This window comes from Rattus norvegicus, chromosome 1 (assembly GCF_036323735.1).
Source record: "Rattus norvegicus strain BN/NHsdMcwi chromosome 1, GRCr8, whole genome shotgun sequence".
Classification (NCBI taxonomy): Eukaryota; Metazoa; Chordata; class Mammalia; order Rodentia; family Muridae; genus Rattus; species Rattus norvegicus.
This window is the reverse complement of record NC_086019.1, coordinates 191680485-191820448: the sequence shown is the minus strand read 5'-3', so window position 1 is coordinate 191820448 and position 139964 is coordinate 191680485. Positions and strand designations below refer to the sequence as shown.

Sequence of the window (139964 nt, the reverse complement as noted above, 5' to 3'; positions counted from 1 at the left end):
CTACTAAAGCAGGAAACGAAGCTGCTCTTACAAACAGGATAGAGGAGCACACACAAGTGACAGTTTGGACAGAAGACTCCAAGTGGGCGGTGGTCTTAGCAGTATCCTTAATTGCTGAATAACTTGGGTATCACGATGTCATGCGGCTTCAGAATACATTCCTCATCCTTCCAGACATCATTATATACTAGATATACCAGATATATACTAGAGTCACCTCAGTGCACGCTCGCGCGCGCTCTCTCTCTCTCTCTCTGTATATATACATCTTCTGTCCAAAACATCTCAGTCTCACAGACGTAAAAACCATTGAGATCTGGCTGTCAATGTTCCTTCGGAAGAGACACTTTGACAGGCTGTGTGAAGACCAGGGTACTAGAATCTTCGACATGCTCCAAGGACTGATATATAGGGAGACCAGCAGGCACTTACCTTAAACTTAGGTACCGGGAGGGAAAAGTCTCTGGTTTTGGACCTGACATGACAGCGGGGGTCTTGGAGGTCTTCCACAGGGGTATACTTTGAGTCCTAACAAAGAAAACAGAAAGAGATGAAACCAGGCTGAAAATATACCAGGCTATTGACTCTACAAAGCCCATGCAGAAGCCAAGATACAGAAGAGCTGGGATAGCTTGCTCATTCTCAAAACACCAAGCTACAGGTATAGAAGTCTGGGTGTTGAACACTGAACAGGGGAAAGTGGGGAGGGGAGACTGGAGGTCCAAACAAGTCACGAAAAGATCTAGGGCACTCACACTGACACTGAAGTGGACTCCATCATAGCGGTACACCTTCTGAGAAGGCCTGCGCAAAGCAGGGTCCAAAGCAGGATCCACTATGAGCTTGTAGTTCCGCCACTGGAAGCTCGGGGCTTTCTGCCCATCTCCCCCACCTTCCTGGTCCATCTCTGCTCATTTACACTGTCAGGAAAAGAGGGATACGCAATGGGGGTCCAAGACTTAGGCCTGACTCCCTTGCTGTCCCCCAATGGCTAGCCCAGATTACAGGTTCTCACATCAGTACAGTTTCCACACCTCAGCATGACCCATGGCTCCCTCAGATTTTGCCTTGAGGATCCAGGTTCACTACAGCACTCCATTCCTCTCCACCCTCAATTCTACCCTCAGGGCCCAGGCCCATCTCGCGCCCCCTTACCTTCCCGCTCTCCCTAGCGCGCCCCACTTGGCCTCCACGCAAGACCCCTCCCCCGTCCCCTCGTAGGCCCCGCCCCCTCCCGCCTCCTCACCGGCCAGCGGCCCGGGCCAAGCCCCGCTCCCGCTCCCACACAGCCGCTCGCGTCCCCGCGCCCCAATCCTCTGAACCAGAGGTGGCACCTCTTCGGGGCGTTGGAAACACCGCGAGACCAAGCCTGAGACCCAGCTTCGGTCCCTGAATCCAGGCGGGGGGGTGGGGGGAGGTAACGCGCGCCGCTGCCCTCTCCTCCCGCCCGGGCGCGTTCGGTGCCCCCCCACCCCGTCGGCGCGCACGCGCGCCAGGGGCCTACTCACCCGCTCGTGGCGAGCGGCTCACCCTCCCCCCCACCGCGCGCAGCACCTCAGCGGCGTGAGGCGGCGGCGGCGGCGGCGGCAGCGCGAGACCCGGCCCCGCAGCGGTGGCGGCGGCGGCGCCCCCCCACCACCACCTCCCCGGCGCGCGCACCAAACACCACCGCCACCTGCACGAGGCCTAGCGGGCACAGCGTCTGCATCCGCACTTTCGCTACAAGTACTGCGGAGAGATCCACGGGGCCGAGGGTAGCGGCCTTGCCTCGGCCGGCGCCCTGGAAGGCTCGGGAGTTGTAGCCCAGGGAGCCTGAAGATTGGCCGCATTCCCCGGAGAGTGGACTGCACCACCCTTATCCAGCTGCTCCGGCCTTGGGGTTCCTGACGAATCGGCGGCGACGAAAGCTGCGACAAGCCCCTGAGGAAAGGGGGGCGGAGCGAGGGGGAGGACGCCAGCCGGAGCTCGGGAGATTTGAGTGGTGCGTCCAACGACGCAGATTCGCGAGGCGGGCGGGGCAAACGAGTGGACAGGATGCGCGCTCCTTAGCTCCTCTTCCCTGCCCCTTCCTTGCGCAGCCCAAATGCCTATGAGGCTGCAGTGCAGATTCGCCACCGTTCTGGGCTTTGGTCGTCACCTCTTCTCACCTGCGGTAGAGTCAAGAAAATCACGCCTGGTTCGCCGAGCCCTGTTGGCGGAGTTGACCGCTATTCCTGGATTTTTCTTAGTAGAACAACTCAAGGAGCCGCCCACTTCCTATTTAGTGCGAAATGGTTGTACGGAAAAAGTCTTCTCAGCGTTTCATGAAATTTTTCAGACAAGGAAAGCTTCCCAAATAATCCTAAGGAGTCGAATAGCGAATCTGCGGATCCTATTGTGGGCGGGGCTAGTGAGAGAGGCGTGGCCAGGCGTGCGGAGCAAGGCGTAACGGGCCGCTTCCCGTAGAATCCACTAAAACCTGGGCGGGATGGGAGGTGGAAAAATACAACCAGGAGGGGTGACTCAGGCACTTTGCCTACCGGAGCACATAATGAAATGATCGGTTCCTTCCCGCTTTTCTACCCGGGCTCTTGTTTTTCAGACAGCAAGACGTCGAACTTGCTATATAACGGAGGATGGCCTCGAACTCCTGATTCTTTTGCCTCTATTTCCTGAGTGCTGGACTTACAGGTGTGCACACCATAACCGGCTTAGAGCATGCTGGGAAATCTAACTCAGGGCCTTCAGTGTACTAGGCCAGCACCTTAGTTACACCTCCCTTGGGCCAGTTTTAAAGTGTTCGTTTTGGCTATTAGGGAGGCGTAACTAGAGGCTAAAATTTAAAGCTGTCTCAGGGTTCCGTTGAGCTTAAAGTCACAAAGACCTTTAAGTGGATCCCTATAAAGAGTAAAGATCTGAAAGTAACCCAATTATCCTTGGGCAGTTCTTAGGCAAGGCTTCCGTATACCCATAGGATCCCAGTGCTAAGGTTAAGGTTAAGCCTGGTTCAGGCTTCACTTGGAAACTCGGAACTGAGATGGTCCCAAGGTTCAACACCCCTTTCACCAGGTGTATAGAGGCTCTCTGGTCTCTGGAAGAACTGCGCTCTCGCCAAGTCTACTTCTAGGCTGAAGATACCTTAAGTGTCCCCTCTTCAAGAGCCCCTCATTATAGGATACTGAGCAAGCCTTTGACTTCCCTCAGTTTCAGGTTATCCCTCCAGAATAGATGGCTATTGGTCAATATTTACTGCAGCCCTCACGATAGTGGTAGGAAATTATTGGAGCCTGGTCCAATTATTTTAATTGACCATTTCAAGTAATAAAAGGAATCTGTACAAGGTAAGATTTATACTCTTAAAATTCTGAGGCTGAGGGGGAAATGCATATGAAGGTACAGGAGATGAGGTTCCTTTGTTTTGTCCCAATTGAAGGGTACCAGTTCCCTCTCCCTCCCCCAAATCCCTATAAGATGGTAAAGGTAACCGAGGTCATAGACTAATTCTGTGGCTGTGGGCCAGGTCAGCCTCTTGACCTCTTGCCTTTATAAGATGGGAAATATAAAACTTGTTTACTGAGATGTCTGTGATGACTACATGAGAGAAGTTGTGAATAGTCCTATAAGATAAAAGAGATCGTTCAAGAAAGCATGAATTCCCACGTTTAAGAACAAGAGTTCGGGGTTGGGGATTTAGCTCAGTGGTAGAGCGCTTGCCTACCGAACCGCAAGGCCCTGGGTTCGGTCCCCAGCTCCGGAAAAAAAAGAAAAGAGAAGGAAAAAAAAAAAAAAGAGTTCAGAGGCCTTAGTCTGGGAATAATTTACCCTATTCAGAAGTTTATCAGATCTTGTCAGCACCTGATGGGCTTATCAGGTGCATTACCTCCATGCGGCCCTTAAGAGCAAGGTTTCCCCTCCATCCCATTCACAGCCACAGGAACATATGTGAGAGACACTTTATTTACAAAACAAGGTGCATCAAAAACTCAGTGTCTGAGCAGGGCGGTGGTGGTGCATGCCTTTAATCCCAGCACATGGGAGGCAGAGGCAAGTGGATCTCTGTGAGTACAAGGCCAGCCTGGTCTACAGAGTTCCAGGACAGTCAGAGCAACAAACAGTGATACTCTGGCTTGAAAAAAATCAGTGTCTGAAGAAGAGCTCTGCATTCTAAGGGCTAAATTCTCCCCCTCAAACTCACCCAACCCTTGTCAAGCTAGCTGCACAATCTCAAGTCTTCAAAGATCTCTCCTTCCCCGGCTCTAGCCAAAGACTCTAAGTGCTCAGGGCAGTGGGACACACCACCACAAGTCACCAAGTGTAAAGTGGTTCATCTGAGGAGCCTATGTAAAATCTCTCCCAGGATGCCAACTGTAAAGCACATTACAGGTAAGCAAGGGCTGCCTGCCTTGGGGACAGTTGTGCAGATATGTCACCTTCCTGGAGAGGAGCAAGCAACTTCTCAACACTACCAAGGATCTCACTAGGGCCTCCTTTCCTCTCATCTAACCCAGGATGCTTAGACTGAGACAGTCTACTTCCTCTTTTGTTCCTCAAGCAGAGAACTTACAAAACCCACTGGAACGTGATGGGGATCGTCACTGGGAGCATGGGACTCTGAGCAGGAATTTGGCTTCTACCTGAGAGTAGGTTACAGGAGGTGGCTCCAGCCTAGGACAAGGAATGAGGTCCATAGATACCTGGGGCTTCTGAGGCAATGCTTGCAACAGTCTAAAGCTGGGCTCACACAGCCTGCAGCTCCCCCTGCAGGCGACTGAGTTCCTCCAGTTCCTGCTTGTGGCGGTCTGTCTTGTGGGCCACCAAGGATCGGTAGAAATGTAGGGCAAAGGCCATAAACACTAGTCCCACAGGTACCATGATTGCCGTGGAGGCCATAGCTGCCTGCCAGCCAGGTCCATGAGCACTACCACACACTTGCCGAGGTGGACAGGCTTTGGGAGGCTGCTGTGTTGTGGCTACAGAAGCAGATGATGGTGTGAGGTTAGAAGCTAAACTAAGGGAGACAGTGACGGGTGGCACCTGGGACATAGGTACCACAGGAGCTGGTTTGTCCATGGGTGCCCCAATGGGCACAAACTTGACCCAGCCCACCAAAACAACTTCAGCCAGGAAGAGAAAGGTGCCCAAAGCAGTAGAAAAGCCCCAGGCCAGCTCCACATATCGGTGGAGTCGTTGGTGTGGTGACTGGTGGACAGAGTTGAGATTGTGGATGTTGCTCACGGCTTCAATATGGGGCAGCAGACATGTGGAGACCATGAGTGCAAACAGGTGCACAGCTACTAACACAGTGGTGCAGGCACTAAATGCCACTAGCAGGCCTGGTGGGTATTCATGATCGCTCTCCAGCTGTACCTCCACCATTGCCACCTGTGGGCATAAAAGGGAAGACATTGAGTCCCTATAACATCCTTGTCAGGAGTTTTCCTTTGCCTGCTTAGAATCATGACTGCAACATCCCTAAAGCTTAAGAGCAGTGCCTAGAGGATACTTGGCTCTCCCCACCCCAACCCCCACTTTCTGGTAGTTTCTTGTTCTTAGGCTAATCTGGAACTGCTGGGTAGTGCAGGTTAAGCTGAAATTTGTGATCCTCCTGCCTCAGCTTTCCTGAGTGCTAGACCTTGATTTCATTTCAGTCTCAAAGGGGCTGGCTAACATTTTTCTGAGCTTTTATCTGGTTATAATATACTGGCTAAAAAGCAGACTCAGGCTGGGAATGTTGTTCAATGGTGGCACCCTTGACACTCACATCACTCTAGCTTTAATCCCCAACCCATAATAAATAAATAACTCAGGCTGGTGTGGTGTTACATGCTTTCCAGCATGTGGTGAGCCGAAACAGGAGGATCTCAAGTTTGAGAGTAGCCTATACTTCTAATGATTGAAACTTCATCTCAAAAGAGCCCAAAACTGCTGGGTGTAGTGACACATGACTTTAATCCCAGAACTAAGGAGTACCAAGCCACCTAGGGCTATGTAGAAACCCTATTAACAAAACAACAAAAAGTCACAATAGACCCAAAGCAAATAAGCAGTCAAAACCTTCTGGACTGTTAGGGTCCACTCTTAGTTCTGCACTTTGTAACTTCCTCACAGCAGCCTATTAGTCCAGACTTGCCTCAAACTCACTACCCTCCTACTTCAATGTCCCAAATAGGTTCAATCTGAACCAGTGCCTCCCTCAGTTTTCTACCTGAGAAATGGGGACAACTGTCTCATTGAGAAAGTTAAGACTAAACATTACGTTCTATGACTAGAGCCAGGCACAGACTATTAGAGGTTATCGTGCTAATGTCTACGGTACAAAAAGAAAAAACCCAAAAGGTAGTAACTGGCCGACTCTTACAATTCAAGAAGCTTCACGTTTCCAAATCATTCTAAAAAACCTGTCATACCTAGTCACACCAGGTCTGCATTCAAATGTGCCAACTATCCAGGATGAATTATGACTGTTCATTTTTGACAGGTCAGGGAGTCTCTTAACCATACGACTCCACCCAGCTAGCCTGTACTTTGCCAACATTTGAGCTGATGAACAAATTTGGGCTTTAATGCCAGGCTGCTGAAGTCAAAATCCTGTCACTAGCTTGCTGTGCGGTCTAACGTGCCTCAGCACCTCTGACTTCTTACATGAACTGCCATCTAGTGATAAGCAGTATATCAGATACAGAACACTGAATGTTAGGATTTCGTGGAGCCCAGGCTAGCCTTGACTCTCTGTATAGCCAAGAACAACCTTGGTTTTTTAATTCTACCTCAAGTGCTAGGATTATAGGTGTACCCTACCATATATGGTTTTTTGATGGAAATTGAACCTAAGATTTCCTGGATGGTAGGCAAACACTCTACCAACTAGGCTAGAGTCACAGCATGTGATATATTTGTATGTTATTTTAATGTCAGGTCACCTGGGTCGAAGCGGATTTCTCCCCGTTTGTGTTTATTAAGAATCCCTGAGATTACTCTGGGGCTAGAAGGAATGGTGCGGGAGGGCAGTGGTACTTAAAATTGAGTATTTTGGGGAATTAGGCCATGACAGATAGGCAGGTTGTGTCCACACACAGGGATCAGGGCCAGACTTAATTCTGGTGTCTCCCAGGGTCCAACTCCGTGTTCTCTTCTTTGTTAGGACTGGGGGCAGGCCTTGTTCCCAGAACCTACACATGCAGCCTACTGATCCTCAGAGAAAGCTCTCACACCTCACCTCAACAATCTGTAGCTCCTGCAGTCTGTACTGTTCCTTTAGAAGCAGGCTGAGCCATGTGGTTCAGACAGAGGCTGCTGTGCCCTCTTTTTGTGGTACTGATGGGAACTGAATCCTTGCAATCAAATGTCACCCTCAAGAACTATGGGGCTGTCTTGGAATCTGAGCCCCTTACCAGCACCTCAGATTAAGACCAACCTTCAGGATTACAGGTTTACTTTTATATGACCTTAGCTCCCTCCAAGGGTACATTATGAAGGATGCCCTCCCTCCAGGCCGGCTTTCTCCTCCAAGTGTGAAAACTAAAACTAGCAGAGGTACACTCCACACCCATACCATGCTGAGCATCCTTGTCAAAACATCAGCTTCCACCCAGTCCTGCTTGCACACTGTTCTGAACCTCCTTTGCTAAATGGAGCTTGTTCTAACACACCTAGTTCTAGGGGGCTCCAGAAGAACCCTAGATCCTCCTGGACAAGAGCTTGGCAGACTACAAAGAGAGCACCTTCTATGATCTCAATTTCCTACAGATGGCAACGGCAGTGGAGGTTGGCTTGGGGTCACACAGCTGGCTGTAAGTAGGGAGGAACCAGGACACATCTGTGGGCCACACTCTGTAATCTTCAGTCCCACTTCCCAGGGCCACTGCTGGGCCCGTTAGCTGACATTCTCTTCCCACACCTACAGTTTATCAGATTCTCTTATCATCGGCTAGCTCCCTGATTAGCTTCCTTCCCCAGCCGCTTCCTCCCTGGTTTTGGTTTTCCCGGCAATTCTAGCATTCTGAAAGGTGGGGGTATCTTTCTGAGAACAGGCCCTTCACTCAGGTGACTCTTCCATGCCCTACCCACTTTCCCTATCTGGTTGATATAGGCTCTCATTCAGCTCTGGCTGCCTTTCAACTCTCGAGGAGTTGGTAACTAAGCCACTTCGATAACAGACTTTCCCCTCACCAGTTTGCATCTGCGGACCTCTTCACTCCCTTCTTCCATGACCCTTTGGGACCGATCTTTAGTCTGTTTATATTCCTAGAGCCGTGCCTACTACAACCCTGTCCCCGACATAAAGAGCTTTTCCAATCCCTTGGGGTTTCGCTCCTTTTACCCTAAAGAAACCCCTGTTCTTACTGGGAACCCATTTTCTTCTTGAATTCTCCCACCACGTGCTTCACCCGCCCAGTGTGCCCCCATCCCACCCCTCACCATGGCGAAGCCCGACAGCAGAGCAGAAGTGCGACTGGAGGCTTTGAGCTTAGCCCGGCTGAGGTAGAGGCGGCGCCAGCTGAGCGCCCGCAGAGAGTGCTGACTGGCCCCCATAAGGTCGAGGTAGCCGCGGTGCACGAACTCCCGGTACGTGGCTGAGCCCGCGGGGCTGTCCACCTCCGGGTTCAGGGGGGCCTGTTCGCCCGTGTCCCCCTCGCCGCCCTTCATTCTGAGAGCAGCTACACCACAAACGCTGACGGTCAAGGAGGGGCCGAGGCGCCTTGTAGCCCCAAGAAGGGACGGCCCAAGTGCGGGCGGGACCCCATTCCAGGCAGTAAGGCAGAGCCAGCGGGAATAGTTACCGATGCGTCTAGAAGGCCCAGGGGCCGAAACAGGAACTGGGGCAGGGGAGGAGCCCGGTGACCACATGATTGGGTGGAGCCGTGAGACCGAACCCCTGCAGTCTGCCCATGGGCAGAGATCTCAAGGGACCCCCTGACCCAGGCCATCAATGTGAATGCCCAAACATAGCTTCTGCTGGGAATTTGCTGATCTCAGACCACCCAGTGTATACCTGGACATTCTCAGGTGTCCAGACTTTCACACTCTTCCTTTAACAGACATCTCAGGAAAAGTAAGCTCATTTTCCTCCCGAAGTGACCATAGGAGTCCTTTCCACCATCCCTACCCACCATTTATAGACTCGACACCGCAGACAGACACAGGAAGTCAGCGGCCCCGGCTAGATTCTGAGTTTTATAGCAAACCTTATTGTACAGACTTGTGGGGTTAGGGGTCCAGCCCGGCTGGGTGCCCCACTTGCCCCTTGCCGGGGTGCCTCCTCCCCTCCCGCAAGCGGCCCCATCATCAAGCCTTTCTCCAACCCCAGGCCCCCCCCTCCTGCCTTTGGTCCGCCCAGCCCCCACCCCCAACCCGCGCACCTTCCTGTTACCTGAGGTATGTGGATAGATTCCCCTCCCCCCCACCCCCATGTGGTACAATCCAGTTTCCCCTGGCCTGAGTGGGACCTAGACCCGACTCCTCCCTCAGGCTCTTGAGACCCCACCCCCACACTGGCAATAGGAAAGGGGTGGGGAGAGGGGAGGTGCCAAGAGTCTGTTACTAAGTTCCCACAGCAACTAAGAGGGACCGTTTCCAGTCTTAGCACTGATTTCCGGAGGTGTCCATTGGCTGCTATTTCCATGGCAACCAGGAGTGGCAGTTCCCTGGGCAAATAGGATACAAGTTTCCATGACGATGAAAGAATGGGAAGAGCCAAACTGGAGGAGTCCCATCTTGCCCATCTTTAAGCTGACATTCCCCCACCCCCAACTCAGGTCGGAAGGGTGGAGCTGTTCAACACAGTAAAGCAAGAGCGCTGGGGGTGGGACAGTCCAAACTGGGTACCCACTAGCCCAGTCTCGGTCAAGTTGGTCCCCTTACATCACACTCCCCCAAGTCCGAGATTCCCCGGTTCAAGTAACACTTCAGTACAGATGAATGTTCAAGTATTGTGTAGAGAGCCAGGCAGGGGTCTGGGCTACCCCTCACCACTCCCCGGGCCACCACGCTTAACAGCAGGTAGTCCCGCGGCCCCTACTCCTTGCAATAGCTGCCATTTTCAGTGACGTTCAAGGAGTCAAGGTCGGGAAAACTGAAATCTGGGTAGAGGGAAGGGGAGAGAGGTAACCCCACACAGAGAGTTCTACTAACCCCACATCTGCTCATCTCTCAGCCCCCAGTCCTGGCATTTCCTGGTTTGTAGAGCCCCCTATCTTGACACCCGGATCCCCAATTGCTCTTCTGGTTTCCCTTTTTGGTCCCCCATCCCACCCAACTGGTCTTTGTTCCCTGAACCCTTGTTGGTCTGATTTCTGCCCTCCCCACACCCATCCATCACCTCCCCCAGCCCTCCCCCCAGTATCCTGTATGCAAGATACCAAGTCACCTCATTTTTCCCTACTCAAGACTTGCACCTCCACCGCCCCTCCCACCATCCCTTTGGCTCAGCACCTCCCCAGTACCTCTTGACCCACTCCCCCAAGGGGACGGACAATGAAGCAGATGGAAGGGAGAGATGGGAAGCAAAGACCCCCAGAGATATCAGTGCAGGTGGGAGAAGGGAAGGCTGGCTCAAGCCCCTGGGCAAGAATCCCAAGTCATTAAACTGAGGAGTGCCAAGTCATGAAGAAAATAACCTGGCCTCCCAACAGGGGGTGAAATGAAGGCAAGAGGTCCAGGTTCTCTTGTTGAGTCCTGGGGGAAGGAGGCATAGGCACCCAACTAGCTGTCCTTGAGAAGTAGTTTCTCTTCTGGGCAGCGAAAGGGGCCAGGGGGCCCGGCCGCCGCCAACCGGGCACAAGCTTCAGGTGAGAGCTGGCGGCAGGAGCGTAGGTCCAGGCGGCGAAGACGTGGGCATCGACGGAACAGTGGAAGGCAGTGGTCCGTGAGGCGGTGGCACCCTGGGGATGAGGCAGTGGCAGCTGAGACTAGATAGTTGAATAGGTGGCAGGCAGTAGACAGAAACCCCACACTGCCAGGCAAGCAAGGTGGACAGGAGATCTCACTCACCAGCGAGATTGAGGTGCACCAGTGTTTCTCGGAGAGGGGAAGTAGGAGCCGTGAGGAGGTGAACACTGGGGTCCCCCACGTGGGCGCAGTGACTCAGATCCAGGGCACTGAGTTGGGGAGCGTGGCGCAATAGGAGCCTCAGGGAGGCATCAGTGAGCTCCAGGCCTGCTAGGCGAAGTTCTGCCACCCCCTGCAGTCGACCTCGACTCTCTGTTTGCCCTAGGCAGATAGAGTAGCATTAATGGCTGCTCCTAAACTACTCTCATGCTCTTCCTTATCTGCTCCACACCTGCTCCCAACATGTGAGTCTGCCCTGCTGCTGCGGCTCCACATGACTAGCTCTTCACAACACCCGCGGCACCAAATGGCATCTCATCTGACCTGCTCCTTCCCCTCAGGGAAACCTCCAGGAGAGCTCTCAGTCTCAACATTCCTCTCAGTCCTAAACCCCCATCTCCAGGATCTGATACACTGTATATACATTGTTTTCTTTGGGATCCTTTTCTCGCTCCATAAAGACATCAATTCCAAGCAAGCGGGAACTTTTGTTCAATGCTCTGTCCCCAGTAGGATGCTCAGTGTTTTCACCCATAATCCAATGAACAGCACCCTCCACCCTCCCCATGACTAGTGAGGTCACTGTTCTGGCTTAACAAAAGTCTTGCTTGAACTCCTTTTGTTCCTTCTCCACCAGAACCAGGTTTGACTGCAGACACTCTCCCCACACCCTGAATTGCCTGTGCAGACCTAGCTGCAACCTAGTTGGCAGAAGACCAACAATTCTTCTGCCTCTACCTCCCCAAGTGCGGCAATGCAAAGTGTCCTCTAATAGAGATGGAATAGTGTCTCTCCTCTTCTTGAAATTCCCTGTGGTACGTGCCAGCTGGGCCTTTGGTTTTGTTTTGCCAGCTTGACACAAGCTAGTCGGTGAGGGCATGCTCTTTATGTCCACTTAATGTTCAACCATGTTCAATTCACGGTATGAGATGGCCTAGCTCACTGTGGGTAGTTCCACCCTGGGCACGTAGACTTGCGAAGTAAAACTAATGCAAGTTGATCAAGCCACTGAGTACAAGCCAGTAAGCAGTGTACCTCATGCACTTCCTGCCCGAGTTCCTGCCCTGACTTCATAATGAACCATAAACTGTGAGATGAAATTAATCCTTTCCTCCCCAAGGTCCTTTGGGGACCTCATGTTTCATCACAGCAACAGAAAACTAACTAGGCCAGCCTTCCTCCCTGATACAACATTGATTTCTTTGAGTCTCACCATTGTTTCAGCTTCAAACCTAACCCCCATCCCTGAACACTGGCTACTTCCCACAAGTAGCTCTGTCCATAAACCCTGATGGGATGACCTATGCTCAAGAGAAGACTAGCCACTGCAGAATGAGTCCAGAGACCTTCTCCTCCTCCCACTTCCGTATCTCCAGGGGAAAGAATGCAGAGTGCTCCTACCCCCACAGTACTGGCTTAAGTCCCTGAGGTGGACTGCTGACACCATCCCAGAATTGCAGTAGACCCAGAATTGTATGAAGCCCAAGATCTTAGATTTACTTTTTTTCCAAATTCTCTTGTGATAACACTGCTGAGCCTTTTAACTACACTTAACTACAAGAAGCCAAGTCTTGAGGTCAGTGGTTAACCACATATACCACTCTTCCAGAAAGACCTGAGTTCAATTCCCAGGACCCTTATCTGATGGCTCACACCCACCTATATCTTGAGCTCTGGGGGTATCTGACACCCTGGTCTATGTAAGCACAGCACGCATGTGAACATACCCCACACAAACATATACATATAATTTAACATAATAAAAAGAAAGCCAAGCCCCAGCCCCATTTGATCATTTCTGCTTACAGATGAGAAGGCTGAGGTTCAGGTTACAGAGTCACCTGTCCTAGAGCACATGACTACAAAGTAACAGAGCCAGGACCCCAGGCCTGGGGCTGACTCACTCTTATCTCATCTTATCGCAATACCATCCTCACTTGCCAGGCACTAGCCTGGCTCTGAAAAACATCACCAGATGTCACAGCCCAAGATAAGTTTCCAAAAATGTGCTATGGCATCTGCACAGTACTAAAACTCAGCATGTGGGGTGTGTATGTGTGTGCGGGGGTGCTGAACATAGGACCTCACGCATGTAAGGTGAATCCTCTCCACTAAGCTGTGACCTCATTTACCTGAGATCAATGTCTCAAAGTTGCCTAGGCTTGCCCTGAATTCCTGATTCTCCTGCCTCAAATTCTTGAGTCCCGGGGCTGGGGATTTAGCTCAGTGGTTAGAGCGCTTACCTAGGAAGCGCAAGGCCCTGGGTTCGGTCCCCAGCTCCGAAAAAAAGAACCCAAAAAAAAAAAAAAAAAAAAAATTCTTGAGTCCCTGGGATCACAAGAACGCACTATGCTAGGCTTCCACTAGAATTATTCTTTATTTAAAATTTGTTTTTAAGACAGTATTTTAATATTTAGCTCAGGCTACCCTCAAATGTATCTCATTGCCTGTTTCTGCCTCAGAAGTACAGAGACCTCGCAGTGTGCCGCCATACCACTAATAAGCCTGGCTGCCTTGGACTCAGAGAGCCGCCTGCCTGTGACTCCTGAGGGGAGGATTAAAGACCTACACTACCACCACCTGGCTACAAGTTTTTTTAAGTACAAGGTTGTTTTCCTGCATAAGTGCCACCATCTGTGCAGTACCCAAGGAAGCAAAAGATGTTGGGTCCTCTGTGAATTATAGATAAATGAGAGACACCATGTGGATACGAGGATTCAAATCTAGGTCCTCTGGAAGACCAATGAGTGGGCTCTCCAGCCACTAAAAGGGCATTTTTATTTAATATAGAAATTTGGATACAAAGCTTTTCCTGAAAACCCATACTTACTTTACCCTGACAATGAACAGCAGCACCAGGGCTGCTGGTGCTGCTCCCTAAGGGCTGGCACCTAAACACAACTTCTACTACTACTTCTGTAGGCATTCAACTTGGAGAGCCCAGAGTTCCACCCGTCCACATGACTCTGAGGAGCTCACAGCCTAGAGAGGAAACACATTTACAGACTGACTAGAGCTCAGTCTACCAGAAGAAAGAAAGGCATTTACAACTTATGGGAAGAAGTGCAGGAGGCATCAGTGTATGTCCTAAGAGTGAGAAATCTGACCACATTAAATAATCTGCGAGCTGAGACAGCTTCCTGGACTGGGAGGAAGCAAGTGATCAAAAGAAGGGGTTGGAGAGCGCTTGCCTAGCAAGCACAAGGCCCGGGGTTCAGTCCCCAGCTCCGAAAAAAAGAAAAAAGAAAAAAAAAAAAAAAAAGAAGAAGGGGCTGGAGAGACGGCTCAGTCGGTTAAGAGCACTGACTGTTCTTCCAGAGGTCCTGAGTTCAAATCCCAGCAACCACATGGTGGCTCACAACCATCTGTAATGGGATCTGATGCCCTCTTCTGGTGTGTCTGAAGCCACCTACAGTGTACTCACTCTACAGTGCACTCACATACGTAAAATAAAGAAATTAAAAAAAAAAAAAGATATTTGTAAAAAAGGAAGAGGAGGAAGAGGAGGAGGAGGAAAAAGACAAAGATGTAAGACTCTGGGTTCAATGAAGCCCCAGCTGCCCTGCTCTGCTAGAATCACACTAAGGGACAGCACTAAAACGGAACTAAAAACGGAAACCTCTTATGAATTCATGGCTTCAAAGAAGTAAAAAAGTAAGATTAAAAAATGCAAGTGTGGGACTGGGGATTTAGCTCAGTGGTAGAGCGCTTGGGTTCGGTCCCCAGCTCCGAAAAATAGAAAAAAGAAAAAAAAAAATGCAAGTGTGGTGTCTTCCCCTCCAAAGAAATACTTAAAAAGGACAGCTACTAATTAGATGGAGAAAGATAACAGCATAAAAGGCAAAGAAGATCAGGGAAAGAAAATGGCTCCAGGGTTTCATTTCCTCCAGGGTTGGAGAGAACTTGGCAAGACTAAAATAGCTAAAATAAAGGAATGGCATAAGGCAGCAGGGGCAAGCTAGCCAGCCCTCGGCCACCACAGTGAAAAACACTGGTTTATCCAAGGATGGAGGTGCACATCCATACATCTGTAAATTGCTTCCAGGGCAGTCTAGGCTACAGAACAAAACCTGTCTCAAAAGCAAACCAAAATGAAAACTAAGAAGTGGTCCAGTCTGGGGGCTCACACTACTTGCAGCACATGGGAGAAAGAGGCAAGTTCATCTCTTGTGAGTTTGAGGCCAGCCCGGTCTGCAGAGTAAGACCCTGTGTAAAACCACAATAACTGGGGGTTGGGGATTTAGCTCAGTGGTAGAGCACTTGCCTAGCAAGCACAAGGCCCTGGGTTCGGTCCCCAGCTCCGGAAAAAACAAACACAGTAACTACAAAAACCAACCCTGTGAGCTCCATGTGTAGCTTGCTTGCCTAACATACATGGGGACTGAGTCCCCTAGGCACGGAAAACCAAAAAGTGGTCCTTAATCATAGTATTAGAACGACAGTTAAAGCACAGGGTGACACCAATAGCTGTGCCCTTCTGGGTAGTTTTCTTGGCTCTTCTATGAATATACAACTGGGTCCAGAGAGAATGCTCTGAGTATAATTACCCCTCACCAGGCCTTCTCCTCCCTCCTGAGGGAAACCCTACCTTTTTAAGACTCAGTTCAAAGCACACAGTAGGAAAAGTGAACGAAACGTGGCCAAGAAGGCTCTTCCCACTCAAACTCCTGTCTTCTCCCATTCCTTTATTAACCCCTGGCCCATCACAAGAGGCCACAGGGCCCACACCTCCACTTTACCTAACCCATCTACAGATGATCATGGTGGTCAAACCTGGTTTGGTGTCTGGTGGAGGCAGCAGCAGCTCCCGAAGCTGGGAGTCTTTAACGTCTTCAATCCAGCGGAGGTCCAAGAGCCGCAGAGCGGGCAGTGGGGCTGAGCCCAGGGCAGAGACGGACAGCCAGGAGCACCCAGAAAGCACCAACTCCTGCAGGCCTAGAATGAAGGAGGTGGGAGCTAGACGTTCATCCAGCAGCAGCCTCTGTTCCCATCCGTCTTGACTCATCACCACTCCTACCTTGCAGTCGGTTCAGGAGCCACATGAGCTGCTTTTTGGAGACACCTGTCCAGCTGAGGTCCAGAGCACGTGGCTGGCGGCGAACCACCCCACTAAGCATGGGTGGGGTCAGTGACTTCCTCCGGCTTAGGTCCATCCTAGGCCACAGACGCTTGTCATAGCACCTGCCAGCCATAGGGGGGAGACAGAGTCCTAAGCCGCAAGTCTCTAAGCACCCACTGTCAGGGCACCCCAGTTCTCTCCTATCCTAAGGAATGCAAGAGTCTTCTGGCCTCCAGCTCAAAGGACTGGATTTAGGACCCCACCTCATTACTAACTAGAAGTAGGACTCTGGGCAAGTCCATTCCTCTCCCTGTCAGAAAAACCTCAGTTATAAACTAAAGATAATGACTCAGGGGGCTTGCCTGAGTAAGATCAAATGAAGTAATTACAGTTCATGGACCTTACAACTTATAAAGCGTTTTGCCAGATAGTCACACAAATGCCATATACATTATTTGATGTAATGCCAAAGAGATCTGAAAGCAGCCCCCAGACTCGACCTCTGGGCTTCTCGATTTCTCTCCTTTACTGTTCTGTCGGCTCACAGGCCCTTTCAGCTTTACTCTGCCATGTGTGTGGCTAATGTGCTGGACTTAAGCCCTGAGACTTTCTGTCTGTCCCCACGAGGAAGTAAGTACGTCTGGGGCAGGTTTGGCCTTTTTCACTCCTGGGTCCCCAGCGTCCACACACTCACTAAAGGCAGGCGTGAAGTACAGGTCAGTCAGCACACACATGTTGACTGAATGAATCCAGCCAGTGTGAACTACTCTACGGCTCATTCACATTTTGTATTTATTCACTAGGTGTTTATGGAAGGCCTGATAGGTCCTAGGCACTGGAGCAACAAATGTAAACACATGAATCTGAAGAAAGGTAAACAGGTCTGAGTCCAGCACACCAACAGACTCAACTAGTCCAACGTGCAGTTAGTGGAAAGATGCCCAAATACTTTATCAAGTGACCTTTCCCTGACTCTCCTGAAGGAAGCTGTCAACATCTTGTGATACACTGAAGTTCCTCGAAACTCCCAGGTTTTCTATGTCAATTTCAAAGTTGAGTGAGGAAATTCCGGCTAAACTAATGGGCGGTCAGATTAGCAGGACCAGGGAATTCTTAGGTTGAAAGAGGAATTACTGAACTCCAACTATCTCGCTATCTACCTCTCTGCATAACCTGGGCTTAACTTCTTGGTTTGTTTGTGATACCAGGATATTACACTGTAGCTCAGGCTGGTTTGGAACTCACTATGTAGTCTAGACTACTTTAGAATTTGAGGTGGGCCAGGCAGGCATGGTGGTGCATACCTTTAATCCCAGCTTGGTCTGCATAATGAGCTCCAGGACAGACAGGGCTGTGTAGACAGAGCCTTTGCCTCAAAAACCAAAAACAACACCAATAACAAAGGACCTTGAGATATTCTTCCTACTTCAACCTGGACTTCTGGCCTGTGCAGTAAGATCTGGCTTAAGTTTATCTCAAGTTGTCCTCTATCTGCACTTAAAACTAGTGTGCTGGGAACAGTGGCACATGCCTGCAATTCTCACACTTGGGAGGTGGTGACAGGACCATCAGGAACTCAAGGCTGGCCTCGACTATCAGACCCTCTCTTAGGCAAAACATAAACAAAACAGCAGACAGCAGTGGTCCACACAAATGGGAAGCTTAAAATAAACCTCAGGGCTAAGAATGCTCCGGCAGTAAAATGCTCGCTGTGTAATCCTGCCAGCCGGCCGGCCCGAACTCCATCCCAGAACCCATAGAAGCCATATAAAGGTGGAAAGAAAACAGACTCTTCAGATATCTGCTTAACAACACACCGCCTCCTAACAAGAAAATGTAAAAGTCTATCCTGCAAAGTGGACATTGTCACCAAAAGCCATTGAGAGGATTGGCAGGTAAAGGTACTAGTGTCTAATGACACCTCACCCCACCCCACTTGCTCACACTACCACACACACACACACCCCACACATGCATGCGGGCACACAAATGAATAAATAAATACAATGAAAACTATTACATTCTAGCCAGGGGTTGCTATGGATGTAGGCTACCTAAAAACTACAGTCAAGCAAGTGATATAGGTTAGCAAGGTACTAAAGACACAATAGCTCCCAATAGACTTTTATTTTGGGAGGCGGGGTATTCAAGACAGGGTTTCTCTGTAGCCCTGGCTGTCCTAGAACTCACTCTGTACACCACTCTGGCCTAGAACTCAAAGATCCTCCTGCCTCTGCCTCACGAGTGCGCTAGAGCCACTCAGCTAGACTTCCTTTTCAAAAAGAGCAGATCTAGTTTTGATTTACTGTCACACAAATGAACTGGGTGTGGGAATTTACACCTACAATCCCAGCACCAGGGAAGCCAAGAAGAGGAGCATCAAGTGCCTCAGGTCTACAAGGGCTACATACGAGAGAGAAACCACCAACCCCTTCCAATCCCAAAGAAAAAAAACCTCGCCAACATTCCACAGCTGGAAAACATTTCAGCGAAGGCTACAAATCGGGCTTCTGAAGGAAGTCCTCTGCCACCTTCCTCCCATGCCCTCCTCCTTTCGTCCTTTCTATTCTGCCACTCCAGTCTCCCCTCTTCATTTCTCCACTCAACCAACAAACACACCTCTCTGATTCTAAGCAGAAAGCACACAGGAGCAGACCCTTATCCAGGCAGCTTCTCTCCCTTGGCACTCTGACCTCCTGCTGTGCCAAAGCCCTTCTCAGTCCAGCCTTGAGTCCCAGCTCTAGAGCCCCGCACCGTGAAGGCTTCTGGTCTGTCCACAGTTGGAAAGAAAACCCTAATTTGAGGGTACCCACAGGTCCCCAATTTTGTTTCTATATCGTATTCCACAAAAGCCAGACTAGAATACCTGCCTATCTAGGCATCCAATGGCGTCTAGTGTCAACGCATTCTGATACATTCTGTGTTACTGGGAAGGCCACCTATCCTGGGTCCATCAAGATTCAACTCTAGACCTTCATGTTCAAGAAGTTTCCCCGAGGGGCTGGGGATTTAGCTCAGTGGTAGAGCGCTTACCTAGGAAGCACAAGGCCCTGGGTTCGGTCCCCAGCTCCGAAAAAAAGAACCAAAAAAAAAAAAAAAGAAGTTTCCCCGAGGGGTTGGGGATTTAGCTCAGTGGTAGAGCGCTTGCCTAGCAAGCGCAAGGCCCTGGGTTCGGTCCCCAGCTCCAGAAAAAAAAAAAAAGAAGTCTCCCCGATTGTTTCTTGGCTAGAGCCAACTCACCCCATTGCAGTCAGTCCCAAGCCATGAGGATTAAACCTCAGTGTGATAGCCAACAACTGTAGAAGTCCTATTGGCAGGAGTATCTGGCTTCCTCTGGGCATGTGAAGGCACAGTACCTCAACTCAGAGGAGAAGGGAACATCCTACTGAGACAATGCCCGAGATGAGACCGTGAAGAAAGCAGCCTTACTCATGAAGGAGACGGGGGACAAAGGCAGGGGTCTTGCCCAGGACCATGACAACTGGCAGCTCTGGGAAACTCAGGTGACAAGAATGAGGACAATTCACCTCAACACAATGGTGCTGATGACTACAAGACTAATAGCACGTGTTTGTCCAAGGCTTACTAGGCATCACCTTCTGTTCTTCGAGTGCACAGCACCCCTGTGAGATGATTACCGCCACCTTCGCACAGTTAAGAAACATAAGGCTCAGGGAGGTTTTTAAAATGTACTCACGAGCCAGAGAGGGAGCCCAGCAGTTAGGAGTGCTTACTGCCCTTGCAGAAGACCCCAGGTTGGTTCTCAGAGCCAACATGGCAGCTCGCAACTGCCCGAAACTCCATTCCAGGGGAATCCAACACGCTCATGCATGTCTGTGGCGCATATAAACTCACACAAGCACACGCATATACACGAATTAATTAAAAGCAAAAACAAAACCTCGTTCAAGGACCCATAGGTATGATGTGGATGGAGCCTGAATCCTGAATGGGAAAAAGGCAGGAATGAAGTTACCAAGGAGGTCAGGGCAGCCACAGAGAGGTTGAAGAAGACTGCAAAGCCAGGCCACACACACAGCCACAGATACAGAACCAGAGGGGAAGACTATAAGCTGTCGAGATCTAAACCCCAGCTCTTCCACCTCCACACCTGAGGAGACCTCTCTGGGCCTCCATTTCCCAAGCCATAAAATGGGGTTAAGAGTTGACTTCAAAGGCTTGTAACACCAACAAAGAGAACAGCATAGGAAGGGTTCTCTGGAGCCAGCATATGCTCTATGTCCAATGGGATTGGGAATTGGTTGAGGTGACACAGAGCCAAGCCAGGGGAAGGGGGAAGGCACTGAAACAAGTGGCACTCGCAGGACAGAATACATGGAATTCTTGACCAGGCAGGCCTGAACATCCTCCTGACTCCAGCCAAATCCACACCTCCTCCTGCAAACCCAGCAGTTTCAAACCCCATCCTGCAGAAGCCCCCTGGGACAGAGCTAGGCCAGCCCTAACTAAGTGCTCTCGGCAGATTCGGCTTCACCGTGGGCGGAGATCACAGCTAGTTCTCCCTTCTAAGAGCTCTCTGGGATTCTGGACACTACCAGAGTCCTCCATTCTCCCACCAGCCAGCCTTGACCATGTGCCAGTCCCTTCCTTACTTCCTTCTCTGCCTGTCCTTGAAAACGGTAGTGTCTACTAGTACATCAGCACCTCCTGCACAGTCCCCTGCCTGCCCTTTGCCTCCCAGTTCTAAATAATCAAAGCCACCAGACAGGAAAGCCTGCAACTGCCTGCTCTCCCACTTAAAACCCTCTCCGGCTACACCCTCTTCTACCTCTCCCACACCCCGTTTCTCCATTTATGTTCATTCACTCAATACTGCCTCAGTGGCCTTCCCAGAAACCTGGGATACAGGGGGACTCAATGCACCAAGTCTTTGTCGATGCCTTTGCCTCTGTCTCCCTCTCTAAGCACAGCGAGGTTTTAGATGTGAGAGTGTTGCTGGAGATGGAGTACATCTTCTGGGTATTAGGCAAGCACTCTTACCAGCCATTGACAGTGAACCCAGCAACCACCCTCGGTTCCTGAGTTCCTGCGCCTCCCATCAACACCCACCGCAGTACCTACTCCTTCCTTCCTCAGCCTTTTTGTAGGACCCCTTTTTTGGAATCTCGGGTTACCCTTTCTCTGGCTTGTACTCATGTTGTCTCTGCTCTGTCGCAGCAGCTCTGAACCTATAGGTCGAAGCCCCTTCAGGGGTCACCTGAGACCACTAGAAAACACACGTTTATTTATATCATGGTTTATAACAGTAGAACATTTGGGGGGAGGGGGGGGGACAGTGTTCTCTGTGTAGTCCCCACTGCTGTCTTGGAACTCCCTCAGTAGAGCAGGGTGGATAGATCTGCCTGCTTCTTCTGCCTCCCAAGTGCTGGGATTAAAGGCATGCAAAAATAATTTTACTGCTGGGGGTCACCACAGCATGAGGAACTATATTAAAGAATTACAGCATTAGGAAGGTTAAGAATCACAGCTCTGTCAAATCTGCTCCCTACAGGATAAAAACATACAAATCAGCACCAGACCTTGTTTTCTCAGTAGTGGATTCTGACTGGCTCACCAGCTTTTCTCAGACCAGAGAGATCAAACCTAAGTTCTCTCTCTGCTGAAACTGTCTGTCCCTCCTCTGTGATTCCCAAGCTAAGAATATTGCTATCTCCCAGCCAGGCTCCTGGGTCACAAATCTCCTTATACTCGCCATCGTCTTCACAGGCAATGAGTCAGCACATCTACGCTGTTCTGCTGCAGTCCAAAGGCTTGAACCTAGGACGGGGAAGCTCTGCTGCCAAGTTCTACCTCCAAATCCCTGTCTGCGAGAGCAGTGCCTGCTGTGAACTGGTGAGCCATCTCTCTAACTATCCCCCACCCTCCTTGTTTTTTTCTGAAACAGGGTCTTTTACCTGGAACTAGGGCTTGTTGATCAGGTTAGGCGGGCTGGCCAGCAAGCCCCAGGAATTCTCCTGACTCAATGCTGGCCTCTTAGGTGGGTTCCGGGGATGAAACTTAAAAGTCTTCACAACTGAACTCTCTACCCAAGCCCCCACCTTCCCTTTTTTATCTTTTTCAGATGCAGTCCTGGCCCCACCTCCCGAGTGCTGGGACTAAAGGTGCTCACCCCTCCTCAGCTCTCCCAGTCCTTTTACCTAGAAGTGTGTCCTAGATTGCTGGGGCTAGCCTGGAAGTCATAATCTTTCTGCCTTAACCTTCCAAGCATGAGGATTACAGGCCCACACCACACCCCCAAGCCCAGGTGCCGCTTCTCCTTTCCTTGGGGTCTTGAGCAATACTGAAGCAGGAGGAGCAGAGCTTGCAGCAAGGCCTCGTCTCATCTCCCTAAAGTCTCAATCTACACCCTCCCTGCCCTTCCTACTTCAGTGACCAGATCCAGCAGAGCTTCCTGACCAGAGCTTCCTGACCATTCTCCCCCTGTGATCCCCGCGGTCTCTGCCCTTAGCTGGTTCTTCTCACCTGAAGACACCATTTACTGAGGGCTTAGTATCTCAGGCACTTTGCTGAATGCTGTGCAGGAACAGCCTCATTAAATCCCACAAGGTAAATAGGACTTGGCTTCAGTATCTGAGGTTCTGCATCTAAGGATTCAACCCACCCACGGATGGAAATTCAAAACAAAAATTGCTTATGAAGGAGACTTGTTTTGTTAGTCCCTAAATAATACAATTTAATAGACATTTACATATCATTTGCATTGCATTCGATACCATAGATCATCTAGAGATTCAATAGATTATATTCAAACACTGAGTTTGGATGTTGGTGTCCTGAAGTGGAGGGAAACCTTAGAGCCAATCCTTCTTAGGACCTTAGGTCCAATTACATTAATATTCATTCCAGACTTACAAGTGAGAATAGAGACCTTAAGAGCTATAAGTCGGGGTTGGGGATTTAGCTCAGTGGTAGAGCGCTTGCCTAGCAATCGCAAGGCCCTGGGTTCGGTCCCCAGCTCCGAAAAAAAAGAAAAAGAAAGAAAGAAAAAAAAAAAAAAAAGAGCTATAAGTCACCACTGACAAAAGCCAAAGGCCAGGTTGCAAGGCCCAAGTGGGAACTACTGTGCATTCATTGGCCTCTGCACTCTGTCCACTTCCAGCACCAACCAGGTCTTTTCTGGACCCCATGTGTCAAGCATAGAATAAGCCTGAAAGGCATGAGCAAACATCTTTCAGACTCTATCAGAGAGCATGGTAACCCTCAGTAACTTCTGTGACTGCGCCCATGCTGCGATCTGTCTACGACCTCTTCCAGAGCACAGGTAAGACAATGAGCATGCGAGTGAGAAGTCGTGATCACAGTTAAGGCCCTAAGATGTTTCCACATCCCAAGTACTCTACTCAGTTCTTGTGTACTATCTCACAGAAACCGCTGTGAGAACTATCCTGGTTTTATATGAAGAAATGAAGAATCTGAGGCCAGGCTTGCCGATGTAGACCTCTAATTCTAGCTACTTTGCAGTAAAAGGCTCACAAAGCCAGCATAGGCAACTTGGAGACTCTGTCTCAAAGATAAAAGAAAAAAATAGCTTATGGTATAATTCAGTGGTATAAGATTGCCTATGCACCAGGCCATGGGTTCAATTCTTAGTACAGGGAAAGGACGGAAGGAGGTAGGATTTAAAAAAAAGAAAAAAGAAAACGGCATGAGGAAGTTAAAGAACTACCCTGAGGGCACAGACTCACTGGAGCAAACAGTCTAGCAGAGGCATTTGCCTCTGGCTCCTTGCATACCAGCCTCCCTGACTCCACAGAAACCAAAGGCAAAGGTACTGGCTCTCCAGACCTTGTCCCAGAGGAAAAGGGTGGAGCTTTAATTTAGCCCCTAACTTGACTAGCAAGCTTCCAGTGTGCCTCATCCCCTCCTGGTCTGCTATGATGTGAACAAAGATAACTCCACCTTTGGGGGTTGGGGAAAGAAAGTATCTTATGTAGCCAAGATTGGTCTCCAATTCAGGCTCCTCCTGCCTCAGCCTCCCAAGGGCTGGAGATGCAACATTGTTGAAGCCTTGATGGACATCTGAGTCCTGGGAAAACCTTGAATTGACTTAGTGAAACATTTCTTGAACGTCTATCCATACTGCCTTTGTACTATGCTGGGGATAGGAAGATAAAAATCAATACAAAGTATTCGTCCACAACCCCAGAAACTGATGAGAACTCAAAAATAAAGAATGAAGGGTTGTCCACATGCCAAAGGCCTCTCTGTGGGCTCCATTAGGGGAAGGGCATGCTGTGGGAGCCTGATAGAAGAGGAAGCGTGTCAGGAGAGGATCAGAGGGAAGAAAGGCTTTGAGGGATGACTAGCATTTCTAAACATGGTTAGGAGGCAATTGGGTTTTGGGAGTCAGGAGGGAAGGGGTGGCTGGTTCAGGAGGCCCAAGCCACCTATGGCTGCTTCAGAGGCCAAAGGCTACCTATAAACGTTTTCTCAAAGGAAAACTGGGACCAAATCAGACAACTATCCAGAAGACAGACCTTAACTTGGCACATACTAACTCTTAACATATGTAAACACTAAAGGGAAATTGTCTGGAGCCACAAGGTCAGGTTCAAACTCATGGTTCTCCTCTCTACAGAGCCACTGGGAAGGTTAAGTGAGTTCACAGCAACCATGAAAGGATGGCATGACAATATAGATACAAGAAGACAGGCCAAGACTTAAGAGAGACTCGGAGACCTATAATACACCCTTAGCAAGAATGATGGCAACAATGGTTCTCAGGCCTGTCTGGCCACTCACCAGCGGCTCCAAGTCCGGCAGACTCTCATGCAGACACATAGCTCCCGGGGTCCAAGGTGCTGGAAGACACGAAGCCAGGCAGCCCGAGGAAGAGGGTGGTCGGATCCAGCAGCCAAAGGCAGAGTGTCAGGCTCGGGGCTTCGAGGTGGGGGCCTTACTACATGCCGCTCCAACTGTGGAGGCCGTGGTGGTGGGGCAGGGCCCAGAGGCCAGCTGAGCAGTGGTCCTCCACTGCCAGGGCGTATAGCCCGCCGTCCCCCACGGTTCTCCTTCTCGCCAGAGCTGCCCCTCGCTGGCCGCCGCCCATTCCGGGCCTCCCCGGGAGCTTCATCCTCACTAAGTGATGTGCCAGATGAGTCTGAATCAGAGTCTGAGTCCGAAGACGAAGAAGAGGTATCAGGCACCCGTTCCAGCAGCTGGCACATACGCTTGAAACGCTCCAGCTTCTCCCTCTGTGGCGATGGGGATGGCACTGCTGGGCCCTCAGCAGAAGCTATAGGTGGCTTTGGTTTCTGCAAAGAGACAGGTGAGGCTGTACTAGGTTCTAGAGTGCACTTTCCCAACCACTCACCCAAAAGGAGTCAGCAGAGGATGACCAGCCCCAGGAGACACAGTCCTAAGTTCCTGATTGTTCCCAAACTGTCCATCACTGGACGTCAGCTTCCTTATCTACAGTGTGAGGGAACTATTCAAAGTCCAGATAGCCTGGTGGGTCAGTCAATGGCTCGTGAACCTCCCGGCACCTGTGTAAAGTGCTGGCTTGCCTTTTCAATTCTGGGATGTAGAATGGACCTGCGTGACCATCTACAATGTGGAACAGCTAAACTAGACAAGCCCACAGTGTAGGAACAGCCATCACTCCCATCTTGGTGTAGAGCATCCTTCTTCTGACTCAAAGGTGACTTGGGCCACGCCACTCCTTTTCATCCAGGAAACTGAGTGTGGCTCAAAGAGACTAGGTGACTTGTCCAAAGTTACAAACTGGTATTTGGTGAAGGGCTTGGACAGGCAGAACCTTGTGTTCAGATTACTAGTAAAAAGTAGTATCAGAATTCGAGCTTTGCCGTGTGACCTTGGGCCAATCTTTAACCTCTCTGGGCGCATTACTTTTATATCTCATTGGATTTATCTGGCTGTGAGATGAGAGAAGGGGTAAGGAAAGTAGTCTGTCTTCATCTCACAGATTAAAAAAGCCATTTGCCGGCCCAGAGTAGGTAACAAGTTGCCAAGACCATGTAAAGAATGTAAAGAATCAGTGATCTGGCAAGCAATTTAAATTCGGTTCTTTCCACTTAGGCTTAGAAAACTAAGACGGTCTAAACACTATCCTAATGGCTGTTGGAAATCAGGGGTTCCTATGACCTGGACCTAGACTATTCTCCCACCCAACTCCTTCTAGGGGTCCATAGGGACCATGTAGGGATAGGGCAAGACAAAGTGAGCAGGAAAGGACAGGTCTCAGTCTCCATGATGGAAGAGGGTGGGGAGGAGGGGAGGAAGGAGGAGGTCCCCGGCACACCTCCCAGTTCTCGGGAGGGAGCCCAGGGTGGCAGGATGAGAATGCCTGGCTCGGATTCAGAACCCTGGGGGGCAGAAGGCCCGGGCTGCCTGGGTCCGCTCCTCGGAGGAGGCAGGCATCTCCACCCACCTTCTTCAAGTGCCTCTCTCGGCCTCCTTTCACCTACCAGGGCAAGAGATACAGGGAAGAAAGAGACCCCATTAGAGGCCCTGGCGACCAAACTAAGGTTCCCGTCCTCTTCTTGGACTACAAATCCCAGAAGCCCGCATCCTAGGAAGACTGCTCAGCAAGCTAACCTTGTAATCAGTGTCTTGTCTTACTGAGCATGCTCCTCAACTCCCTTCTTCCCCCTCAGGCTTGTTCTGAGCCCTTCCCTCCGCCTCTGTAGTAGTTTGAGCATGCTCTGTTGCTCCTCCCTAATCCTCCAGGTCTCAAAGATTCCTGGCCTGTACCAGTTACCCCTCGCTTGTGTTTCTTCTTCATAGTGAGCATGTTCCATCAACAGCTCTGGCTACAACTCACAAATACCTCTGGGCGAATCCACATGGTCTCATTCTCCAGATCGGGGTAGGACCTGGCTCTAAAACCAATCCACCCACCAAACTTCAGCTCCCAGAATCACATGTTCTAAACCAGCCTTCCCCTTCTGCTCACCTTTTTCCTTGGGGTGGGGGGCTCATTCCCCCCCTCCCTCTCCTTCCGTTTGGGGGGCCCAGGCACATCGTCAGGGGGAGGGCCAGCAGGTAAGGGTCCCTTTCTTCTGGGCAGGGGTGGTGGAGGTGGCGGCTCCTCTGTCAGCTTCCATCCACCCCCTAGGTTAGCGCCTTCCTCACCATTGTCAGCCCTGCGGCGCCCTGGACCCTCACCTGCATCCTGGAAAGTGTAAGCTGGGGATGAGGCCCCACCTAGTTCCGGCTCTTCCACCCTGCCCCTATCTTAGCAGCTGCTTTACCTTGCTTGTCCGTCCTTCCTGGGTACATCGGGGGCACTCCCAACAGTTGGGTATCTCTGAATTGATAACACCCTCAGCCTTTCCCATCTGTAGGAAAGAGACCAAATAATGGGTAGAAGGGGCCAGCCAGTACATGTATGCCCAGGGACACTGTGGTTTACCTCCTGGCTCCCTGATAGTCTACCCCAACCGAGCTGCAGGGTTCCCAGAGTTATCACCTTCAGGCAGCCAGGGTGGACGATCTCGTTGCAGATTGTACACTCCATGAGGCTCAAACTAAATTTCTCCTCTTCTCCCTCCACTGTATCCTCCTTCCCAGCTTCCCCACACAAGAGGCATACAGCCGTGTGTGGGAGCACGGGCTGTCGGGAAAGAGGATGCATCAGAGACCGCAGGGGAAAGACTCTTCTGTGTCAGCTATATGGTGAAGTAGGTTCAGAATCCACAGGCCAGGATGACCTTTAACACTTGATTTAACCCTCAGCTTCTCCATCTCTAAGATGGGGAGAGGGGTCTTTCCTTTGCAAGACCATTTTTAAGAACAAGACAACTCATGAGGGGTTGAGACAGTTACTGTCATCATTATTGTCAGCACAGGATTCAGAACTGGCTTGCAGTGGAAGAGACAGCACCCGGATGGTAGTCTGGGGGTGATTCTAAGGTTGTTCAGGGGGCAGTCCAAGGGTGACTCTGGAAGCCCAGTGAGACCAGTGAGAAAAGCCCAGGGGAACATGTGAAGTCACAGCTGCTTTGGTCTCAGGGTAAAGGCAGCAGTCTCCAGACAATGTGACTTCAAGGAAGACAATGGCGGCACTGAATCCTATCAGGGATGTTGACAGCCAGGGATCTAGATCAAGGGAGAAGTATCACAAAGTGAGGCAAGGGGCTGGGGGACAAAGGAAGAGAAAGAGCTGAGGGGTGAAAGTGCAAGCAGGAAAGAGTAGCTGGAGGAAGAGAGGCGGGCTGCTGGGAAAAGCCATTCTGGTGCCTCAGGCTGCTGAAAGGATGAGGGAGGCAGAAAAGAAACCATGTCTTCCAGATAACTACCATGCTGGGGCTGCCTTTCAATAGGACATTCATAGTGTACCACTATCTAATCTTTGCAATTCAGCAAAAGAAACATTTTACAGAGAAGGTACTTGAAGTTCTGAGTGAATTGCTCAAGGTCATAAGAAGGGGCTCCTGGCCTCAATCTCAAGACACCTAAAGGTGCCTGAAAGACCACAGAAAGGCAAAAGCTATCTCCTGTGGTAGACATTGGCCTTTTACACAGATACCTGGGCAGAGGAATACAGCAGGGGCTAAGCTTTCTACAGACCTGAGACCAAATCTTCTGTGTATCCCACTTTTCCACAAAGACACAAATCAGTGAAGAAATACAGGAAGTGAGTGTACCAACACCACGAGAAAGGAAAAATTCAGGGAAGCTGCCACTGGACACCCAGAGAATGCTCAGGCCTGTACTACTACTGATGGTGCTCTGGGCCAACAGGCCTGAGGTTTCTCGTACCGGGCATGCGGGTCAAGACTCACCGCGGTGCACTGCCGAAGCAGGCACGACTGCTTCATGCGCCCGGGCCCCCCGAACTTCTTCATGTCTCGGCAGAAATGGCAGTCCCCGCACTCAGTTCGAACACAGGCCCGGCAACGACGGCAGCGGGTTCGGCGTCGGCGCGCTCCGGCCCCCGGTCCCCGGCTGCTCGACGACATTGGGGGCGTCAGCAACGCCGAAGGCTGTAGGCAGATGGTGGTAAGGTAAGAGAAGGCCTGCAAAGCCTAAGAGTCTTCAGGCCGCGAGCTCACTGCACCTCTGATGGGACAGAGCTTCTACCCTCAGAGAAGGTCAGCCCTTTAGTGTGTCCTGAGCAGAGGGCCACTCCCTCAAGACCTCCCCTCCCTCCTCTAACATTCCCTCCTGCTGGAAGGAGGGACACTGAGGCCCCTCCTCTAACATCCCAAGCCAAGGTTCCTGGAAAAGGCTTCCTATCTGCAGGGCTACCTCAGGGGGCTTCCAGCTCATACCTGTTACCCAAACGCCCCATTCTCTCACAGATTTACCTCCAGATTCCAGGGGTAAGCACCACACTCTTCCCTGTCCCTCTCTTTCTCTCATGGGTACGTCATCCAAAACTTTCAAACCTAGATATTCTAACCAGATCCACTCCATTTCTAATGACCCAATGGGCTCTCAACTTCCCAGGGCTGACACCCCTGAAATGCTTAAGTGTCCCTTCTCAGCCCACACAGAAGTCCTTCTCCTCCAACTTATCCAATAGGATCCTTCAGGCAATCTGGGTAATCTCCCAAATTCCCTGGGATTCTACAAGCTGCCCTAACATCTCAACAAAATTCAAGGTGGGCTTGGTTTTAGGTCTTCCCGCCCCCATCCACATCTTACCAGGCTGCTTTTCATCCCTAATTGTCTGGAATCCCTGGGGCTCTCCTGCCCATGGAAACCAGATCCTCTGAAATCCCACATGGACTCAGCAAGCCTGGAGGGGGTCTCTTCCCAATCAGTCTTAGACCTGCTTCCCCCTGGCGTCTCCCTTTCCAAGGACTTCCAGACCATCCACAGGGTATGGGGCCCTCCAGCACTCCGGGGGAGGGGCCTAGAGGGCGGCGACTGGAGGCGGGGTGGACGGGGAGGTCTGCAAGGGGCAGCAGGGTCGGGGAAGGAAGGCCACTTCCCTAGGGTTGGAGGTTATAGGAAAGAAGGTTGGAGAAGAGTTTGGAGAAAGGGAGGGTGAGGTTGGGGGCGGGGAAGGCAGGGAGAGGCCAGGCTGAGGATGAATGGGAGTGGGAGCTGCCCAGGTCTGGGGGTGAGGAGGAGCCGCATGAACCCACCTCACACGTGTCCCGGGAGCCATCTCTCCCTTCTCGGCAGCTCCCGGCGGGTCGGCGGCCATCGGCGGCGGGGGGGCCGGGCGGCGCGGGGCGCGGAACGCTCTGAACGCCGGGGTCCACGGCCCCCCGAGGGCGCTCGGCCCCTCCCTCCGGCGGAGGCCGGGACAGCAGCGAGTGGAGATGGGGAGCGCCGGGGGCGAGGCCCTCCCACGGGCTGCGGCGTGGCCCTTCCAGGGGGAGGTCCTGCTCTGGGGGGCTCAGTCCCTCAGCCCCCCCAGGCCAACGGGGGCTCCTTGGGCGCAGGGTGCTCAGCTTTTGCCCGGGCCCCACTCAGTCCCGGGTATGAGTCTCAGCTCCCCACCCCCACCTTTCCCCAAAGCCCCCGACCCTTAACTGGCCCCTTCCCAGCTCCAACTGCCCAGGGGTCCAGGGAAAGACCAGGGGCCCCCCACCGTTTCCGGGGTTCAAACCCCGCCCACCGCCGGTTCCCGGGGAGGGGGGGGTCGCTGCAACCTGCCCCCCTCCCCTGGGTCCGCCCCTGTACTGCGGCCCCCTGACCTACAGAGACAGGGCTCGCTGAGGGGGGTGAAGGAAGCTGCTCCGGCCCCGCCCCCCCCAGCCTGCACGCGCCCCCGCCCTCCCCGTTCAAACGCGCGACCCTCAAGATATAAGGATTTAAATAAAATTTGAATAAATCCACTCCTAAAATGGGAGGGTATAAGGAAAGGATGGGGCAGAGGCAGGAAGGGGGTGGGGGCAGTTGGGATGTCTTAGCACCCCTACTCCCCTAGCCTCGCGCTGCTTCGGCCCCGGGCCCTGGTCGCCGCTCTCATCCCTCCTCAGCTCCTTCCTCCTTCCTCCTCTCCTCCCTCTCCCCTCCCTTCTTCCCACCTCCTCCTCCTTTTTACTCCCTCCTTCTCCCAGAGGAACCCCGCCCCCTTCTCCCTCCTTCCTTCACCACCTTTACTTTCCAGGACGAATGCGTGCAAAGCACGACGGGAGTTGTAGTTCTCCAAATTCTAGCGCTATGGTGGGAAAAGTGGCACACTAGGGCCAGCCGGTACTACAAATAAGATGGCGAAAGGGTTGCCACGCTGGGAGCCGAGCATGGCGGGAATTATAGTCCAGTTGGCCAGAGACTCCCCGTAGCAGGACCGAGAAGGAGCGGGAAGGATGACTACAAGCAAGATGGCCTTTTCCCCCGACCCGACCTCCTTTCCAGGCACTCACACGCCCTCTGGTCCACAACCCTCCGCGTGTGTGGTACCTGACGGGAGTCGCAGTCCATCTGCTGCCTTCCCGCTGCCATTTCTACTCATCAGGAACAATGGAAAGGTGAAAAGAAACGAGGACTACAAGCAAGATGGCGAACGAGGGGCGTACACCTAATAAGTCGATCTTATGAAGTGGGATGGGAATAGTAGTTTTCTACCCTTCCTATGTTCCTTTAAGAATGCCAGAACCCGGAGGATAAAGAGACTACCGAAAAGATGGCAGGATACCTAACCTTTCCTGCTCGCTTCATTCTACCACTTGGAGCTCCTCGCCCGCCTGAACTATCAAAATCCCGCACTCGATGGTGCAAAGCCAGCTGGGAATTGTAGTCTTCCCAGTTCCTCTCTTTTATCTTCTGTCGAGACAATGGAAGTCAGCGGGGCGGAGACTACCACAAAGATGGAGGGTGAAGGAGCAGACGATGCTATGGGATTTGTAGTCCACCCGCTAAGACTATTCTCGGCGGATGTGTAGCAAAGGACTACTGCAGAGATGGCAACCTAGTCGCTTGCCCTTGGTGCCAGTACCTGCTGGGGTATGTAGTCTCTGCTTTAGTTGTACAGAGAAAGGACGCTACTGTTGAAATATGTATCACTGCGAACACGCCAAATTGCAAGCGGACGGAAACGGAAAGTCTCTTTGCTCTTGGCCTCCTTTTCTAAAGGGCTTGCAGGGAAATGTAGTCCCAAGCTTTCATTCTCCGGTGGCGGAGAATTGATGTCACCTGTGGGAATCAGTGCGGGTGAGAGAGAAACATCGGAGTGATCAGGGAGTATAGAATGTCCGCCTTCTCCGATGGTGAGGATTTCATATGTTAAAAGAAAGCAACCGTAACCAATATTGTCGCGACAAGGGAGGCGTGGTTCTCTCTGAAAAGTATACCCACGTTGTTGTTCCTTATAAAGACTGGACCTCTCGCACACGATGCTTTCTATCCTAAACCTTTGCAAATTGATACCTTACACGTGGTGCAGACCAAAGGAAGAAGACCTCGGAATATACAAAATCTCCTTTCCACATTAGAAGTCATCAAACCTCAGTTTCTTACCCAAAAGGGGGTGTGATTAATACTCACCTCCAGGCAGAATTAGGGTTAAAAGTGTTCAAGAAAGTAACCAGTTCTGGCACGGGGCATGTGGCAGCGGTTATTTTTTCGAGATCCCTTTCAGCCCAGCCGTTTTGGAAACTCAGGAATCCATCATGCCGGACAGTTAGCTTCTGTGAAAAGAAAATTGACGAGTAGGCTACCCCCATCTTAACCCCCACCTCTCTTCCGTCCTCATCTGAGTCTTCCAACCTTCTCTACCCAGCACTCTTCCCAGGGGGCGCCCTCTCTCCTTTTAACAGAGGACGCACACTGACCAAATTTCCTCAACCTGAATTGTACCCTTTGCGAGCGAGCTGTGAAGCCTCATGCCTTGTCTTTTCAGCCTTGGAGGCTTCCTCTGAACTCTCAGCTGCCAAAGAGAATGCTTTGTGCCATGTTGATTTCTTTCTGCGCCCTAGAAAATCTGCTCACCACTATCCCAAGCCAATCTCTCTACTTCCTTATCTCCGATGGGTTTCCAGCCCTGCTGGGGACTTGGTGGGTGTGGTTTTTCTGCCTAGGAAGTTAACTCGGCCAAAACTGTGGCAAGTCACAGTTTGCTAGAACTACTAGCCTTAAGTAAGAGAGTCCTTGCAGCTCACCTAACAGTCGTGCCTCTGAGGGAAGTGTCTGTTCATTTTAAAACCACACAACTTGGGGGTTGGGGATTTAGCTCAGTGGTAGAGCGTTTGCCTAGCAAGCGCAAGGCCCTGGGTTCGGTCCCCAGCTCCGAAAAAAAAAAAAAAAAAAAAAAAAGGGAAAAAACAACAACAACACACAACTTGTATTTCAACTGGCAAGGGCTATTTTCTGATCTTTTTCTAGCGCTGTTCATGTATGGACCAAAGTTTTACTTTTTCATCCATCCCACGTCTCCACCCAGTTGTTTATCCATCAAGTTCCTATTAAAATTCCATTGCAGCAATAAAGCCTTCTAGTAATTCCCAAATGAGCGTTGTTTATCGTTCTTTCCACTAACTTGTAAGCTTTCTGAATGCACCTCACAGGTTTTGTTTGGTTTTGCTGAGCTGGGAATCAAACCAGGTATCATTGATGCTAGGCAAGCACTCTGTGAGGAGTTTCATCTCAGTCCTACTTGGAATACTTAATGTTTTCAGCTTCTCGTTTGATCCTAAGAAGCCTGCAGCAGTCAAGCCTGGTGGCTCACACCTTTAACCCCTGCACTTGGGAGGCAGAGGGAGGTGGATCTCTGAGTTCAGCCAGTCTGGTCTACAGAGTGAGCTCCAGGACAGACAGGGATACACAGAGAAACCCTGTCGTGAAAAACAAAAACAAACCAAAAACCCAAATAACAACAAAAAAGTGGGCTTGAGAGAGTGAACACACAAAGAATTTAGTTTTTGTTCTACCTCAGGTAGTGACTGTGTCTTTTCCCGTTGGTTGGAGTCTGGCCTCACAATCTTATTCAGTTGACTAGTCTGAAAAGAATTGGCGCACAGGAAATGGAGGAGGAAGGGGGAAAACAGTCTCTGCTCCAGGCCATCAAATTCCTAGACTAGAGTAGTTGGCCTTTGTGTAGACAAAGGTTTTACACAGTGGGGAGGAATAAAAAATTTGTATAGAAGTCTGGCAAGAAGGAAGAAATTAAAAAGATTTTAAGTCCTTGTCCAAAACACACCTTTCTATAGTGTATGGTATGGAAGGCTCATCGTTGACATTTCTTACACTCAACCATACACAACAGATAAATAATAGAGAGCCAAAATTTAAACTCAAGTCCAGAGCCCAGGTTGAGAACTTCTGTAACACAGACATTCAAACACATTACGTGTGTTTAACATGAGCACAGCAAAATTCGCGTGCAAAATTAGACTTCCAATGTATCTTCAAAAATTCTAAAGTCAGGCTGGAGAGATGGCTCAGCAGTTAAGAGCACTGGTTGCACTTCCAGAGGTCCAGATTTCAATTCCCAGCAACCACATGGTGGCTCACAACCATCTATCCTGGAATTGGATGTCCTCTTCTGGAATGCGGATAGAGCACTCATATATATAAAATAAATAAACCTTTTTTTAAAAAATTCAAAAGTCTAGGATTGTGAATTAGTTTGCATTGTTTGATAAGGAACAGCTGGAGCGAAGTGCCTGCTTCCCTTTTAAACAAAACAAGAACCATAGCTCAGGCTCCGAGGTCAAAAGCATTTGGCAGGGCTGGAGAGATGGCTCAGTGGTTAAGAGCATGGACTGCGGGGCTGGGGATTTAGCTCAGTGGTAGAGCGCTTACCTAGGAAGCACAAGGCCCTGGGTTCGGTCCCCAGCTCCGAAAAAAAGAACCAAAAAAAAAAAAAAAAAAAAAAAGTAAGAGCATGGACTGCTCTTCCAGAGGTCCTGAGTTGAATTCCCAGCAACCACATGGTGGCTCAGAACCATCTGTAATGGGATCTGATGCCCTCTTCTGGTGTCTGAAGACAGCTACAGGGTACTCATATTCATAAAATAAATAAATTAGTTTAAAAAAAAAAAGCGGGGTTGGGGATTTGGCTCAGTGATAGAGCGCTTGCCTAGGAAGCGGAAGGCCCTGGGTTCGGTTCCCAGCTCCGAAAAAAAGAACCAAAAAAAAAAAAAAAAAAGCATTTGGCATTGCTCTGGCGAAGGACGGGAGTTCAGTTCCCAGCACCCACATCAGGCAGTAACTCAACTCAGTGGCTGTGACACTTCTGACCTGAGGGCACCTATATGAACACACACCTAACCACAACGAGGTGCACACATGCAGGAAAGAAAAAGCTGGGCAGTAGTGTGTGCCTTTAATCTCAGTATTCCAGAGGCAGGAGGGTGTCTGAATTCGAGATCATACTGGTCTACACAGTAAGTTCCAGGCCACCAGGACTACACAGTGAAACTGTCTCAAAAAACACGTACATACATACATACATACATACAAACAAACATATTAAAAATACCAGAATTTAAGTTTCAGCACTATACTCCCCTATTCTCCAAAAGCACTGTAAGCCCTCTCCTATAGGTTCTGACAACCACAAAAGTTTATTGAGAACTAAGAGCCCTTTCTTTCCTTCCTTCCTTTCTCTCTTTCTTTCTTTCTTTCTTTCTTTCTTTCTTTCTTTCTTTCTTTCTTTCTTTCTTTCTTTTTCTTTTTTTTCCGGGAGCTGGGGACCGAACCCAGGGCCTTGCGTTTGCTAGGCAAGCGCTCTACCACTGAGCTAAATCCCCAACCCCCTTTCTTCCTTTCACTTAAAGACAGGGTTTTAGTATGTAGCTCCAGGTGACCTAGAACTTACCAGGTAGACCAGAGGCCTGCTGCCGCTATCCCTGAGTGCTGGGCTTTAAAGGTATGAACTGTCACACCCAGTTACTACTTCTATGTGGTCAGTCCTTCAGTGATAGCAGAGTTTCTACACCTAGCTACAGACAGGAGATTGCATAGAAGACACTGGAAAGGACGGGTGGCTCAGGCTTATCAGCGGGGAAAGTGCTGGACTACCATGCTTTAAACCCTGAGCTCCATGCTGCAAGGGAAAATGGAAGGAGGAAGACAACACTTACCTTTCCACTTCCTAAGTGAAAATTTTACCACCAGCAAATACAAGTTGTAGAATGAAAACATGAGTTGAGCCAAAGAGGCTCATGTAGGAGCATTTCCTGAGCCCAAGAGTAACACAGCAAAGACCCTATCTCCAAAGGAGAGGAGAGAGAGAGAGAGAGAGAGAGAGAGAGAGAACAAAACAAAAGAACCCACATGAATTAGAGTCTCAGTAATTTGCCCAGACTAGCCTGGAACTAGTTCTTCTAGCCACACAGTGTGGGTTTGAAGATTTAAATGAGAAAGACCTGTTTTAGGATGTGTGGCCTTGCAAAAGGAGAAGTGGAGGTGTGGCCTTGCAAAAGGAGAGGTGGAGGTGTGGCCTTATTGGAGGAGGTGTGTCACTGGGGGGGAGGTGTGTCACTAAAGAGCAGGTATGTTACTGGGGAAGAAGTGTGTCACTGGGGAGGAGGTGTGTCACTAGGGCAGGCTTGGGGTTTCAAAAGATCCCACCATTCCCAAAGTGTGCTCTTTGTCTTCTGCTTGTGGATCAAGATGAGTGCTCTCAGCCGGTCTTCCTGCCACGCCTTCCTTCAGGCAGCATGGATTCCAACCCTCTAAAAATGTAAGCCTAATAAAACACTTTCTGAATTGGCTTTTACCACAATAGGAAAGTAACTAAGACACCCAGGCTGGCCTCAGGACTGTATTCCTCCAGGGCAGTTGTAGGATTAAAGTATGGTTTCCTGCTACCACAACCAGTGATGGGTGTATTTAATTCTCCTCCTCTTCTCTTTGAGACAGGGTCTCACAAGGAAACCCAGACCAGCTTCAAACTCAAGACCCTTCTGCCTGAGCCTCCTGAACGCTGGCTATACAACTATGTGGTGCCGGTTTCCATTCCCAGTCCTTAGGATGAAGTCCACAGTCTTTGCTGTTCAAGCTCTCTACCAACGAGCGAGCTCCTGAGCCCCCAGCCTTTACTCTTTACGTCATGCTAGAGAACAAACGTGCTAGAGTTAATCGAGCATCCTACCACTAAGCTCTATCCCAAATGTTTACTTTTCTGTAAAAATAAGATATGTGACCATAAGTATAGTCAGCAAACTAGAGTAGAATGATTTTGAGCAAAAAAAAAAGTTAAGCAAAATATAAGATAATATCCAGAACGATGTATATGGTGTCCCAGCATTTGTTTCAAAAAGACAAAAAAAAAAAAAATCTGTACACAAGCAATCAAATATACATAAACTCTCCCAGAAATATCAGGAAAAAGCAAGCATGCAACCTCTAGGGAAGGGAACTGCATGCCTGAAGACAGAGGTGGGGAAAGCATTTTCTTGAATAGATGCATTTTGGCTTCTTAGGACATTGACCCAAAGAAATGGCCTAACTGTAATAACTGTGTTTAAACAAAGAGTCAACTGACGGGTGTGTTGCATGCTGTCATACTAGCACTGAGGCCAGCTTGGGCTGCACAGTTAGACCTTACCCAAAACAAAGAAAAAGAAAAAAAGAGAGAAAGAAAGGAAAAGAAAGAGAGAACAGATATCATCTCTCTCACACGCACACTCACATACACAGTAACAGTGAACCGAGCTTGGGAAGTAGCCCAGCTGACAAAATATTTACCAAGCACACTCAAAACCCTGAGTTTGATCCCCAGCCCTACATGAAGTCAGGCCTACATGAAGGATGCTGGCACTACCTATCATGCCAGCGCTCAGTGGGTGGAGGTAGGAAGACTAGGAGATCGAAGTCATGCTAAAATATGTAAGGAGTTTGAGGCCACCCTAAAATACTGGAGATCCCTATGTCTCCAATATAAAATAAAACAGCCAGGTGTGGTGGCACTCAGGAGGCAGAGGCAGTTGGATCTCTGAAGTGGAAACTTCTAGTTTCTTAGTAACCTGAAGGTACCCAAAGAAATGACATTTGACAGTTGGGTGTTTTCCGTTTTACAGAGTTTGGTTAACGGGCATATGTATATCATACTGTAGACACATATTCAGGATTTCAGTAGGCAACTGCCTTAGCGTCAGAAGAGGCTGATTCTGTAATTACACATTTGTTAGAAGTTACGGCCATGGGCTGGAGAGATGGCTCAGCGGTTAACAGCACTGGCTGCTCTTCCAGAGGTCCTGAGTTCAATTCCCAGCAACCACAGGGTGGCTCACAACCATCTGTAATGAGATCTGATGCCCTCTTCTGGTGTGTCTGAAGACAGCTCCAGTGCACTTATATATAATAACTAAATCTTTAAAAAAAAGAAGTTACGGCCATTATGGGAATATGTATACAAATTAAAACAATGGTCTGACATATGTCTCTAATAAGATGAAACAGTTTTTATATTATAATATATAATATAGCATATATATTACATAATATGCAATATAATTATATAACATATGTATAATATATTTATATATAATATATGCATTTGTTAAATATTATATATCTAATATAATGTATATAATACATGTCTGCTCCTGACAGTACCCCATTCACAGTGCAAATAAGATATTGAGCATCTACACCTCCAGGCAAGGTTGCTCATCGTGGCAGCCACTGGGCAGAAATGGCCTGTTTCATCTGCAGACAAAATACTGTCCAAAAAGGGCAAATAGATGTGAGGTAGTCGACTGCTAAGCTCTGCCAAAACAGGGTAAGCTAGTCCTTCATACCCAGCTTCACATAAGTTCTGCCAGATGGCTTTGGGCCACCATTTTAAGGAATTAGGGACTGTCCAGGGAGTCTGTGGTCTCTACAATTTGTTTAAGTTTTAGAAGCTATGTTACCCAGGTAATATTTAATTCATTCTCGGATTTCTGACAGGATTGAAGACTAGTTATAGTCTCATAAGTAAACTTAGGTTATTTACTGTTGAGAGGCGTTAGAGTTAAAAGGACAGTTTTCAGATGGTGATGCAAGCTAAAATCAGAACGTAACTCAGGTATAAAGGTATAAGCTCTTTGTTAGAGTAGGTGGTAACGTCCTTTAATTGACAAACTAGTGGACTGGATGCTAATTGTATCTCATACTTTGTGATTTACATAATTGTTACGGTTATGCTCAATTTATACCTGAGCAGAAAAGAGCCTTTTAATTGGACAAAAAGGGGGAAGTGTTGTTGTGGGTTGCCCTGGTGCTGTTTGTATTTAGATGTTAATTCTTCTTCCTCAAGAGGGGCAGCCTCCCCACCCCCTGAGGAGTAGATCACATACTCAGGTCATCTCACTGAACCTTTTCCCCATTCTGACTAGTCACATAAAGGCTAGAGCTGATGATTGGACAGTAGAAGGGAAAGGTGGGACTGAAGGTCAAATAGAGGGAAAGGAGAGAGAGGAGACAGAGGAGGTAGGAGGAAGATGGAGCAGAACCACATGGCCTGGAGAAGGCACAAGTTGCAAGGGATCTCATAGCTGGGGAATAATTTAGTACAGTAATAGATCTGCCCAATAGGCACATAGCTTATAAATATAATAACTGGGTTGTGTGTTTTTTTTATACAGGCTTATTGCGGTAAGAAATTACTGTAGTAATGTCAAATGATATTTTTCTGGAGTGCACAGGTCAAAGGATGTCTTGCTAAAGCAGGCACAGGAAACAATGTTTTCCTGAAGCAGACACAGGTGAAAGGGTGTTTGAATATGGCAGACACGTGAAAGGACCCGTGATGAAGGAGCATGACTATGACCCCACAGACAGAGGGAGACGAGACCCAAGCCTTAGGTTGGTTTTCTCCGCCTTGCTATTCTTCACTAACGATGTGCATGTATTGGTTCGCCTTACATAGAGTTGTTAACCTCAACTTGTGGTAATGCCTCCATTGAGAGAAACTTGTTGAAGAAGGTCCTTGTGGCAGCTTGCCTCAGGCAGGATGGTGAGCCTGGTGGTTCTTCCGGATTGACTACAGCTGCTGGTTTGTGCCTGGTGTCTGCCTGCTAACCTTTCTTTTCCATTACCTCTGTTGGGTGGTGGGCTAGAAGAGGTTGAACCCTTATTAAAAGTATGTTGGGCTGGAGAGATGGCTCAGCAGTTAAGAGCCCTGACTGCTCTTCCAGAGGTCCTGAGTTCAATTCCCGGCAACCACATGGTGGCTCACAACCATCTGTAATGGAACCCGATCTTTCAGTGTGTCTGAAGACAATGACAGTGTACCGTGTACTTACATAAAACAAATAAATCTTTAAAAAAAAAAAAGTATGTTGCGCTCTTGCTCCTTGTTCTTTCCCTTTCCCCCTCTTCCCCTCTGTCCCTTCTCTCCCCATTCCCCTCCCCCCTTCCCTCCACGTGCTCATGGCCAGCTTCTACTCCTCTCCTCTTCTACTCTTCTTCTCTCATTAAACCTTTCCACATGGAAAAAAAAAAGTATGTTGCAAAAAATTTATCCCTACAGATCTCTGTGAGTTCCAGGATGGCCAGGAAGATGTAAAGAGACCCCGGCTTTAAAAAAGTGAAAAGTTTTGGGGAACAAAAACATGACAAAGTAAGGGCTGGAGAGATAGCTCAGTGGTTAAGAGCACTGACTGCTCTTCCAGAGGTCCTGAGTTCAATTCCCAGCAACCACATGGTGGCTCACAACCATCTGTAGTGGGATCTGATGCCCTCTTCCGGTGTGTCTGAAGACACCAACAGTGTACACGGATACATAAAATTAAAAAAAAAAAAAGTAACTTCCTGGGAAACCTCAAGGTGAACATTGGTTGCTGGCACTGGATTAAGTGAACAGGCACTAATTTGTCTTCTATGCTGAGCTTACAGCTTTTACTCTCTTCCAAATTGGGAAGAGAGCCTTAGACCTAAGGGCAGGTGTCCTAAAAGGAGACACTATGACCAAGGCAACTCTTATAAAGGACAGCATTTAATCGGGGCTGGCTTACAGGTTCAGAGGTTCAGTCCATTATCATCATGGCGGGAAGCATGGCAGTGTGCAGGCAGACCTGGTGCTGGAGAAGGAGTTGAAAGTTCTACACCTCGATCCGAAGGCAGCCAGTAGAGACTGACTTCCAAGCAGCTAGGAGGAGGGCCACCAAGCCCACCCCTCAAGGAGATACACTTCCTCCAACAAGGCCACACCTCTTCCTGGGCCAAGCCGACTCAACCAACCACAGCAGGGGGTTGGGATTAGCTTTTCTAGGATATACTGGACAAAGGCCTCCTAGGTTAACACTCCCCACCGCCCACCCCACCCCCAATGCCTCCAGTAGCTACACTGAACTCCTGCCTCCAAGGATTCTACAATGAGAACAACTTTCCCATCCCCCTAGGCTCAGGGTCCTGCTTCTCTGACATTGGAACCTTCTGAGACCTTACACTTGCTGCCACTTAGGGTTCTGTCTTCTGCTAGAATGGCTGGAATTTCACTTGCCTTAGTTTAGCAGGACCCATCAGGGGCTTGCTGTGGCTGGCTGACTCCCAGCCCAAGGCCCTCATTCTTTCCCTCTCTTTTTCTTCAGTCTCGCTTCAAGTTGTTGTAACTATAGCTACCTTTTCCCAAGTGAAATGCACATCATTCCATGATTCCTAATTTGGCATTTGCCTGTTTTGTTTGTTTGGTGCTAAGGCCATCGAAGGCCATCAAGCAATCCTAGCAGGAGCTAGGTAACCAAGCCACACTGACAGCTTTTCTGAGTGTATGTGTGCTACTGGTAGCTGGGGATACCTGATAGAGTGTAAACTTCGTGTAAATACTTGCTGCAAACTATCACCTAAGAATAATGACCAGAAAAATGTCTGTGCATATTTGGTACAGATGCAATGTTATGATGAAGGTGTTTTTTATTCATAAATTCTGTCTAAGCTACAGAGTGAGCCTGGGTGAGCTAGTCAGACCTTGTCTGAAATGAAGATTCAACAAGGACTGGAGGGCTTGAAGGATGGCGCACTGAGAAAGAACATGCCCTGCTCTTACAGAAGACCAGAGTTCAGTTCCCAGCACTGGAACACAGATGGCTTATAACATAGCCCCAGTCCCATGGGATCTGATGCTCTCTGGCCTCCATGGGCAAACTGCATGCACATAAATTCACACAAACACAGATACATTCAAAATTCTCCTTTTAAAACGGGGCTGTGGGTGCAAATGAGAGGTAAAGCACTTGCCTCACATGTATGGGTGTTTTGTGTGTACGTCTGTGTACCACATGCTTACTTGATAGCCTCAGAAGTCAGAAGAGGGCATCACAAACCCGGGAACTGAAATCATATACGGTTATGAGCCACCAAGTTGGTACTGGGAACTAAGCCCAGGTTCTCTGGGAGGGCAGCAAATGGTCTGAACCACTGAGACATCTCTCTACCCTACTGTATCACTCCTCTTTCTCTCCAATTATCAAAAGACAAACAACTGTCCCCCACTACACCCTTCCATCCACCTTGCCATCAGCCTAAGCACAGGGAGCTGCAACCAAGAGTGAAGATCAATATCTCCTTCTGGCAGGTGGCACACACCTTTAATCCCAGCATTCGGGAGGCAGAGTCTGATGGATCTCTGAGTTTGAGGCCATTCTGGTCTACAGAGTGAGTTCTAGGGCTACATGGAGAGACCCTGTCCTAAAACTCAAATTTTCTTCCTTTAAGTTGTTTCTCTCCAGGCTGGATCTGGAGTTACAATAGAGTGGTGCTTGTCTCACAGACACAAAGCCCCAGGTCTGATCTCCAGCATACAAAAACCAGGCGTGGTGGTTCTCACCTATAATTTCAGCACTTGGGAGACAAAGGCAGGTGGATCTCTGAATTGAGGGCCAGCCCAGTTTACAGAGTGGGTTCCAGAGCAGTCAGTGCTATAGAGAAACCATGTCTTGGAAAACAAAACAAAACAAACAAAAAAAGAGATATTTCTGAAGTACTTTTTACGGAGATGAAAGGGTAACCAACACCGACACCTCTCTGTTGTACTGGGGATTTGGAGATGGCAGGGGATAAAGACTGGCACAAGGTAAGGATAAGGAACGGTGTCCAGTCAATAGACAAGGGGCCACAAGGATCTGAAAGTCCAATGGAGCTGCAGAGTCTAGCCAGGGGTAAAGGTTAGAGAGCTTCTCAGATGAGGCGGAAATCAGTGGAATGTTTGGATGTGAGAAAGGCTGAGTCAGAAAGACATGCAGGTCAAAGGTGTGATGTCCTGTGAAACGGTGAATGGGTTGTGTGGTGAGAGAACAAGGTGGGGAGAGCAAAAGGCAGCGCTGGGGGACTCAGAAACTGAAGGTCTTGAAAGCCAGGTTAAGGGGTGGAGACACTGAGGGGACTGGGGGGCATGGGAAGGGCCCAGGGTAGTAGGAGGAGACAAGAAGCCCTGTTGTCCCCTAAGCTCTAGTATGTCACCAGCCACCAATCTCCTTGCTCTTTCCATGGCTTTGTTCATTTCTGAAGCCTGGCACCATGTTCCTGTCTAAGACAGAAATGAAGGCTTTCAGTCAGAAACAGGATTGGGGTGAACCTCATGATGCGATTTCTGGATGATGCTAGGATTGGGCTTGGGCTCCTTGGGGGATGAGTAGCCATCGGATCTAGGAGGACCACATTTGCAATTAGGACAGGAACTAGACTCAGGAGTAAAGCATGGCAAGACATTCTCTCCTCATTGGGGAACTGATGAGACAGCTCCGGTGGTAACATGCTTTCTGCGGGAACACAGGAACCCAAGTTTGATATTCAGCACCTGCATAAAAGCTTAGGGGATTGAGTTCAGTGGTAGAACATTATATAACAAGCCCTGGGTTCAATACTAGCACTGGGGAAAACAAGATAAAGTCAAGTTATTTAATTAGTTAATTTAAGGGGCTAGAGATGGCTCAACAAGTAATAACATTAGCTGCTCTTGTGGACCAAAGTCAGTTCCCAGCACCCACACTTGGTTCACAGCTATAACTCTAGTTCCAGGGAATTTGACACCCTTCTTCTGGCCTCCGTGAGCCCCAGGTATACACACGGTACATACATATACTTGCAAGCAAACACTCATAAAACAAGAACAAATAAATACATTTGTATCGGTTAGACTTCTCCAGCGTCACAGACCTTATTGGAACGGCTTACAGTCTGTAGTCCAAATAACTCAACGGTGGGCAGTTGTGTTGCTCAGTCTGAGGCTAGGTGTTTTGGAATCCTGAAGAAGTAGGCTCCGGACAGACAGACGTGCTGGCAAGTAAGTGCAAGCGGATAAAGAAGGAAGTCTTCTTTCCTCCATTGTCCTTAAGTAGGCTTTTAGCAGAAGGTATGGCCCAGACTAAAGGTGTGCACCGCCACCAGGCGTGCACCGCCACGCCTGGATCTGGAAGTGCTGGGGAGGTAGAAACAGGCAGATCCTTGTGAGTTTGAGAATGTAGCTTGGCCGACATCATGAATTTCAGAACTGTCTGAGCTACATAGGGAAACCCTGTCTCAAAATACCAACCCACCGATAAAAGGCCACAGTCTGCAGCGTCTTTTGTACCTGAGGGACTCAAACTCAACAAGAGAGATATTTTCTCACTGATGCTATAGAATCAACTTAGGTTGATGTGTGTGTGTGTGTGTGTGTGTGTGTGTGTGTGTGTGTGTGTGTGTGTGTGCAGTCTATGTTCCCACGCACATGCAAAGGGAAGTCAGAGGACAATTTGCACATTGGGCTTGGGGTGGTGTTTGATTGGAGTGTTTATTTAGTATTTGAAAAGTCCTGGGTTCAATCCTTAGCACTCTAGACCCCACCTGTAATCTCAGCCCTGGAGAGGCTGTGGCAAACTTGTTGAGTCAGAGGACAGGCTAAGCTATAGAATGAGTCCCTGTCCTTTAAAAAGAACTAAGTAGGACTGGAGAACCAGCTCAAAGGAAGCTCACGACCACCTGCACCTTCAGCTACAGGAGGATTTAGCGCCACCTTCTGGCCTCCACAAGCACCTACACCTGTGTGAACACAGCACATGCACATGTACACAAATAATAAAAGTAAATCTTTAAAAACAAAACAGGGCTGGAGAGATGGCTCAGTGGTTTAGAGCATTGACTGCTCTTCCAGAGGTACTGAGTTCAAATCCCAGCAACCACATGGCCTTCTATAATGAGATCTGATGCCCTCGTCTGGTGTATCTGAAGACAGCTACAGTTTACGCATATATAATAAATAAGTCTTAAATAAATAAATAAAATAAATACATACATACATACATACATACATACATACATACATACATACATACATACAAAATCGCATGCCAGGAATATAACTCAGGAAAAGAACATTTACTAGCATAGGAAGGGCCTGGGTTCAACCCTACTTCTCTCTCTCTTTCTCTAACTCACAGAGATCCTTTGCCTCTGCCTCCCTAGTGCTAGGATTAAAGTCGTGTGCCACCAAGCCTCGCACGAGTTCTGTTAATACCGCCAACAAGGAAGGAAGTAAAGACCAAATCTCAGAGAGATTAACTTTCTCAAGCCAGTGATGAACACAGGCAGGACGTTCAAGCCCACTGACCTTTAAACTGCTAGGATTCCCAAGGGATTGGCTTCTCTCAAGACCAGAACTGCAGTACGGTCAGTCAGACCCTCTGGGCAAGGTGAGACAGGGTGGCAGAGCTGCTGCACTCCCCGACACCGAGCTGGTCACTTTGAACAGAAAGAGCTGGCCCTGTGCTGGGAGGCGAACCCTCCAGCTCTTTGGTGGGGGCTGGCCTTCCCCTCTGGGTGAGGCCACGCACGCCTTCACCTGTGAGTAATAGAGATCGTGTATCTGTTCCCCGCCGCCTCCTTCCTCTATTCCACTGCTCTGGCCCTGGCCCACGCCTCAGTGCACCCAATCAATAGGCCGTCCCTAATCCCCTGACATCATCACCTACCTAGAGCACTGGCCCTACTTGCCAACCTGACAGCCCCCATCTTTGGAGATGCTGCCTAGAAACCCCCTACTCAGAACGGTTTGTGTCTTCACCCTCCTTCCTGAGTCCACAGTTCAGATCTGGGACACCCACTCCCATCCCCGAGCTGGGGATAGGGTCTAGGATTTACCTGGGCTTTGCTGTGTGATTCCAGGTAAGCAGCTACCTGTTTCTGGACCTTAGATTCCTTAGTTGATTTTGCCTCACTCCCCACCTTATCATTCGGAACCTTTTTGGCTTCTTACGTACCTGTCATTTAGAAAACTTTGTATTGATTTATTTTACTAAATTTTACTTTGAGACAGGGTCTCATGTAGTCCAGGCTGGCCTCAAAGTCAAGATTCCCCCACTTTAGCCTCCTCAGTCCTGGGATTTTAAGTACGTGCTTCATATTGTCTGAAACATTAGCTTTCATCAGTCTCTGTTTCTTGTAGATCTCCACCTGGGTTACCTCCCATTTACCCCAGTGCCACACACAGTAGGTGCTATACTCTGTTAAGTGAATGGATGTGAGTTTCTCTCCACATTACCCTCTACCAGGGGAGGCGGGGTGTCCTCCGGCCCTCAAGGGGGTAAGGATGAGCATTTGGCTGACACATTCTGACACAGAGTGAAAACGGCATCACTCCATGGTGGACAAGTTCCCAAAGCTCTGAGGAGGGGCCAGAATGAGCTTTTTCTGCACCCCCAGACATCCTCAGGGAGGAAGCAAGTCTCAGGAGCGTGCACGTGAGGCCACCTGCACATGTATAGTGTACCCAGGCAGAGGGACAGGACTGCCTCGGAGGCTGAGATATGGCTGGGCGAGGATTCCTGTCAGCTGCATATGAGAAGTGTGACTGTCTCTAAGTGCACATCTGCACGTGTAGGTGCTCTCGCTGGGATTCCAGGTGTTTGGGATGTGTTTGTCTGTGTGCCTCTGCACAGATACGTGCGTATCTGTCTAGGACTCTGGTAGGATATGTGCATATAGACATGCCTAGGAGGATGGGCTCTACATGGGCGTGATTCTTGCCTATCTTGTTCCATATTCTGTGCCAAGCACCTGGAGTAGGGACCAGCTTAGGACCCACGAGTCCTTGGGCAAATGAACATGTGAAATTGCCTGTTCGGTGCATGTTCCTGTATTCAGGGGCACACCTGGGTGTGGGTCATGGGGTTCTCAAACCACTCCTCCTGCTCCCTTTCCAAACTCCTTGAAAGCCATGGCCCAGTACCTGGGTCCCCATGGGCGGAGCAGGGGGCGGCCTCCTCCTGGGAAACTGGATCCCAGGACGTGCAGAGCAGCAGGGAGCAGGACTCCCTTTGTCCCCCATAATCCTCTCCCGCCCTTGCCCCCTCCTTTCCAACCACCAGGGTTTAAGGTCAAATTTGGGGGCTTTAGGGGTCTAGGGTGTCACCTCAGTGTCCCCTTCACTGGCTATTCCTTGTCCTGAGGGCTTCTGGTTGGTCTGGAATATATGCCCTCATCTTGGTCCCTCCCAAAACTCTCTATTCTGCCCCCTGGCTGGGTCTGTGTCATTCTCTGGCAGGGCCCTGTCTGCTGCTCTCCTAAGGACTAGCTCCCCTCCCTCCTGGGCGGCTCTAGGGCTCAGTCCCAGGTATAAAGCTACCCAAGGAACAGGAGGACAGGTGCCCTGGAAAGACCCAGAGACTGCAGAGGAAGGAGCCAAGGAGGGAGCATGTACTGCCTGCTGGGTGAGTGAGGGTACAGGGCACCAGGGCCCAGAGGCCAGGAGGGAAGATGGCTTTGCCAGTTTCATCCTGCTGTTCAGTCTCAGCTACCCAAGGATTGTAGAGCTGCTGGGAGACGTACATTCTTACAGATAGAAGGACTTACTCACCATCCAGTCAAGGAGTGGTTATGGAAGCCCCGCTAAGTATTGGTATAGCTGTCTCTTGGTATACACAGAGGATTGGTCCTGGGACTTGCCCAGCAGAGACCAAACTCCAACGATGGATGCCCCAGTCTCTTAAATAAAATGTCACATTTGCATATAACCTATGCACATCTGTTCATACACTTTATATCTCCTCTAGACTATTATAACAGTTGATGCGATGTCAGTTCTGTGCGAGTAGTCAGTGTGCTGTATCGTTTAGGAGACAAGGAAAAGCAATCGTTGTTCCCCACTGCAAATGTCATTTTGCATCTGCAGTTGCATGGGTGTAGATTTAGAAGGCTAACTGTACGGTAAGGAGATTTGGGATACACAGAAGGGAACAGACATCTAAAGGGGGGATGGCGATTACCCTGTCAGATTTGTGCTCCAAGCAACAAAGAAATAAGTCACACTGGGCACAGTGCTACAGATAACAAAGTAATAAATCACTGGGGGGGGGATGGTGAGTTTGGGGCTAGCCTGGAATACATAGCGAATTCAATCCTAGGCCACATAACAAGACCCTGTGTACAAACAAACAAGGAAGTTATAATGGCTTGTGAGAAGAGATGAGCCCACTCAACCTTGTTGAAGGCATCTCTGTGCTCCATCTTCTGTCTTTCTTTTTAAAATGAGACAATTTCACTGTGTGAACCAGACTGATAAAGAACTCAGAGATCTGCCCCTTCTGCTGGGATTAAAAGCACACACAGCCTGGCTGACTTTCGGCTCTCTTCTGATTGGCTCTGAACTTCGGGAGTTTAGGAATCTAAGAGAGCTAAGGAGACCACCCTACATTTCCGTCCCTCCTCCCCAGGTGGGTGACCTCACACCGTGGATGGGGGCACAAGCTGCCCTAGGGATTTGGGAGGATCGTTTGTCAACATGTATTCAAATAGAAAACAATCAGGTTCCCAACACCTGTGATCCCAGCACTCTGGAGCACGCCGCAAGAAGATGGACAGAAAGCTCAAGGCCAGCCTAAGCATTTAGGGAGACCCTACCTCAAGACAAAGGCTTTCTGACTCCAATGGGAGAATACATGTCTTACATGCACAGAGCTATGGGGTTTTCTCTCACACAACGTAAAGTGAGTGTGATTTTGCACTGCTAGAGACCCTGTCTCAAACATAAGACAAAACAAAACCAAAAAGGCAGGCCTGGCATGGTGTGGTAGCTTTTAGTTCCAGCACTCTGGAAGGCAGAGGCAGGAGGATCTCTGTGAGTTCGAGGCCAGCCTGATCTTTGTAGTGAGCTCCAAGACAGCCAGAGCTCCATGATACAGAGAAACCTTATCTCAGAAAAAACCAAAACCAAAACCAGTGATATCTGTACATCTGTATTACAAGACTAGGCACAATGGACAGGGTCTGGATCCAGCTAACATGTCCAGCAATAGGTGAATTGAAAGAGAAAATGTGCTACTTTACACACAATGGAATTTTATTCAACCATAAAAGAATGAAACGATAACATTTTCAAACAAAATGAAGGTACTGAGATCATTATGCTAAGCAAAATAAGTCAGATTCCAACAAATACTGCATGATTTCTCTCATATGCAGAATCTAAGTTTTTCCCCCCTGGCTGGCCTGTAGACCAGGCTGGCCTCAAACTCACAGAACTCCTGAATGCTGGGATTAACAGCCTGCATCACCACAGCCCAGCTATAAATGTAAATGTATATCTACAGGACATGAAAGTAGAAGGGAGCAGAGGCAAGTGAATTTGTGAGTTCAAGGCCGGCCTGGTCTATAGAGAGAGTTCCAGGGCGGTCAGGGCTGCATGAGAAACCCTGTTTTGAAAAACACAAACAAAGCCAGTGCTGAGGGAACAGAACCTCTGCTGACCTGTGTTTACACTGGATGAGGAGGGGTCCATGAGAATGTTTCAGCAGTACAGGGACATGCTTGGATGGGTGGAGACTATACCAGAGGGCTACCAGGTGGGAACAGAGGCCAGGGAAGAGAGAGGGTGACAGGGCTTGCCCTGAGGTGCTACAGGTGGCAAGAAGGAGAGAAGTGATTAGATTCTGGGTGTATCCTTTGATTTTTTTTCAAAGTTTGTTGTTGCTATTGTTTTTTTTAAAGATTTATTTATTTTATGTGTATGAGTACACTGTAGCTATCTTCAGACACACCAGAAGAGGGCATCAGATCCTATTACAGATGGTTGTGAGCCACCATGTGGTTGCCGGGAATTGAACTCAGGATCTCTGGAAGAACAGACGGTGCTCTTAACAGCTGAGCCATCTCTCCAGCCCCCATTGCTATTGTTTTTCATTTTTATCTTTTTTTTTTTTTTTTTTTTTTTTTGTGCGTAAGGAGGTCAAAAGAGGGCATCAGATCTCCTGAAACTGGAGTTAAGAAAGGTTGTAGGTTACCATGTGGGTGCTGGAAATTGAACCTGGGTCTTTTGGAAGAGCAGCCAGTGCTCTTAAATGCTGAGCCATCTCTCTGGCCCACTTCAAACTTTTTATTGAAAGTAACAAATGTACTGAAAAGTACACATTATAATCTAAGTATCCTAGTAGAGTTGATGGATTTCCATAAAGGGAACTTTTTTTTTTCTTTTTTTTCGGAGCTGGGGACCGAACCCAGGGCCTTGTGCTTGCTAAGCAAGTGCTCTACCACTGAGCTAAATCCCCAACCCCGGGAACTTTTTTTTTTAAGATTTATTTTATGTATGTGAGTACACTGTCGCTGTCTTCAGACACAGCAGAAGAGGGCATCTGATCCCATTACAGATGGTTGTGAGCCACCGTGTGGTTGCTGGGAATTGAACTCAGGACCTCTGGAAGAGCAGTCAGTCCTCTTAACCACTGAGCCATCTCTCCAGCCCTAAAGGGGACATTTTAATGACTGTTCAGATAAGCAACACTCCCACAACTGCATAAGGTACAGAGCACTCAGGAGGCAGAGGCAGGTGACTCTCTGTGTTTGAGGCCACTCTGGTTTACATAGTGAGCTCAGGACAGGCAGGGTTATACAGTGAGACCCTGTCCCAAAGGGGAGTTCTGGGCATGAAATAATCAGCCAATCAGGTAATTCTTCCCTGACTTGAATAGACAAGACAGGCCACAAATGCTTCTTTGCACATTCTTGGAATAAATGAATGATGAATCAGAGGGCCAGGGACTTAATGATGGCCTTTTATATCCCCTAGCAGCTCCCCTCTGCCTACTGAGCCTGCTACTGTCACCCCTCAGTCCTGCGGCCCCCATCTCCCCATCAGAACCCATCGGTCAAGCCTATAGCCTGGCCCTCTACATGCAGAAGAACACATCAGCATTGCTGCAGACCTATGTGAGTGACATTGGGCATGTGCAGGGGTTGGGGAGACGGTGCTGGTCTGGACAGGGAGAGCAAAGCAAGTCCAGAGGACCCCTTTGTGAATTTGAGGTGGGCAGGGGCACTTAGCCAGAAGCACATTTACTTGTATTGGTACTGATGGCTGAGTGACATTGTCCTGGTCAGTTCTTTTAACTCGGTCCTGACTTCCTCATTCGCCAAGTTATGTGTTGTAGGCACAATGTTATTGTGTCCTGTGTAAGGATTGTCCTTGTGTTATTCAAATGCTGATTTCTGTGCCCCGTATCTGGTTGCAATCCTTATTCTGAGAATCTGTCTCAGTGTTGTGTAAACATTGCTTCCCAATTATTCCCTGATTGGCCAATAAAGAGGCTGATCAACCAGTGATTGGGTAGGGGAGAGAATAGAGCTGGACTTCCTCCCAGCCAGGGGTTAGGAGGAGGAGAGAGAGGAAGTGGGATTTGTCTTGGGGAAAGAGCCAAGGAGATGCCATGAGAAAACACTTGGAGCCCAGAGAGAACCAGGTCATTATTTTTTTTTCTTTTTTTTCCGGAGCTAGGGACCAAACCCAGGGCCTTGTGCTTGCTAGGCAAGAGCTCTACCACTGAGCTAAATCCCCAACCCCTAGGTCATTATTAAAATGCAAATATCATTGGGATTTTGACTGGGAGGTGGCCAGAATATCTTAAAAGATTAAAATAGAGTAATACTGCTCAGTTGTTGTGCCCTTAAAACTTGTTAAATAGCTGTAATAGTCCAGTCTCAATTATTTGGGAGCTAGCTGGGTTAAGAGGAAAACTGCACCAAACACTTCTTAAAAAGCTACTAATAGGGGTTGGGGATTTAGCTCAGTGGTAGAGCGCTTGCCTAGCAGATGCAAGGCCCTGGGTTCGGTCCCCAGCTCCGAAAAAAAAAAAAAAAAAGAAAAAAGAAAAGCTACTAATAACGTGGGACTCTGTTTTTACTGGACCTCACCACATACACATGCACACAGAGACACAGACAGATACACACAGGACACACACATACACACACACACACATGCACAGAGGACACATAAGACACAGTTAGAACCTTAGGGAGTCATTCTTTTGGAACCAGCTCATGCCCTGCGCTCACTTCAGCTCTAGTCTGTTCTGGTGCTCTGCCCCATTGGCTCATGAACCCCTAAAATTCCTCTGAGTGTTGGAACCAGGATCTTTTTTTTTTTTTTTTCCGGAGCTGAGGACCGAACCCAGGGCCTTGCGCTTAGCTAGGCAAGCGCTCTGACACTGAGCTAAATCCCCAACCCCAACCAGGATCTATTTTATAGGTGACAAAATGGCGTCATAGAGAGGAGTGGTTTGCCTTTGGCCACTGAGCTAGTGAGGGCAATAGCAGGGTCTGGAAGCAGGTCTGTGGAACTCCATTCTAGAAGCTCCCGCCCTCATGCTTACTCACCTCTAGAAGTAAAACTGGCTGCTTACTTTCTGAGTCTTGGGTGTGCACTTGCTTAACCCATCTGGTGCTGGTTTCCATTCTGAGTGGAAAGGACAGGGATCCTATTGGCCAAAACTTGGCCTGACGGTAGCCCTGTCCCTTCCTAAATTACATAGCTGCCTGGCCCCAAGACTCTAGAGTTTACGGTTCTTCTGTTGCATTGTTCTTTAAAACATTACAGTTACAAACTCTAGATTCTAAGCTGGGGAGGGTGGTGCACACCTTTAATCCCAGCACAGAGGAAGCAGAAGCAGGTGGATCTCTGAGCTCAAGGTCTGCTTGGTCTACAGAGTGAGTACCAGGACAGCCAGGACTATAAAAAGAAATCCTGTCTCAAAAAAACAAAACAAAAGAAAAATATATTTAGGTTCTAGTCTTATCTCTACCACTATTCCCTGCATATAGTTAGATACCCTAACTCTGCTTTTCCACCTGTAAAATGGGAATATGAGATTAGGTGGCCTATCAGGTCTGTAAGTGTGTATTAGGAATCTGTGTATCTAGGAGTGATACATACACCTGTAGTGTCAGAACTTGGGTGGCAGAAGTTGCAAGAGTTCAAGGTCATCATCCTTGGCACATAACGAGTTTAGGAGCAGCTTGGGCTACACGAAACTTTGGATAAAAAAAAACACCAAAAATTAGGAGAAAAGGACTATCAGGTTGTCTGAGTGGGTGAAGGCGCTTGCCGCTAATCTTTCGACCAACTTCCGTCTTGGGAAGCCACAGATAGAAAGGAAGGCATGTTAGTCAGGTGCATGCACTTGCATGCACACACACATAAGAAATACTTAGTGTATTTTCTAAAAAGGTTATATATAAAAGAAGATTATACATGCAGTGTCAAGTCTGACATGGTGGCACATCCCTGTCACCTCAGCTAGGAGGTAGAAGGACGATTGTGAATACAAGGCGTTCTGGATCACACAGCAGGATTCTGTCTTCAAAACAAAACAGGAGCCAGGGAGACAGCACACACACATGCATGTACACACACACACACACACACACACACACACACACACACACACACACTCACTCAGTGGGGGAAAGCACTGACCGCCCTTCCAGAAATCTTGAGTTCAGTTCTCAGTACTCACCCACAGACATCTGCAACTCCAGTCCCAGAGATCTGATTCATGCTTCTGGCCTCCAAGGGCACTGGGCACACACATGGAGATTGCATGTAAGCACTGGGCACACACATGGAGATTGCATGTAAGCACTGGACACACACATGGAGATTGCATGTAAGCAAAACAGCCATATATACATAAAATAATGCAAACAATACAAAACAACCCACCCACAAATAAGCCAAAAGGACCTGCGAGTCTTGGCTTGTCCAGATGAGGTAAGACTATAGCTACTAAATACTGTGAATAAGAAACGTCAGAGGGGGGTTGGGGATGTAGCTCAGTGGTAGAGCTCTTGTCTAGCAAGCGCAAGGCCCTGGGTTCAGTCCCCAGCTCCGAAAGAAAGAAAGAAAGAAAGAAAGAAAGAAAGAAAGAAAGAAAGAAAGAAAGAAGGAAGGAAAGAAAGAAATGTCAGAGGCAGGCTGGAGAGATGGCTGAGAGATGGTTCAGTGGTTAAGAGCACTGACTGCTCTTCCAGAGGTCCTGAGTTCAAATCCCAGCAACCACAATGGTGGCTCACAACCATCTGTAATGAGATCTGATGCCCTCTTCTGGTGTGTCTGAAGACAGCTACAGTGTACTCATATTTAAAAAAAAAAAAAAGAAGAAGAGAAAAGAAAGGTGGCACACACCTCTAGTTCTAGCACTTAGGTGGGGGGAGCAGAGGCAGGTGGAGCTCTGCGTTCGAGGTCAGCCTGGTCTACGAAGGCAGGCAAATCTCAGAGTTTAAGGTCAACCTGGTCTACAGAGTTCCAGGACAGCCAGGGCTACATAAAGAAACCCTGTCTTGGAAAAAAAGAAAAAGAAAAAAGAAAAACAAAACAAACACACAAAAGAGACATCGGCTGTAGTCATAGTGCTTGCTGACAGTCATGTATCAGTAGGCAGTGGTCATCACTTCTCACATGCTAGGTGCTGTTAGGTGCTGTGTGTTCATTTTAAGATAATTTTTTTTTTCAGAGCTGGGCACTGAACCCAGGGCTAGGCAAGCGCTCTACCACTGAGCTAAATCCCCAACCCTAAAATAATTTATTTATGTATGTGCATATGTCTTCAGACACACCAGAAGAGGGCATCGGATCCCATTACCTATGGTTGTGAGCCACCATGTGGTTGGTGGGATTTGAACTCAGGACCTCTGGAAGAGCAGCCAGTGCTCTTAACTGCTGAGGCATCTCTCCAGCCCTGTGTGTTCATTTTTTCATTTTTTTTTTGTTTTTTTTTTTTTTTTTTGGAGCTGAGGACCAAACCCAGGGCCTTGTGCTTGCTAGGCAAAAGCTCTACCACTGAGCTAAATCCCCAACCCTGTTCATTTTTTTTTTTTAAAGATTTATTCACTTATTATATATAAGTACACTGTAGCTGTCTTCGGATACACCAGAAGAGGGCATCAGATCTTTTTACAAATGGTTGTGAGCCAACATGTGGTTGCTGAAAATTGAACTCATGACCTCTGGAAGAGCAGTTGGGTGCTCTTAACCGCTGAGCCATCTCTCCAGCCCCTGTGTGTTCATTTTTAGGTGCATTATTTCCTATTGTTGTACCACACTGTCACGCAGAGCTATGGCCTGTTGTGACTCAGAGAGACACAGCTGATACACAGAGGACAAAGGGGAACCTTTGGTCCGATTGATTACCTGTTAGGCTCCTAAAGGGTGGTGAAAGGTGGCTTCCTTGGGGACAGTATCAGTCTCAGAGGGAAGATATACACCCGGACACCCCTTCAACCCCCTTTGCTTTTGCCTCTCATCCATGCAGCTCCAGTACCAGGGCAGCCCCTTCAGTGACCCTGGCTTCTCAGCTCCTGAGCTCCAGCTCAGCACCCTGCCTTCCGCAGCTGTCTCCTTCAAGACCTGGCATGCGATGGGCGATGCAGAGCGGCTAAGACAAGCCCAGGGAGCCTTCCTGGCCTTGACCCAGCACCTCCAGCTCGTGGGGGACGACCAGAGTGACCTGAATCCTGGCAGTCCTATCCTGCTGGCCCAGCTAGGAGCAGCAAGACTCAGGGCCCAAGGCCTACTGGGCAACATGGTGACTATCATGACTGCTCTGGGGCTGCCCGTCCCTCCAGAAGAGGATACTCTGGGTATAGTCCCTTTCGGGGCCTCAGCCTTTGAGAGGAAATGCCGAGGCTACATAGTGACCCGGGAATATGGTCACTGGACAGACCGGGCTGTGAGGGACTTGGCTCTACTCAAGGCCAAGTACCCAGCATAGAAGGTCAGCCTTCTGTCAGACGTCTCAAGAATTTCTCGTTCAGAGGACTCATTCCTGCCTTACTTCTGAGACTGAGAACACACCACATCCCACTTAGCAGACAGGGTCTGTGTACCAAGCATTTGGGAATATTCCTTGGAAGTCAAACTTCTACCACTTATTGTCTGGGTCTTCCTGCCAGGTCCTAGAAACTCTAGAGACTCCCTTCCAGATACAGAGGGGAGGGCACTCTGATCCATTTGACGGGTCACTAAACTAATAGTCTATTGATTTTTTTTTTTTTTTTACTTCCTAGTTGGAAAGAAGAGCCCTTCTGAAGAGGCTTTACTCGAGGGAGAGAACATTTGGTCTCCCAGGCTTGTCCTGATGTTCTATTTCCTGTGTTTGAGGAAGTCCGGGGTCTTGCTTTGTGTCTCTGTCTACCTCGATTCCTACATGAAGGCCTGGCCTTTCTGAACACAGGTCTCTTTTTGCTGGAGTTCCTTTCTTTGGTCTACCTCTTCATTAATGGTTTCTATTGAGCTCTCCAGTGATGGTGGCCCAGTGCACATCCCAGCCACTAGGACTCATGCTGCATCTGTTTCCTGCGGGGAATATCCACTTCCTGTTCAGAACGGACAGGTGGTAACCCTGGCCTGTGCCTTTGTGGGTATTGAGCGGGAAGGGGAGCCTCTGGAACTCTAAAGATCCCATCTCCTCAAATCACTCTCCCCACATGCAACTATGCTTCATAAAACTTTAGTTTTATTGTTAAACAATTTATTTACAAAAATTTAATTTATTCTCAAATAAAACTCTTAAGATGTTTTTCTGCCCTTCCCTTCCCATTGACCAGCCTAAGGACTGGGGGCCATTGAAAACACAGTAGGGAGGTAAGAAATGGGAGGACCTCAAAGGGGGAGGGATTTGCCTACAAAGGAACTGGTGGGAAGGAAGGTCCTGAGGGTGGGTGGTCTTGCCACCAGGGGACAAGTAGGCACTTTTCTGGTTAGTAAAGAACAAAGAAATTGAAAGGAGAAAAATGTCACCTCCATGAAATGAAGTAAGAGTTACACCTACCCATATAGACCACAGGGAGACAGATGGGGAAATTGGGAGTCAGAGGCAGGTGAATTTCTATGAGTTCGAGGCCAGGCTGGCCTACACAGCAAGTTCCAGGCCACCTAGAGCTATATGGTAAGACCCTGTCTCAAAAACAAACAAGCAAGCAAGCAAAGAAAGAAAGAACCAAGAGACAAGGAAACAGAAACAGAAACCTCTTGGAAACAGAAGAGTTCAAGACAGAAAGACAAAATGAGAAACTAGTGGGCACAAGAAGCTCCCTGAGGAGGCGAGAGCAGAAGAGAAAGAGATCACACAATGCAGAAAGATAGGGACAGCCCAAGAACACACATGGATGACATAGATGGAGAGACGGAGAATTAGAAGCCGAAGAGGCGGGACAGAGTGAGCTTGCAAGAACAAGTACTGAGTCTCAGGCAACGCCCCCTGGCACCAGTTGGCCCAGGTCACCCTCGGTGCGGCTCACCCACTCGCCATAGAGGCCGCACACGTGGAGCCCCAGCACCTTAGCTGAGAAGACGCCTGCCGCACTGTTGGAGGTGAAGAGGGCGGAGGTGGCGACAGGCTCTGGCACGGGCCCGCGGGCTGCAGCGCCCAGAGCGGCCAGCACGGTCTCCACCGCGGCGCCCAGGGCCCGAACCTGGCGGGCAGCGTCCTCCAGGCTCCGCAGTAGGCGCGGGGCGCGTGGGTTCAGCTCCGCCTGGCGGCGGCGCACAGCATCCAATAGCGCGGGCAGAGCACTCAAGGCGGCTGCATCCTGCCGCAGCCGCTCGGACACCGGTAGCCCCGCGTGGCTCGGAGCCGGGCCACTCAGGCCGGCCAGCGGCAGCCGCGGTGGTGAGAAGCCCGGCAGCCCAAAGGGCTCTCCCTGTTGCTGCACCTGTGGAGACATAGACACGGGTCAGCCGGGCTCCAGGGAACGTGATGGGGGTTCGTCCACTCTTAACAGCCCTTTTCCCCTCTCCTGGGACCTTAGTTTCCTCATCTTGCAAATGAGAGACAGAGCCTATTGACATAAAACCAAAAAATCACATGGGCGTTTGCACACCACTGCCTTTGTTTCTCTAACAGCCAATAAGAGTGCCAGTTTCATAATGTAGTCAGAAGTGTGCAGGGACTGAACAACAAAGTGTGGGTCCCCAGGAAGAGCTCAATAAATATTAGCTATTTTTAAATTGTTTTTAACTTGTTTATTTTGAGCTTTTGCTGGCCTAGAATTCACTATTGAGAACAGACAGACTGGCCTCAAATTCATAGAGATCTGCCTGTCTCTGCCTCCCAAAACCGGTGTGTGTGCCCTACTATTTTTTTATGTGTGTGGGAGAGCATGGTACCACACTGCACAGTTATCGTCCACCTTTATGTGGGTTCTGGGGACTAAACTCTGGTTACCAAATTGCCTAGCAAGCCCTTTACCAGCTAAACTGTATCTTCAATCCCAGACTTAGGCTTGACTCCTTTCTGCCACTTCACTAGCTGTGGGTTCTTGCAAGACCATTCCCCTCTTTTGGCTACACCAAAAACATTGAAAGCAAGCAATGTTCCCTGTTCTGTCTTTCTATCAGACGCCTCTAGAGAATCGCAGAAGCAGTGCAGGGGCCAGGTCAGACTCACTTCCTCTTCCCCTAGTGGATAACCTTCATTTGCAGGAACAAGTGAGAAACAAAGGGGATTTGTAATTTGCCAAATGCTGTGAGAATAATATCTATGGTTCGCACATCTCTGGGCACTGGTGCAGGCCTTGTGGTTGCCACTGTGGATATGGTGTCTTCCTAAAAGTGAGGATGGCAGTGATGGGTGATCACTTTGTAACTAAGAAAATAGTGACCGCTGAGATGGCTGCCACCCTGCCAGCCTCAGTTTGATCTAGGGTCCATATAGTAGAGGAGAGAAACAAATTATCTTAAGTTATCTTCTGACTTTCATGTACACAGCATGGCACTTGTGTAGCCACACACAAGCACACAAGATAAATGAATATAATTTTTAGAAAAGGACCTGAATACAAACAATGATTGAGGGTAGACTACTCCCCCAAAGCAGTAGGCTACTATCCCAGAAGCAGCAGACTGGAAGCCTGATCAAAGCTGGTAAGTCTACAAAGCTTGCTGTATCCACCCTACTGCCACTTGTTATCATGGTTACATTTTAATGTTACCATTACCACCAAGGTCACAATTTAGCAACCTCACAGTCTGTGGGAACCAAAACACCAGCCTTCCCCCACTACACTATGGTAATCTGGAGGCCAGGCTGATGGCAAGACACTTTTCTCTGTAAAGGGACCCTCAATGGGAAGAATTTTTGCCCCCGACTGACACCCCCTCTTAGCTTCTCTTAATGTCCCAGGTGGGAGTGTTCATAGTTCATATTATTCTGCTATTTCATTGTACAGCCCAGAGAGTTGAAACATCCCCATAATACTGAGCCCAGATCTAGGTTTCTGATTTCCAGAGTTCCCTTTGTTTCCTCAGAATGGCTCCAATTTTTTGGCACCAAGGATGGAGCCTCTAAGCTGAGGCACATTATCCTGTGACCACTGGCAGGTCCTGTTGCAGGATCTTTGATTGTGGTTCAAAGAAAACCTAACTGTTAGCAAAATATCCAAGGTAAGAAAGATGATGAGTTTGTCAGATGCAGTTAGTGTGTCCTGGAGAGGTGATTTGTGCCGTTAAGGTCTAGTCCTGGTAAGACCAGAAGGCTAACGAATGGAAGGTTCCTACCTATTTTAAGGCAAATTGCTAGGACCTAAGGCAGACAGGTGGATGGCCTTGAGCTGTCCCACCAGAAAGGTAAAATGGTTTGGGCTCTCACTGACTCGGCTTGGCACCCAACCCCCACCACGGTGACACAACTCAGCCTCCCAAGGGTACGGGAGAAGAGTTTAAGACTTCTTTTATAGCAATTGTACCTTTGAGGGGGGGCACCTTTTGGGGGCTCTCCTCTTTTGGCTTGGAGGAGCTTCATGGAAGAAGCTCTGGGTAAGAAGCTCTCTGGGCTTGTAGAGAAGCAGCTGGCAGGACACAGTTGAGACAGGATTCTAGGGAAGAGCTAAGGAGGCCTCCTGGGTTTGGAGGAGCTCAGAAGGAAGGTAAACTAGCTTGGTAGAAGGACAGCTAGAAGGAGATTTCTAAGGAGCTAGCAGTTGAGTTGCAGAATCAGGCTCGTAAATAGATATTTTGTAGGTAGTTAAGAAAATAAAATTTCCTGACTGAACTAGCAGGCTTATACACAGCTCCCACCTCGTGTGTCTTTTGTGGGTACAAATAGTAGTTACATTTAAAAGGATAAATATTGCGGGGTACTTTACTATGTGGCCAGGAGAAAGTTAACATTTCCCTCAGAACCTTTGTTTTCCATTGCTGGGGATGAGCTGGAAGAAATGGGTGCCTGAAGACATCGAGAGCGAGCGCTCAACCCCGCGCCTACTCACATATTCCTCCAGCAATTGGTCTGCATATTTGGTCAGGAGGCGTGCAAGGTTGTGTGTCTGTCGGATCTTGGCCTCCAAATGGGGTAGGAATGAGAATGAGGAGTCAGTCTGGTGGTCTTCTGGTGGGAAAGAGGAGGGAAGAAGAGGTTACCAGGGCAACCCAAACCCCACTCCTCAACCGTTATCTTTCTCAAGGTGGCTCTTCTTGAACCCAGAGGCTCTGTTTTGGATGCCAATATTCAAGCTATGAAGAATCTGTCTCAACCCAAGAAAAACCAAGCACCAGATTTCTGCGAAGCAGTTTCTCCACATAGATGTCTCTCCTGTCCCCAGACCACTACTGAAATACTATCGGGACCAAATTTAGACACCTCCTTCTTAGTGCTGCCTCCATTCTCCCTACTCTCAAACCAGTTTCTTCCTTCCACTTCAGGCAATTTGTTCATATTTCCAAAGTAGCTTCTTTTATCCATGTGAATCTGCCTGATGCTGAGACACCACTGTCTACCACCAATACTATCCAGAAACTCTTTTTTTTTTTTTTTTTTTGGTTCTTTTTTTCGGAGCTGGGGACCGAACCCAGGGCCTTGCGCTTCCTAGGTAAGCGCTCTACCACTGAGCTAAATCCCCAGCCCCCAGAAACTCTTTAAGGACAAAGTTCACATATGTTTGGATTCCTCCAACTCGTTTGAATTCAGTTGGTATCTTTGAAGCATTGAACGAGCCTTTCCGGCCGCTTCAGATAGAGAAACAGAAAACCTATTCCCTTCATGTTGCCCCAACGTGATATATTAGGTTCAGCAGCAGCAATGAATCAAGGACAGGATGGCCTTCCCTGGTTAGAGGGTGCCATAGGAAGCCGACTACATTTCCCAACATGCACGCTGCTGGCACCCCAATGCATGCTGGGGAATGTAGTCTCAACCCGACAATCCCCTCTGTCGAAGTTTCCCACCGCCAGCGGAGCTCTTAGGAGCCTGTATTTCGTGCTCTCGTCACTTGTAGCTTCTTCCAAGATCAAAGACTTCCTTAACTTGGCCTCTCCCTCAGTCTTTTAGCTTTGATTCTTTCCTAATACTCAAGAAACACTCTTTTCCTGTCCCAACCCGACCCCAGCCCCTTTTCAGGGTGTACTCACCCATATATATTCGGTGCTCTAACCCTTGAACCCAAGGCCCTGAAGCCTGAATTCCTTGCGCCTGCTCTTTTTCCCAACTCACCCGCTGGTTACCTGACACCGGCGTCTCCTCTCCCCCGCCCAGGCCGTTCCCCTCCCAGACTTGGGGGTGGGGTGGTGCTGACAGACATCCAAACCTCAGCTTTTGACCCCCGACTCCTATTCCCACCAGGCACCCAGGACCAGTCACTAAGTCCCTTACCCAGACTTCCCTCCCTCTGGCTCATGCTGGCCCCAGGCTGATCCTGTTTCCTTCAACACACCCTTACCGGGGAGGAGGAGGGGAGGGGGGGAAAAAGGGGGAAAGGGCTAGGGGCGTGGCTCGGGCTCGGCCAATCATAGCTCAGACCCCAAATATTTCCTTCCCACCATTACTTTCAGGCAAAATTCCTTGGCCCAGAGCTCAGTAACCGGCTTGTGAGCTTAGACTGGGAAGGGGCCAGAATTGGGAGGCAGGTGTTGGCACAGTGAATGGGAACTTGGGCCTTTAAACGCAGTTCTGTGTCCTGTTGGGAGGAGACTCAGGCTCAGACCTGAGATAGATTATTGGCTGCTTTGGAGGGAAAAGCTGGGAAACCCGAGAGGAAAGGTGCAGGACTGGCGGGAGAAGAATGCCATCAGGTCCTCCTTTTGGGGGAAGACAAAGAGAGGCCAGGGGAGCCCTGTTTAGGTTAGGGTGCACCTAAGGCATGCACCCCCGGTCTAGTTAACTTGGATACCTTCTACTTTCTCTGTCACACTGATCAGAAGAGAGACAGCCTGCCCCTCACTTACCATTCATTACAAACCCTCCCACACATAGGCAGATATACTAAGGCGTTTGGACCCAGTCTTCTACACAGGTGAACACAAGCTTAGAGGACACACCCAAACAGCGACTCATCAACCCAGGGTAGACTCTGAAAGGACTGGACACACTTGCCTCTACTATTGGTTCCCAAGCGCCTTGGGCACTGGCACAGAGGATCCACATTGGTTTCAGGTTTCAGATAATGGAGTGTAGGCACACCTTTTGCAACCTACTTTTTTTTTTCAACCTACTTTTAATAAACGTTCAACCTCTCCTCTTGCCCACCACCCAACAAAGGTAGTGGAAGAGAAAAGTTATGAGGATATGGGGGAAGTGGACCTGTTCAGCAATGTTTCCAATCTTCTTTGGCAGCAGTTCAGTCGTAGCAAACACCAAATATGACTCAGCAGCTGTCCAGTCTTCCAGGCAGGCAGACCCCAGGCAGGAGCCAGCAGCTGTAGCTTAGTCCTGAAGAAACTGCAAAGCTCACCAACAGGTCAAAGGTTTCAGAAGCAGCAAGCTGCCTCAGGAACCTCAGGAGCAGTTCTTGGGCGAGCTTCTCTCAATGTTGGAGTTATCACAAGTTGAGCTCAACAATACTAGGTAAGGCGAACCAATACATGTGTGTCGTTAGCAAAAAATATTGAGGCAGAACAAAGCAAACCAATGCTCAGTGCTAATCTCCCACTGTCTGTGAGGTCATAGTTATACTCCTTCAACACAGGTCCTTCTATATGTTTGCTATATCAAAACATTCTTTCATGTGTCTGTGTTAGCAAGACATCCTTTCAGCCTGTGTGCCCCAGAAAACTATCATTTGATATAAATGACTTCCCAAGCAAACCAGAAGTTCCCACTTCAGTGGAGCTTGTGAGAAAGGGAACTGAAAAAGCCTGTGTGGGAATGTCACCACAAGCAGACCGTCGGGACAAAGTTCACCGGCAGAGTGTAGCACAGGTGAACGTGAAGCCACGCTGTCTGCAGTGGACACACACACACACACACACACACACACACACACAAACCAGCAGTATTTATTGGGTATTCCTGGGTGCCAAGCAGTATTCTAAATGTTTTATACACAGTAACTTATTTCCATGTCAGAGGAGGCAGTAAGACAAAGGACTTGCCCACAGCCATGCAGGTAAGTGTGACTAGCTGAGAGATTTTACTTCTTTTTTTAATGTTATTTTTTTAATATTTATTTATTTATTTTATATAAGTACACTGTCATTCTCCTCAGACACACCAGAAGAGGGCATCAGATGGTTGTGAGCCACCATGTGGTTGAACTCAGGACCTCTGGAAGAGTAGCCAGTGCTCTTAACCACTGAGCCATCTCTCCAGCCCGAGGTTTTACTTCTTACAGTTTGGAAATGCTGTTAGTCATGGTGTGCACGGTCACACCAAAGCCTTACAGATACCCCTCACACACAGCACAGCAGACACGTTCTATCTAGTGATGGGCCAGCTTCAAATAAAAATCAGCTGAAACAGTCTCGTCATCTTCCCCTTTACTTATGTGTGTGTTGGAGGCCTGTGTGCACCTGAGTGTGGGTGCTGGAGGAGACAAGAGGACATGGAATCCCCTGAAGGCTGTGCAACGTGGGTGCTGGGAACAGAACTACTGTTCTCTGAGAAAGCAGTAAGAGCTCTAAACCATGGGGCCACATCTCCAGCTCCTATTTTCTTGCTTACTATGTATCTTGTTATTAGACCAGGCTGACCTCAAGCTTATAGTGATCCACCTGCCTCTGCCTCCTCGGTGTTGAGATTAAGGTGTGAGCCACCAACCTGGTCTTTTTTTTTTTTTTTAAAGAAAACTCGACATTTATTTTGGCTATGTATGGTATGTCAGGTGTGTGGAGGTCAGAGAGCTGTCAGGAGTAGGTTCCCTCTTCTATGATGTGGGGTCATCTATTGAGTTTAGGTCATCAGGCTTTGTGGCAAGTCCCTTGTTCACCGAGATATCTTGACAGCATTCATTTTCTTTAAGTAAACCTTTAGCTGAACTATAATACACACAAGAAAAATTACAAGTAATAAATGTCCATCTTGACAGACTAAAGACAAGTGTGACAAGCTCCCGGAAAACACCATGAATGTACTTGTGTTCTGAACTTAGATGTAGAATTATCTAATGCATGTTGTCACATCTGGCTTCTTTTGTTGCAGACCCATCCCCACCATTGCACATAGCAGGACTTTGGTTTTTCTGGTTGTTTTGTCTGTGCTCATGGTATAAACAGGTTGTAACTGGTTTTCCATTCCATTCTGTTGAGTGGCTCCCAGGTTGGTGCTATTATGAAGAGTACCGAACTTCCCAGTATACATATCTTGGTGTTCATACAGACACATTTCGTCCTAGTGAGGTTTCTATTGCTGTGATAAACACCGCATCTATTTCAGCTTGCAGTTATAGTCTGTTATGAAGTCAGGGCAGGAACTTAAAGCAGGAACTGAAGGAGGCCAGAACTGAAGCAAAACCTTGGACGAACTTTGCTTACTCACTTGCTCCCCAAGGCTTGTTCAGTCTGCTTTCTTAAAGTGCCCGGAGGTGGCACTGCCTACAGTGGTCTGGCTCTCCCACAACAACTATTATCAAGAAAATGCCCGGGGTTGGGGATTTAGCTCAGTGGTAGAGCGCTTGCCTAGCGAGCGCAAGGCCCTGGGTTCAGTCCCCAGCTCCGAAAAAAAGAAAAAAAAGAAAAAAAAAAAAAAAAAAAAGAAAATGCCCCATAGACTTACCTGCAGGGCAACATGATGGAGGCGTTTTCTCCATCAAGGTTCCCTCATTCCAGATAACCCTAGCTTGTGACGAGTTGACAAAAAAGAGGCAGCACATATTCCTTCTGTTGAGTGTTGCTAGTTTGGGAGTGGAAACTGTTGGAAGACGGGGTTGGCATAAGTTTTTCAATGGAAGACTGCCAGTTTTCCAAACTATCTCTACCAATTACACACCCTGATTCAAGGAATGGCAAGTTGCTCCTCTGCTACTTCATCTACATGGTCTTTTTCACTCCCGCCATTCTGATTGAGGAGGCCGGCTCTCCACTCGCAGAGTCTGGCTTGTACTAGGCGCTGTTAATGGAACTGTTCAATGAATGAATGAATGAATGAATGAATGTATGAATGAATGAATGAATGAATGAATGAATGAATGAATGAATGAACAAGTTAAGTTGGGCAGCTTAGAATCAAACAGCCTGGAGAGGGCAGACGCGCGCACACAGAGCATTTCAGGGACGCCCACCCGCCGCGGACGCACACCAGGACAGTCCCTCTCGCGCACCCCTGTGCCCACGTGGCCGGAACGCACCGCCTCGTTCGGGCCGCGCGCGTCCAGCCGCACCGCTGCCCCCCAGCTCTCCCTCTCCGCGGCGGGCAGAGGGCGCTGTGCGTCCGTGCGCCCCGAGGGGCGGGCCCGGGCCGGGGCGGAGCTGGCCGGGCTTCCAGGCCGGGGCTCTAGCCGCCCGCGCCGCCCGGGCCGCTCCGGGGACGGGCCGGGGCGGGGCGCGGTCTCAGGAAGCCAGGCGGGGACGCGCGGAGGCGTTGGGGAGCGAGGGAGGGCGCGGCCAACTCCCGGAGGGACGGCAGGCCGAAAGAGCGGCGCCGGGGCCTGGCGCGCAGCCTGAGATCGCCGGACCGCAGGCCGCCCCACCACGGGCTCTGTCCCGGCCCTAGCCCCGCCAGCATGGCCGGCCGGACCGTGCGGGCCGAGACCCGGAGCCGGGCCAAAGATGACATCAAAAAGGTGATGGCGACCATCGAGAAGGTCCGGAGATGGTGAGCGCTGCCCCCGGGTCAGGGATACAGCCAAGCCACCTCCTCCAAACGCGTCCGCCCTTTCCTGGCCCGCTGCCCCCGCCCACCAGCTGTGATCTAAATCGACAGGGCGCCCCCTTTCCTTGGCAATTCCCAGAGGTCTACAAAGCGTGGTCCGGAGTGGTGCTTTCCCTGAGCGGGAGCCCTCATCTATGCCCCGCCCCCTGAAGCTTTTGACACTCTCGCAAGCTTGGCCCGGGGTCTTCATTGCCTGAGTGCCTGGGCAGGCCTTGGTGGCGCCCTGCTGAGTGCCCCAGGTGTCTGCAAAACCGCAGCTCCAAGTTATATCCGTTTATGCTTTGCCCTGGGGTTTAGAGGGCTCTTTCTGCTTCTATGCCGTGTAAACGAAGCTGTCCGTACCCTAGCACACCTCCCTGACCTCCAGTCTGTGGGGCTCACCCTTGGGCCTCCCTGACCCAGTCTCCTGACCTCCCACAGGGAGAAGCGCTGGGTGACTGTGGGTGACACTTCCCTTCGAATCTTCAAGTGGGTGCCTGTGGTGGATCCCCAGGAGGAGGTGAGCAAGCCCAACCCCCAACATGCCTTGCATCTGTGCAACCTCAAGCAATTTCCCTCCCCTTGGCCTCCACCTTCAGTCGGCTTGGAGACTCCACTGTGGAGCCCAGGCAGATGGTAACGATTATTAGGGGGCATGAGCACGGAAGCGCGCGCGCGCGCGCGCGCGCACACACAAACACACACACACACACACACACACTTTCTCCAAGTTCAAGACCTAACTCGGCCTACACAACCTGAGGCAGCACCTTTTGCTTCTCTGAGCCTAGGTTTCCTTATTTGAATTGAAGGACTTTGTAAGAGCTCCCTGGACAAACTAGCTCTGATCTTACTTCTCTAACCCTCAGGAGAGGCGGCGGGCAGGAGGAGGGGCAGAGAGATCTCGTGGCCGGGAGAGGCGTGGTAGGGGCACCAGTCCCAGAGGGGGTGGCCCCCTCATCCTGCTGGATCTCAATGGTATGTAGAGATTCTGGAATAGGGGTGGGGGGGCTGGGTGCTGAAAGAAGCCACTGGGGTCCTCTGGCCAACTAACTTGACTTTTGCTTCAGCAGATGAGAACAGCAATCAGAGTTTCCATTCCGAAGGTTCACTGCAAAAGGGCACGGAGCCCAGCCCTGGGGGGACGCCCCAGCCCAGTCGCCCTGGATCACCAACTGGACCTCCAGAGGTGATTACAGAAGATACTCAGCCCCCACAACTGGGCCAAGAGAGAGGTAGGACCATGTGGCTCTTGGGAGTCCTCTCCTCACCAGAGTTGAACCTACCGCCTTGTATGTGTTTCTATATTGTGTTGTGTCCCCCCCCCCCTCCCCCGTCCTGCCTCCCTCAGGGAACCTTTCCTGACCCTGGCAGAAATTACCTCTGGCTGTGCCTGGCTCATTCCTTGGCATCTTGGATTTGTAGGGAGCGTGTCGCCATCTGAAAACTTTATGTAAATGTACTTTTTGCTTGCTTATTGCCTCTCTGTTACCATCTCATGTCAGACACACTGATCTGGTTCATGTGGGACGCATAATAGATGTTCGGCAACTAAATAATTCTGATAACCCTAGGGATTAGTAACCGTAGATTAACAGCTGACAGAACCACTTATCTGTTAGTCATTCTTCTGAGCACTTCAATGTTTTGTGGTTTGTTTTCTCATTTAACCCTCACTGACATTTTATGGAACCAATGATCCTATGATGATTCCTATTTATACACGAGGAGCCCAACATCCAGAGAAAGATGCCCAGACTTGCAGAGCCAGTGCGCCAGCTCCTCGGCCTTCCTGTAGTCCACCCCCCCTTCCCAGGCATGGCTGACTCCCGTGCCTTTGGCGCTCCCTTCTCACTTCTCACTTGCACTGGCTCTCGCCTCCACATGCTACAGCTTTCTTAGAGCAGATTCCAATCGGCCATTTTCCTGCTTTGTGTCCTTCGTTGGCTCCCGTGGCCTTTGATTCCTTCGTTTGAACCAGAGGCCTTTATAAACTGTTGCTACTGAAATTGTTCCCCTGTCAAGAACACCATGACATGGGGCTTGGGACCACACCTAGGTTGTCCCAAATACTTTCGCTAATATGAAATGATGGGGCAGGGCATGCAGCCCAGTGCAGGTGCTTGTCTGTCATGCCTAAGGTCCTAAGCCCCATCTCTAGTACCACAGAAATGAATGAATGAATGAAACTGCTAGCTGGCACTTCTTGAGCACATACTATGTGCCGTGTACTTGATCCACACAGCAGCCTCTCATGGTGTTACTGTCACTATTTCCATTCTGCGGATGACTGAGAGTCTGTGGTCACTAAGCACATATTTCTATCTGCCTAAATTCTACTCTACCTCCGTTTGCCTCCTGGCTCATTCCCTACTGACAAGATCCAACTTGAGTCTTCCTTCCTCAGCAACTTGGTACCCCTCTGCCCCCACAATGTCATCATGTGTGACCAGTGCCTGTCTGTTTCCTTTGCCCCTGGTCCACTCTCTCAGCACAGAGTAGCTGCTCAGGAAGTGTCTCTTTGTTTGGTGTTACAGATCCAGGGGGCACACCTGCAGGAGGTACTGATGAACCCCCAAAGCTGACCAAGGAGGAGCCTGTTCCAGAATTGCTAGAAGCCGAGGTGAGAGAGGCCAGAGTCCGGACTCTGGCCTTGTGGGGACTGGAGGCTTTGGGGAAGCAGGGAGACTTCATTCTAGGCTCCAGGAGGGAGACGTGGACCTAGAGCCCACAGAAGGCTTAGCTGGAGGTTGGATTCTTGGGTGAAGGAGAGGATTGCAGACACCACCCTGAGGGCTGATCATGGCTGATAGAAGAGCACTAGAAGCCTGAAATGATCTTGGTGCTCCCCTAAGGACTTAAAAAAAAAAAAAAAAAAAAAAAAAAAAAAACCTAGGCTCAGAATTCGGCTTGGTGGTACTTACTTCCTAAGCATGCGCAAGAGCCTGGGTCCCCCGCATCGCACAGACACACATCCTGAGCTGTAAACTTAGCCTAAGACATTGCCTTACCTTCCCCTACAAGGACTACCTTGATTTGCTTTTCAGAAAAAATCAGGTCCTTCCCCCCCCCCCCCCCGCCCCAGACAGGAGTGTAATTGTTTTTGGTGCCTTACCCTACATTCTGGTTACTTGGTCCTGGGCCAAACTCTGGGTTCCCAGGGGAGTGGAGTGGAAAAGTCAGGCTAGGAGGCTGTGCTCTTGGGTTAGAGTGGAGCTCACACCTGTCCGCCCTTCCTCTTCAGGCCCCTGAAGCTTACCCTGTCTTTGAGCCAGTGCCACCTGTCCCTGAGGCAGCCCAGGGTGACACAGAGGACTCGGAGGGCGCCCCCCCACTCAAGCGCATCTGTCCAAATGCCCCTGACCCCTGAGAAGCTGCCTGCCTCCTGTCCTGTTGCTCCAGGGGCCCCTTTGGCTTTTTATAAATAAAGACCCTTTTGTAATTTTGTGTCATGTCATTTCCCTGTCAAGGCTGGGGAGGGTCTTTGGAGACAGTTTTGGCTCATGCTCTATTCCTCAGATGGGGTCACCGAGGCTCTGAGATGACCTGTATTCATGTCATGATTACACATGGGGTGAGGGCTTGAGCCAGGACCTCTCCTCCCTTGCACCCTCGCCTTGCACTTCAACGACCTTTACCCTCCCCAGGGCCCAGCAGCTCTTCACTCACACTTCACTCCCCATTTCACTCACAGGAACACTGGCCCAGAGGAAGCACCCAGCCCCTCCCTGCCCTCAGGAAGCCACAGCATCATGTCTCTCCTCCTAGATGCCTTTCCCTGATTCTAGGCTCCATCAGGATCATTACCTTTGAGTTTCTATAGCCCTTTCAGCTTCCTTCCCTTTGTCTCAACATTTGTCAGGCTGTTTGGGGAGCATGAGTCTGTGTTTCTGTCTTTCAGGCTGCTGGCCTCTCAAGGGTAGGACTAGATCCCTAGATATTCCTAGCTTAACACTGGGGACATAGCCTAGCAAATGCTTCGTGAGTGACTGAGTAAATAAACAGGGCTGTAATCCCAGCACCCAGGAGGCTGAGGCAGGAGGATTGTTGAGTTCCTCTGTGACTGTATGTGTGGTTCTAGGCTAGTCATTTCTACTCTCTGACTCTCAGGTGGTTCACTTGACCAATGGGGTGATAATGAGGCCTCACTCCCCACTCCACCCCTACCTGTCCCTGACCGCCTTCAGCCCAGTCAGTGTCTGGTGAGAAACTTCATCCACATAAGCACTCCTCAGTGTGTACTTGTCAGAGAAGCAGGGTCAGGTGAGTTAGCCTGTTTTAATCATTAACAGAAACAGAGACTGCAGTTTAGGGAGGCATCACTTGAACCATCCAAGCACCTCTTGAAGTAATAATGGAGCCAGGGTTGACTAGGAAGTGTGACTGCATGCATTCCTTTTGCTGTAGAAACAGGTGACCGAAAGTGACTGGCTTAGTGCTACCCGGATTTGTAGTGTTACATTCTGAAGGTCGGAAGTCCAAAATCAGTGTCACTGGGCTAGGGTAGGTGTCTGCAGGGCCAGCTCCTGCAGTAGGTCGTCAGGGAAAATCCATTTTCTTGGCTTTTCCAGCTTCTAGAAGCTACCTATGTCCAGGGATGGATTCAAGCTGGGCCTGTCCTCTCCTCAACCTGGCTGTAACTTCCTTCCATCTCTTTACCTGGCCTTCCTGCTGCTCATGTGGCCCCCTGTGGTCATACTTGCTTGCCTAAGTATCCACTCCCTACCCGTACCCTCTACCCCCATCCCCACCTTGGAATTTAGTCTGTCTGAGAACCCCTCTGTCATATAAAGTAACCTGGGGCTTAGGACGTGGACACTTCTGAAGGGTCAGTAGCCACTTGTGGTAATCTGCCATTTTCTGGGTGTGTGAGTCATTTCATTATACCCCTCAGTGACACCATCAAGTAATATAAGGGCTCTACAAACTGTAAAGTGCCTTGTGTGGCTTAGCAGCACAATATGACAGCCCAGAGTTTAAGTTCTGAGTTTGAATTTCACTGTCTACATCCAGTTTCTTTATTTTTTTCATTTTATTGTATGTGTATGGGTGTCTTGCCTGCAAGTATCCTTGTTACCATGTGTGTGCAGTGCCAGAGGAGGCCAGGAGAAGGCGACATTGCCTCTAGTTACAGTTTTTAGGTGGGACTGGAACTTGGGTCTCCTGGAAGAGCAACAAGTGCACCTAAACTCTGAACATAGGTGTGTGTGTGTGTGTGTGTGTGTGTGTGTGTGTGTGTGTACACGGATATGTGCGCATAAGTGCAGGTGCCCTCAGAGGCTAAAAGTTCCACACATCCTGGACCTGGAGTTGTGAGCCACCTCGTGGGTCCTAAGAATCTGAGTCCTCTTCTGGAAAAGTAGCAAGTGCTACTGAGCCTTCTCTCCAGCTGCTGCTGTCATTCTCAGTGTGATGTATCTCTTTGTTTTCATTTGCCTTGTTTTGTCATCTGTAAAATGGGATGATAGTAATGTGAGCCTGGTGAAACTATTCTAAGAATTAAGTGAGGAATTACATGCAGAGAGAGCCCTTGACTGATGGATGCACTATAAGAACTTAGTAAATGACAGTTCTTCTCCTCCTCTTCCCATATTACAGAGAGGGTATTGGGCAGGCATCAAAGACCTGCCCATCAGCGAGGCTGGGCAGGGTTCGGTTGGCAGCCGGTATCCATTTCTGAGTAGCATTGAAAGACCAAAGTCCAGTCTCACCATGTCTGATCCTCTCCTGGTCACAGGCCTTGGCTATTGCCCCCAGGAGGTTGGTTCCTACTTTCTCTGTGTCCAACACCTCCAGCCCTGCTTTGGCCTAGGAGCCCACTCCCTCTCTGGTCACATCCCTGGTGCACATATGCTGTGCCCTCCCTTCCTCCCCACTCTGCCCCTGGTCCATGTCACTGGAGTGCACATGCTTTGCCCTGTTCTAGGTTGTTCTTTATGGAAAGAAACGATACCTTCCTGCCTTACACCTATTCGTAAGTGAATCCCTTCCCCCAGATTCTGACCTGAGCCTCCAGACTCAAATGACTGAATGGTGACAGAACCTCTGAGTTGTCACGTGGGCCTTAATTTCATTTTCATCTCCTTATCCTTTCCATTTCTTGTGCCCACCATTGTCCCCACCCCAGGGGTGGGGGTTCCTGAGCCAGCATGTCCTAAGTCTCCGTCCTGTTACGGGGTAGTCCTGTTAGTCGGGGTTCTCTCCAGGAACGCAGCTGGTTGAATAGATGTAACGGTAATGTAGTGAGTGACCTCTAAGCTGTTGTCCAGTTAGTTCAGCAATGGCTGTCTCCCAGTGGAAGGTTCTAGAATCCAGTAGTTGTTCAGTACGAGTCTCGGATGTCTCAGGTGGTCTTCATTGTAGTTGGGATCTCTTTCATGTCCTTTATAGAGGCCGCCACCAGGAGGTGTGGCTCAGATTGAGGCTGGGTCTTCCCACCTCAAATGATCCAACCAGCAAAAATCCCTTGCAGGCGTGTCCAGCCACTCGGGTTTCAGTTAACTCACAGATGTCAAATTGCCAACCAAAACAGCCACAGGTCCATCATTTATCAGCTTGACACACCATCATATCTCCTTATGTGCAGATGAAAACAATAACCAGGGGATAATTATACCCAACCCAATATAACTTTAACATGTACAACCACAAATTCATTATATATTTTAGAATAGTTGGCAGTGTCCCTTGATGGAAATTACTTTAGTATCTCATAACTTAAATATGAGAACCATTGATATTATCTCAGTTGATGTTATGTTATATGATAAAGAAACTGAGGGAAGAAAACACGAGTATCTGTGCAAATACATTCCTACCAAAATATTCTCCATAGGCCAGCTAGGAGAGCTTAAGGCAGATCCGGGAACCTCTCTTCCCCAGAACTTCCTAGTTCTTGATGGTGGCAGTTGTTCCTGGTATTCCATATTGTCCTTGATTCACTATTTTCCATGGTAGAGAGACAACTTCAGTGGCTTTCATTTGGCCTTTCCAACCATAAAAATCCTCACTCCACAGGTCAGGGAACCAGTGTGAGAATTCTGCTAACTTCTAAGTATATCTATCCCAATTATACATGCTGGGACTGGGGAAATAACCACAGGATAAATTCAGGAACTCACTGGACTTCAGCCTAAACTCCATTAATCACCTGGCTTCCATAAACCGGGACTTTAACTGGCGGGCCACAGTGTTTCTAGGGATTTCCCAGAAGCAGTGTCAACAGTATCCAAGAGACCCCAGAAAGTTTGATAGTTTCCTTTCCCTAGTGTACAGTTTCCCTACTGAAAGACCATAGGTCCCTCTGGGGAAGAACAGTCGAAAGGCTAACAGTAAAACTGTCTTATCAAGGGGTTGGGGATTTAGCTCAGTGGTAGAGCGCTTGCCTAGCAAGCGCAAGGCCCTGGGTTCGGTCCCCAGCTCCGAAAAAAAGAAAAAAGAGAAGAAAAAAAAAAAAAACCAAAAAAAAAAAACTGTCTTATCAAGATCCTTCCTCAGTGGAACTTGGCCACTCCCTCATCCAAGGGGTTCTGAGTCTGCAAACTGGCTTGACTCTAAAAATTGGTTCACAGGCTGAGATTCCCTCTTGATCATGATTTAATGTAGCCTTTCTTTTATTTGTTTGAGGAATTTTCTGCTTATATAGGTCAAAGAAAAACATGGTAGGCCTCCTATCTATTTGATGCCTGGAAACACCATGATTGGTTGGCCAGTTCCTACGTCCATACAAGTCATGCCACAATAAAATTCATTTTGCCCATGCTGACCATTATGGGGCAGGCTTTTATGACCATTGCTTTGTCTGTGATGCCCATTACAATAACTGTGACTATCTTGTCTTTGTTAACTCAGTGCTGCTATTAGGTCCCTGCTCCCTCAGGGCCCAATTAAATCCACTGCATTTAATTCATCCCCTGAGCAGCAGCGTCTCCAACCCTGAGGTCTGGCACAAGGAAAAGGGTGACAACAAAACCCTTCAAATGTGCTGGTGTCCCTGTCACCAGTTTGCATCTTATAGGATTCGTGAAGGGCCTCCTGGGCCTTCCCACTGTGGAGGATTAGGTCTTACACAGGTATCCACTCTAGCACTGCAATTTCCCTGAGCCTTAAAATCCCTTCGTCAACACAAAGCCAAGGGATATCAGGCATCTATCTCCAACTCTTTGAGTAAGCCATCTTCTGATAGATGCTTCAACCGACCAATCAACATTTGAAACCTCTTTTAGACACTGTCCCACTGCTGTGAAGAGACACTGTGACCAGGGCAACTCTTAGAAAAGAGAAAGCATTTAACTGTGGTCTTGTTTCCCTTTTTGAGAGGGTTAGTCCATTATCATCATGGTGGGGAGCATGGTAGCAGGTAGGCACAGTGCTGGAGAGGGAGCTGAGAGATGTAACTGTGGTCTTTTCTACCTGGGTCCCAGTTCCTGAGTAACAACTTGGAAGCTTTTTATGTATGAAAAAATGCCTAAACCATAAATGGGGGTTGTTCCCTGACTGTCGTAACTCATATAACCTGTGTGCCACATGGTTGGTCACCTCCCCTCAGTTTCCTATGTCTGTCTCCTCAGAGCCTGGGTGGGTAATGTCCCCACGCCTGCCTAACCCCCCACAGTTCCTGTCTCTCTACCAGAACTCCCACCTCTTGTTCCCTGCCTTTTGCTAATAGGCCACCAGCTTTTTATTGACAGGTGATGCTTCCACACAGAACACAAAAAATTCTCTCTACATCTCCCCCTTTTAGTTCAATATAAGGCTCTTACTATATATATCAGTAAACTATATACAATAAGAACGATTCTGAGAACTGTTAGGTAAGAGTTGTATTCACAGGCTGGGGATTTAGCTCAGCGGTAGAGCGCTTGCCTAGCGAGCGCAAGGCCCTGGGTTCGGTCCCCAGCTCCGAAAAAAAGAAAAAAAAAAAAAGAGTTGTATTCACAATGTCCAGTCCATTTGTATTTAGCAACCTTGGATAAAGTACTCTATTATCCATCCTATCTTGGTGAATTAGACTTTTGTACATAAAACATTTTCTATCAAAACATATTTATAAGCCTAAGAAAAGCTTCTTAGACCTTAAAACATTTTCTTAAATCCTAAACAATTTAAGCTTAAGACTGTCTAGTCTTCAGCCTTATCAGAGATCTGAGGAGGAATAAAATGCAGGAAGTTCAGAGCAATCAGCTTCCAAATCTGTAGAAACGACAGAAACAGCTGGCTGCCTGGACAGTTGCAGAGTTTCTCTTAGTCATTGCAGCATCCGTCCTCAGCCTTCTCATTCAGAACATCCGACAGGTCATTTCGTGAAGCAGGAATTAAGAAGGACCTGCCTACCCTGTCCTTGAAAAGCTCAGCTGTTGACTTCCCTGCATCCTGTTTGTCCAGTTTGAGCAGCATACTGTCAGCAGCTGAAGCAAGGGCAGTCTTGCCCTGTGGCTTGCTTGCAACATTTGAAGCAAACTCAATGGAGGTTCTCGATGCTTGTCGTCTGTCATCTTCTTTGAAGAATGGGGGTGCTGACAGGAGCTCACATGTCTATGTCAAGAAAAGTATTTTATTGATAAAACATTTCTGCCATTTTCTGTGGATCTCTGAGGGTTTTTGAAGACTATCTATAGTATATCTGAATAGGCAAACACTGCTTGTTTCTAGCTACTTACTATCTGTTCAACCTAGGAAATATATTTCTATAGTTAACTAAATTAGTGTCTAAAATGATCATAAGTTTGGTCGACTAACTCCTAACTTGCATTTTTTTTTAATTTATCCTAAACAGTTTCTAATAGCAGCTTTCAAAAGGACTAGAACTTAATATTGTGTTTTAAAGACTTACATAGGTACAATACCTGCAACGAGTTGAAACATATATACATGTGTTATATGTTTATAATACATACATATATAATATGCTATATGTATTACACACACACATATATATGTATACATATATACACATGGCATATTGTAGCAAAATATAACCTTAAAGTCCATACCAGTGTAAAACTATTTGGCTTGTAGGAGTTCTTTGGCCTAAAAGCGGAGTCAGTAATCTGCCCCTTTATCCTATTATTCCTATGTCCCCCTTTATTTCACCCCTTTTCACCCTTCTTCCCATTATTTCCCCTTAGACAGAGGGAAGAAAAAGATAAGAGGAAATCATTGACTCTAACCTTCCTTACTTTATTTCCTCCCTGACCAAGTCCATTAACAGTGTGTAAACAACCCCCGTTAACATCTGTCATCCAATAACCAACCAAACAGCATCCACCCACTTCTCAGGCGTAGCAGCGTCCTCATAAGATTGCTTTCTGCTGTGTGAGTGTGTCGTAGTTTTCTTTTGGAGGCTGGAAGAAAACTAGGATATTTGTCAGTCTTAAGAAAGGTAGCTGTAACGTGTGCTGTCCAGTCTCTGTGCTGTGGAAGCGCAGGGCTTAAATGAATTCCTGCCTGGGACAGTCTGAGAGGCTGGACTAACTGGGGTCAGCAGCTCTGAAGCTGTCCTGGAAGCGAGTTTTGGTGAAGCGGCTATTGACGCCGGATGAAGCAGGATGCTGGAATAAGCTAATGTCTCAGTGTCTTACCATCCTTTTCAGCATCCCTGAGGGTGAATCTTGTTGTGATCGTTTTAGCTGCATTGATGTCTGTAAACATAAACTTTCGCAGGTAAATATACATTTCTTCATCAATGTGTGTGTAAGTGTCTGGTGTGCACAGTGATGATTTTCTACTCTGCTCTCTGTACGAGCAGGGAAGGCATCTGCCTTTCTTTCATAAGTCGGTTTAGATCGTATAATTGAACTAATATCAATTTGTAGGCCATTTGAGAGGATGGCATGGTAAGTCCTGAGGATTCTGTAGCCAACAAGACTTATTCATGCTTAGCTGAAGCCCTGGTTGGAGACATTTTCACATCTCAGCGAGTCTCGGAGCTGCTCCCATGGAGAGGGATGAGCAGTTCATGTCACTGTTTCATTGGTCTTCTTGATTTCTTTCATGTCTGCAGCCAGGATCTTCAGGGGTTCTCCCCTGTTCAAATCTTAATTTTATTCACTTTGAAGGAGTCCATAACTTTTCTTTAGCTGTTGAAACAAAGACAAAACCTCTTCTCCAATGTAACACCTTTCCTTTCTTCCAGTCTGAAGTTATAGCATATATGCTGATCTATCTCAGTCCTTGTAAAAAATCCAGTGTATATAATCTATCTCTAGGAGAGTTCAAATCCCCCCCCCTTTTTTATTAGTATATCCTTTATTTCTGTATGGGGAAAAGAAAAGACTCAATTATCCTTTGTTTAGGTTTTTTTTTAATCAGCCATCTCATTTAGTAAGCCAGTAATTATTCCATCAGCAGTGCTCCTCCCTATATATTTTGAGAGCCAACTTTTGTGTCTAGTTTGTGGACAGTTTGGCCAGTCTGTAACTGTCGTTGAGACCAGGAATCTCTCCTGCTTTACGGCTAGTCCTTGAAGCTGAGGTGTGTTACTCTGTTTCCTGTACAGCACAGGTCTCCTCCTCACCAGTTTACGGCTGTATCTGCCATGGATAGCTTTAATTTTTCTATTCGACACTCAGCTCCTGGGTATTTAAGTTATTTTATATTTTGCCTTATCTGGTATAAAATTACAACTCCTTGAAATTGAGTATCTACCTCTCAAAGAGGCCAATACTGGGGGCCAGGATTTTGTAGTGTCTGTTCTCGTGTCTACCGTTCCTTTAATTTTAATATTATTTATAAATACCTTTAGTTTTGCCCTCTGATAATCTGTAAAAGTTTTCAAAATATCTGTATTTTGTGCCTTGGGTTTTTTCTTTTTGTTTGTTCACACTTATGAAACTTGGGCACTAGGGGTTGGGGATTTAGCTCAGTGGTAGAGCGCTTGCCTAGGAAGCGCAAGGCCCTGGGTTCGGTCCCCAGCTCCGAAAAAAAAAAAAAGTTAAAAAAAAAGAAACTTGAGCACTAGAAGGCTCTAAGCCCACCCCACAGTGATACACTTCCTCCAAGGAGGTCACACCTCCCAATAGTGCCACTCCCTGTGGCCCAAGCATTCAAACACCAGTCTATGGGGCCAAAGCTATCCAAACATTTGGAATCTTTGGAATCTTTTGTTCTATTTATTGGAGCTGCTCCGTTTATTCTATATAAGTACATGTAGCTGTCTTCAGATACACCAGAAGAGGGCATCAGATCTCACTACAGATGGTTGTGAGCCACCATGTGGGTTGATGGGATTTGAACTCAGGACCTCTGGAAAAACAGTCAGTGCTCTTAACAGCTGAGCCACCTCTCTTTAAATGGTGAGTTCAGTTTTGAGCTTCACTATTTGTTCCCTAGGCTTTAATTTTTCTAGCTGCTCTCTAGAGCAGTTTTTTTCTTGGCTGACAGGAAGTGAGTAGGTCATGTCGTTTTCTGCTGGGCCTTTTTTGAAGGTAAGAAACTGCCTTGGATATCTTGTTGATCGACATTCATAAGCCCTGTGTCCACTGTTTACATATTTTACATGTCTCAGGAAACCTTTTTCATGGCTTATCATTATAGGAAGTATTACTCTTAGAAACCATTTGCTTACAGTCCTCTAGGAAATGACTTGGTCTTCCACAGCCAAAGCACTGACGATTCTGAGCTGTCCATCGGTTTGCAGTCGTCTTTCTGAGCATGGCGGAACTGTACGAATTAGATCCAATATCCATAGTAGTTTTAATCCATTCGTAAATGGGTGTGGATCTGGTCTTTAAATCTCTAATAACCTTTTTGTATTCAATCTTAGCTTTCTCAAAGTCTGAAGATTCAATCTCGATTCTGTCTGGCTGTAATTTTGACTTTGGTCTCTTATCGTTTGTAGAAGTTTGCCAAAATACTTCTTTGGTCTCTCCTGAGCCAGGTTTTTGGTCTGTTGAAGCTACTCTGACTTTGATGTCTGGGTTACTAATGTTGACCATAACCAGAGCAGTGTTGTTTAATTGTTCTGAAGATGAGTCTCTCAGCTGTTGACCTGAGATGGCTGACTTGAATTTGATATCAGGGCCTCTTGGGACATTTCCTGACAAGGGGCTACCTTATTTGTCCCTGGTTAATTTACATTCATTGGTCCAGTGGCCACCTTTGCCAAACGTTCTCATATTCCTGAGGGCTAGGGCCTTCTTTTTGCATTATCTCTAGAAAAAAAACATTGTTTGAAGAAATGCTGTGCTTACAATTCTTTTAAAATGACCCTTGCTTGCCACAGTTAAAACATTTGACAGTTTAGTTTGGCTTTTCCTAAAACCTTTAGAGATCACTTCTCCTATTAAAGTCATATCAGATGAATGAGATCCAATAGGAACTGTGTTTCTAATCTGTTCATCTGTTGGTGCTGATCTTGCCTTTAGGGGCCTGATGACCTTTTTGGATTCAGAGTTAGCGTTTTTTTCAAAAACTAAAGATTCAATCAGTGCTTTCCTGGTGTGTGGATCTGATGCCCTTCTATCTGCAGCTGCAGTCAGTCTCTGTGAACAGTCAGCGAATGCTTCTTTTGGACCTTGTACAGCCTGAGTAAATGGTTCTAGTCCTTTTCCTGTTCTTCAGCCTTGCCCCACCATTTAAAGTTGCCACGTAACCTAAGAGCCAAGGTGGTATCATCATATATGACTTGGATCTGTACCTCAGCAAAATGACCATCACCTAGGCTGATTTTGAGAGATGGTGATAGGTACCTCTCTCTCTGTCTCTGTTCCGTCTCCCTACCCTCTTCTCTCCTCCACGGACACCATCGTAACTGCAGACAGACCAGGTTCCAATATTGCTTTTGTCATATCTTTCCAGTCTTGAGGGATTATTTTATTTTGAATTGCCCAAGAATTTAATATCTGCTTCACAAATGGTGACTGCATACCATAGTTGGTGACACTTTCCTTAATTTTTTTCAAATCCAGTGTATCTGTGGATGCCATCCAAATGTTTCTTTTTTTTTTTTTGGATCTTTTTTTTCGGAGCTGGGGACCGAACCCAGGGCCTTGCGCTTCCTAGGCAAGCGCTCTACCACTGAGCTAAATCCCCAACCCCCATCCAAATGTTTCTTGAGGGTGGCCACTGTCTGTTCCCAGGTGTCTCACACTACCTGGATAAGCTAAGGTTGGTTTTCTAACAACCTTTGGCTGACTTTCCTGATTTTCGTTATGTGGTGGTGTTGTAGGCTCTGGTTTATTTCCTGTGACTATCTTAGGATCATCCTCAATTCTATTTATAATTTTCTCTCTCTCGTCTCAGGCCTGTCTTCATTTTTCATATCTCTCTTTCTCTTGTGTCTTTACTATCTTAGCATTTGCCTCAGTTTTACTTATAATTTTTTCTAATTTGCCTTCTAAGGCCTGTATCCAGTTTTCAAGTTTCTCCTTTTCTTGTATCACTGGAGCCCGTGTTTTGAGAAGGTATATAAAACCACTACGGCTATTAAGGCTAGGGTAAGAAATACTAGCATCATAATAACCATAACTGCAAAGTGCCCGTTTCAGTTAGGTCAGGTATCTCTCTTTTGTTTCTACCTTTAAGCCATTTAAAATGGCTTTATATACACGAGTCCAAAAGTTCTGTGTTACTGATTTTTTTTATCTTACTTACCCTTTTAATTTTGTTAATTTTAAATTCTTTATGCCTGCCTATATTTTCCCACACCCAGTCTTTCCCCTCCTTATCATTACAGCATAATTTCAAACATTTTTTACCTGGTTAGAAGTTTGGCTGTGCTCGGATTTCTTCCGTGTGTTCTCTCAGTCTGTGTCTGGTTTGTGCTTCCCATGCTGTGACTAGCCCTGCCCCTGCCTTTTCATTCCCAGGGGCAGGCACTTCTGCCTCCCACGTGTTTGTGGCTGGCATCACAAGTTGGTGGATAGCAGCCCGGAGTCGGGAGCTGAGATGCTGGACCCCTCCCCAACTCTGAGACATGGTTGGGCCTTGAGGTGGCAGGCTGCACAGGCCAGCACGTGTCTATGGAGGCAAGTGCAGCCCTTGCAGAGTTTGGGGCTTCAGTAGCTGTTTGCTCTTCAGTGAGAACTGAGCCCCATACCTGCCAGGGGCAGCTGGGAGCCGAGTCCATCCGCCCCACCCAACTCTGGGAAGTTTTTCTGCCTGTGGATTGTGCCTGAGGCTTCTGTTCTCTGCTGCCCGAAGATTGCTTTACTGGCCTCCCCTTGCTCCCTTGAAGGGATTTTGCCTCCTGCCCAGCTATGAAACTGCATTTGCTTCTTTTTCCTGCCTTCCACCCGTGACTTTTTCTGGGGTTGTAAGCTTGGATTATAAGAGCCTTTACATTGGATGCCATTTGTGACTGTGGGGTTTTGCTTTTTCCCTACCCAGGCCCCAGTTCACTAATAACTCAGAGGTTTTTTGTTTTTTTTCTTTTCTTTTTTTTCAGAGCTGGGGACCGAACACAGGGCCTTGCGCTTGCTAGGCAGGCGCTCTACCACTGAGCTAAATCCCCAACCCCAGAGGTTTCTTAATGTATGAATGAATGCCTGGGCCATAAGCTTAGGCTTGTCCCCTGACTGACTCAGAACTTACAAACCTATTTATCCTATTCTAATAGGTGTCACGTGGCTGGTTATCTCTCCTCAGTTTCAGGGTCCGTCTCCTCAGAGTCAGGGTGGCAAATCTCCCCACGCCTGACTAACTTCCCAGGGTTCTACCCTGCCTCTACCAGGATTCCCATCTGTTTCCTGACTTTTTGCTAATAGGCCATCAGCTTTTTATCACAGGTGGTGTCTCCACACAGTACACAGAGGTTCTGTTTAGAGAGACGGCACAGGATGGTTTTGGAAACTTAGGAAACTTAGGCGCGTAGGCCATAAGCTCTGGTCATTCCCTGACCAGCTTGTAACATATTTAACCCATTCTCACTATTCTTGTCTTCCACATGGTTAGTTACCTTTCATTCAGTCCCAGCCTGCCTCTTACGTCAAGTTTTCCTCGACTCCCTCCCGAAGTCTCTCTCTGCATTTCCTTTTATTCTCTATTTCCCAGAATCCTCTCTTCCTGCCAGTGTTTCACCTCCTATTCCCTGCCTTCCCTCATTGGCTATCGGCTTTATCATTGACAGGTGATGTCTATAAAGATTCTCTCTACAGATCCACTTACCTCTGGCCCCATCAAGTACTGAGATTAAGATGGCCGGGGCTGGGGATTTAGCTCAGTGGTAGAGCGCTTACCTAGGAAGCACAAGGCCCTGGGTTCGGTCCCCAGCTCCGAAAAAAAAAAAAGAACCAAAAAAAAAAAAAAAAAAAAAAAAAAGATGGCCATCACGCCTTTCGTAACTGTGCAAGCTTCCATTTTAAACCTAGAATCTCAACTCAGTGGTCCCATATCAATAAACTCAGCCTGATCCGGTTTTTAAATTTTACTTCATGTCTATTGGTGTTTTGTTTGCATATGCGTCTGTGCACCGCACGTGTGAGTTACAGTTGTGAGCTGCCATGAGATTCTGGGACTCAAACTCGGGTCCTCTGGGAGAGCAGTCAGCACTTCTAGGCCCCTAAGCCAGCTGTCCAGCCCCTCCCCACACCCAGCTTTGTGCTCCTTCCTCTATTATCCCACAGTCTTATGACCCATCCTCACACAGACTCCCCCGACTTCTGCTTGACTGAACCAGCAAATTTCAGTAGCCTATCACACCTCCTCATGGACCATACTTTGTCTCCTCCTTGGCCTGCCTACCCTTAAGTCTGGGTGCATGGGTCTAGAGGCAACTGTTAATGGGCCTGGGAGACATCAGTACTGTCTTGCCTGGCCTTTCTTTAAAGGAGAGCCACTGGTGGTTTTTTACCGATGATGAAGGGTTAATTTCCTCTCAGGCAGAAGCAGAAAAGGCAGTATTTCAGGTGGTGAGGTGGGGGTGTGGGGGTCCACATTCAGCCATGCAGCTGGGGTGCTGGGACTCTGCTGTGTGTCTCGGGCAGGCTGGACAGAGGCTGTGGTTCTCGTGCTCCTGTGCACCCAGAGGCTGCTGGGAACCTGGAGGAGTTGAGTCAGAGGGGCCTTCTGTGGGAGACTTAGGTGGCATGGCCCAGTAACAAAGGCTTCCCCCCACTGTGGTTCTTAGTGAGAGATAGTCCTTGCTTGTCTAAACCGATTATTCATGGTAGAAACATGGATGCATAGCCCTTACTCAGCGTGGTGCGGGAGGGACTGTCTGGGTAGGGAAGCTTACTGGGGCCCATCTACATACTTCATTAGCACGGAGAACTCTGGGCTCTATGCTGTGACAGGTTGCCAAGGCCCTCTTAGTGGGGTGTCAAGGTCATGTGCTCCAGGACAGGAACCAAGTCAGGAATAGAGTCAAATGCCTACTGTTTTCAATCATAAGAATTGCCGGGGGGGGGGGGTGGGGGGGGGGGAAGAAGAAAAAGAAGAAAAAAAAAAAAGGGTTAGGGATTTAGCTCAGTGGTAGAGCACTTGCCTAGCGAGCACAAGGCCCTGAGTTCGGTCCCCAGCTCTGAAAAAAAGAAAAAAAAAAAAAAAAAGAAGAAGAAGAAAGAATTGCCAGGGTTCCTTTCCGGTTTTTCTGTCTGGTGACGCGGTTCCTCTCGCCCCACAGTGGTGGTGGTGGGGTACTCTCTGCTGAGGGTTCACCTTCTTCCTCAGGTGAGAATAAACTCTTGAGACTCTGAAGGTTCAAAGCTCTCAGCCTCAGGAGGGTCGGTCCACACATCTCCATCCCACTGATACCATCCCAGGCTGGGACTTGGATTTTCGCTGTAATTCTGCCAATCTTATGAGGGCTTTGGTTTGATTTTCAGCAACTGGAGCTCTGTGGCTGCTGGAGAGAAGATTCTCTCCCAGGGCTCATTTGAGAACCTGTGGACTGTGGGCATCGAAGCTGGTCAATTCTGTCACTACATTCTTCTCTTCGTTACCATGTCCCGAGATCCTAGACGTTGGTTCATTTTAGTGTGGGCTCATTCCTTTCCTTTGGCAGTTCATCCAGACAGCCACACAGCATTGTTATTTTCCATATTTCTCTACAAATTGTCCAAAGTCCATAAGTGTTCAGTAGGTGAATCAGGATTACCAGATGCATTTATCCTGATAAGTTTGTCAAATGGTTTATACGTTTACTGTTCTCCATGCTTCTCAAGAGAGGCTTCAGTAACTGTCAGCACATTGGAAGGTTTGCTCCAGATTCTTTTAAAAGTGCATCTTTATACTTCTGTTACTCTGGAACAAACTTCTCCTGGTACCACAATCAGTACTAGTCACGGTTCACTAGAGGGTGTGTGTGTGTGTGTGTGTGTGTGTGTGTGTGTGTGTGTGTGTGATTTATTAGAATGTCTTCCAAGGTGTCATCTGGCTAGTTAAACAGTGTCTGTCTCCTGATGGAAAAGTCCAGGAATCCAATAGTTGTTCAGTACATGAGGTCGGATGGATGTCTGGGCTGGTACACAGGAATCCTGAAGGAGTAGGCCGTGATACCAGTAAGAATGAAGGCAAGGAACAAAAGCTTCCTCTTTCTGTGCCCTTCCTATAGGCTGCCACCAGAAGGTGTGACCTGGATTTAGGGTGTGTCTTCTCTCTTCAAATGATCCAATGAAGAAAACTCTCTCACAGGTGTGCCTGCTTGGCTTTTGTTAGTTCCAGTTGTAGTCAAGTTAACAGAAATAATCATCATATTAGCCTAGGATGTTGACGTCAAATATCAGGTTCTCGTGCCTCTGCCTCCCTAGTACTTGGATCACAGGCACGTACTACCATGATGGTTTCACGCAGTGCTGAAGGTTGAACTAGGGGTCTGTGCAGTCTAAGCAGACACTCCAATGGCTGAGCCGAACCCCCAGCCTTGCTCTGCTTCAAGTGCCAAGAGAAACCTCGACAGCTTCCTGACAGTTTCTTGCTTCACTCTTGCCCCGCTTTGGCCTGAACTCCTCTGCTCTGAAGTTGGCAGCCCTTCCTGTCCATTATGCCCCCTTGCCAGCCTTCTTGTCTTGCCCCTTCTGTGTAGGACAGGGCCTCTGCTACACCAGCGACTTCACCAGCTGCCCTTCCTCATGGCCTCTCTTCTGAGGCTTCACTTCTGCTCTCCCCTGTGCCACAGCCCAGTCCTCACCCCTCATCTGCCAGGTCCCTCTTGTCTTTCAAACCTTGGCTTTGGGAAAGTTTGCCTCTGACCTTCCATGGTGGTCCTGTCTCCTGCCCTGAGGGCCTTGTAAATGTCAGCCTGAGACACCGTCAGCCTGGGTGCTCCATCAGGGCAGACGGATTCCCTGAATTGGTGTCACGGAGCCTGGTGTACTTACTGTTTCCTGGGCACTGCTCTGGGTCCTGGGGATGCAACATTAACAGGAAAAGACCTGCCCTGGGGATATCAGGGCCACTGATAGGAAGTCAGAAAGATATTCATAATGTCCCATAGTGAAGAGGAGATGTCCAGAGAAATACATCTTGGGCTTTTCCGTTGTTGTGTGACATTGTAGAGTGTGAACACAAAGTGAGAAAACAATAATGTCCCTAGTGATATAATCTTGTGGAAAACAGTCATACATGCTGGTTGTTGTGGCTAAAGCATTTTTGTGTGGCTTGTGAGGGTACTTTGGAAATTCTCTGCAGAAAAAGAGAAACGGGAGCAAGAACCGGCTGCAGTTTTAAGTACAGAGGCCAGAAGAGGTACTACCGAGGCAGTGTTTGAAGAAAAGCCTGAAAGGAGTTAGGTTTAACGCAATAACTTCCTAACACTGCAACACTTTAATACAAATCCTCATGCTGTGGTGACCCCAGCCATAAAATTATTTCCTCTGCTAATTCATAACTGCAGTTCATACCGTCATGAATCATAATGCAAATCTCTGATATGCGGGACATCTAAGGTGTAGCAAGTTGAGAGCTGCCGCTCTGAGGCCTGTGAAGGTCTGAGTAAGGGGTATTTCAGGCAGAGGGAACAGCCGGTGTGAAACCCCTGAGCTAGGAAGTGCCTGGCAACAAGGTCCGGGGGTGCTGGAGCTGAAGGAGGAGGAGAGAACATGGGGAGTGAGTTCCTGTGGGGAGAGCTCCACAGGAAGGCCGAGCATACAACCTATCAGTCAGACTGGGGCCTTAAGAACTGTCAGTAGGGCTGGGGGTTTAGCTCAGTGGTAGAGCGCTTGCCTAGGAAGCGCAAGGCCCTGGGTTCGGTCCCCAGCTCCGAAAAAAAAAAAAAAGAACCAAAAAAAAAAAAAAAAAAAAAAAAGAACTGTCAGTATAGGGGTTGGGGATTTAACTCAGTGGTAGAGCGCTTGCCTAGCAAGCTCAAGGCCCTGGGTTCAGTCCCCAGCTCGGAAAACAAAAAAACAAAAAACTGTCAATATACTTAATAGTTAATCGGTTTCACATTTATTTACTGTGTATGTGAGCTCAGCACACCCGCGCTGCTTGCCAGTGACGGTCAGAGAACAACCAGGAAGGGTTGGTTTTCTCCTTCCACTATGTGGGCACCCAGGTAAAATTCAGGTCACTAGGCTTAGTGGCAAGCACTGTCACCTGTTGAAACATCTCACCAGCCTGCATTTGTAATGTGGGCCTTTCTGTGACTGTCCCACAGAGACTCTATTTACTTATGAGCTTTTGGCCCTGTAGCCAGGCATTGCTGACCCCAGCTCGGATCTCAGTTATCCCATTTATACTATTCTAAGCTCTGCCACATGGCTGGTTAGTTACCTCTCCTTCCTTCCTGGCCTGCTGCTTCCTCAGTGTTGGCTGACTGAACTGCCAGAGCCTGACTCTTTCCCAAAGTTCCTCTCTCTCTCCGAAAGTCCCACATTACTAAACCGCCTTTTACTATAGGCCATAGACATTTTATTTTAATCAGTCAGAAGGTGCTTAGGCAGGCAAAGGCAGAGACATATCTTCACACAGAGTATGAGAACATCACGCCAACATATATTTAATAGTATATGTATGTGTGTGTGTCCTCTTGTGTTTCTGTGTGTGTTCCCATGCCGCAGTCTGCAAGTGGAAGTCAGCAGACAACTTTTGGGAGCCTCCTTCCAGGGTTCTGGGGATAGAACTCAGGTCTTCAGGCTTTGAGGCAGGTGCCTTTATCAATGAAACCATCTTCCCAGCCTAATTAATTTTTATTAAGCTCCAGAGTGGTCCACTACTACCCTTCATGGTTCCCTATGCTTTGGCCTCGGATTTTGAAAGTTCCCCAAGCGATACCAAAGGGCGTCGACTTTTAGGCCTATGGGCATGATTTACTTGGCTTATGTAATCTTCACTGGGTTGAAAACATTTAAAAAGCCATATAAAAATCTGGAGTCCTGGGGTTGGGGATTTAGCTCAGTGGTAGAGCGCGTGCCTAGCAAGCGCAAGGCCCTGGGTTCGGTCCCCAGCTCCGAAAAAAAGAAAAAGTAAAAAAAAAAAAAAAAAAATCTGGAGTCCTGGCTGCCCTTGAGAGTACAAATTTGGAAACATTGGTGTCCCTCCCAACATGTTATCACTAAAAGCTGTAGACCAAATCCTCCCTGGTGGATAAGGCCTTGGGCCGATAATTCTTCCTCTTCCAAGGTTGGCCCCTGTGTGGCCTCAGGTTATTGGCCCATCAGCCTCAGCCCCTCTCTTAGCTCAGCGTCCTCTAGTCATTTAGACAGTTGTGCCATTTCACACTTACCTTTACCTACAGAGCCCTCCTACCAAGTTCTTTAGTGTGCCAGACAAATGAGGCTGAGCTGTATATAAACTCAATGGGAAGGTCAGGTGTTCATGGTTATCCTCAGCCCTACAGTGAGTTTGAAGCCAGCATGGGCCGGCTCATGGGGCGGCTCATCTCAAAAAAAAAAAGAGAGAGATTAGCCAGCGGCGGCCTTTTAATCCCAGCACTCAGGAGGAGGATCTGTGAGTTCAAGGCCAGCCTGGTCTACAGAATGAGTTCCAAGACAGCCAGAGCCACACAAAGAAATCCTGTCTCCAAAACCAAAAACCAGATAGACAAAAGATTAAAAACCAAGGCTCAGCAGTTAAGAGCACTGGCTTCAATTCCAGAGGTCCTGAGTTCAATTCCCAGACACCACATGGTGGTGCACAACCATCTTTACTAGGGTTTAACGTTCTCTTCTGGCATGCAGATAGAGCACTCATATATTAAAAAAGAAAATTAAAAAAAACAAAACTCTGAAGCTGCCGGGGCGGATTCACTTAGCACCTGCCGTTCCTCTGGCTGGAAAGTTCCTCCCCATCCCAGCACTCTCCTCTCTGGCCTTGGGGTTGTCTCACTTCCTTCTGGAAGGTTCTTTGACCTTCCAACTAAGTCGTGCTTCCCACGTTGTTGGACTTCTTTCTTCCTCTGTTACTAGGACATCTGTTCTTTGAGGCCACAGTGTTGTTGTATGTGACAGTCACTTCTCATCAATGAGAAGTACAGATGACACGGGTTAAGGACAAACGGGCAAAGCCAAACGTATCTTCTTCACTGGTGACAGTCTACTCGAGTTCAGGTTACATTTCTTTTTTTTTTTTTTTTAAGATGTATTCATTTATTGTATATAAGTACACTGTAGCTGTCCTCAGACACACCAGAAGAGGGCATCGGATCTCTTTACAGATGGTTGTGAGCCACCATGTGGTTGCTGGGAATTGAACTCAGGACCTCTGGAAGAGTAGTCGGGTGCTCTTAACCGCTGAGCCATTTCTCCAGCCCTCAGGTTACATTTCTGATACTGTGTCAGGGCTAGGGTGTGGTGTGGCTGGTGCAGTGTTTGCCTAATGTGCAGGAAGTTGTGGGTCCAATCCCCAGCACTGTGTAAACCAGGCAGGGTGGCCATTCCCGGACACATAGCAAATTTTAGGCCTCAGATCTGTGCGGATCCTTACTTGGAGGCCGGCGAATTCATCGGTACATGCACGCTCAGGCTTTTAGTTTTTGTCTGCCTCTGCTGTCTAGAAGACTCTCATTAGAGATCGGATGATCACAGAGTCATACAACAGGGCCGTCTCGTCATGGCTAGTTGGTCAGGTCAGAATATATTTAAAACACACACTCTTGGGCTGTCAGAAGGCTGTCATTAGTTAGCAGAGTGTCTGTAAGGCTATTACCGGCTGGTTACCCCCCAAACCCCTACAAAACACAGGAAATGGAAAAGCACAATAACCTCTCCATTCCTTCAAATTCGGACGTGGTTTTCGGGTTGTTGCGTCCTTGTCCAGTCCTTTGTCCTATGAGGTACAGATCTGAGTGGTAGAGGGAGAGATCTAGGTCATTCCTGGATTCCTGGGTAAAATTTGTGCACATTGTAATTTTGGTCCAGGCACTTTGCTGGTCTAGATCTTAGAACCTCAAGCATAGGGTCATCTGCATGAGCTTTGTCAGGAATGCTGTGAACCGAGTTCCAGGCCTGAGGATTGGCTGTTGTTGGCAAGTTCTTGCTGTATAGCACAGGCTCCCCTGGACTCACCTTCCTTCTGACCCAGCCTCCCACAGTGTGGGGCTTCCAGGCCAGTCCCCCACTGTTTTCAACATCATAGCTTTTACTACTGTATTTGAATTTCTTGCAGCGTTATCCTCACTCTTGAGGGAGTGTAGGAAATTCTGTGGCGAAGTCAAACACGCTGTAAAATCTGTAATGAGCGTTGATGAGGTTTTCGTGTATTTTAAGAACTTGGGAAGGAGCGGGGTGGTTTGTAAGCGGTTGGATTCAAGGAACTGAGCCTGTAGAGGGAGAGACTGGCTTTTGCCTCCTGCTCAGCCTCTGTGGAGACAGAAAACCTTAGTGAGGTAAAGCCAAGCTGCCCTAGCAGAGAGGGTGAGGCACCGGCTCCTGCAGAGCGCACTGGGGGTCCCACCCCGAGGTTCTGTGGCCTCAGTTTCCCTGCAGCACAGCTGGCGCAGAGCTGGGCGCAGGTGCTCCTTCCTCGAGCCACCGCTGGGATCCTAAGCATCATCTGAGGGACGCCCTCCCTGCTTCTCCCGGCTGTGGCTGTGATGGATGAGCACAGCTGGTATTTTCAACTCACATCCTTGAACTCCCGATACCCCATACCCCATCTGCAGTCGAGGAAGTGTAGCCGAAAGTCTGGAATGTGGAATAGTTTCTCGTTCCCTTGCCCAGTGGGCTTAGGCGGAGGTCAGAACCAAGGCGGTGGATTCCTAATGCTGCTGCTCTGGAGGCTGGGGTCAGCCTCTTCCCTCCTCTGCTTCCTTCTTCCCTACTTCCTTCTTTTCTTCCTTTTCACCAGGTCTTTAGGCTGGCATGAACTTAAGATCTTCTTCCTCCTCCTAAGAGCTGCAATTGTAAGAGTATCTTACCACACCTGGCATTAAGTAGTGCCAGGAATCAAACCTCAGTGCCAGCTCCTGTCCATCCTTAGCACTGAGGCCGGAACCCAGGCCTTCACACAGGCTAAACAAGTGAGCACTCTGTGAGCTACACCTCTAGTAATAGCAACTGTTACCTGGTAGCTCACCCTCTCTGTCTTTGTCTCTGTCTTTGTCTCTGTCTCTGTCTCTGTATCTCTCTCTCTCTCCCCCACCCCTGCTCTCATGCACACATGCACACACTTTAAAAATGTTTAAGCTTCAAGAACTAGAGGTGCAGTCCCTCTGATAAACTGCACAGAGCCCCAGGTGTGATCCCTAGCACCACCTAGAACTGGGCATGATGGTGCCTGCCTGCAGTCCTAGTGAGAGAGACAGGGACAGAGACAGGGAGGAGCACTCTAGTTAGCATCTGAGCATTGCATATGTACATAGGAACCAGGTGATATTCGAGCCCATAATTAATCTCACGAATCATCTGGACTTCATGAGGTAAGTGCTATCATATTCATTTTGCAGATGAGGAAACTGAGGCAGAGAAGTTAATTCTCTTGTACTTCGAGGAGTACATGGAGGCAGGCTGGAGAGTGCATTCTTCACAAAGTGTGAAGGATGTTGGGGATTTAGCTCAGTGGTAGAGCGCTTGCCTAGCAAGTGCAAGGCCCTGGGTTTGGTCCCCAGCTCCGAGAAAAAGAAAAAAGAAAAAAAAACAAAAAACAAAAAACAAAAAACAAAAAAAAAAAAAAAAACACAAAGTGTGAAGGAGGGCAGTTTGTTGCCCCCTCCTTAGTGGCAGTATTTTAGGGTTCTCTGACTGCTGGGGTCCTCTGAGGCAGGCTATGGCTGCTTGGGAAGTACCCATTAAAGATGGCCCTTCCAAGAGAGGGGTTACAGCACCCATTTTACAGACAAGTGCCCAGTTTTAGGGCAGTGAAGGGAATTGCTGATGCTTCTATTGGAACCTGGAGGCTTACCCAAGAGTCGGCTGCCCTCTGAACTCCCCAGGGACCTTCTAGATTTGGGAACTGCACAGATGACATAGGAGAGATGGACATTGCTACCCAGCAAGTCCCATACTGTCACTGGATCCATTTTGAAATCTGTGATCTACCTCCCAACATTCTTTTTTTTTTTTTTCTTTTTTTCGGAGCTGGGGACCGAACCCAGGGCCTTGTGCTTGCTAGGCAAGTGCTCTACCACTGAGCTAAATCCCCAACCCCCCCCCCCAACATTCTAATAAAACAGACTTTTCTTGTTTCTTGGTCTTCTCTTTTCTTCCTTCCTTTCTTCCTTCCTTCCTTCCTTTCATCCTTCCTTTCTTTCTTCCTTTCTTTCTTTCTTTCTTTCTTTCTTTCTTTCTTTCCTTCTTTCTTTCCTTCTTTCTTTCTTTCTCTCTTCTTTTAATAAAATAGGGTCTTATGTAGCCCAGGGTGGCTTCAGATTCATTATGTAGCTGAGGAAGACCCTGAACTTGTGATCTTCCTGCTCCAGCTTCCCAAGTGCCAGTATTTACACTGCCATTTAATGCACTACTGAGGGTCAAACCCAAGGTTTCGTGACTGCTAGGCAACTATTTGACAATTGAGATATATCCCCAATCCTTGGGTGTTTCTCCTTCAATTTCTGACTATGAACTTGAGAGTTACTGTGAAGAGGGGGGGCTCCTATGAGCGTGGGTCATAAGGTTCTCAGAGGAACATTTTCCCTTCAGGCTCTAGAGCAGCGCCCCTCATGGAATCTGGGAAAGGAACATAGACAGTTTTGAACCTGCATCTTCCTCACATGCAAGATCTTGGGCATCATCAAAGCTATTTCTACATGCGTATAAGCACACACGCACATGCATGTGCACGCACACACCCACACTGTGCAGCCATGTTTTCCCACTGCTCCACTCTAATTCTCTTGGTTGTGGGAAGGGAATCTTCCTAGAGATCACTTCATTCTAGTTCTGTTTAGTCCACCAGTAGTCATGGGGGCTCTGGTCTATCCTAGGCCCATGCTGTGTTCTTAACAAAGGATAGCTAACAAAAACAAGCCAAGGCATGGTGGTGCATGAATTTAATCCCAGCACTAGGGAGGCAGAAGCAGTGAGTTCCAGGCCAGCATGTTCTTCAAAGCAGGTTCCAGGACTGCCAGGGCTGTTACACAGAGAAGCCCAGTCTCCAACAGCAACAACAACAACAACAACAACAATAGCAGCAGCAGCAACAGCAGACAGTGAGCACAGTGCAGGGTCTGTGGGTGAGCCTCCCCTGCTATGGCCCCTTTCTCTTGGTCTTGCTATGTTACCAAGATGGATGGCATCAGAGTCCTGCACAAGCGATGTTCCTGTGTCAGCCTCCCTAATGCTGCGGCACAGATGTGCACTGTGTCCCCTAAAACACTACTTTTAGCCCAGGTAGGCTGCATAAGAGCCAACCAAAAAAATAAAGTAATCCCAGTAACAGACTTGGGGGAGCACCAGGTCACAGCAGGTCAATTTGGGTTCCGGGTGGAAGCCAAGAAAACTCACTTCAGAGTTTATTTTCTGAGCAGTCAGGGAGGTGGTCACTTCTGGATCTGAACCAAGTCCCTGAGGGGAGACTTCATTTTTAAAGGATAGGAACGCAAAGTGAGGGGGAGCTAGCGGGAGCGGTTGTGTTATCAAATCCTATTTTGACATCATGGGTAAGGGAGTGCCTGTTGGAGACTGGGCTGTATCCAGGACATTTGGCTTCAAGGACCTTAATTTATTCTCCTAGACATTAGGTCCAGAGCTCAGATAATAAGGGGACAGAAGTGGGCTGGAGAGATGGCTCAGTGGTTAAGAGCACTGACTGTTCTTCCCGAGGTTTAAGTTCAATTCCCAGCAACCACATAGTGGCTCACAACCATCTATAAATAAAATAAATAAATCTTAAAAAAACAATTAAAAAGGGGACAAAGGGGCTCAGCTGCATGTAGATAATTAGGGCATAGCAAGCGATTGGTTATATACTTTTATAACTTCTGTACCTTGGATTAGGTAACAACAATTTCTTTATTTTTTTCTGGCTAGCAGACAATTAAAACATTTGAAGAAGTGGGATAGGAGTTCGTTCATAGGTCTGGGAATGAATTGTTTGATCCTGCCAGCAAGACGGACAAGTTGTCCTTGAGATATCCGGATCAGACAACTGTTTACATCAGAAGCCGTTCAGCTATAGGGAAGTCCCAGCTCCCCTAAGGTCTGGGACCATGAATTTGGTTTCTCCCTATGATTAAATGGAGTCTGAAAACAAAATGGTAGCACTTAGGCTACCTTTCTTTTGCCTGTTTCTAGCAGAGTGAGTTTGTAGCTATAGCTCTGTCCCTTTAACCTTACCGTGTGTCCCAGTAACTTTCTCTCTGTGACCGTCACCTGCCACAGCCAGTGAGAAAACTGTCAAGATTACAAAGTGAGGTGTGGCAGGGTCTGGAGACATGGCTCAGTGGTTCAGAGCGCTTGCTATTCTTTTTTTTTTTTTTCCCCTTTGGTTCTTTTTTTCGGAGCTGGGGACTGAACCCAGGGCCTTGCGCTTCCTAGGCAAGCGCTCTACCACTGAGCTAAATCCCCAACCCCGCGCTTGCTGTTCTTGTAGAACACCTGGGCTCAGTGCCCTGTACCCACATGGAGTCGTGCCTGTAACTGGAGTCTAAGAGCGCCAGTCACAGGTGTGGCATGCATCCATACGTGTGGGGAAACCGCCCATATGTGTGAAATATAGTCTAGAACATTTTTTAAAGTGAGACCTGGAAGCTGAGAAGGAAAGGAAGGTAAAACTGGAGCTGTAAGAAAGAGCTGGGTGGCAGTGCACACCTTTAATCTCAGTGCTTGGGAGACAGAGGCAGGGCTATCTGTGAGTCTGAGGTTAGCCCCCACAGAGCTCAGGATACCCCTGGCTATACAGAGAAACCCTGTCTCAAAAAACCAAAAACCAAACAAAGCAGCAACAATGAAAAACAAAGCAAAACAAACTCCCCCAACAACAAAACACCTTTTCCCAGCTACATAGTTTTGTATTGATGTCATAAATCGTCATACATTTAGTGGCTTCAGACAGCATAGATAGCTGCTGCTGGTGGTCTGTGCCTGTAGTTACAGCATCCACTTTGGACAATGAGATAGGAGGATCACCAGTTCTTGTTTCAGATATATAAGAACAGGTTTATATGCTACAGTTCTATAAGTCAGAACTGCTGGTGGGAGCATGTCTGTGTGCGTTCCTATCCGGAGGCCACAAGGAGAATCTGTGACATCTCTGTTTGCTTCAGGTGTGACTCCCTGCACTCCTTGCTCATGGCTCCTTCCACCATTTGAGTTTGTCCTTCCTTAGCCATATCTCCTGACCCCAATGGGAACTAATTCTCGGATTTCAGAGACCTTTGGGTTTACATGGGGTCTGCTTGGCGGTCCAGGATAATCTTGCCAACATAATAAATATCCTTCTTCACCTGCAAAAATTCCTTTGCCTTGTAACAACATTTTCCACAGGGTGTGGCATCGTAGGATATAAGGGAAGGAACTGGTTTGTGCTTTGTTCTTGTCTTATTCTTTCTTTCCTTCCTCCCTCTGTCCCTCCCTCTGTCCCTCCCTTTGTCCCTCCCTCTGTCCCTCCCTTTGTCCCTCCCTCTGTCCCTCCCTTCCTTCCTTCCATCTGTCTGAGACAGGGTTTCTGTGTAGCCCTGGCTGTCTTGGAACAAGCCTTGTCAGGGCAAGGACTATTCTGCCTCAGGATGGGGGCTATCCTGAAATGCCACACTGCATAAAGGTTTGCAAAAATACAGTTCAGGTTGGGGATTTAGCTCAGTGGTAGAGCGCTTGCCTAGCAAACGCAAGGCCCTGGGTTTGGTCCCCAGCTCCGAAGAAAAAAAAAGATGTAAAAAAAAAATACAGTTCAACATAAAGTCATAAAACAAAATACCCTCATAAGTACACCACCCAGTTAAGAAATCGTTTTCAGAATTTCAGTGAGATCCTGCCCCTCAATTATGTCTTTGGATTGCATTTACTGGAGTTTTTCGTGATAAATAACATTCTTTTTTTTTTTTTTTTTTCCGGAGCTGGGGACCGAACCCAGGGCCTTACGCTTGCTAGGCAAGCGCTCTACCACTGAGCTAAATCCCCAACCCCAACATTCTTTTTTTTAAAAATTTATTTATTTATTCTATATAAGTACACTGTCGCTGCCTTCAGACACACCAGAAGAGGGCATCAGATCCCATTACAGATGGTTGTGAGCCACCATGTGGATGCTGGGATTTGAACTCAGAACCTCGAAAGAGCAGTCAGTGCTCTTAACCGCTGAGCCATCTCCCAGCCCGATATATAACATTCTTTATTGACTTGTTATTTGATAATTTCATACCTGTATATAATGTATTCTTTTAAGTATTTTTTTTCTTCTTACATTCTCTGTCTGGAGTTTTTGGGGCTTTTTGTTTGTTTGTCTTGTTTTGTTCAGAGGGGGTCTCTCTATGGCTGTCCTGGAACTTGCTAGTAGACCAGGCTGGCCTGGAGCTCACAGAGATTTGTCTCTGCCTGGGATTAAAGGCATGAACTAGCCAATCTATGTTTTAAAAATCTTCCAGCCTAAGCCTGGATGGAGATGTTGTTGCGCTGATAATTTGTGGTGCCTAGCAGACACAAAGTCATTTTCGACACCAACGCCGGGAGAATTAGAAGTTTACAGTCATCCTTAATTGTACAGCAATTTCTTTTTTTTTTTTTTTAATGTTTTTTTTTTCTTGTTTCAGAGCTGGGGACCTAACCCAGGGCCTTGCGCTTGCTAGGCAAGCGCTCTACCACTGAGCTAAATCCCCAACCCAATTGTACAGCAATTTCAGTTCAAGCCTGAGCTCCCTGAGACCCTGTTGGTTTTGTTTTCGTTTTTTTTTTTTTTATTGTTGTTGTTTTTCTTTGTTTTTTAAGTAATTATATCTGATCAGATCAGATTTGTTTAAAAAAAAACAAAGGTCAGCTCATCCTGTTTGTGTTTGCTGCGGTAACCAATATTACTTAAAACAAAACAAAACTCTTGTGTCTTATTTCTATTTTCTCCTCTCTGTTGAGTCGTACAGACCTGGGATTAAAGCCAGGGCCTTGCTGGTGTCACTGAGCCGTATGCTAGGCTCTCCATTGACTGTTTAACTTTCACTCTTTGCTTCTTAAACATTTCTCCATCTACTCAAGGTTCTATTCATTCCCTTCTCTTATTGTGGCTCACTGGTGTTTATCCTCTTTCCTTAACTCATAATTATCCTAAAGCTTCCAGGGCAATAGGTACATCCTAAGAATCCTTCCCTCAGCCACACTTGTCCTCTTTCCCTGTGCTTCAAGACTCCCTGGAGGGTGACAGCTCTAGGATGTTTTCAGCCTCTACCCTTGCTACACTCCCCAACTCCTGGTGTTTTACTGAGCAAGTTTATAAGTTTTTGTTTTGTAATAAATTTTTCTTTGATGGGTTCTGCACAATCATTTCCATGTAGCATCCACAGGACAAACCCCCTCATCACCTTGTGCCACGTCTCCTGCCAGACTGTCTCTTCCTCTCACATTATCACAGGGCTTTTTGTTTGGGGGACATTTTTGTCCTTTTTGTTTTGAGTTGGATCTCCTGAATGTAGCCCACACTGCCCTCAAGACCTTAGCTAAGCTTTCTGAGTGCAGAGGACATTTGAAGCCTTAGTCACTGTATGGAGGACTCTCTTGAGGACACCCTGGGGTGAGGTTGGAGGGCAACAGGATCTGAGTCACTAAGACATGCAGTCCTCTGTCCCTCTGTCCTGGGTGGGAAAATATGTGACAACTGGCTTTTTGGTTCCAGGTGGATTTCTTACACTGTATTCCGTGCTCTCCTGAGTTCTGGCCAGCAGCCTCTGGCTTGGCTGGTCTTCATGTCTGGTTCCTGCTCCTGTGTCTTTCTGTCTGGAATCTTCTAAGTTAGCTTGCTTCTCTTCTTTTTATTTCAGAATTGTATCAGCTGTGCATGTCAGATCTCCTGGTTTGGTCTTCCAAATCCACACTTAGAGCCATGTCTCTTTTTGACACAGGGTCTCAGACTGTGTAGCCTAAGTCTCAAATTCACTGTGTATCCCAAGTTGGCCTTGAATGTATAGAAATCCTCCTGCATCAGCCTCCTAAATGGAAACTATAATGCCCACTTCTGCATTTCTATGTTTATGGTATGTCTGGTGTCTCTCAGTCTTCCGTTAGCAACTGTTCCCATTTCCAAGTCTGTCTCACCTGAAGATTTGAGCATTAAGAAAGAACCTGGACATAGGACAGGTCTGTGGCTACCCTTGTTGGACTGGAGTTAGGACTTCAGCTACCCCACCACCTTTGAAAGCTGCTACTCTGTCTGATCTCTGTGGTGGTTTGGATCCCCATGAACTGTGAGCCAATGTTCAGTAATTGTTTTCAGAAACTGTCTTCTGTGACCCGAGGACTTTGCCAGTAGTTAGCAGCCCAGGGCAGCTGTTGAAAACATCTAGAGACTGTCTGAAGGGTCCATACAAGCTTGGGGTAACCAAGCAAAAACAAACAGAACCTGGAAGGGCACTCCACAGCATGCATTCAGTAGAGCTCCCTGAAAAAATGGACAGATTCCTGGGAATTCCTAGAAAAGTGTTAGCTGGTCTCAACACTAATTTAGCAGACTTCAGTAACCACACTACCAAGAATACGCAGTTTATTGAACAGGCTTAGGAAGTCCTCAACCAACAGGAGCAGGAATAAAGTCTGTAGCCTGCCCAGAGTGCGATTCTCAGAGCTGCCATGCCGTTAATGTCTTTGTTGCTTTGCTGGAGAGGAACCAGGGCCTGGGCATGTTAAGAAAACATAGAACCCCAGTTACAGCCCCAGGCCCCCATTTCACACACTCAGCCACATGGATCAGTGTCCTCCCTATAGACTGTTTACCCTTGTGGCTCCACGGGTCACCGGAAGAGGACCCAATTCCTGACAGTACCATTAGCCACCATAACACAAGTCTACTGAGGCACGTCCCTTCTACACCATTATAAAGTTGATTGAAAGTCCCATCAAACTGTCTGTTCTCAGACTCACAGTAGAAAATGTAAATTTATGGCACAGACGGGGTGAAGAGGACTGAGCTGCATGGCTGGTGCACTGCTGAAACGAAATCGGCACACTTGAAGTGAACTGTCTCCTTAGGGGGACATTAAGAAAATAACTCATGGTGGAAACAGCTCAACGGGGGGGTGGGGGTGGGGGGCTTGCCGTCAATCCTGATGACCTGAGTTAGAGCCTTGAGTTTCCTGCAAATTGTCCTCTGTCCTCTGCAGGCAGCACGGCACACACATCCTACTGCCTCCTACAATATAGATAATAAATAAACGAATTACAGGTTAGAGAAGTGGCTCAGAGTAAGAGCACCTGCTGTTCTTCCAGAGGACCTGAGTTTGGATCCCGGCACCTAGGTTGTCAGCACCTGTGTTCCTGGCACCCAAGTCAGGTGGCCCACAACTGCCTGTGACTCCAGCTCCAGGAGATCTCATGGCCTCTTACAGCTTCCAGGGGCACCTGTACTTATGTGCACAAACACATAATTAAAAAACAAATCTTTAGGGAAAAAAACATGGGCCTGTGCAATGGTTCAGTGGGTAGAACTTGCTGAGCAAACATGACAATGTGGGCTCAGTCTCTGGGATCCAATAAAGAAGGCTGTCCTCGTCCTTATGCTCACTGCGGCTCGTCTATGCTTGCCCATCCCGCGTGGGCACAATAATAACAAATTCTACCCTTAAAAAAAGAAGAGAGAAAGCAAAAGACCTCAAAGAATAGAGTAAAAAGTCCAGGCGTGGTGGCATTCAGGATGTAAAGACAGGAAGCCCAGCAGTTTACGTCCAGCCTCAGCTGCACAGGGAATTTCAACCACTCTGGGTTGTATGAAATTCTGTTTGTTTGTTTTGTTTTGTTTTATTTAAAGCAGAGTAAAAGAAACAGCAAGGAGGCCACAGCTAAATGCTGGAGACTCTTTAGCATAAAAGGTAGTAATGGAGGAGAATACAAGCACACATCCGTGGCAAGCAACATAGTATGGGGATCGAGTTTTAGTTAGTATTTGGAGTAGACAGAAAGAATTACACAGTCAGGGGCTGGAGAGATGGCTCAGAGGTTAAGAGCACTGACTGCTCTTCCAGAGGTCCTGAGTTCAATTCCCAGCAACACATGGTGGCTCACAACCATCTGTACTGGGATCCGATGCCCTCTCCTGGTGTGTCTGAAGACAGTGACAGTGTACTCCCATACATGAAATAAATAAATCTTTAAAAAAACAAAACAAGGGGTTGGGGATTTAGCTCAGTGGTAGACCGCTTGCCTAGCAAGGGCAAGGCCCTGAGTTCGGTCCCCAGCTCCCAAAAAAAAAAAAGAAAAAACAAAAAAACAAAAAAACAAAAAAACAGAACTACCCAGTCCAGACAATCAACCCTGGGAGGGCCACTTGCATCTCTTGTGAGTGTATTTTTCCTTTATTTGTGTTTTTTTTTTTCTTTTCTTTTCTTTTTTTCGGAGCTGGGGACCGAACCCAGGGCCTTGCCCTTGCTAGGCAAGTGCTCTACCACTGAGCTAAATCCCCAACCCCTTATCTGTGTTTTATATACGTGGGTGTTTTGCCTGTGTATCTGACTGTGTACCACATGCGTGCAGAGGGTGTGGGTGCCCTGGGACTGGAGCTGCTACAGTTGATGAGCAGGTGCTGGGTATGGCCCTTGCTCTTTGGAAGGGCAGCCACTGCCTTTAACTGCTGAGCATCTCCCCGGCCCCAGTCAGTGCACTGTTAATAAGCCAGCTTGCTGTTCAAAACAGAGAGAGGTAGTCAGGCATGGTGCTGCACGCCTTTAATCCCAGAACTTGGGAGGCAGAGTCAGGAGGATATCTGTGAATTCAAAGCCAGCCTGGCCTTCCCTTCCCCACTCCACACCTCCCCCCCCCCCTTTAACCAGAAGTTTTTCCAAGGACGCTGCTCCTTTCAGAGTCTTAGAGTCTCCAGAGATTACACACCCCTTCTTTGGGCAACTGGTTCCATGGCATGCCAGGAAAACCCTAGCATCTCACTTCACTAACCACAGCCAAATAACCAAGTAGTCTTTCAGGATGGATTCAGGAACACTAATACATCAAGTCTGGAATCTATAATGACAGAATCCATAGCAAAGGCCAGGCATACTGGTGCACGCCTTTAATCCCGGCACTCGGGAGGCAGAGGCAGGTAGGTCAACCTGGTCTACAGAGCAAGTTCTAGGGCAGCCAGAGCTACACAGTGAGACCCTGACTGGAAAAGCAAACTAACCAAAAATCCATAGCAATGAACTTAACTCTAATATTAATATTCTCCTCTCATTGGGCAGGACGTTACCACCATTATAATACATATTTCCAAATCTGAGCATGGTGGGACAGTCCATAAATCTCAACAATCAGAAGGTGCAGAAAGATTTCAAGTTCAAAGCCAGCTTAGATGGCACAGCAAGACCTGGTCTCAAAACAAATTATAAGTAAAACCTCAGGCAAAACTAGGATTCCTTTTTTATCCACCCTGGGCTTCTGTTACCACATTGTCAACGTGCTGACACTCTTCCAGACTGGAGTTGGTCCTCCTGGCCCATAGTGCACCTGCACCTGCACCTGCACCTGCACCTGCACCTGCACCTGCACCTGCACCTGCACCTGCACCTGCACCTGCACCTGCACCTGCACCTGCACCTGCACCTGCACCTGCACCTGCACCTGCAGGTCCCCTTCATACTGAGGTTTGTTAAAGGCCTCACTGCAACCTAGGAGTTTGGATGTTTCTGTTTGTTTTGTTTTAGAAAACTATCTTGTATAAACTGTCTTCCAACATACCATCCTCCTGCCTCAGCCTCTTGCCTCCTGAAGGCTGGGCGTGTAAGCACGCCCCACCACGCCTGGCAGTTTGGGTGGATTGAAAGGAATGAGCGTCTGTCTACTTTTAAGGCATTTAGCCATGTGACATTGTCATTCTTATTGCTGTTCCGTGACAAATCTATTAGTCCGAATTTCGCTGTCATCTTAATCCAGCAAATCGCACAAGTAAATTTTGTTTGACTTTAGGTTGTGGCGTGACTGAGAGCTAACAGACCCGAGCTTGTTGTGATCACTCTCTCTCTATAATCACCCCTGGGAGAGTCTCTGCCTTCCAGGTTAAGGGTAGCAATGACTGGGGTCCCAAGGCCTGAGCTCCTGCTGCAACTCCAAGGTCATGTAGGTCACAGATTGAGCAGCTGTGATTCCTTGGTATATCCACACCTTATTTTCTGCTAGCAATGAGTTCAGCACTGTGTTCGGGTCCAAGCTGGACCAGACCAATCCCCTATCTTTCTTTTCTGGTCTGTTTCTTGCGGTCATCCCCAGTACCAGTTAGCACAGTCATGGTTCGATCAGGAAGCAGAACCACACCAGGAAAGTTTAGCATGCAGAATTATTTTGGGGTGTCATGGCCCACACTTGTAATCTCAGTCCTTTGAAGACTGAGGCAGGAAGATCACAAGTTCAAGGCCGATCTGGGCTGTGATAGTGAGACCTTGTCTCAAACAAAAAATGAATTATTAATAAATAATTGGATGTAGGGGCTTAGCTGCAAAGAGCTAAAAAGAATCCCAGAGGACACAGAGGTTATAGATACCAGGTCTGGCCACTGCCCCTGATGCTGAGAGTTAAGAAGGAGTCCTTTTTCCAGGGCTAAGATCCAGGCTTCATTTGGAAGAACATGACAGGTAAGTCACTGGTGTGCTTCAGCCCTGGGTGTCCTCAGAGGCTGGCCGCATCAGCAGAGTCAGGTGAAGCTGCTAAGCTCTGAGCCTCCGGGAACCTTGGACCACAGCGTGTGGGCTCAGCAGGGGCCAGCACTGGAGAGCTTCGCTGGGACTCTAACTGGGAAACTGGACTGGCGTTCCCCACATGATCTGCTCAGAGAATGCCTGCCTGTCTTCCCCTGCCCTGCTGGAAGGGACATGTCAGAACAGGACTCAAAGCTCTGGTTATGTGAGAGCACAAGACTGGGAGAAGCTGTATGACACACAGGTCATCCAGTGCTTATACGACTGTTGCTATAGAAACCAAGTGCCAGGGAAAGACTACTGTGCTAGAGATCTCTAAAGAAAGCTGCATCAAGGTCAAGGTGTAGTGTGTGTGCAAAGACATCCAAGTGTCAGAAATCTGTGCACGCAAGTGCAGTAGGTGGTCTGGATTTTGGATATTAGGAAAGGAGGCATAGTAAGGGGGCTGCGAGGGCCCTTTGTTTCAGACATCCAAGGCAGAGGACCACCAGGATGCCCCCATCTACCAGCCCAGCAAAGCTGCGACGAGGAAAGACAAGAGAAATGAAAGCTCAGCAGGAGAACCAAGCAGAAGAGCTGCTTCCTCTCACACTGTTCCTCCAGCGCCCTCTACTGACAAAGCTTAGTGTCACGCTCTGTGAACCATCTAGATGCACCCATGATCAATCTTAAAGAAGGTACTGGAAAATGAGCTTGGAGAAACAATAAACTGGATCCATACAGATGCCCTGTGACCCACAGACTCTCAGGCCAATGTGGGGGCAGGGGAGACATCAATGAAAGGCTTGGGAACTTCTCTCTAGAAAGACCCATGAAAGACCCCATCCCTGAGGAAAACACAGATTAATAGCACTGCTGGCAAGCTGAGGGTCACCTATGCACCAGTCTGGCCCGGACAGCAGTTATTTGGACCCTGAAAAATGATTGAAGATGACCACACACTCCATCAGGCAGTAACTCTTATGGCGCTGCTGTGTAGAGCAAACCAGTACGATTCTTGGTATTTGATGTGAAGCCAGCATCCTGGCCTTTCTCTGTGGAAGGTATACCCATCCAAAGAAGGGTGTCATGTCATCATTGTCTACAAAGGAAGAATTTGTTCTCCTGTGCCCCCCCAGAATTCCAAGGCGTGTGCCCCAGTGGAGAGGTTTGCAGATTAGGTAGTTAAAGATGTGCAAACATGTGTCCATCAGGGCGAAAGTCCAGCACCCCTCATACATCTACTCCCCGTAAAGAAGGCCTGGTGTGTGAGGCCTGTTTTTACATCTGTGGCAACATGCTGACTGTCACCTGTGGAGTTACAGGGATCAAAGCATGACAGGGCTCTGTGGCAAACCCAAGCTGCAGTTTGTGCTGCTCTTTGCCTGCACTTGTGACCCCGCCAATCGAGACTCGGTGTCCATACCAACGATGCTGCTTGCCTCTAACAAGCGCCAATGGAAGGACGTTCATTCATTCATTCATTCATTCATTCATTCATCCATTTGTGAGATAGGGTCACTATGTAGCCCTGGCTAGTCTGGAACTCACTATGTAGACCAGCCTGGACTGGAACTCATAGAGATCCTCCTGCCTCTGCCTCTGCTGGGATTGAATGTGTATCACCAATTCAACAGAGTTTTAAAAAATCATAATTCAATCTTGTGTGTTTGGCTGTTTTGCCTGTATGTGTGTCTGTGCACCTGTTTTAGGTCTGATGCCTGGGGAGGTTAGAAGAAGGTGCTGGGGTCCCTGGAATTAGAGTTACAGATGGCTGTGAATGATTATGTGGGTGCTGGAATAGAACTCAGGACCTCGAAAAGAGCAGCCAGTGCTCTTAACTGCTAAGCCACTTCTCAAACCCTTCCCCCTTAAAAAAACATTCATTGATTTTATTTTATATATGAACTTTTTGTCCTCATGAGTGTGCCTGGTAGTTTTGGTTTCTTGGAACTTGAGTGGTGGGCAATTGCAAGCCACCATGTAGGTGCTGGGAACTGAACCCGGGTCCTCTGGAAGAGCAGTAAGCGCTCTCAACAGCTGAGCCACTTTCTAGACTATACCCTTTTATTGATAGCCCTTAATTTCATTGGGAGCCGTTATCATCCTGAGACTGACTTGCTCTCTGCTCCTTTCTTGTTGCTGGAAGAGTGCCCAGCAGAAGCAGCTTACGGGGGCTTCAGTCAGGCCTGGTGCAGCATGCACAGACAGACACTTGCAGCAAAGGCTTTTCATGTCTCAGGAGATCAAGAAAGCAGAGCTAGACTGAAACAACCAGAGACAGAACATCCTAGAAGGCCCATCTCTAAAGGCCTGTGTTAACAGCCAGACCTCCCATCCCAAAGGATCCACAGCCCTGGCTGGAGACCAATTGCTCAAACTAAGCTATGAGGGACACTCTGTAACCAAACCACAGCCTTATTTACATATGAAGTCGAATGTCACTTACATAAGAAGCTTCCAGACTCCTGTGTTCTAGGCTTATCCCGAGTGGTTGTACTGTTTTGGAGAGACACTTAGGAGGACCGGCCACAGAGCTTCGAAGGATACCTTTTCTGTTTCCTGCCCAGCAGGAGGTCAGTAGGTCAGTTCCTCCACACACTCCTGCATCCCTCTGCCTTAAGACAAGTCCGGAAACAATAGTGACAGCTGACTGAGGACTGGAATACTTCAGACTGTCAGGCAGAATAAACCTCTCTTCTTCTACACTATTGTATGAAGGTCAGAGGACCACTTAGAACAGAGCGAACAATGGGAGGTGGTTCTCTGCGTCCTCTGTGTGGGTCCTGGTCATCATCTCAGCCCCTCAGGCTTGATGGCAAGTACCTTTGCCCACTGAGCCTTCTCTCTGGCCCTGACTTTTCCCTACATCCCTTGTCTCCTTCCGACAGTCCCCTTGGCCTATCTGTGCTCCTTCCGTATATCTTTAAAAACAATTTCTGTCTTTCTTTAGTTAACTCCCCAGCTAAGCTCTAGTTCTCTTTAACCTCATCACTATGATGTCAGTTACCCTGTGACTGTTACCCTGTTAGCCTCATGGTGGGAGGCTTATTACATCTGAAGCTTTTCTAGTCTGTCTTTGCAGCTTCCCTGTCTTTGCCAATGGCACTGCCCCATCAACCATGCGAAACACCAGATGGGTCAATCATAGAGCGTTCTGCACCATCATTTACACAGTAAGATCCCCAACGTGAAACTCGCCCAAAGATCTGGTGTGTACAAGCATGTATGTGTGTGGCTGTTCTGTCTGAGATGTTCTAGGGCAGTGGTTCTCAATTTTCCTAATGCTGCCACCCTTCAACACAGTTCCTCATGTGGTGACCCCAACCTAAAATCCTACGTGACCCAAGGCGTCACAGCCCACATGATGAGAAACACAGTCCTAGAGGTTTGTTTTAGCCAAAGTTAGATCTAAAGAGTCTCCTCCTGTTATGTCTGTGAATGAATGAACATCTGCCAGCATCTGCCAGCATCTGCCTACAAGCCTATATCATTCTAACGCGTTGATCGGCATCAAAATGTTGTTATTAGAGTTTTTGTCCTGGAGCAGAGAGCACTAGCCTCCCTACCCTGGACAACACTCTCTTTCTAGCTGCTCCTCATAGCCGCACTGCTTGGCACAGTCGTACTCAAGTTGAAAACCTCTTTCATCAGGAGAGCGTGTAGAGGTCAACAGGCAGTACCTAGTGCTGCTGTGTTCATGGTGCTGACTCTTGGGCCTCAGAGGGCTCCTGCCCTGCCTTTTCTACCAGAAACCCATGTTGTCCCAGTTCTGAGGACTGTGGCGAGGTCTTGGCAGGTTGGTTTCTTCAGCCTCTCTTCAGCTTAGCTGTCTTCTCTGAGTCGTCACATGGCCTTTCTTGGTAATTCCGTAATTGCCCCAGTAATCATGTGGGATTAGAGCTAATCATAATGACTTAATTCTTAATTCAGTTTTCAATTATTAAAGACCCAATATCCACGTGTAACCACTTAGAACTTCAACTATGAGTCCGAGGAGAAGGTTCCATTCGGACCCTGACAGCCAGGATGGAACAGATTTGCAGCCATTATCCGTCTGCTGCAGGACCAGGAACAGCCTCACCGCAGGGCTGTGTGGGAGCCGTGGAGCACTTTCTGTAAGTCGGTTGCATGGGCAGCTCCTTTCCGGGTCCGGAAAGTGAACTGATGGCTGTCTCTGCCAGGGGCGGGAGAGTTCATGTTTGCTGTTTGTTTGGGAGTAGAAGAGCCATTAACCAGCCACTTCCTGAGCTCTGGACCCTGTTACAGAGCTGATTACTTAACCACCTATGTCTCAGAGGTCACAGTCTCCCCTAGCAGACGTTGGAACTGGGGAAGCTAGAGCAGAACCTAAATAGGTTCTCTTTTCAAGGGAAACGGAGGGTAACTAGGTGTACGGATGTGCCATTTTACGGATGGGCCATTTTACGGATGCGCCATTTTGCCTTCCTAACCTCCGTTTTCCCTCAGTCAGTAGGAAGAGGCCAGGGTATGTTATACCTTTGGACTTCCCTCCCACAAAAGGGAATCTCAGGACTTCGTCAACTTCGTTCTCTCCAGCTGAGCTCTTACTCATAACAAAGTACATCTGTCTTCTCTTGCTGCTTACCAAACTGCCACAAGCTAGGCTGGCAGTCACACCAAGTTCTCCAGAGGCAAGAGGCTGACAGGTCTCTGTGAGTGCCAGGGCAGCCTGGTCTACAGAATGATCCTATCTCAAAACAAACAAGCAAACAACAATAACAAAAAACCCAACCACCAAACAGACAGCACAGAACGACAGCAATCTGACATAAACTCACAGTTAAAACAGCACAGTCATCCTTCTCATTGTCACACAGTCATACTTCTCACTAACCCAGCAGCGGGTTTTCATGTCTCGAGTGCCTGGGATCTCTATTTCCTCTTCTCCCAACTGGAGAAAACTATACTCAGATGGGAGTTGGTTGGTTGGCTAGTATTTGTGAGTTTGTAAAGATGTATTTGTGTGCGTATCTATGTATATGTTGCTGCTGTGTACAGAGAGCAGGAGGCCAAGTGTCTCCTGTACCTGGTGCTTGTGTTTTGGCAAACCAGCGAGGCTGAGAGAGATATCCTCGTTCTTCCTACTGATTCAGAGCCGGGGATACAAGGGGGTGCTGAGGATGCTCATTAGCGAGGGCTGAAATCTGAACCCCATTTCCAAGCTTGAGCATTGAATTCTCTTACCTCCTGAACCATCTATCTCTCTAGCCCAGGTTGGTTGTTTTTTGTTTTTAAGATTTATTTATTTATTTCATATATATGAGCACACTGTAGCTGTCTTCAGACACACCAGAAGAGGGCATCAGATCCCATTACAGATGGTTGTGAGCCACCATGTGGTTGCTGGGATTTGAACTCAGGACCTCTGGAAGAACAGTCAGTGCTCTTAACCACTGAGCCACCTCTCCAGCCCCCCAGGTTGTTTTTTTGTTTTTGTTTTTGTTTTGTTTTGTTTTAAGGACAGTTTTGTTCTGTTACCTACGCTGGCATCGAAGCCCTGGGCTCAGGGATTGGCCTGCTCCCTCAGTGTCAGTCACTGCTCTGTTGCTATGGTAAGACACTGTAACCAGGGCACTTATGGAAGAGAGAGTACTTGGGCTTACATTTCTTCAGGGTTAGAGCCCACAAGAGTGGAGTGAAGAAACGAGGTAGGAAGTGAGGCCTCACATCTTTAACTTCAACCACAAGACAGCACACTAGAAATTCTCAAAGCAGGGTTGGGGAATTAGCTCAGTGGTAGAGCGCTTGCCTAGCAAGCGCAAGGCCCTGGGTTCGGTCCCCAGCTCCGAAAAATAGAAAAGAAAAAAAAAAAAAAAAAGAAATTCTCAAAGCCCATCTATAGCGGCATACACTCCAGCAAGGCCACACCTCCCCAACCCACTACCACAGCACCACCACTGGGTACCATTTAAATGCCTGAGACTGAGGGACATCATCCTTCCAAGAACACTGTTCTTAAGTCACTACCTTAGTCAGTGAGAATCTGTCTAGTTTTTTGCTTGTTTGTTTATGTTTTTATGTTTTTTAATTATGTATCCTTTGAAATTTCGTACTCTGGTCTTCAAGCTTCTGAAGAAAATGTTCTTCAGAGTAGGCCGCTAGGCAGGTTGGTATTGTTACATGCAGGGTTCAGTGCAGGTGAGACCACTGATGCCTTTTACCACCCACCTACACCCTTACTTCTTACCCCTACCTCTCACCTCGAGGTAGCTTGCATAACATCTTCTGGCCTGTGTAAGCTGGGAGCAGCTCCAGGACCTTCTTCACCTCAGTGTGAATTGGTGAAGAAACTTGATGCTAAGATTTAAAATGGGACTTTAATTACATCTGCAGGATTCCTTTGCAGTGGTTCCTAGACATTGGCTTTGTCTCAGGAGACAGAAATCTACAGATGGGGGCACATCTTCAGAATTCTGTTCCTAACACTAAGGAATCTGTCTTACACAGACCCTTGAAACCTCTCAGCCAAGGATTCGTTAGGTACGGACTAGCCCAAAAGAAGAAAATATGGGGGAAGGCCCAGCGCAGAACAGAGGGTCTATCACAGTCTCTAGAGAGCTCAGCCAGCTCCTTGGTTGGTTGCAGGCACCTGTGTTGTTTTGAGACTGTGAGGTCCTGACTGGCCTGGAACTGGCGGAGGCCTGCCTACCTCTGTCTCTCAGGTACACCTAGCCTAGTTTGGACACTTTAAAATGTTTCTGTATATGAATGTTTTGTCTGAATATGTAATATGTGCACCATGCTTGGCGGGCATGGAGGCCAGAAGAGCAGGTAGGATCCCTTAGAACTAACATTGCAGAAAGCTATGAGCCACCATGTGGTGCTGGGAGTTTAGCCCCCGGCCTCTGCAGGAGCAGCAGGTGCTCTAACTGCTGAGCCATCTCTCCCTATTTTGCACATTTTTGGCTTTGATTTGCTTTGTGTTTAAATGTTTTGTGAGCTGGAGCACTCTCAGTGGTTAAGAGCACTCGGTCCTGCCAGGGGACCCGAGTCTCATTCCCAGCACTCACAGAGGGTGTCCATGGCTGCCTGTCATCCTGGTTTCAAGGAATTCTACACCCTCTCCTGCCCTCTGCTGGTACCAACATGTACATGGCACACGTACGCACACGCATGCACACACACACACACTATTTTGTAAGTTTTAGAAACTGGTCATGGTGATACATAATTTTAGTCCTAGAGGGCAAAGGCAAGAAGCTCTCTGTGAGTTCCAGACTAGCCAGGAGCACGCTTAAACACTTAAAGTTTTGTAACTAGGAGGAGTGGTAGTGGTGTACTTGGGAGATAATCCCAGCACTTGGGAGGTGGAGGCAAGAGGATTAGGAGTTCAAGGTCATCCTTAGCCACATGGTGAATTCCCATTAGCCTGGAATATATAAGATCCTGTCTGTCTGTCTGTCTATCTATCTACCTATATGAAGATTTCAAACACACAAAATAGATATGGCATGTGGAATCCTGTGAATTTACCATTGAACTATACTAATTAGTAACTTACGGAACTTTATTAATTAGTAACTTGTCTGTACATCTTATCTCTTTCCATCATCATTATTGTTATAATTCAAAAAGATTTTTCAAATGTATGACTTGGGTTTTTTTTGGAGTCAGGGTCTCTATGTAGTTCTGGCTGCCCCAGAATTTGCTCTGTAGACCAGACTGGCCTTGAGCTCATAGATATCCACCTGCCTCTGCCTCGCATGTGCTGGGATTAAAGGTTCCTTTTGCCAGTTTTAATTAGGGTGTTTGATTTCCGTGTTGAACTTTAGTTCTCTTTCTGGCAGGGCTGGGAATGGAGCCTGGGCCCCCAGGTGTGTCAGGCAGGCTCTCTGCCAGGAGCTACCTCTTTACCCCTGGTGTTCTTCAAAGGGCCTGGGAGAGATCTCATTACTGAGTGCTGGGGTGTTCTTTTAGGATTTGGAGCTTAGTAATTTTTTAAGACTTCCCGGGTTGAGAACTTTAGGAGTCTCGAACTGTTACAGCTTGGTCAGTGACCACCATCTACTGCTTGTCCTTGTCCTTGTGCCGCTGCACCAGACACTGGGGACTGATCCCCCTTCAGGTATCAGCAGGGCGCTGCAGACACCTTTCTTCTGTCTCAGGAACTGGACCAGCTTCCCTTTAAAGACTCCTGTTGACTTAAATAATGAATAGCAGGGTTGGTAGGAAAGGGGCAGGTCTTCCACCACGGACAGATGGAAAATGTCTTAAGTGTGCCCTGCCTTCTGCTCTGTTGGTTGTCCACACTGAGCCTGTAACGAATGCAGCCACCCAGGTTTACAGTATGAGGAAGCCCTGGGACTGATACGCAAGCCCGAAGCGTCTGTCTGCAGAAACAGCCCTTCAGCCCTCTAACCAGTCTGTGCTTCAACTGCTGACTTCTGTCGGAATACAGAAATGGATTTACTTGATAAATTGTTTGCCCAGCAAGTTTGGTGGCTCACATAGATGCCCTGGAGGGGAGTAGAGGTTCTCAAGATGGCTGAGCCGTTTAAGGTGCCTGTCACCAAACTTGACAGTCTGAGTTCAATCCCTGGGATCTGTGTGGTGGGGGAAGAGAAGCATATATCGTTGTGTTCTGGTTTCCACAGGGGTGCTTCCACTCCCCCCCATGCACACAAAACAAAAACGCCTTCTTTTGGGTTTTGTTTGCTTGTCGCTTTATTTCTGAGACAGTGTCTCTATGTAGCCTTAGCGATCTTAGCATCTACCTCTTAGGTGCTGGATTACAGGCTTGACCACGCTTGACCACGCTTGACCGCTTGGATTTTTTTTTTTAAGCTGGGCTGACAACACAAATTTGTAATGTCAATGCCAAGGAGGAAACAAGTGGAACCCTGGGACTTCCCAAGTAACCAGCCTAGCTCAGATCTTGTCCCTCAAAATAAGGTGAAGGGCAATTGAGGAAGACACCCAAGGGTCCCCTATGGCCTCTACATGTGTTTGTGTGCGCACAAAAACACAGAACAGTTGATTGTATTATCTCCCCCAAGCTCTCTCTGTTAGGGACTTCTGTGGTCTTTTCCATCTTGTGTAGGGTCAGGAGAAGAGCAGCTCTCCAGATTTTCTTTTCTCCCTGCAGGATTCCGGCGTGAGAATCACAAGGAGAGCCCTCCAAGAGAAAGGCCTGAAAACAGAGCCCCTCAGGAGACTTCTTCCCAGGAGAGGCCTCCGGACAAATGCTCGGCCTACCGTCCCAGAACCCAGAGCTCCTGGAGGTGGGAGCAAGGCCCAGAGGGCACCCAGGACGATACCACAGGGGAAGGGGAGGTGAGCGGGTCCAGCGCACAAGGGGAGGCCCTTGGGTCTTCCTTAGCTGCCCCAAGATTCAGTCATCTACCCACACCGCTGAAGGGTGGAGTGGACACCCGCAGCCAGTGTGGAGGTTGCCTGCCCGTCCTCCACTTGTCCCTGTCCCTAAATCATGGATCCATCCTGCTTGCTGTGGGTCCAAAACTACAGGGCTGGGGCAGGTCACAGGCAGGGAGCAACTTGAATATACAAAATGTTGGATGCTGTGCCAACCTGGCCACCTCGTCACGCACTAGGGCAGCCATCCACCAAAGGGCCAGGCATGGCCCCTGGAGTGACCTTCGACCTTTGGAACTACGGTATTTACACCGGTGAGGGCCTCCGCCAGCAAGATGTGAGCAAAGCAGCACCTGAAGCACTGGGCAGAAGGTGCTAGGAGATACCACGGCTGTGAATGGTATCAAAATTCACGCTTGTGTGGTAATATGCCCACGTGTAGAAACACCACTCCAGCAAGCACCTGACAGTCTCCCCCACTTCCACAGGCCTATGGACTCTGGGCCTGCTGATTAATCCTTGGCTCCAGAAGACATGTGCCAAGCAAGGTGCCAACCAGGGTGCCAACCTTGCCTCAGATCAATCGAGGGGCACACATGGCCCAGTGACCTTTCAGACCAGGCCACAGCCTCCTGCTCCAGGAATGCATGGAGACTCGTGGTCCAGCACTGCCAAATCTACCTGGAATCTATCCACCCACTTTGAGAAACTCATGGCAAATGGGCCATTTGAGTGGTTCCAAGGGCTTTTTCATCAACCTCTTGCCTCTGACTGAACAACTTCCTGGGCCTTCTGGGCCAGGAGTTAATGCCTCCGTTTGAGAGCTTACTGTAGTACACATTGCAGTGTGCGGGAACATCCCTATGTCATAGATCCTATAACTTCCACATTTTACAGATACAGAAACTAAACGGCCAGGAGGTAAAAGAGCGTGCCCTAAGTCACACAGCCTGCCTGTGGCAGAGCCAGCCTTCCTGCCTGACTCCACAGTCCCTGAGGGTTTACCACTTCTCCAGCTGGGCATGCAGGTGGGGCTGAAGCTGTGAGCTTGGTAAGGCCTTCATTTACGGTGCGTCCATTTTTCTCAGTGGTCAACTACTGGGACTTTTAATTTTAACTTTCTTCTGTCTGACCTTCTCCTCTCTTCTCTCCTCTCCTCCTCTCTTCTTCTTCTTCTTCTTCTTCTTCTTCTTCTTCTTCTTCTTCTTCTTCTTCTTCTTCTTCTTCTTCTTCTTCTTCTTCTTCTTCTTCTCTCTCTCTCTCTCTCTCTCTCTCTCTCTCCCTCCCTCCCTCCCTCCTTCCCTTCCCCTCCCCCATCCCTTTGCTGTTCGGGAACCCACTAGACCAGGCCAGCCTTGAACTCACAGACATGTCCGTCTCTGCTCCCCAGCGCTGGGATTAAAGGTGTGTGATACCATGCCCAGCTTGGCCTTTTTTTTTTTTTTTTTTTGATAGTAAAGCAAGCAGAGGCTCTGTGGGAGTAGCGTGAACGTTCTGTCCACACTGAGATGACATAGACCTTCAGTGGTAAGACCAGTGACGCCAGCTCTGGGTCCCTGAGACCCTGGGATTCCTCTCTAGAGTGCCACTGAGAGATACAGGAAGCACCATCCAGGCCCAGCTCCCGTGTGAGGCTTCCCAGAAGCCCTGTGTGACTGGGGAACTTTAAGTAACAAAGGCTTACTAAGACTTCTCAATTACCAATGGGGCAGAAGTTTTCAAATTTCAAACAGATACTAGTTTTCTAAGATTCAGAGGTGAGGGGGGTTGGGGATTTAGCTCAGTGGTAGAGCGCTTGCCTAGCAAGCACAAGGCCCTGGGTTCGGTCCCCAGCTCCGAAAAAAAAGAAAAAAGAAAAAAAAAAAAAGGATTCAGAGGTGAAAACTAGGAATTCTGGGGAGATCCAGAAAATCTTACTTGGTAATTCTCATAACTCTCTATACCTTAAAAACTAAGAAACTCGGGTTGGGGATTTACCTCAGTGGTAGAGCGCTTGCCTAGCAAACGCAAGGCCCTGGGCTCGGTCCCCAGCTCCGAAAAAAAGAAAAAAGAAAAAAAAAAAACTAAGAAACTCACAGTTAGTAGTAGTTTAAAAGAGCTGTAAGCCTTAAATATTCAAAAGGTAGAAACTGCCAGCATGTGTCACTGGGTAGGACTTGAAAGACAAAATGTTGATGGGTCCAATTAGAGTCGTGGCACTCCAGAATCATGAGTTGAAATTGTGATATAAAGACTTATTTCTCAAAATACCCTGGGATCTGTGTAAAACACACATGTGAGTGCATTCACGTTTCTTATTTGTGAGAAACCCACGGGTGCAATTTTAATGTCAGGGCCACAGAAGAGTGGACTGGCCCAGGACGGCACCCCTCAGCTCTTGGCTCCCAATTTCTAAGGATGTCTACCGTAAGTTCATGTGTCAGCACTCCCCATTCCTGCTCTCTGACCTGACACAGTGGCTCCTATGACCAGGACTCCTCTCTGCTGTTGAGCAGTGGTTAATAGAGGACAGTTAGTTACAGCATGTTTCCTGTTTCCCCAATTTATTTGCTGATTGGTTTTGTGATTCTAAAAACAGAAACAAACAATATCAAAAGCAGACAAATTCGCCACCACAACAAACCCAGGTTTCCAATAATGTAGCAAGGACTTCTGAATAGAGACACAGGCCCGTGGGGCTGGGCAGGAACAGTGAACAAGTGAGCCAGTGTGGATGTGGCCTCTTCAGCAAGGTCTCATGGAGTTGGAACACTCCAGTCCGGCCAGTCCTCGGCATGAGGCCTCGGCTGAATTGCTCACCTCTTTGAGCTTCAGTTTCATGGGTAGAATCCTACCTAGGAAGTAATATTCTTGCTTCGTAAGGCAATATCGTTGAAGGGTTACCAGCATGGCTTTGGAGTCAGACAGTCTGTGGTTCAAATCTTACCTTCATGACTTTCTACCTCTTTGATTTGGGGCAAGTTCTAACCACTGGACTTTTCTCTTCTGTAAAATGGGGACATGGAATCTATTTCACAGGGCTGTGGCAAGTTTAAACGAGATCACATATGACCTGCTTAAGTCAAAGCAGGGTACACTGTATGGGTTTGATCCATGTAGGCGTTCCCCACTGTGTCTACCTCACAGGGCAGTTGTGAGGATGAAGGGTAGAGGCTGGGGGTGCTTTCTAAGCTGTGAAGTGATACGTATTTACCTCTCTTTACTCTGGAGGTGGGGAGATAGGAAGTTTCTGCCAGACACTAGTAGAATGCCCAAGGGAAGGGCCTGGTATGTTTCTGTCCATACAGTGTGGCTGGGCTGAAGGGAAGGTACTATGCTGGGTGCTGGTGGACAGGGCACGACACAGCCTCTGGTGAGTGTTATTGCAATAAAGTGGAGAGATTAAATGCCTATGGCTTTCACCATTGGGAGCAGGGAGAGAGCAGGTCCAGTCTTAGGAAGGATACTAGCTGGGGGTTGAAGTAGAAGAGTGTTTGCCTAGCGTGAGCAAGGGCTATGAATTTCATATCTAGCACCTCAGGAAAAACACAGCAAAAACAAACAAACCCCTCTTCCCTTTTAAAGGTTTTGGATGAAGAACAGTGTTGTGAACGTATGTATCCACTGTTTGATTTTAAACAGGACTCAAATAGCAGGAAGCCATGCACCCCCTACCGTGAGTGAAGATTTCATTCTGTAGTGTGCAGACAAGAGGCAGGTCAAAGGGCACTCCCAGGGTGACCCTCCCAACAATAACCTCACAAAGCAAATCCTAGCACAGTTAGCAGATTAGAGAGGTTGGAGACTGGGAACGTTATGCCCAATGCCCAAGGCTGCACAGGTTCTAAGAGAATCCAAGCCTTTCACCTGGATTGAGACTCGTCCGCATGCCAGTCTCAGGTCGCTGATCTTGAGTAAGGTTCCATGCCTAAGTGCCCTCCACTGCACCTCAGCAGCGATTCTTGCTCTTGACCTCATGCCTCCTCTCCAGACACCACTTGCCAGCTCCTCCGGGCACCACCCTTAGAATCAACCCAGACAAGGGAGCTCTCATTCTAACCAGATGGCTTCTCAGAACACCACCCTAATCAGCTCCTTGGCTTCTCAGTGTCCCCATGGAGGACCTGAAGTACAAGTTCACTGCTAACTCAGTGGCATTTCTCATCAGACCTCTCGTGAGGTCCCACTCCTTACAACGGCCCTTCCTTTCCATACTCATGTGCCAAGCAGGCAATCTAGGGATCCTTCAAAGTCAATGCCTCTTGATCAGGTAATATCTGACTTCGAGGTGTGTTTTCTGAGAGTTGCCAACAGGTCGGGGATGAACTCAGAGACTAGGATTCACCTTTTCATCTGCTGGCTGGTTACTGAGTGCCCAGTGGGGCGCCAGCTTCAGCTGGTTACTGAGTGCCCAGTGGGGCGCCAGCTTCAGCTGGTTACTGAGTGCCCAGTGGTGTGCTAACTTCAGCTGGTTACTGAGTGCCCAGTGGGGCGCCAGCTTCAGCAGCTGGTGCAGGAGATGCGTCCATGAACAAAACAGATCTGAGCCCTGACTTCAGGAAGCTTCCAAACAACTAGGGTAGACGTAACCAGTGTTCCCTGAATACAAACTCTTAGCCTGGCATGGTGGCACACACCTGTGATGCCAGCCTTTGGGAGCCAGAGGTAAGAGGATCAAGAATTCAGCCATCTTTGGCCAACCTGGGCTACATAAAACGGTGTCTCGAAAACAAACAAAATACACAGTATAACTGTGAGAGATGTTGTGAAGGAAAAAGGTCGGAGTGCTGTGAAGGAACACAGTAAATAAATGTGGGGTGTGTTAGGACAATGACACTATGTGCCCGAGTGTGGGGAAGAGAATCCTGTGTAAAGGCAATAACAGGCACTCCAATGGGAGAGCTCGCTTACTGTGTTGGCAAACAGCAGTGCAGTCTGCGCTGCCGGACCGAGCCTGCCGGGTGTAGGTGGGGATGGTGTCATGGACCTTGCAGACCAAGGAAAGGAACTTGCATTTTGGTGTTTAACTTTTTACTTGGAGACAATTTCAAAATTACTGGACCGTTATATAAGTGTGGTACAAAAGATGTCTGCATACCTTGGCTGCAAACACCCCAGCCACCTGCAAACATTCCTCCATTCACCTGAATTACCTCCCGCGTCTACCTGTGATGTGTACCCATAGCCTGCAGTCTGAACTCAGAATAAGTTGCATCCACCGTGTCCATTTCCACTGAAAATGCAGTGAATATCTCCCACAGTCACGCCCCTCCCGCTACACTGAATTTACCACTGGTCGGTGGCTCTGCAGTGTGTGTGTGTTGGTCGTCTCTCCAGTCACCTTCATTAGCATCCTCCCCTTAGGACAAATCACGGACGAATGATGCGTTGTGCTTTCTTGCTGGTATCTTTTAATGTGGCATAGCTTCTCTCTTCTCTGTTGGAATAGACTATTTCTCCTTTGGGTCTGTCTGCTGTTTCTTTGTGACCACGCATATGGTCATTTTCATGGTTAGAAGAGTGTGCAAATGACGGTGCCTCGGTGTCACAATGGAGGCACACAGTGCCTATCTGTTTATCTGGCGATATACAATTTTTTGAGACAGCATCTCTCCATGGAGACATGGAAGTCCTTGAGCTCGCTCTGTAAACCAGACTAGCCTTAAACTAACCTGCTTCTGCCTTTCAAGTTCTGGGATTGAAAGTGTGCACTACAATTTTTTTTCTTTTTTTTGGAGCTGGGGACCGAACCCAGGGCCTTGCGTTTGCTAGGCAAGTGTTCTACCACTGAGCTAAATCCCCAACTCCACAATTTTTTTAAAAAATTTTTTCTTTTCTTTCTTTCTTTCTTTCTTTTTTTTTTTTCCCCCCGGAGCTGGGGACCAAACCCAGGGCCTGCACTTGCTAGGCAAGCACTCTACTACTGAGCTAAATCCCCAACCTCCTCTACAATTTTTTTTTAAGTTTACTTTGAGAGCTGGAGAGTTGGCTCGGTGGTTAAGAACACTGGCTTCTCTTCCAGAGGACCCTGGTCAATTCCCAGAACCTACGTGCAGTTCACAACCACCTGAAACTCCAGTTCCAGAGATCCGATGCCCTCTTCTGGCCCCCAAGAAGACTGCATATAAACACACATTCAGGCAAAATACCCACATACACAAAACAAAACGAAGCAAAAACTCCAAAAGCTCGAATTTCATCTCCACTTCAGTGAAGCCGCATGGTTCATTCTGGGTATCAGCACATCCTGAATGCTGAACGAAAATGAACTGTAGCCAAGGAAACAGGCATCAAAAGGGGCCAGACGAAACTTTTGAGGTGATTCCTCTGTGAGGGGTACAGAGACAGACCACACGGGGCCTGGAATACCAGGCCACCGACACGTTCTCAGCCAGCTGCTGGGCAGCACGGTGACTTGGGTGACTTGGATTCTGCCAGCCCAGAAAGATGATTTGGAAGGCTGCAGCGCCTTTCGGATCTTTCTAGAGCAGCTGTTTGGGTGGTGCCACTGGGGATTTCTCAGATGGTCCCCAAACCCAAACATCCCCTTGTTCGTCTGAGAGCATGCCTGCCTTAATTGCACTTAGCAGCCCAAGCCCAGGCGGTTGTGTCAGCAAATGCCCTCTCCCTGCCTCATTTTGGCTAGAGCCACACCACTTGCTTTGGAACCTTTCCCTAACAAACAGGTCACCACACGACGGTGGTTGTGCATGGACTGTTTCCTGAAGTTGCTGGAGTGTTCGGGGACCAGGGTCCTTTCTCTGCCATACTTGGGGTTCACTGCAATCTATGTTCTAAGAGTGTCCATCAGTTTAGCCTATATGTTACATCCAATCACTCCCTAACACCGGGAGAAGGGTTCAAGTCTGGCTGGTGCACAGAGAGGCCGCAGACCTGCCCGCTGAATGGTCACAGCAGTGGCAGAGATTTTAAGAGACTGGAAAAAGTCAAATGCTGAGAAATCCCGAGAAAGGCGAGGTTGCCTCTAGTGGGAGAAACGCAGAGAATTCCACGGAGAAGATGGCATGTGAACTGAGCCTAAAGGGCAGAGTCCACGGTTTTCCATTTTGCAAAAGAAATATTTAATTATTCAGTAAATAAGAGGAAATTTTTGAGAAGCAAAGCCCATCTCTCATATGTCATCAGCATTTTCAGTGTGACTATTGTTGGTTCATAACATTCCATAGGCGGATAATCTGTAGTCACCCCCATTGCTGGAGTAATTCATTCAGGCAGATCCTCCTGCCTCTGCCTCCCAAGTGCTGGGATTAAAGGTGTATGCCACTATGCCTAGCTTCCTACAGAAAAAAATTTTTTAAATCTTTTTTTTTTTCCAAAGCTGAGGACCGAACCCAGGGCCTTGCGCTTGCTAGGCAAGCGCTATACCACTGAGCTAAATCCCCAACCCCTTCCTACAGAAAATTTAAGCTGATATTTGTGGTCTTAAATTTCTAAGTGGCAAATTTCATATTATTGTCAGTTACAGTTTGATCAGAAAATGGCTTCCAGGATTTCTACTTTTCCAAATTACCAAAACATTCTTCAGAGATGAGTATCCGTGGAATCTTGTCATTGTCCATGAACTCGAAAGGGCGGCAGTGCATGATTTCGGGGTTAAGGCTTGGTGGTGCTGGGCAGGCAGTGCTCTAGCGATAGACTCTAAGACTCTAATGGGGAGGAGAACAGGAGAAAAGCTAGCCATGAGGACTCATCCACAACGCCAGACGTCCTACAGGAAGGAGGGAGGCAGAGACAAGAGAAGGTCACAGGGCAGCTGACCCAGAGCACACAGTAGGTGGCAAACAAGGGAGTGGGGTATGCCTTTAACAAGGAGGAAGTTGAGGAGTGATGTGTGGGGTTGTTCTTTGTTCTCATGTGCACAGTAGCACAAGAATGCCCACATGTGCACACAAAACATTAATTAGTTAGCTGCTTGATTATTAGTTTTGTTTTGTTTTTTTCCGGAGCTGGGGACCGAACCCAGGGCCTTGCGCTTGCTAGGCAAGCGCTTTACCACTAAGCTAAATCCCCAACTGATTATTAGTTTTTAAATCAATGAATTGATTAATTAATTGATTAAAGACATCAACCCCTTCAAGCTAACTACATCTGTGAGTACGTTAAGCGCTCAGGCTCTAGAGGCAAACAGCATGAAGATTTAAATCCCGCTCCCCTGCTGGTTAGCTTAGATTGCCTTCCCATGAAATGGAGACATTGACGTTGTAGCTGAATGCTGCAATGGGTGTAGACCCTTAGTGCTTCCTGGTGTACTCAACTTTAGCTCAATCAGGCTCAAATTCGCCATTGTGGTCAATGTTGTTGCCTGACAGACCAGGGTTGGCACCGAGGCCTCTGAAACAGAAGCAGAAAAAAAATCTTTAGGCTCCCTCTTTTTTTTTTAAAGACAATGTCTCTCTCTATAAACCTGGTGGTTCTGGAACTCTCTCTGTAGACCAGACTATCGTCAAACTCACAGAGATCCACGTGCCTCTGTCTCCTGAGTGATGAGATCAAAGACCAGGCTACTACACCTGGCCAGACCGCTCTTTCTTATCACTCTGTTGAGTACGTACTTGGTGAACAGGAGGCTTCTTGTAGAGCACAGAAAGCATTGAGAGCACACACACGTACACACACGTACACACGTACACACACGTACACACGTACACACACGTACACACACGTATACACACATGTACACACACGTATGCACACATACACACACGTACACACGTACACACACACGTACACACGTATACACACATGTACACACACATGTACACGTACACACACGTACACACACATGTACACACACGTATGCACACGTACACACACGTACACAACACATACACACATGTACACACGTACACACACACGTACACACACGTACACACACGTATACACACATGTACACACACATGTACACACGTATGCACACGTACACACATACACACACGTATACACACATGTACACACACATGCACACACACGTATGCACACGTACACACACGTACACACACGTATACACACATGTACACACATGTACACACACGTATGCACACGTACACACACGTACACAACACATACACACATGTACACACACACACACACACACACACGCGTGCGCGCACACCCTAGTAAGATGGCTCAGTGATCAAGCACACGTGCTGCTGCTCTTCCAGAGCTCAGGTTGAGTTCCACCATCCACATGGTAGCTCACAACAGTCTTTAATACCCTCCTCTGGTCTCCACAGGCGCTATTTACATGTGGTATACAAACATATATGCAGGCAAACACTTATAAAATAAAAATTTTAATCTAATCATAGATATATGTATATACTCGGTTGTATATGAATATATAAATTTATATAAAATACCAATATATACTTATAAGCATATTTACATTCTATACAGGGGAAGAAGGAGGCACATGCTGTAGTTTCAGCCCTTGGAAGGCTGGGACAGAAAGAAAAATTATCAGACATTCAAGGATAACCTGGCCACATAGGAGTTCAAGGCCAGAGTGTGCTACGAAGTGACCAAGACTGGCAGAGAGCGAGGGGGAGGAGTGGGTTTAGTGCGACTTAAGCTGTATCTCCAGGCTTTTGTGGTTGTGTTTGAGGTAGGGTTTCTCTCTGTAGTCCGGGCTAGCTCAGAACTCAGCCTGTAGACCAGGCTGGCCTCAAACTCAGAGGTCTGCCAGCCCCTGCCTCCCATGTGCTGGGATTAGAGGAGTGGGGTACCACCTCCGGGTGAGAGTCCCTTCTATTCTTGGGAGTTAGGCAAGAAGAAAGGAAGGGTGCCATGGAAGAAGGTAGGTGCGCACCACCTAGCTCTTTTGGCGAAAAGTCAAGTTGGTTGGTAACCACTCAGAGCAGCTGGAAGGAGACCATTTCCATGTCTGTCAGCAGGAGTGCTGGCAGAATAACAGATGTGCATGGATAGGATAGCTCTTCAGTCTTAGAAGGCAACAAAATCCTGATCTAACATGGGTGAGCTCCGAGACATTGTGTTAAGTGAAATAGGTCAAACACAAAGACAACTACTGGAGAGATGGCCCGTTGTTAGGAGCTCTGGCTGCTCTTCCAGGGACCCATTTGGCAGCTCACAACCACATGTAACTCCATTTCAGGGGGTCTGGTGCCCTCTTCTGGCCTCTGTAGGCACTGCATGCACATGGTACACAGACACAAACACCCCTACACGTAAACAATAAGATAAAATAAAAAGAGAAATATATTATTCCATGTATATTAGACACCTGGAATAAGCAAGAATAATCAAACTCATAGACATAAACTAGAAGAAAAGTAACCAGAGAAGAGCAGGGAGCTTAAATAACCACTTTAATAACAGTGGTGCCAAGTTTATAAAACAGCACCTGAATGGACAGTCAGGTTGACAGTGCAACACTGTAAATATATATAAAAATGTTACGTGTGTCTTACGTGTGTGTGTGTGTGTCTGCTATGGGTACATGTGAGGTCAGAGGACAACTTTCAGGAGTCAGTTCTCACCTTCCACAGTGTGGGTCCTGGGGATCAAACCCAGATCCTCAGGCTTGGCAGCAGGTGCATTTACCCACTGAGCCACTCTGCTGGCCCTGTGGTATGAACATTTACTTACAGCATTTATGGTTTGAGACAGAGTCTTACAATGTAGTCCTGGCTGGGCTTGAATGTGGGATCTCCCTACTAGCATTCCAAGTGTTTCCTCCTCATCCCACTTATAAATGTATTTAGTACCATGGAATTTTGCATTTAAAAGGGTTTTGTAAATTTATTTTCAAGAAATTCAAGCTGGGTGTAGTCATGGATGCTGTTAATCCAGCCCTCGAAGGCAGAGGCAGGTGGAGTTCTGTGAACTAAAGACCAGACTGATCTCTGTGGTGTGCTGACCTCCACTGGTACATGGAGGCGATTCACATGCTTCTATGCAGGCAAAACTCATACACATAAAATAAATAGATCTAAAAAGGATCCAGGTTGTTTCCAAGTAATATAAACATTGTAAATTAAACTCAAGGTTTATATGAAGAAGAGGCACCTACATGGGGGGCGAATCAGCAGGTAAAGGCATTTGTCACCCAGGCTGACAACCTGAGTTCAGTATCTGTAACCCATGTGATGGACGGCGAGACCTCACTCCCAGAAGCTGTCCTCCAACCTTCACGTTCACACTGTGGCTTGCACATGTGCACATGCACACACATAAATAAAGGTAATAATGAAAATTAATAATGATGATATCTATCCTAGCTATGCTGGCATGGGTCTGCAGTCCCACTGAGAAGGCTGAGGTAGAAGGACAGAGAATTTGGGACCAGTCTTCACTACAGCATGAGCTACAAAATTCAAAGAAAAAGAAAGGAAGAGAAAAAGTAAAAGAGAAAGATCCTTCGTAAGCAGAGGCAGAGTTTAAACGCCTGAGCGGATGGCACTTGGAGACGTATTTGCCACGAGAGAGTAAGGGCTTGAGTTCAATCTCCAGAATGCACACTTAAAACGCTGAGTGTGGTGGCATCCAGTTATACACAGCGTTAGGGAGACAGAGACGTGCAGATCCCCTGGTCTGCTGCCCAAGTAGACTGGTCCCACTGACATACTCTGTCTAAACAAAATGTATCGCTTTTGAGGAACAACACTGGAGCCTGCTTTCTCTGGCCTTCACATACATGTACTCACATGGACACCTCATTTGCACACACATACCTCATGCACATACACATGTGGACACACACCTCATGCACATATATACCTCATGCATGGACTCACACATGTGCACACACATCCACCTCATGCACATACTCACACATGTGCACACACAGTCACATAAAGGCCGGACATCTAATAAAAGGTGACCAGATATACAAGGTCCCAGAAAGACATGATTCATAGATAATCAATCAACTGAAATGACGCAGAAGATGAATGGCTCATGGAGAAGTATTAGAATTAGCAGTGGACATCAAAACAGTAATTATGGCTGTTTTTCTTCTCGGGCTTTTAAAATAGTATTTAATTATCACTTTCTATTAATCCTAAACATTGGGATACAGCGTTTGGCTTTCATCGTGGACTCTGCCCAGTGCCCTTGCACTCCATTCTCGTTCACTCTCACCTCGCTGTCCTTCCTGTGCCATTTCCCCTCCTCCACCTGCTTCCCTTCTTCTATCTGCTTCCTGTCCCGTGCATTGTTATACTCCTGCTTATCACCTCTCTTAAGCGTTCTTCCTCACACATATAAATATAAATATATATGTTTAAATTTAAACCTAGGTTCTGCGTGTGACAGAAAACATGGTATTTGTCTCAATCTGACTAAGTTTGCTCACACAATGATCTCCAGTTTTATCTATTTTCCTGAAAATGCTATCATTTTATTTTTCTTAATGGCTGCATAAAATTCCCATTTTCTTTACCCATTCACCCACTGATGGACATTTATAAAGGCTAATTCTACCTCCTAGCTATCATGAATAGTGCAGCAGTAGGCATGGTACAGATCTGACCTGACCTCACCTCTCACTGCTGGTTTTGTGGAAGAGCTGGCCCTGAAGAGAGCTGACCCCACCCCTCCACAGCTGCAGTGCTCTGAACAGCAGGTCCCACATCTCCCCCAGGAAGCACAGGAGAGCTGGCCCTGGTTGCAGAAGTTGTAGATGAGCCAGCCTCAAAGGTGTGGGCATGGGAGGGCCCTGCCGCTTGTCTCCTGTGAGGTGGCAGTGGATGAGGGAGAGACGCTCTCCCCTCTTCTCCCTTGCCACCTACAACAGGCAGAAGAGCTGGTCCCTAGGCTACCCGAGTGGGAGAACCAGACCTGCCCCTCAGCAGCAACAGCACTCAGGAGAGTAGGCCCTACTCCTTTGGTTTGCTTTGTTTCTCAAGATAGGTTTTCTCTGTGAACCCCTGGCTGTTCTGGAACTCCATCAGCGAAGTAGAGCAGGTCCCGACGGCACGGCACTAGGCACTAGCAGTGAGCTGTCCTGATGGCATGAGAACATGAGAGCCAGACAGCCTGGGGTGGGACTGGATGACCTAGTGGGTTGAGGAGAGTTGACAAGCTGGTTAGCCCAGATACCTCTCAGGCCCAGATGCAGGGCTTTGAGTTGGCCCGCCTCAACATCTACCCCATAGATGAACTGCTGGAGAGCATGAAGAGGCTGGTCCTACAGATCCAAAGCTACAGGATCTCCATGGCTACAGGGCAACAGCAGGACATCCGAGAGGAGTCCCTGTGAGCTTCCAGTATTGATAGTGCAGCAGAAGTCAGAGGCCTTGAAACAGACTAGTGACTCACTGCCATGACATTTACAAGTAAAGATGTATGGACAAAAGGGTACACTGTGGGACACACTGTGACACACTGCAGCTTCCACAATGAGGTTTTTTTCTTTTAGAGCAGAGGTTGCAAGAGTGGAGGGTGGGTACTAGGGAACAGGGAGATGAGTGGGATTGAGGTGCATGACGTGAAATTCACAAAGAATCAGAAGTTAAAAACAAGAAGAGGCTGGAGAGAGGGCTCAGCGGTTAAGAGCACTGACTGCTCTTCCAGAGGTCCTGAGTTCGATTCCCAGCAACCTCATGGTGGCTCACAACCATCTGTAATGGGATCTGATGCCCTCTATTGGTGTGTCTGAAGACAGCTACAGTGTACTCACATAAAATAAATAAATCTTTAAAAAAAATAAGTTAAAAACAAAACAAAATTTCATAAGCACAATTAATACCAGATGATACTTTATAGAAAAAAATCAGAAAACTTTGAGGCATGGCAAGGGGAAACATGAAAAAATACAATAAGAAAAAAGGAATAGGGCTGGAGAGGTGGCTCAGAGGTTAAGAGCACTGACTGCTCTTCCAGAGGTCCTGCGTTCAAATCCCAGCAACCACATGGTGGCTCACAACCATCTGTAAAGAGATCCGATGCCCTCTTCTGGTGTATCTGAAGACAGCTACAGTGTACTTATATATAATAAATGAATAAATCTTTTAAAAAAAAAAGGAATAAAAGAGGGTAAAGATATAAAGATATACTTGTAAGCCTAGCCATTATTAGACAAAAGGAGAAGTATTAAGAATTCAAGGCCAGCTTAGACTACTAACTATAGAGATAGTCTCAGAAACCTTTGATTCTAGCACCGAAGAGTCAGATGCAGGTGGATCTCTGTGGGTTCAAAGCCAGCCTGGTCTACATAACCAGTTCCAGGCTAGGCAAAGGGCAAGACTTCGATCCTAGCACTCTGGAGGCAGAAACAGAGAGATTGCTGCAAGTTCAAAGCCAGCCTGAAGCATACAGCCAATTCCAGGTCAGCTAGGCAAGAGAGAGACAGAGACAGAGACAGATAGAGAGACAGACAGAGAGACACAGAGACAGAGACAGACACAGAGACAGAGAGAGACAGACAGACAGACACAGATACAGAGAGACAGACAGAGACACAGAGACAGAGAGGCAGAGAGAGACAGACAGACAGACAGACAGACACAGAGACAGACAGAGACACAGGGAGACACAGAGAGACAGAGAGGGCACAAAGCAGTTTGGCAAGGGTTATTTTTGTTATGTTAAACACATAAAAACAAAGGGACTGCAGTGCTCAGCGGTTAAGAGCATTCTACATTCTTCCCTGGGGTTAGGAGGCTTACAGATACCTATAACTCCAAAGACCAAACAGTTCTACAAAGAAAGTTCCAGGACAGGCAAGGCTACACAGAGAAACCCTGTCTCCCAAAAACCAAAAAGAAAGGAAGGGAGAGAGGGAGAGAGAAGAGAGGGAGGGAGGAAGAGCCAGCTGAGCCTACACATTAAAGACCTGTGCTTGCTGTAACTGTGTCTTCTTTTTTTTTTTTTTTTTTTTTTTTTTTTTTTGGTTCTTTTTTTCGGAGCTGGGGACCGAACCCAGGGCCTTGTGCTTCCTAGGCAAGCGCTCTACCACTGAGCTAAATCCCCAACCCCATAACTGTGTCTTTTTAAAAACTGGCTCTGCGGTCCCTACTTCTTCTGCTGGTTAAATGAAGGCAGCAAGCCCCACACTCTCATGTTAATATCACCTTCTTTGCCGTGGAACGCTCTTTCAGTCTCCTGCAATTTTTGTTTTGTGGTTTTTGTCGTAATTGCCTCTGCCCTTGCTTTCTGTGTTGCTTTATGTGGCATTTGTTTGTGTGGGGGCTGGGTGTTCTGTAGTCCAGAACAGGCTTTGAACTCAAAATCCTGGTTCCACCCTGGGGGATTGCAGGACTGTCCTGTTTTCTCGGTAGGGACTTTGACTTCTCGAAATAGGGCGTCACAAGAGGTGGCTTGCAGCCAAATTGCCTAGGAAGGCAGGTTAAATCACGCACAGCTGGAGCCTGCCAGAGGCTAGGGAAGAGGGTTGTGGAGACCGTGACCCATTCCTACCTAACAAGGAGTAGCCCACGGTTGGGTAGCTGCCTTAAAGCCACACCCTCAAGCCGGGCGGGGAGGGTCGGTTTCCCAGGGACTGTGCGCAAAGAAGGAACTGAGAGGCCGATTTGGGGGCGACTTTCACAGTCGGAACACCTGGCTCTCACTCCAGTGGTGACCTATTCAGCAGGTTCAGCGAAGTGCCTCTGTGGGCGGACACCCCTGTGACCAAAGCCTCCGAGCTAGTTCAGGCTAAGTGGGAAGAGTGAGGTCTGGAACCAGGGCCAGTAAATTGCAAGAAACCATGGTCTCCTCTGGCCTTAAAAAGACAGGGATTAGACCCACTGGGTGATGTCAAAGGAGTCTGCCCTACAACAGGCCTTGTTCTTCAGGGAAGTCTCTGGACCAGTGTATTCAGGTCCCCAGAAGAGTAACGAATAAGCAGTGTAGGAACACACTCGACCCTCTTTGCGCTGTGGCCACGAGCAAGTCACGGCCTCCCATTTCTTTGTCTTAGTGCAGTGAGGTTTGTCTCCATGTCCTCTACGGCCGTTTTAGCTCTTCCTTGTCACGAAGCAGCTTTAATAAGATGTGCGACGGTTCTTTGTAAATGTCTGGCAAATACAACTCCTTAGACGTGCACACATATCGCTAGCTCAGCCACTGGACTTCAAGTGCCCTGAAGTTGTAGGAGAGGCGGTAAAAGTCTGGGATAGTAACCAAAAGAAAATTAGGGCGTGTTCGCACACCCCTGACTGATCGTCCGCAGCCCACGAGGCGAGCCAGGGAGGACCTTGGGGTGCAGTTCTTTGCCCCGTTCTTTCCTTGCGGGGGAGAGGGAACTTGAAATCAGCTAAGTCACAACGCAAAGAAGGACCAGAGTTTTCTGATTTAGTAGGCAGTTCCTTTCCCAGCGTTAGCAGATAGATGGCGGGCGCAAATGAGTGAAAATAGGGACAGACAATCGGTCCACAGCAACTGGAAGCCGGACTACTTTGCGGTACCACATTTACTTGGGATTTCTACTCTGCTCGAGTGTAGGGGGACTCATAGAGAAAACAGAAGTAAAATGCAAAGTGGAGTCAGGTATGGTGGTCCTCTCTCCCTTCGTATGCTCCAAATTGACCTTGCAAATCATTTCCCTGGTTACCTGTCTGCCTTTCCAAAAGAGCCAGGACCAGGAAGCAGCTTTTCCCCAGCGCCTGTGGCTTCCTTCAGATGAGTTAACGCTCCCGGGCGGTTTCCTTCCTCCCATCTCCAGCAGTGCCGCTGGTTTGCATCAACCTAGAATATGGTTCACAGCGCTTTGGACCAGGTGGACTAGGTCAGCAGTGAAACCCAAAGTAGCGACTCTGGAAAATGAATCTGTTGTCCTAGGGTTCAGAGAACAGGACTTCCAGGCAGCATAAGCCTCCTGTGAGTTCTGGTACAGACTGGGAAACTCAGTCCCTGAGAAGCAGCTTAAAACGTCCAGGTTGAGGGTTGGGGATTTAGCTCAGTGGTAGAGCGCTTGCCTAGCAAGCACAAGGCCCTGGGTTCGGTCCCCAGCTCCGAAAAAAAGAAAAGGAAAAAAAAAAAAAAAAGTCCAGGTTGGGTTTCAGCATACATGTGTGAATGAGTTATTATTAAAGGTATCTGGATAGGACCGGGAATGTGGTGCTTGTGTGAGAGAGCACAGGCAGAGGGATGCTTAGAAAGCAGGAATCACTTTCACGGTGTACCAACTGAGTCCTAGCAGGCAGCCTCAGCCCAGGAATCACCAGCACAGCAGGTATGTGGAACTCTAGGAGCTGTGGAACTCCAGAAGGAAATCAATTAGTTCCTCTGAAATGTAAATGTAAATAGCCATCAAAAGGAACCACAGAGTAGGCCTAAGAGAGGGGATCCCAACCCCCTCTCTGGCCTCCAAGGACACAGGCCTGGACATGGCACACAGGTACACACGGAGGCAAACATATTCATTAAATAAAAACAAAACTTTAAAAAAAAAAAAGCACTTGGAAAGATCTGCCAGGTTGGAAGTTTCATAGCAACCCTGACGCAGGGGGTTCAAAGTGGAAACTTCTGGTTTCTTTGGAAAGCCATGTTAAATGATGCTTTGCTCGGCACACAGGTGAAAGGATGGCTTGCTAAAGCAGACACAGGTGAAAGGATGTCTTGCTGTGGCAGACGTGTGCTATTTGGAAGGAATGTAAACATCACCCACAGACAGTGGGAGCTGAGCATTGGTTCACCTTGCCCCGTTTCGTAGTCTTCACCGATGGCACGAGTGTATTGTTTACATTGCATTGACCTTCGCTTACGGTGACATCCTAGACAGAAATTCACCAAAGAACTTCTTGAGAGGTGTCTGCGGCGTATTGCGGCTTCTACAGTGGACTCCGGACAGTTGGAGAGCCTCGCTGTTTCTTCTGGACTGAACGGCCCTTGCAGTCCTGTGTGGCGTCTGCCGAGTGGACTGGGCTGCAGCTGTGGATTCGTGTTTGGTGTTTGCTAGTGGACTGGACTGAGACCAAGGAAGATGGAAATCTCCCCCAAAGAACTATTTCTAAACGGGTCCACTTCTCCCGTGTCCTAATACCTTTTCTCCACCTCTGGTGGGTGTTGGACTAAAGGAGAGGCCGAGACAAATTTACGCCTACAGGGTTCGTTGTAGCTCATGAGAGCTCCTCTTGCTCTCACGGTGGCTTTACTGGTGGTATTTTGACTAAGGGTGGTATTTTGACACAGTCTTCCTTTCTCTTGGACATGTGACACACCAAGGGAAGTACCACCAATTATAAACATTTGAAGGGCAAATTAAAGTTGTTTATAAAATATAAAATAAAAACATACTGTAAATGCTTTTTAAAATATATTTATTTACTTTATGTATGTGAGTTTGCTGCTGCTGTCTTCAGACACACCAGAAGAGGGCACCAGATCCCATTACAGATGGTTGTGAGCTACCCTGTGGTTGCTGGGAATTGAACTCAGGACCTCTGGAAGAGCAGCCAGTGCTCTTAACCACTGAGCCATTGCTCCAGCCCCCGTAAGTGCTTTTTAAAAAGTGAAGAGGCACTGGGAAGGTGGCCTAGTGGTTAAAAGTCCTTGCTGCCCTTCTAGACCCAAGTTCAGTTCCCAGTGCTCACATCAGGAGGCTCAACTCCAACTGGGGCCCGAATGCATGTGTACCTCTCCACACACATACACAGAGAATTGGAAATGAACCTTTTTTTCAAGTAGGGGAAAATAAAATCTAGAGCCCGAACAAAATCCGTTATTTATATGAAGTGTCCAGCCTGAGAAAATGTCCAGAGAAGACACCAGGATGTCATGGTGGGAAGATGGACAAGGTGGGCAGCGAATGCAAAAGGTCAGGTTGATGACAGCGCTCAGGAGTGGGTTGTGGTGAGCATTTAACCCATCCAACTTTTAAGCAGATAGTGTGTATGGAACAGGATGGAGGGAAATGGGGGGGATACATAGGGGTCCCCACCCCAGAGGCTAGCTGAAGCCTCTCACCAGCAGAGAAGGAGAATTTCACATAACCAACTACTGGAAGGTCTTTCTCCCCTCCTGGCCAGAAGCCTGCCGTTTCATGCAGGACTCTCCTCAGAAATGCCACTTATAGGAAAGGGACATGTGTCAAACAATGTATGTAACCATTGTGGTTCCTGGGTCACTGCATCAGATTAGTATACTAGCCATAGGGGCTGGAGAGATGGCTCAGCAGTTAAGAGCACTGATTGTTCTTCCAGAGGTCCTGAGTTCAATTCCCAGCAACCACATGGTGGCTCACAACCGTCTGTAATGGGATCCGATGCGCTCTTCTGGTGTGTCTGAAGACAGCGATAGTGTACTCATATACATAAACAGATAAATCTAAGAAGAAAGAGAGAAAGAAAGGAAGAAAGATGCCATCCATGGCTTCTCGAACTTGGACTTGTCTTATTCCTCCCACTCTCAGAGAAGCCACATCCAAGCTCGCTCACTCGCTCTTTCCAAGCAATTCTTTTCTCCTCAGTCATAACAATTAACCCATAGGAAAATACCTTTAATACAATGTCCAACGGTGTCTCGGACCAGCTACACCTGAAATTCTGAGTTAAAGCTGTGGCGAATGGGGTTGGGGATTTAGCTCAGTGGTAGAGCGCTTGCCTAGCGAGCACAAGGCCCTGGGTTCAGTCCCCAGCTCCGAAAAAAAGAAAAAAAAAAAAAAAAAAAAAAAAAGCTGTGGCGAATCTCAATTTTTCTCTGATTCAAAATCTGGAAAAGGTAAGGGAATGTCTGGGATTGCTGTCCCTGCCCTGTCTCTCTCTGGCTCTGCCTCAAGCTGTACACCAAGCTTCTTACCTGCATTGTTGGACACATTGGCAAGTGCTTGGAGCAGCGCAGTGTCTGTTAACACTCGTTATTCTAGAGTTTGGAATTCGGAATCAGAATCAGGCTGCGACTTTGCTCACCAGGTCTCGTAGGTACGACTGAATCCAGAGTAGAGTCTCTTCCTTGATGGGCTGTGAAGTGCTCCAGCTTTCAAGGGTAAGTACAGCTCCTAGACCTCCAGTTTCTGGGACTGGGAGTGACTGGAAACTCGGCATCCATCCATGGCTCACCTAGGGAACCTTGTCACATTGCGTGTTTCCTCAGCCCTCACCTAAGGTCTGCTGTGTGCCAGACATGGTAGTGCCAGCTGGTAGGGAATACGGGCACCCAGACCTTCCGATGTGATGGGTGTTTAACATGCATGGGATTATGTCATTTACATGGGTAACTGTTTTTTTTTTAAATATTTTATTTATTTATTATATATATGAGTACACTGTAGCTGTCTTCAGACACACCAGAAGAGGGCATCAGATCTCATTACAGATGGTTGTGAGCCACCATGTGGTTGCTGGGATTTGAACTCAGGACCTCGGGAAGAGCAGTCGGTGCCCTTAACCACTGAGCCATCTCTCCAGCCCTTTTTTTTTTTTTTAACATGGGTAACTGTTTATTGGTTACATATTATATTCTGGTTTATTAAATTTTATATTAATTGGGCTTTAATATACATATTTGTTTTTGTTGTTGTTGTGTTGTTTTGTTTTGAAACAGAGTCTTTCTACATAGGCTTGGTTGTCCCAGAACTTGCTATATAGAATCAGACTGGCCTTGAATGCACAAAGAAATTTTCTTAGTTTTACTTATGTGTATTTGGGGGAAGGGGTGTGGTAGAGGAGGTCAGAAGAGGGCATTGGATTCCCTGAAGCCGAAGTTACAGGTGGTTGTAAACTTCCCCATGTGAGTGCCCAGAACCAAACCCCAGTCCTCTGGAAGGGCAGAAAGTGCTACTAACTGCTTACCAATCTTTCTGGTCTCTGGATCAGGCTTCTGAGACACAGCCTCACCGCGCAGCCCAGGCTAGCCTTAAACCCACGGTTCACGTGCATCTGTCCCTAGGAGTGCACATCATGCCTTGACTCTATTTATTTGCAAGACGTTGACTTAGGTCTAGGCATAGACATCTAGAGGAGGCAAAGGCAATGGTGGCTTGGTTATACTAACTTACCCAGCACCTCCGTGTCGGTGGCTGGATGATGGCTGGCTGTCAGGAAGGTTCACAGAATAGAAGTAGCCCTGAACAGAATCTGCTCTCCGGGGAAGATGGCGCAATGGTGCAGTCGCATGGTTCTCAGGTTCATTAAATGCCATGGGGCACTTGCTCCAGATGCATGTGAAGAGTCCCCAGGCTCTGAGTGGCCAACGGACATAGCTCTGGGTCCCAAGAATGAAGTGAATTGAGGAGACCAGGGCACAGCCTCCATACATAATAGTCCTCTGGGCTGGCTTCCAGGTGTAAAGCATAGGCCACATGAAATCCTATGGACATGGCCCATGCTTATCTCCCGAGAGTCACAAGGCAGAGGCAGGCAGATCTCTGGGTCTGAGGCCAGCCTGGTCTATAGGTTGAATTTCAGAACAACCAGGGGCTACACAGAGAAACCCTGTCTCAGAACGAGTTTCCATGTCTGTGCAGCACATTTTCCTTATCCATGTCTCTGTTGCTGCTGCACTGATCGAGGATATGTGAACCTAGAGTCTTCTGGGTAAATACCAAGGGGGGCATAGCTGGGCCATATGCAGATGCAGTTTTTGTTTTTTGAGAAAATACTGTACTGATTTCCATAGAGGCTGAAATAGATGCTATTCCCCACCAGTAGTGTAAATTCTGGTTGTTAGAAATAATTTTAGGGACTGGAGAGATGGCTCAGCAGTTAAGAGCACTGACTGTTCTTCCAAAGGTCCTGAGTTCAATTCCCAGCAACCACATGGTGGCTCACAACCATCCGTAATGGGATCTGACGCCCTCTTCTGGTATGTCTGAAGACAGCTACAGTGCACTCATATAAGTAAAAATTTTAAAAAATAAAAAAAATAATTTAATGTTGGACAAAGGAACATATAGGGAAAGTGGAATTTTTCTTTTAATTTTTTTTCTTTTGCAAACTGTGCTAAATCCCCAACCCACCCCAGCAATTCTTTTTTCTTTTTCTTTTTTTCTTTTCTTTTTTTTAAAGATTTATTTATTATATATAAGTACACTGTAGCTGTCTTCAGACACACCAGAAGAGAGCATCAGAACCCATTACAGATGGTTGTGAGCTACCATGTGGTTGGTGGGAATTGAACTCAGGACCTCTGGAAGAGTAGTCAGCGCTCTTAACCACTGAGCCAACTCTCCAGCCCTGTTAGTCCAATTATTGATTGGAGTTGTTTTCTTTAAAAAAAAAAAAGATTTGGGGTTGGGGATTTAGCTCAGTGGTAGAGCGCTTGCCTAAGAAGCGCAAGGCCCTGGGTTCGGTCCCCAGCTCCGAAAAAAAAGAACCAAAAAAAAAAAAGATTTATTGTTATATCATGTGTATGAGTATTTTGTATGAATATATGTTCAGATACTTTCTTGGTACCTGCAGGAGCCAGAGGCGGGAACCAGATACCCTGGGACTTGAATTACTGATAATTATGAGTCCACCATGGGAATGTTGAGAAGCAAACCCAGATCCTCTTGCAAGAGCAGCCAGTGCTCCTTAACCGCTGATCTGTCTCTCCGGGCCTTGGTTTTTTGTTGCTCAATTGTTGGGGATTTTGTTTGTTTGTTTTTTGTTTTTTAAGTTATTTATATATTCTAAATATTAATCCTTTGTCAAATGCATAGCTAACAAAAATCCTTTCCCATTTTGTAGACTGTCTCCTCAAGTAACTGCTTTCTTTGCTATATAAAAGCTTCTTAATTTCACCAGTCTGTTTTTTTTTAAAGGTTTTACTTATTTTATTTTTACAAATTTCATTTTTTAAAAAAATTGTTGTGTGCACTGGTGTTTTGCGTGCATTTTTGTCTGGGTGAGAATGTCAGGACCTGGGATGGGAGTTATGAGTTGCCATGTGGGTGCTGGGATTGAACCTTGGTCCTATTGGAAGCATAGCTAATGCTCTTAAACACTGAGCTATCTCTCCAGCCCCTATTTATTTATTTTTTGTATAGTTGTTGGAGTATTTTGTTTGTTTGTTTGTTTTTGCCATACACATGTTGTGAGGATGTAGGCTTTGGATGTCCTCGGAGCTGCAGGCTACTGCAAGTTGTCATGTGGGTGCTGGGAATAGAACCCAGGTCCTCTCTGTAAGAGAAGCCAGTGCCATGTGGCCATCTCTCCAGCCCAGTGCTAGGTAGTTTTTATTGTCAACTTGAAACAACCAAGAGTTACCTGGGAAGAGGAGTCTCAGTCGAGGGACTGCCCAGATCAGACTGGCCTGACGCACATCTATGGGGAAGTGTCTTGACTTGATTCAGGAAGGCCCACTGAACTGTGGGTGGTGCCACTCCTCAGAAGGCTGGACAGGAGCGACCAGGAGGGCAAGGTGGTAAGCAGCCTTCCTCCACAGTTTATGCTTCAGTTTCTACTTGAGCTCCTTCCCTGACACCCCTCAGTGTTTTTTTGTTTTTTTGTTTTTTTGTTTTTTGTTTTCTCGGAGCTGAGGACTGAACCCAGGGCCTTGCACTTGCTAGGCAAGCGCTCTACCACTGAGCTAAATCCCCAACCCCGACACCCCTCCGTGTTAAACGGTGACCTGAATGTATATGTTTAAATAAACCCTTTCCTCCCAGACCTGAAAGTATATGTTTAAATAAACCCTTTCCTCCCAGACCTGAAAGTATATGTTTAAATAAACCCTTTCCTCTGAGAATACATTTAAATAAACCCTTTCCTCCCAAGTTCCTTCGGTCAGCTTGTTTTTATCACAGCAACAAAAAGTAAACTGGATCAAGGTCTATCTTGTCGATCACCGGCCTTTCCCCTGGATACCGGGGTCTTTTTCAGAGTCTTCTCTATGTCCACATCTTGAAATGTCTTCCCTGGTTTTTCTTCTAACAGTTTCAGAGTCTCCTGTCTTTTGCTAAAGGTGTTTGATCCACTTAGGATGTGTGTGTGTGTGTATGTGTGTGTGTGTGTGTGTCTGTGTGTATATGTGTGTCTGTGTGTGTGTGTCTGTGTGCGCGCGCGTGCGTGTGGCAGAGTGACAGACAAGATCTAATCTGTTCTTTATGTAGATGCCCAGTTCTCCCAGGACCATCTGTTAAAGAGGCTAAATTTCTCCAATATTTATCCTGACATTAATATTTATTCCTGACATTATTGTCAAAACTCAGGTGATTGTAGTTGTGTGGTTTATTTGGACTTAGTGTTCTGTCCAGTTGTTTTACACATCTGTGACATACCATGCTCTGCTTATTACCAAATTCTATGCTTCCAATTCATGTGGGTGTTAGGAACCAAACGCTGGTCCTCAAAAAATCAGTGTCCTTTTACTGCTGGGCCATCTCCCCAGCTTCGCCCCCAATCTGTTCCTCCGTGTGCTTATTATTGATATGTAGAAAGGATAGTGATTTTTTTTTGTTATTTTTTGTTTCCTGTCACTCTGCTGAAAGAGCTTATCAATTCTCAGAGTTTTCTGTACAGTCGGGAGGTCTAATATGGAGAACCACATTAACTGTCAATGGGGGGGGGGGATCCTTTCTTTCATTTCTCTTTTACTTGTTTTTTTTTTCTTTTCTTTTTTCACTTTTTGACTTAGTTAAAACTTAGAGGGTTGGGGATTTAGCTCAATGGTAGAGTGCTTGCCTAGCAAGTGCAAGGCCCTGGGTTCGGTCCCCAGCTCCGAAAAAAAGAAAAGAAAAAAAAAAAAAACTTAGAGCACTATAGTGGGGGAAAGTAGACAGAGTATAGCCCTGTCTTGTTCCTGTCATCAGGATAAATGCTTTAGGTTTTTACTTATTTAGTACAAGGCTGGCTACATGTTTGTTTTGAGACAGGGTCTCACTGTTGCCCTGGTTGGCCTGGAACTCACAGAGATCCACTGTGTCTGTCTCTGAGCTCTGGGAGCAAGACCTGTGCCACACGCCTGGACCACAAGATTGCAGTGTATCCCCTTGTTACGGCAGAGCATGGCCGCCTACTCCTAGTTATCCGGAGCTTTCATCAGGAAACTGTCGTTTCCACATCTGCTAAGCTGATCATGTGACTTCTGTCCTTGAGCCCATTTATATAATAGATTACATTTATAGACTTGTATAAGTTCAACCATTCCTGCTTCTTTGAAAAAGAAAAAACGCCAACTTCATCCTGTCAAGTGAGTTTTTTTTTTTTTTTTTTTACTTAGATGTAGGAGTGTATGCCACATGTGTTCAGGGGTCCACAGAGGTCATGAGAAGGAGTTTTAAGGTCTCTTGAGACAGGAGTTATAGATAGTTGCAAGCCTCCCAACATGGATTCTAAGAGCCAAATTCTGGAAGAGCAAGTACTCTTAACTGCTAACTGTCCTTTCAACCCCAAGATTGATTTTTTTAAAAAGATTTATTTATTTTACGTATATGAGTGCTCTGTCTGCACGTACACCTGCACGCCAGAAGAGGGCATCAGATTCCACTACAGATAGTTGGAAGCCACTTATGTGGTGGCCGGGAATGGAACCTCTGCAAAAATAGACAGTGCTCTTAAACCCTGACCATCTCTCCAGCCTGATGTTTTTGTTTTTGTTTTTGTTTTCTTTTTTTCGGAGCTGGGGACTGAACCCAGGGCCTTGCGCTTGTTAGGCAAGCGCTCTGCTACTGAGCTAAATCCCCAACCCCTTGTTTTTGTTTTTTTAAAATATGTTCTTGAACTTGGTTTGCAAGTATTTCATTGATAATTTTCGTATCAATGTTCATGGGGAGATTGGTCTGTAATTCTTTCTTTTTTTAGCTGTGGTAGTTTTATCTGGTTTTGGCATCAGGGTAATATTGGCTTTGTAAAGTGTTTGGCAGCTGGGCTGGAGCGACGGTTCCGAAGTTAGGAGCACTGGTTGCTCTTTCGAAGAACCTGGACTCAATCCCAGCACCCAGCCACATGGGAGCACAACTGTCACTTCAGTCTCAGGAGATCTGACGCCCTCTCTGGCCTCCGCAAGGGCCAGGCGTGAAAGTGGTGCACAGACATGATGTAGGCAAAACACCCATCCACACCCACAGCTCTCTCCCTCCCTCCCTTGCTCCCTCCCTCGCTCCTTCCCTCGATCCCTCCCTCCCTCCCTCCCTCCCTCCCTCCCTCCCTCCCTCCCTCCTTACCTCCCGCTCACTCTCTCCCTTTTTTTTTAAAGTATGGTAGGTAGTTCTTTCTTTCCTATTGTTGATCCCATGTCTCTAAAGGTCTTGTGGGATTCAGCAATGACTCCACTAGGGCCTGTACCTTTTTTTTTTTTAAGTCTACAGCACCCGGTATTCCCAGGTAGTCTCCCATCTAAATACTAACCAGGCCTCACCCTGCTTAGCTTCAGAGATCAGATGAGATGGGGTACGTTCAGGGTGGTATGGCCGTGGACAACCTGTACCTTTTTTATTTGGGAGTTTTTATTACTGCTTTAGTCTCATTACTTGTTACAGATCTGCTGAACTCGTTTGTCTTCAGGGCTGGGGAGACAGCTCAGCAGTCGAAAGCCTTTGCTTTAAAATCATGACAACTCGAATCCAGACCCCAGCACCTACATACAAACCTGGCATCCAGCACACATCTGTAACCGTAGCTTTTAGGTAAACAGAGATAGGAGGGTCTGTGGGGCTTCCTAATTTCCTGTTTACCTGAGAAAATGCAAGCCCTATGTTGAGGGAGAAAACACATCTCAAAAAATGGGTGGAGAGTGATGAAGGCAGGCACCATACCCTCCATTGGCCTCTACAAATACACTTAAACATACGTGCACATACACTCAAACATACATGCAATACACTCAAACATACATATGCATACACTTAAACATACATGCAATATACTCAAACATACATATGCATACACTTAAACATATATGTGCATTAATTAAACATACATGCACATGTACATACACTCAAACATACATGCAATACACTCAAACATATACATACATAAACATATCTAGACAAATAAAATAATATTTTTAATTTTAATATTATATTTCTTTGTGTGGGTGCATGAATGTGGGAGCCTGCATGTGGAGATAGGTGACACCTTGTGGAAGGAAATTGGTTCTCTCTATCACATGGGTCTTGGGGACTCGATACATGTCATCGAACTTGGCAGCAAGTGCCTTTACCTGCTGAACCATCTTGCCAGCCCAGTAGACAAATTTTTATTTCATTTAAAAAGTATTTACTGGGGACTGAAGAGATAGATGGCTCAGAGGTTAAAAGCACTGGCTGCTCTTCCAGAGGTCCTGAGTTCAATTCCCAGCAATCACATGGTGGCTCAGAACCATCTGTAATGGGATCTGATGTCCTCTTCTGGTGTGTCTGAAAACAGCGACAGTGTACTCACATAAATCTTTCTTTAAAAAGTATTTACTTGGGGTTGGGGATTTAGCTCAGTGGTAGAGCGCTTGCCTAGGAAGCGCAAGGCCCTGGGTTCAGTCCCCAGCCCCGAAAAAAAAAAAGAAAAAGAAAAAAAAAAAAGAAGAGCTTGTTAAAAAAAAAAAGTATTTACTTACTTTGTATGTGTATGTGTGTGTGTGCCTGGGTGTATGTCTGTGCACCACATGTGTGCAGAAGCCCAAGGAGGTCAGAAGAGGGCATGGGATCCTTTGAAACTGGAGTTACAGGCAGTCTGTGAGCCACCTTGTGGGCTCTAAGAGGCGAGCCTGGGTCTAGGTCAGTAGGTCTAGGTCTAGCAAGAGCAATAATTGCTTATCTGGGTATGGGGCAGACACCTTTCTAATCCCAACGCTCAGGAGGCAGAGATTTGAGGCCAGCCTGGTTTAAAGAGCGAGTTCCAGAACAGCCAAAGTTACACAAAGAAACCCTGTCTCAAACAAAACAAAATAAAACACAAAGAAGAAACTGTCTTATCTTGGTTTAATTTTGAAAAGTATGTGCACCTAGACATTTTTTACATTTTCTTTGGAGCTTTCTGAGCTAATGGGAAAGGAGGTTTTTTAGTACGTCATTATAATTAGTCATGAGCTAATCCCTGGGTGCAGGCCTGGCTCCAGGTATGGGCCCATGCTCAGTATCAAACAGCTTACAACTCTCTCTCTCTTTGTTTTTTTTTTAATATTTATTTACTTATTATGTATACATCATACAGCTTTCTGCCTGCATGCATGCCTGCAGGCCAGAAAAGGGCATCGGATCTCAATGCAGTTGGTTGTGAGCCTCTGTTTTGTTGCTGGGATTTGAACTCAGGAACTCTAGAAGAGCAGTCAGTGCTCTTAACCTCTGAGCCATCTCTCCAGCACCCCCCATCCCCCCCTTTTGTTGTTGTTTTTGAGACAGGGTTTCTCTATGTAACAGCTCCTGGCTATCCTGGAACTCCCTTTATGGACTAGGCTAGCCTCCAACTTGTGGACATCCCCCTGCCTCTGTCTCCTACGTGCTGGGTTTAAAGGCCTTCACCACCACCGTCTGGCCTCAGCTTATAACTGTCTAAATGTCCTTGCCGCCATGTGTTATAGCAGGTCCTTTTACACCTTGAGCCTTACCATCTCCTTTTAGTCAGCTTGGCTA

The 139964-nt window shown here is 47.9% G+C and overlaps 7 protein-coding genes, 1 long non-coding RNA gene, 1 other non-coding gene and 1 pseudogene across 27 annotated transcripts in view; 4 read left to right on the top strand and 6 right to left on the bottom strand.

Annotated features, from left to right (window-relative positions):
• Positions 1–1697, bottom strand: part of Setd1a (SET domain containing 1A, histone lysine methyltransferase) — a 23416-nt gene extending 21719 nt beyond the window's left edge. The window contains exons 1-3 of the mRNA NM_001427094.1: positions 1509–1697; positions 756–920; positions 433–528 (exon numbers count right to left, since the gene is read on the bottom strand). Of these exons, the coding sequence (NP_001414023.1) occupies positions 433–528; positions 756–905 (246 nt within the window). The 5' untranslated portion in view covers positions 906–920; positions 1509–1697. The remainder of the gene's footprint in view (positions 1–432; positions 529–755; positions 921–1508) is intronic.
• A 2221-nt stretch (positions 1698–3918) lies between these two features.
• On the bottom strand, positions 3919–8778 carry Orai3 (ORAI calcium release-activated calcium modulator 3). The gene is made up of 2 exons (NM_001014024.2): positions 8398–8778; positions 3919–5361 (listed from the first exon to the last, which is right to left on the bottom strand). Exons 1-2 carry the CDS (start codon positions 8623–8625, stop codon positions 4717–4719), a joined length of 873 nt encoding a protein of 290 aa, NP_001014046.1. The 5' UTR covers positions 8626–8778; the 3' UTR covers positions 3919–4716.
• A 356-nt stretch (positions 8779–9134) lies between these two features.
• Fbxl19 (F-box and leucine-rich repeat protein 19) lies at positions 9135–33468 on the bottom strand. 7 transcript variants are annotated; one of them, XM_039078404.2, is made up of 12 exons: positions 32825–33468; positions 32513–32655; positions 28852–29052; positions 27537–27680; positions 27319–27405; positions 27021–27239; positions 26367–26528; positions 24848–25359; positions 16043–16206; positions 15799–15960; positions 10969–11187; positions 9679–10859 (listed from the first exon to the last, which is right to left on the bottom strand). In XM_039078404.2, the coding sequence occupies exons 3-12, from the start codon at positions 29026–29028 to the stop codon at positions 10681–10683; spliced, it is 2025 nt and encodes a 674-aa protein (XP_038934332.1). In that variant the 5' UTR covers positions 29029–29052; positions 32513–32655; positions 32825–33468; the 3' UTR covers positions 9679–10680. The 7 variants fall into 7 exon arrangements, with proteins under 7 accessions (NP_001402857.1, XP_038934332.1, XP_006230339.1 ...); XM_006230277.5 differs by lacking the exons at positions 32513–32655; positions 32825–33468 and adding exons at positions 29717–30006; positions 30163–30285 and having other exon boundaries at positions 26496–26528; XM_006230276.5 differs by lacking the exons at positions 32513–32655; positions 32825–33468 and adding exons at positions 29717–30006; positions 30163–30284.
• LOC134483922 (uncharacterized) lies at positions 19242–22661 on the top strand. Its single transcript, XR_010061124.1, has 2 exons — positions 19242–21937; positions 22167–22661. It is a non-coding gene; the product is annotated as an uncharacterized LOC134483922 (long non-coding RNA).
• Positions 33469–47567: 14099 nt separating the features above from the next.
• Positions 47568–55911, top strand: Ctf2 (cardiotrophin 2). The gene is made up of 3 exons (NM_001135800.1): positions 47568–47583; positions 50934–51073; positions 55453–55911. Exons 1-3 carry the CDS (start codon positions 47568–47570, stop codon positions 55909–55911), a joined length of 615 nt encoding a protein of 204 aa, NP_001129272.1.
• On the bottom strand, positions 49190–61937 carry Ctf1 (cardiotrophin 1). Of its 9 annotated transcripts, none has more exons than XM_039103132.2 (5): positions 61786–61937; positions 60407–60525; positions 57440–57853; positions 53659–53783; positions 49190–50608 (listed from the first exon to the last, which is right to left on the bottom strand). In XM_039103132.2, exons 1-5 carry the CDS (start codon positions 61808–61810, stop codon positions 50509–50511), a joined length of 783 nt encoding a protein of 260 aa, XP_038959060.2. In that variant the 5' UTR covers positions 61811–61937; the 3' UTR covers positions 49190–50508. The 9 variants fall into 9 exon arrangements, with proteins under 9 accessions (XP_038959060.2, XP_038959065.2, XP_063138830.1 ...); XM_039103137.2 differs by having other exon boundaries at positions 53659–53751; XM_063282760.1 differs by having other exon boundaries at positions 53659–53751; positions 60407–60522; positions 61786–61876.
• A 3760-nt stretch (positions 61938–65697) lies between these two features.
• Positions 65698–117017, top strand: Bcl7c (BAF chromatin remodeling complex subunit BCL7C). Of its 4 annotated transcripts, none has more exons than XM_017588995.3 (6): positions 65698–66159; positions 66637–66715; positions 67065–67173; positions 67266–67430; positions 68733–68818; positions 111348–117017. In XM_017588995.3, the coding sequence occupies exons 1-6, from the start codon at positions 66068–66070 to the stop codon at positions 111537–111539; spliced, it is 723 nt and encodes a 240-aa protein (XP_017444484.1). In that variant the 5' UTR covers positions 65698–66067; the 3' UTR covers positions 111540–117017. The 4 variants fall into 4 exon arrangements, with proteins under 4 accessions (XP_017444484.1, XP_017444485.1, XP_006230318.1 ...); XM_017588996.3 differs by having other exon boundaries at positions 65719–66159; positions 67269–67430; XM_006230256.5 differs by lacking the exon at positions 111348–117017 and adding an exon at positions 69440–69637 and having other exon boundaries at positions 65724–66159.
• On the bottom strand, positions 66034–66108 carry Mir762 (microRNA 762). Its single transcript, NR_128681.1, has one exon. It is a non-coding gene; the product is annotated as a microRNA 762 (primary transcript).
• A 14349-nt stretch (positions 117018–131366) lies between the features above and the next one.
• Zfp629 (zinc finger protein 629) overlaps positions 131367–139964 on the top strand; it is a 40330-nt gene continuing 31732 nt past the window's right edge. Inside the window, exon 1 of one of the 2 annotated variants that reach the window (XM_039078379.2) lies at positions 131367–131461. The gene's annotated coding sequence lies outside the window, so the exon portion shown is untranslated. The remainder of the gene's footprint in view (positions 131462–139964) is intronic. The other variant, XM_039078370.2, reaches the window with a different exon arrangement.
• On the bottom strand, positions 137697–137815 carry LOC120100328 (5S ribosomal RNA; annotated as a pseudogene).

Coding starts and splice junctions, on each gene's coding strand:
- Ctf2 (NM_001135800.1), top strand. Junction 51,074..55,452: donor CAGCATTGCTGCAGACCTAT/GTGAGTGACATT, acceptor TCATCCATGCAG/CTCCAGTACCAGGGCAGCCC.
- Ctf1 (XM_039103132.2), bottom strand. CDS start 61,810: ATGAGCCAGAGGGAGGGAAGTCTGG. Junction 60,526..61,785: donor CCAGAGGGAGGGAAGTCTGG/GTAAGGGACTTA, acceptor CTTTCCCACCAG/AAGACCACCAGACTGACTCC. Junction 53,784..57,439: donor GCGGCCTCTATGGCGAGTGG/GTGAGCCGCACC, acceptor GTGTGTGTCCAG/TGCTTACATGCAATCTCCAT.
- Fbxl19 (XM_006230276.5), bottom strand. CDS start 29,887: ATGGTCTGGAAGTCCTTGGAAAGGGAGACGCCAGGGGGAAGCAGGTCT. Junction 16,207..24,847: donor TGCCGGACTTGGAGCCGCTG/GTGAGTGGCCAG, acceptor TATGGCTGGCAG/GTGCTATGACAAGCGTCTGT. Junction 11,188..15,798: donor TCCACCAGACACCAAACCAG/GTTTGACCACCA, acceptor CTATCTGCCTAG/GGCAAACAGAGAGTCGAGGT.
- Bcl7c (XM_017588995.3), top strand. CDS start 66,068: ATGGCCGGCCGGACCGTGCGGGCCGAGACCCGGAGCCGGGCCAAAGAT. Junction 67,174..67,265: donor CATCCTGCTGGATCTCAATG/GTATGTAGAGAT, acceptor CTTTTGCTTCAG/CAGATGAGAACAGCAATCAG. Junction 68,819..111,347: donor CAGAATTGCTAGAAGCCGAG/GTGAGAGAGGCC, acceptor TTCTCCCTGCAG/GATTCCGGCGTGAGAATCAC.
- Orai3 (NM_001014024.2), bottom strand. CDS start 8,625: ATGAAGGGCGGCGAGGGGGACACGGGCGAACAGGCCCCCCTGAACCCG. Junction 5,362..8,397: donor TGCTGTCGGGCTTCGCCATG/GTGAGGGGTGGG, acceptor TTATGCCCACAG/GTGGCAATGGTGGAGGTACA.